Consider the following 121,896-nt stretch of genomic DNA (forward strand, 5'->3'; position numbering starts at 1 on the left):
GCTGGGGCTGGGGCTGCCCACCTGGACCCTCCTGGGGCATCCGTCACCTCCTGCCCTCCCTCGACCACAAGGGCCTTGCCTCTCAGCCCAGAAACTTCCAGAGCAGAATCTCAGGCCACTTGAGCTGGGGGCAGTCTGGGGCTGGGACCCCTGCGCTGCCCCGTGAGAGGTGAGGTTGCTGAGGCCCAGAATGGAGCTGGCCCAGAGTGAGGGTCTGTCTGGTGAGAGCCAGTTCCACCACTGGCCCCCAGTGTGGGTGTGGTGGCTGGCACAGGTGAGGAGCCGGCCCCCAGGTGCCCATCTTTTTCCTGCTCTTAACGTGGACCAGGAGTGTGTCTCGGGCTTTTTTGAAGCCTTGGAGAGCTGTTGGTCAGCTTGGGTCTGTCCACTGCCCGTAGAGCCCAGGACAGGGGCCGAGGGTGCCCACACCTGGCACTCACATCGCAGCATGTGATGGGCCCACGAATGGACACCACCATTGTCCGGAGTGCTCAGAGCAGAGACAGCCTCGGGGGTGTGTGTGTGCATACGCGCATGTGTGGGTGCAGGGGCCTGCAGGCATGGGTGTGGGGAGAGGTACCGGATGGACGGGCCCTGGGCAGGAGGGCTGTCCCTGGGGTGTGGACAAGCTGGAGCCTCCCCCCAGCCCCCGCCTGGTAGGTTGTTGTTGGCCCTTCTCCTCCCCTCCCCTTTTCTCCCCACCCTCCTCTCCCCTCCCCAGGCTCCCCCAAGGCTGCTGGGCACCTGTGGGCAGGGCCTGAGGGGAGGAGGGCCCATGACCCTCAGGAATCTGGGTCAGGCCTCTGGGCAGAATGACCGGAGTAAGGACTGAGACTGAAGCTGTCACCCCACTCCCACCCTGGTCCCCTGAGACCCCCAGCAGTGCTGTGAGCTGCATCCTGGGGAACCACCGCTCCCAGCTTGGGCCCGGTTCTGCTCAGTGGCCTTCGTTTTATAGCTGAGTTCACAAGGCTTGAGGGATCTGCCACAAAATGGGCCAGCTGGGGCCCAGCCAGGCTGCAGGGGCTCTCTGCTGACCATGACCTCAGGGCCGGCTGGGTGCCCCACTGTGCTCGGTCCCACCCTGCTTGGGCCTGGGGACTGGGATGGGCGAGTGTCTTCCTCACTGTGGAGGGCCATGCCCACATCTTCAATGACTCTGAGACTTCTTGCAAGGCCCTGGGGGCTGGAGGACACCTGCCCTGAGGGCCTCTGGAAGGCCTCTGAGGGGTGGCCCTAGCCCCTGCTCCCTCCCCTCCTTTCTTGGACAGCTCTGAGGGGCAGTGGGGACAGAGGACAAGTTCCTCCCCTTCTCTATGGGAGGAGCGCCCAGTGGCCCTGCTCTGCCGGGCTGTGCGTCCCCGCAGCCCAGCGGGCGTGCGCATCCAGAGACCTGCAGAGCCGCCCTTGCCTGTGCCTGCTTTGAGGGGCATCTCTCTCAGCGGCCAGGCAGGACGCAGAGTGTTCTCTGTGAATCCTCACTGTGCCCTGGGGCAGTGACATCGTTGCCCCACCTAGCAGAGAGGGGCCCTGCAAAACGGCGCAGAGGTCAGGGGTACAGCCCCCACTGTCCCCCACACCATGTCATGGGGCTCCACCCACACTGTTGAAGCCCCTATGGACAGGCCCGGCCCAGGCGCTGACCCCAGGGTGGCTCCTCCCCAGAAATCTCCTCTCCAGGCAGCTCCCCTGCTCCCTGCTGTTGGCCCAGAAGCGGCCGGCCCTGTCCTGGTCGTTAGGGGTCAGTCCCCGGGCTTGGCAGGCTGCAAGAGGCTGGCCCTGCCGGCTCCAGGCAAGTATCAGGAGGAGCGGGGGTGGGGGGGAGCAATGCAGGACAGACCAGGGGGTGTCGCATTCCCACTCCCCTCCCCCCAGCCTAGAAGTTCACTGCGAGGGGCTGGGGTGAGCTGCAGGAAACTCCCTGAGCCTGGGAGACAGGACTTCCCCAGTCGCCCCTTCCCCCCAGCTTCTCTCCCGCCCCCACCCCTCACCTTCCCCTGCCTTCCCCTGTACTAGCCCTGCCCATCTCAGCAGGGGCACAGGAAGACCACACCGGGGTGGTGGCCTGACCCCTGGGCGGTCCTCCAGCTGCTGGTCCCAGAACGGTCTCCCATAGGACGGCTGGCTCCCCAGCATCCCTGGTCTAGTCTTGGGCCCCAGAGACCTGACCTCCTGGGACCCTTGGGCTCTGGCATTGGCTCTGCTGGTGGTGGGGCATGGCGCTGGAAGGGGAGCCTTGGCTGCGAGGCCTGGGGGTGGGGGAGGGGTGGGGAGGTGCGGCAGGGCAGAGGCTCTGGGCCCAGCGCCCATCCCCCTCATGGCCAGCCTCCCATCAGGCTCAGGAAGGCTGGGGGTGGGGGCATAGTAATGATCGCTGAACCCTCTCCCTGTGTCTTGACCTGCAGAGAGTTGGGGGGCCGCCTCCAAGAGGCTCGCTCAGCCGTTTTAACCCAGGCAGTAGGGCAGGCAATGGAGACACAAAGGGCCCTTTGTCTGGCCACCCAGCCCTGCAGCCTCTGTCCGCGTCCAGGGCCGTCGAGGCAGGGCAGAGCCTGCTGGCAGCATGAAACCTGGCTTTCCCTCCATATCCCGTGTCCCAGCCAGCTCAGGGGCCCTATGGAGGCCACGCCCCATGGGGTCTCAGTTTCCTCCTCAGGGAGGAACAAGCCCCTCTCAGAGCAGCCCCCAGACTCTGGGATCAGAGTGGCAGAACCAAGGCCTCTGGCCAAGGGGCTGAAAGATAGGACGGAGCCAGGGTGGGCAGGGACTCTGCGTGTGTGTGCGTGTGCCCGCTGGGAGTGCATGTGCACGTGCACACACACTGGGGACAATGTGGCTGGTGCTCAGTGCAGAGAAACAGACACCTGCCCAGGCACACCTCTCCCCATGCCCCTCCCCCCATTTCCAGCCACCGGGCTCCTCTGGTCCTGGCATCCACGTGTTCGTAAGAGTGCTGCCCGGGCAGATTACCTCCTCTCCCAGCCTGGGCCTCGAACCCCTGGGGCTGCCCTGGTCGGTGCAGAATTTCAGCTGCAGCCTGGCCCAGATGGGGGAGGTGTCGGTGCTACCCCCTCCCAGGGACTCCTGAGAACTGCGGGGGCAGATCCCCAGCTGAGGACCAGGGGAGGTGGCAGGGAGAGACCTGTTCTCCCCAGGTCTGCGGGACTCACTGCCAGGCTAGGGGCTTCGGGGCACCTTGCCCTGCCTTGGGGTCGACCCTGGGATGGACACTGAAGGGGTGGTGACCACGTCTCCCAGAAGCCCGCGTGATGACATATAGGAAGGCTGTCAAGGAGGAGTCAGGACCCAGAACTCACTTTGGAGGGGGAGTCCCTAGGAACCCCTCCCCACCAGGCAGTCCTCCCAGGCCCCCCTGGACTCAGGTGGACTCAGTGGCAGGGTGACCTGGGCCAGGCGTGCTGGAGGGGCCTTTCGTCCTCCATCCACTCACTCCGAGCACTGGCAGTGGGCGGCAAGGGTGGTGGAGGACGGGCACCAGGCCTGCAGCGTCTTGTATGTCTCCAGGCAGTGATTTTTGGAGCCTGGGCGGGACCGGGGAGGGGTGGTGTCCCCAGGGCCCTGGCATGCTGGGGGAGGCGGGCAGGGAGGGGCCGTGCAGGTGGAAAGGAACACCTGCCACTGAAGCCTGGGAACGTGGGAACCAAGCGCGCCTGGGCGTCTTTGAGCAGCTCTGATCCCGAGGGGGAGGCGGGGGTGGGGCGCCCTGGGTTGCCAAGGGATGGAGCACTTGGGGGCCAGGGGTCCCTCAGGCCTCCAGGTGGGCTTGCTGTGTCCTCCCCCAGAGCACAGCTGGCATGGAGACCCCAGCCGGCGGCTTTCTCAGCTGAATCCTTCGGGCCCCACCCCTGAAGCTGTCCTGGAGAAAGGAGGGTGGCCAAGGACTCAGCCTCTTCACAGATCCTGGAGGACCCGCCCCGGTCTCCCCCTCACCAAGGTTGTGCTGCGCGGGTGCCCGCTCGCCAACTGCACACGGCTGACAGTCACTCACACTTCAGCAAAAAGGTTCCATTAAATTCCACACCCTGCAGGGCCCTGATACTGCCCCCCACCTAACAAATTCCTGGCACACTCAAAGTGCGCAGAACCACTCATCTGTGGGCCCCCCCCATCAGTGACCCCCTCAGCCAACAAAGCCTCTGGGCCCTCTGGCTGAGGGCTGCTGGCCCGGGAGGGTGTGGGAAAGGGACTCGAGGACGACCAGCTGCCCCATTTACAGAGCGCTGCCCCTTTGTATATGGCTGCCCCTCCAAACCCCTCGAAAACACTTTATTTCCACTCTGCAGCCAGGGATGCTGAGGCCTGGGAGGTTCAGCCAGCTCCTGCAGGCATCCGCCTGATGAGACACAGAGGTGGGGTTTTCTCTGCATGTGTTGGGGCCGTAACTCTTCATCCCCAATAAAAGCACCTGGACCTAGGGCTCCATCAGGTACTCGAGGTTCGGCTATTGTGACTTGGAGAACCTGAGGCCAAGGGACATTACATGTGACCCCAGTCTCCACTGGCAACTGGGATCCAAAGCTGGGCTTAGTCCCAGTGCTGGGTTCCTACCCACACTGGGCACCCCGGTGGGGGCTGATCCAGGGCTGGGCTGGGGAGGCCCGAGCTCTGGCTGCTTGTGCATGGACAGGATAACCAGCTGGAGGCTGCCCTCTGGCCAGGCATCTCCAGCCCCAGGGGTGTGGTCATGCGAGTCCGGCCTCCCAGCAGCCTGGGAAGCCCTGGGGGCAGTGGGGGGCAGCCATGGGGAACACCTGTGCTTCCAGCCCCTCCTGAAGGCTCGCCTGCTCTACTGCCAGCAGGCCGAGGCCCCACCAGCCCAGCTCTGCACACCCCTGGGGCACCCTCCGTGTCTCCACGCCCCTGCCCTGCCTCAGTTCCCCCCCTTGTCAGATGGGAGGGACACTTCCTCCCTGGATGAGGGCTTAGCCTGAGGCGCATGGACCCCTCCCAAGATGCCCTGCTTGAGCTTCCTGGGGTCTGTCATCCCAGCTCTGCAAACTGGGTGTGAAATTCTGCCCAGCTGTGCATTTTCCCAGGGCAAGAGTCCGTGATGTGGATCAGATTCTGAGGTGTCTCAGCCACTGGGGAGTTGGGGCTGGAGTTGTACCAGACGCAGCTCAGAGGTGTGGGCTGGGGTAGGGCTGGGGGCACCCAGCAGAAGGGTACTCAGGGCAGGCGCCACCGTGCACATGAAGGGGGCCTGCAGCGTGACTGGAGGATCAGGAGGGCGAGGGCAGATGGGGGTCATGCAGTTGTGGGGGCAGGGGTGGTGGGGAGCGCTGGACAGAGGACCGCTGGACAGAGGACCACTGGACGCTTCCCCACAGGGTCATCCTTCGGGACTCCGGCCTTGCTGAGCTGGGGGCCGCCCAGGGGCCAGGATTTCCTGAGGGAGTGTGTGTCAGAGCCAGTGGCTGGCTGGGGTCCTCGACAGGGTGGCTCCTGGACAGGAAATCTGTGTCCCTGCAGCCCCAGTCCCACCACTTAGGACGCTCCTGAGCCCCCAGATCAGCTGCTGGGCGGGTCCTGGGAAGGGAGAGAGCATGCCATGCCCAAGGGCCTTATCAGCCTCACCCCAGGCACCCCTGCTCAGGAACCATCCATGGCTCGCCTTGGCTCACAAGATCCAGGCACTCCTGCCTGAGAGTCAGCCCTGAGTCTGGTCTCCCCCAACTCCAGCCTCATCACTAGCCCTCCCCAGCTGGGCAGGGGTTCCTTCCATTGCACAGAACACTCCTGCTCCTCCTCCTTCCACACCTGGAGGCACCTTCTCCATCATCTTAAAAGGCCAGGGAAATGCCTCCTCCTGCAGGAAGGCAGCAGGAATACACCATTTACCAGTGGGCGTGGCCAGGCCCTTCATGCTACGTTAGGGGGCTTCTAAGGGTCCCCCAGCAAGTCACCCCAGGCAAAGCTTCTAGGCAACCTGGCATGCTCTGCTGTCCCAGTCGGGCTCGGAGAGGCCCCGGAGCTGCAGGGACCTGAGCATCCAACACTGTCAGGAAGCTGAGGCCTGGCACGCCCTGCCCTCCCAGGCTGGGCTCTGGCTCCAGGCTCCATTTCTGAACTTCTGGCTGCCCTGACCCTGAGCCATGCTTACCAGTTCCTTCCCCTGCCTAGAGGCCTTCCCAGGTCCAGGAACTTCTCCTTCAGGCACAGCCCCATCCCCATGGATCGCAGGTCAGGCTGGAGGGCTGGGCAGGGCCAGGCAGGCGTGAGTCCTGGGGCAGACAATGCACACTGCTCCTGTGACTGAGGGCGTAAGGCTGGGGACTGGGGTCTGTGGCATCCAGGGGCAAAGCGCTAGGTCCCACTGTGGAGTGGGCTCAGGACCCTCCCGCCTCCAGGCTGCTCTGAGACCCCCTGAACCACCGCAGTGAACAGTGAGTATGGGCCTGGCCTGCTGCTCTGAGGGGGTCACCAGGGGCAGGGGAGGCCGCCAGTCAGGCAAGCTTTAGCAGGGCCACACCCAGTGGTTCCTAAGGGCCTCGAGGTGCCCGTGCCTTACAGGTGTGACCCAGGGCACCCAGCAACCTCTGGGCTCAGAGTGGTCACACCACCTGCCCGGGGCACCAGGCGGCTGAGCGGTTGGAAGAGACGGACCCCAGGCCGTCTAAGCCCGTCACACGTGACCGCTTCTTGTCAATCTTCTTGTTTTAGTTCTGTACTCATTCATTTAACAAATATTTATTAAGCTCCACTGTATGAAGGTGCTTATCCCTGCCAGCATCGGTCCCCTGCCGGGAGCCCCAGACAGAGGGGACCTGGAGGATGTGAGGCCTGGGGCTGGGAGTATCTGCCCAGAGACCAGTGTGGCTGGGCTCATGGGGTCAGGGCATGTGGGGGAGCCGAGGGCGCACTGCTCCAAACTCGGGGGACACGGCTCTTCCAGCCGCCGCAGCGCGGTCCTGGGCCTCTCCCCTGCTGTCCACACCCCCTGCCAGTCCCTGCCCGGCTCACCCGACACATTTCTGTCCCTCTTTAGACCTCAGCTGGGACTTACCCGCCAAAGCTTTCCAGACACCTCCTCCACCCTCTTCCCGGGGGGCTTCCCAGGGGGGCTGCGTGCCGCACGACCCTCAGTCTATGCTCTTCTGGTCCCTGAGCCTGGAGGCCAATCACTGCTGTCCGGAGAGCCCCCCAGGCCTCTGTCCTGCAAGAATGAGCAGACCAATGCCAGGTTGTCCTCAGAAGTGAGGAAGGGGCTGGGTGCAGGTGGGCCCCAGAGTGATGCCCTAGGACAGTGCTGTGGAAGCTGCCGGCGGCACCAGAATGGCTCTGTCCTGGCTGGTCCCCCTTCCCCTCCCTTGCCCCGAGGTGCCTGAAGCTGGAAGTGTGCTGGAGGGGCTGTGGGTGGGGGGTTTCTGGACCCCCAACGTGCCCTTGCTCTGGTCAGGAGGAGTGCCCACTCTTCCTGGCAGCACTACTGGGACAGGCCCTGAGGGCCAGCAAAGAAGGTGCTGTCAGAGGAAGGGGTGACTTGCCCTTCAAGAGACGGGGGGAGCTAGGGCTGCCTCAAGGGGACCGGAGCCCCAGCCCTGGCCCTCACCCTGACCCTGCACTGGTTGGAGGGGCCCTGTCACCAAGTACATGGTTAGACTCCTTCCCACAGTTCTAGACACTCAGTCCTGGGTGCTGGGCTTGGGTCTGAGAGGAAGGAGGAGGTGCAAGAGATTAGGGGTGTGTGCGCGCGCGCACGCACCGCTTCCCCTCCCACGCCCATAACTAGGTCATTCCCTGAAATGATGTACTGCGGGTGACCTCACACTGTGCTGGCAGGCACCGTAGTCCCTGGAACAATGACCCAGGCCTGGCATTCCAGAGCGTGGCAGCTGGGACAGGCGGGAACCTCACTCCAGTCCCTTGTCCAGCCCTCCGGGAAGGGCTGCCAGAGGCCCTTGAGAGCATCTCTCCCCCAGTGCTGTCCCTGCTCTCCCCTCTGCATCCCTGCCGCCCCGCAGTGGAGCCCGGCCAAGAGCAGGTGCCCCGTGAACCTGTGCCGAATGAATGAAAGAGTGGATGAGTGGATGCATGATGCGGGGATGGGTAGGTGGTGGATGGTGGGGGGGTGGAAAAATGGTGGATGGATGCACGGATAGGTAGTAGTGGGTAGTGGATGGGTGGGTGGGTGGTTGGTGGGTGGAAAGATGGTGGCTGGGGGAATGGGTGGTGGATGGATGGAAGGAAGAATGAATGAACACAGGCCTGCTGTGTCCTCTAGAGTGCGCGGCCCAGTGGGAGAGGGGGCTAGTCACTGGGCTTTATGCTCAGCACTGAGACCTGGATGCACAGGGCAGGTGCATTCACGCCAGCGGGGGTCCAGGGAGGCCTTGTGGAAGCCCCCATCCAGGCTAAGACCCGAAAGACAGACAAGAGGCAGAGAAGGAAAGGAGTGTTCCAGGCAAGGGCACAGTACGGGCAGAAGCCCAGAGTTTAGATGGAGAGGGTGAGACAGAGCGGCCAGAGCCGTGGGCTGGCAGCCCAGCCTTCGGCCTCATTCTTCTTGTTGACCCAGGACGCCACTAGCCCTCCCAGGACACTGTCCGGGTCTCCTTCCAGACACAGGCCTGGCCATAGCAGGCTCTGAGATTAGGGAGGGGTGGGGATGGGAGCTGTGAAACAGTCCTGGCTCCACACCAGTCTGCGGATGGGAGTCTGGTGTCCAGGCCGCATCCCAGGCTCCCACCCTCATATGAGCTCAGATCCATCCAGGTGCAGCCCAGGGTCGGGGGACAGCTGTGCCCCAGCCGGGATGGAGGTGGCTGGCACAGCCCTGGTGCCCTGGTCTCCTCCGGTGCGCTGCCCCCTGGGGATGACATGCACCAGGGTTTGGCCATAATTCCTGCCTAAAGCCCCAAGGTTTCCTCCATCACCCTTTGTTCTAGAAACAGGAGCTGGAAGCCCAGGGGGGAGGACGCTGAGAGATGAAGGGGGCACTCCCGAGGCTCAATGTTACCGCAAGGGCCCTTGAGCTGCCCCGGGTGGAGGGAAGGGCTGCTGGGAGCCACTCCAGCCCCGTCGGCGGGGTCATGGGACAGGCAGGCGGCCCCCAGTGGAGCAGGCCGTCCACCTGCGCTCTTGGAAATGGAAGCCAGGCTGGCTGTGGAGCCTGGAGACCCCGCCCAGGGTCCTGTCTGGGGAGCAAGTCTCCGTCTTGGGAAGCTCAGTGTGTGAATGAGTGAAACCTCCGCCTCTAATTATACCCCTGCCCTTCTCAGCCTCCCTGTCCAACTTCCCCACTTCAAAGGCCGCTGGCCCCGAGGCAGGGAGGGAAAGTTTCTGGGTGTCCTCACGGCCTCCCCTCCTCCTGGGGGTGAGGTCCTGTGGGAGCGTCAGTCCTGGGCTGGGGGTGGGGTGCAGCCTGGGGAACCTCATTCTTCTGTAAGCCCCAGGGGCTCTGACCCAGGGCCTAGCTCACAGGGCTGCCAGGCCATGCTGGCCAGGTGGGCACCCTCCTGGGAAACCCATCCCAGCTTTTCTGGCTGGGCAGGGAAGTTCCAGCCAGAGAGGCGGGGTGGGAACCTGGCCTGCCCCCCACACTCACTCCTGCTGTTCCCCAGCTGTGTCCTCTCTGTCCCTCGGCGCCCACCTGCAAGCAGCCCCGCCCGACGTACAGCCCCAGGAAGATCTGCCCTCCGGAGTCTGTGCCGCCCTCCCCTGCCCCGCATGGCAGGCCCCTCGCCTGCTTGTGGCTCTTCCGAGCTTAGGTCTATCCTGAGTTTACTTATGGGGCTGCCCTGGGCTGCCCCTTACCCAGGCCCTACCCGTGGGACCTTCTTGCCACAGATGCACAGAGCTGGCACCTCCAAGCCACTTGGCCACCTTGAGCTGGTGGAGTAGGGGTGTGCGGCCCCAGGCCAGAGCCTCACCAGAGAGGGGAGGCAGGGGGCCAGGGAGCAGGGGCAGGCCGGGCACAGGCTCGGGGCAGGGAGCCCAGAAAATACCCAGGTACCTGGGGGAGGCAGAGCCTGGGTTCCCAGGCCAGCGATCAAAGCGGGTGGAACGGGTGGCTAATTAGGGAGGGAGCCAACGTGTGCCCAGGGATGTCTGTGGGTGGGGCCAGGACATTGACGTCCCCCCCCCCGGGGGTGGCTGGCCAGTCCCCTACGGATCATGCAGCCGGATGGTTCCCACGGGGCTAAAAGGGAGCAGGTGCCAGTGCTGGGCCTGGGACAGAGCACACGGGGCCGGGACGCCAAGCGGAGGCAGCTGGGTAGGACGAATGCCGGGTCTGCCACTTGGCTCTAACCGAGTGTGGGAGGTGACTTCCTCTCTGCTCTGCACTGACTGGGTCAAGCCTACCTGTGCTCCCAGCAGCATCCAACGGCCACTGGCCCAGGGGGCCTCCCCCGAACCCTGGGCTATCACCCCACCCTCAGTTCCAAGCTGCTGCTCCCAACACCTTTCTGCCCATATTTGAGCTGCCTCCTGGCCTGGCCTCTGTGTGTGGAGGCTCCAGCTGCCTCCAGTCCTGTGGCCCCTGGGGTCAGGGCCAGGGCCAAGGGGCATGGGCAGTGTTGGCTCAGTTAAGACAAGAAACGCCTCCCTAAGAAGGGAGGAAAGGAGGACCGAAGGACAGACTCCCAGGCTCCCTGAGGCCTTTGAAGTGGGCCTCCTGAGGCAGCTCCAGCCTCACCTGTCTCCCCCCTGTTATACAGTGAGGCCCGACATCGGCTGCCTCTCCCGGGCTCAAATAAAACTCTGAGCATTTGATCTCAGTTTCAAAGGGGTCTTTGTCCCACGCCCGGTGGCATGTGGGCCTGGCCTGCTCGGCTCCTGATTCACCGGTCCCTCCCCCGGGCTGGGCAGGGCAGGGGAGGCAGAGGAACAGGTGTGGCCTGGGGGGCTGGCCCCGCCCCCGGCCCCGCCCCGGCCCTGCCCCCCAGCCTGGCAGCTGGGTCCTGGGGAGGGTGGGGGGGTGGGATGCTGACTGGCCTCTCTCAGCCTGGGTGTCTGTCTCTGTCTCCACCTCAGTGTCTCTCTCTCAGTCTCTGTCCATCTCTGCCTCCCGGCACGGGCCCCACTCCCTGGTTAAACAGAGCGGCGGGGTCTCGTCAGTCAGGGGACAAATGCCAAATGGGCTGAGGCTGTCCTCTCAGGGGGTGAGGTCCGACAGCTGGGCAGCAGCCTGAACAAATGGTGTGTGTGGTCAGGCCTCCCCGCCCCGGCCCCCGGCCCCCAGCCCCCACGGGGCTCCTCCTCGGGAACGCACATTCCCTGGCTGCGGTCCCCTCGGGCACGGAGACTAAGAGTTGGGCCTGCCCGGTGGTGCCCACACCCAGAGGAGGGGTCCTGAGGATGGGTGGGTCTCTTCGCCTGGTACAGAGCCCATTCCCAGCCCCACTGTGGGACTCCCAAGGCAGAGGACACCCACGGGCCAGCCCCTCCCTGCAGCTGTCCCTCTGCCCCCGGCCACCAGGCCCCCTGCGGGCTCGCCTCGCCCCAACCACCTCTCGGGCCGTGGCCCCGAGTGCCCACAGCCACGCCTTCTTGGACCCGTCTCCCCTCTAAGGGGGTTTTCTCTGTGCAGGCTGTTCCCGCCAACCACGTTGAGGGCTGTGTGCCCACCCCCCAGGGCACCCCGAACTGTGTGCTGGCCCTGTGCTTGGGGGTGACGGCCCCCAGACCAGCTCCAGCCCAGGGAGCAGCTCTTGGGGAACACGTCGGGGCAGCGTGGCTCGGCCCTGGGCACAGGACGCCTGCTCTTCATTCAGCAAATCTCTTCTGAGCGTCCGCTCCGTCGGGCCGGGGGACTGGGCACACTGTCCCCACTCTGAGTGGGGGGTGGCGGCCCACAACAGGCTTCAAAGCACACGGGGTGCAGGGGGTGACAGAGCAGCGATCTGGACCTCCAGAAGGTCCACTGCCCCCAGGCACGGGCTCTGGAGCAGCTCCGGCCTCTGCCTTGGGAGGAATTGACAGCTTCTGGGGTCTCACGTCTCCCCTGCCCCGCGGCTGCCTCCGCGCAGGCCCTCACCCACGGAACTGTTGAAACCAGAGCCGCACAGGCAGCCGAGGGGCAGAGCGCCAACGCGAGCCTGAGTCCACCAGGAGGCTGAGCGGGCGTGGCGATGTCCCCAGCCCTTGGGGGCTTCTGGGGACTCAGAGGCCAGGGTACCTGGTATGTTTGTCTGGCCACCTCCGTGGGGACCACCCGGTGCAGGAACAGCGGTTTCTAGGAAGCAGGCGGGCGGCGAGAGCTGCCCAGATGGTCCACAGCAGTTCCTGAGGGGGCAGGGGCCGCAGCTCAGCCAAGCTGGGGAGGGTGTGACGGAGGCCCGGCCAGGACCCCTCCCTGTGAGCACGGCATCCAGGTCTGGGCGCCCCCACCCTGGAGCCCCCAGCCCCGGCCAGGTCCATCCGCGGGCTGCTGTGAGCCAAGTGTGGGCTACCAGGGGCCAGAGCCAGGGCGTGAAAGGGCGAGAAGGGGGCTCTCGTGGGACAGGAGAGTTCAGGTTGGAAGGAAGCATCGTGGGGAGCAGGGGCTGCACCCCACGGGAGCCTGCTGGGATGAGCCCAGGAGGCTGTGGACCTCAGCTGGGCAGCCACTCATGCTCTGGCCACGGGTGGCCCAGGGTGCTCTGGGGACAACCAGGACCTTCCAGGACCTCACGCCTGGGTGCAGTTTGGTCCTTTGCTCTCTGGCCTCAGGCCCGTGGCCAACGCAAGCCCTGGGCAGCGGAAGCGCGGAGCTCGGGTTTGGAGGGCGGGGACCAGTGCTCACTGAGCTCCTGCCTTATTCCGAAATCTGGGGTACTTTGTGCCCCAAGGCTGGGGCCCTCACTCGAGGTGGGCCGTCTCTCCCAGCCCAGCGTGTGGCTCTGAAATAGGGACTTGGCCTTCCTGCCTCCCAGGGGAACCCTCCCTGGACCAGCCTCACAGGTGTTGAGTAAACGCCAGTGTGCGTGTGTCCTGGGCCCTCCTCACTCACACCTGCCGCCAGCAAGGCCGCCCCACGTCTGGAGGGAGGAGCCCGGACCATTCAGGGAAGGCTGGAAAGCAGGTGGAGAAATCAGAACCCACAGACACTGCTGCTGGGAACGTGGAATGGGGCAGCTGCTTGGAAATCAGGTGGCGGTTTCCTCGAGGGATTAAACACAGAGCTGGCATATGGCCCGGCAGGTCCACTCCTAGGTGGACGTGCACCTGGGAGAAGCGACAATGTGTCCACGTGACCCTTGTGCACACGTTCACAGCAGCCCAAAGGTGGAGACAACCCAAATGTCCATCAACAGGTGATGGATAAGCAACTCGTGGTCCGTCCACACCACGGATATCACTCAGCTGTAAAAAGAAGTGAGTGCAGATGCAGGCTCCCACCTGGATGAGCCTGGAGGACATTCTGCTAAGTGAGAGGAGCTGGTCTCAAAGACCACGGCACGTACGATCCCACTTGCGTGAAATTCCCAGAACTGATGCATCCAGAGGCAGAAACTGGCTTAGGAGTTCCTTGGGGTGGAGGTGATGTTGGGGCAGACACCTAAAGGACGAGGGGTTTCTCCTCTAGGAGGAGAAAATGTTCTAAAATTGATGGTGGTGATGGTTGCCAGGTTTGTGAATACCCTAAAATCATCGAATTGTACACTTTGAGTAGAGTGTATGGCATGTGAATTATACCCCAACAAGGCTGTTAAAACAAAACAAAGGCGTGCCCGGGGTCCCCAGCCAGGCAGGGTGCGAGCCCGAGGGAGCAGTGGCTGTGACTTCCATCACCGCTATGTCCCCTGCCGCGGACGAGGGCGGATGGCTACGGGAGGCCAAATGGGCTCGGGAGGGGGCAGCCCTGGCTGCGGCTGCGGTGGGCTGCGAGTTGTTTGTTCAGGAGGCCTGGGCCCTGCTCCCGACCTGCCCAGAGGGCTCCTCACCTCCCACCCCTCTCTGAGCCTTCCCAGAAGGATGTTTTTTTAGGGACCTGCTGAGCAAATGGCATTTGGACTCTGGCCTGGAAGCCTTGTGGGGACAGGTCTCACATCCCACCCCTGTTTAGCAGCCGCCTGTTTCCTGCGGACACCCAGACCTGGCCAGCGCCTGGCTCTTCTGCTCTTTGGGCTCTCTGAGCCACAGGATCCCAGGGGTGCTGGCCTCATGGGCTGTCCTGGGATTCAGCGGGGCTGTGGGCAGAGCCTGATGCCCTCCGCCCTGAGTGTGAGTGTTTTTTTAATCATTAGGACAAAAATGGCTGGGGAGGTCCTAGGGAGCCCAGCCCAGTGGCCTAAGACGGTGGGAGGCGTCCCAGCAACCATCTCATCCTTCCCCTCGGCCCGTCGGCCCATCACCCAGACCCCAGCCCCTAATCACAGCCACGTTTCCCACAGCTGGCCCTCACAGCTGAGCCCTGCGCCATCCGACCCGGGGGGGGGGGAGTTTTCCCAGAAACGGGGCTGTGAGTCACCAGCCAGCCCAGGAAGTGGCTGCCTCCTGTCCAGCCCCGCCAGCTGACCACTGGGCCTCCGTTTGGACCACAGAGTGAGCCAACACATGACCCCTCGGTGAACTGGAGGAGTGATAGGCCCTCTGGGGAGGGCGGCGTCGGTGGGCCTGGGGTGAGAGGAGGAAGGCCCCTCGGGAACATGTGTGGGAGGAAGCGCCTTCCCAGAAGAGAACAGCTCGTAGGGAGCCCCGAGGCCAGAGCAGACAGAGGAGCCTGGAAAGGAGGCCGAGCGACTGAGCTAGCGGGAGGGCCCCGGCTGGGCCTCAAAGGCCTTGGAGGTCGAGGTGGCCACGGGACCGAGAGCAGGGGCTCCCCAGGTGCTCTCAGGCCAAGGGTGTATCCCAGGGAGCCAAGAGGAGGCTGGGGAAGAGCAGCCTGTGTCCTCCAACCGACCCAGCCGGCCCCCAACTACAACCTTAGACGTGAGTGCCGAAGGGACCAGAGAGGGGAAGCAGGTGACTTAAAGCCACACAGCAATCTAGGGACAAGCCCCATAAATCTAAATCCCATTCCGTCAGCTTCCAGGCCTCTCTTCTGCTAGTGTGCTGGAGACTTTCCAGGGAGCAGAAGCTGGTAATAGAACGGTCCTTGCAGGAGACACAAGTAGAAAACCAGGGTCCTCGAAAAATGAGGTTCCTCGGCCTTCTGAGAGCTGGCCCAAGCTGTGAGCAGGCCCGGACACTGCACTAAGCAGGCTGGGTGACACTGGCCCTGCCGATCCCTGGAGTGGGTGGGGGCCTAGGGAAGAGGCCTTGGAGACGAGGCTGGGCCTGGCAGGCGTGGGGGTGAGGGATACTCTGGGACCAGCACCCTCACCCTCTGCCACCAGTTTCCCAGCCTGAAATGCAGGGGCCACCAGTGCCTCCCCTCCCCTGCCAGCAGCTACTCTTGGCAGGCACAAGGTGGTTAGGGGGTGCAGGAGACCCGAGTAGCCCACAGGCCTTGCCTTCCAGGCATTCCCTCCTCTCCTGCCCTGCGGCTGAGTTTTCCCTGAACACCCTCACCCAGTACCACCTCCAACACTTTGTCCAGCCACTCCCTCCACGGGAACACATCCGTCCTGCAGGCCATTGCCCTCCGGCCCCGCCTCCGCCTGGCTTTGTTCTGCCTCTCTGTGTCCGCCTCCGCTCAGGTACCTAGAATGGTCTGGGAGGTAGGACTCGGAGGTCTGCCCCTGTGGGCTGTGGGGCCTTGGAGAAGTTACCTAAACTCTCTGAGCTGACACGTCCTGGTGTAGGATGGAGCTGTTTACCTCCAAGCACTGCTTAGTGGGTAGACAAGGCATTGGCTGAGCCCACCGCAGTGGGAGCAGAACTGTCACCCACCAGTGCCTCACAGTAGGCGCACACAGTGGGTGCTCAGGAAACACAGGGCTGGGCTGTCAGAGCTGGAGGGACCGCAGGGGCTGGGGCAGCAGAGGCGGGGCCGGCAGGGCCGGGGCTGCCCAGGACCACACGGCTCCGGGCCTGCCTCCTCCACCTGTCCAGAGGCCTCCCTCTCAGGCAGGGACCCTGCCTCCTCTGTCTTCTCAGACCTCACTGCCCCCGACCTCCTCCGAGGGCCTGTCCTGCCCTGTTCAGTCCCAGGGACCCCAGCCACCATCGTGGCCCCGCCTCATCTGGAGGGGGGCATCAAGTCCCCGTTCAGCTCTAGCTCCCAAGAGGGAGGGGGTCATCCCACCTGATTGCTCAAACCGCGGCTGGGGACTTCCCCAGCTCCTGCCATGAGCCCGCGTGGGCACTGGCCCTGCCCTGAGGAGAGACGGGCTGCTCAGACTACGTCCCCTGGGCGGCCCCTGGTCTAGGACCACAAGGGAGCCACCCAGAGCGCTGTTTGGGGTGCTGGCTTCAGGGTCCCGCCCCCACCCACGGCAGACGACAGAAGTCACCCCTGGCTCTGCGTCGCCCAGAGGGCAGGCTGCGCGGGTGGTGAGCTCTGGCACCAGGCTGGGGGACGGAGGCCACTGTGTTCACTGTGTCCCCCCAGGAACCTGCCTGTTCGTGTGTGAGAGGAGCCCCTGAGCCCCACAGATGTCTCGAGCCAGCAGAGGACTCTCGGTGTGCTCAGGGGAAACTGAAGCCCCGCAGGTCTGAGTGGCTGCCACACTGTGAACAGCCTCCAGCCCCATCAGACTGACCCCCGAGGGCCTCACCGGCCCAGGCACGGGCATGTGCTGGGTCCTGGCTGGGGGGGTGGAGGGTCGTGCTGGTCTTCCCCTGAGCACCCTCACCCCTACTGCTTTCCGGAGCCCCAGCCTCAGGGAGTGTGGGGCCCGGAGCCCCTCTCGCTGCTCTGCCCTACCCACCCCTGGGCCAAGAGCAAGAGCTCCTCCATCACACGTCTGTTCACACGTGTCTGTCCCAGCTCTCCTGCCAGAGGGGAGGACGGTGATGTGAAGGGTTGGTGGGGGCGGCGTTCTCTCCCGGGTCACAGAAACACTGCCTCCCCTCAGCATCTTCCTGGATCCCAGCCGCCGACAGCCAGTCCCAGAGCCCCTGCTCCCCGCCACCGTGGCCCCGGGGGTGCGCCCCCACCTCCAGCCGAGCTATCTCCCGATGGAGGTGATTTCCTCTGCTCAGCCTCCTCCCATGTTCGCCTCCAGAAAGGCTAATTAAAAATGAAACAGGGCCAGGTCACGGGCCAGCTCCGGCTCATCCAGCTGTCTAAACACGCTGCGCCTGCAGGGCGCCCTGGGCGGGGGACGCTGCTTGACCTGACTCCCAGGCTGTGGGGTTAGGGGTTGGGGGCTCAGCGACCCCTCTCCACCGCAGTAGCCTAGACTCCATCCTGCCCTGGACCCCCGGGCAGCGCCGTTGTGTCAGGGGTTTGTCACCGTTACTGGACTTTAAAAGTGGCCAGAGAGAGTGGTCTGGGGAGACTCTGAGAGACATCAGGGAGCTGGGCCACCACGGGGGTGCGGGGGAGGGGGGTGTGAGGGTTTAGGAGGTGGGGCTTGGCTTTGGGGTGCAGCGGCTCTGAGGGTGGGGACCTCGTCAAGCCACAGGTCTGGGCCCAGGCAGACCCGAGTGGGGAGGTCAGAAGTGGTGGGATATGTGGCTCTGAGCTCAGAACGGTACCCACAGCGGAAAATGGGCATGTCGGCCTGTGGCTGTGGGTCTGGGGTGGGGGCGGTCTTCCGGAATGGAGTCCTCAGCAAGGAGGGAGCTGGAAGAGCGTGGGCAGGCACCAGGGCCAGGGAGGGCTCGTCTCGTCGGGGGTGGGTAGTTTGGGGCAGGGAGTGTTGGAGCTGGAGGCGCGCCAGGACAGGGGGTTCAGGGGCCAAAGGCTGAGGAGGGGACAGGGTAGCTAGTGTGTTCCGAGGCAGGGTCTCTGGGAGAGGCGGCCGCAGGGCGGCTGGGCTGGCCGGGTTCCCAGCTCGAGGGATCGGGCCCTGCTGCGGGCCTGCTGTGTGATGGCCCTGTGCTGGACGGTCCCACTGCAGGGGCGAGCTCCTGGGCCCAGTACTGGCTGTCCGGGAGCTTTTCAGCTTTTCGGGGAGGTGGGGGCCTGGCTGGAGCCGTAGGGCTTTGGTGTGAGTCTCACTGCAGAGGGGGCACGAGAGGAGGCGGCCCGGCCCAGCTAGGTGATCTCGGGCGAGTCCCTCTGCCTCTCTGGTCCTGAGAGCCTCGCCTGTGAGCCGGGGTCAGTACCCTGAGCTGCTGCAAAGTGGAGTAGATTGTGGATGAGAAGAGATGCCCTTGTCAGGAGCAGCTGCATGGGAGTTGCTGGATTTGGGGTGACTGGGAGCCTGCACCCTGGTAGTCAGCTGCTCTAGGGTCCCTTGGAAGGGAGGTGAGCAGGAGGCTTCCTGGACAGGTGCAGAGAGAGGCAGGCCAGGGTGAGGTTTAGAACCTGTATTTCAGGGCAATAAACTCCCCACCAGCTGAAACCAGGAGAAAGGAGATGAGAGAAAGGGGAGGTGAGGCCCAGGCCTGCTCAGGCCCGAAACGCTGGATTGCTGGGGCGCCCCAAGGCCCCTTTAGCCCACAGGCAGCGTGGGGAGAAGCTGCACGGGGGGGGCCTGTGGGTGTGGGCGGGGCGGGGCGGGCAGGACGGCAGAGAGCGAGGGGGCACTGGCGCTGCCTGGCGGATTACCACGGGGACGAGCGTGGGGTAGGGTCTGGGCCGACCGAGGACTCAGTCAAAGGACAGGACGGAGGATGTGAACCCAGTTTTGTTGTCAGGCAAGATGTGTAAGACCTGCTGTAAAATGGAAAAAAGGCAGCAGATGTGACCCGTCCCTTCCAGGGCGGCTCTGGTTCTGTGAGAACCATCTAGGGGGAGGCCTGGGCGGCCGCCAGTCCCCACAGAGGAGAGCTCCAGGCCCGGCCCGCCCGTGTTTTTTCCTTCCTTCCCTCCTGCACATCTGCCAGTTTGTCTGCGTTCAGCAGGTACAGCCTGGCTGTTTTGTAAACGAGGTGCCCTTTGGTTGACGGCAGGCGGGGCCCCATGCTGTGCTATCTGGCCTGCCATAGGGCAGGCCAGTACCAGGGGCCCCTCCCCACGAGGTTTGGGGACCACGACGCCTGGCTTCTGGCCAGAGCCATCCCATCCGCACCCCAGCCTGGCCGGGGCCTGGCCTCAGTGGGTGCCCATGGCTCCCTGAGAATCCTGGGCACAGACGGCTCTTGTCATCTCCTGTGTCCTCATCACCCCTTCTACTGGTGGAGAAACCGAGGCAGTCAGCAAGCATGCAGGGAGCACCTAATGTGTACAAAGTCTAATGGAGGAAGAAGAGGAAGAGCTGGACCGACACACTGTCCCCAAGCAGACCTATAAGGGGCCACTGCTGGGCCCGGGAGGATGCAGGGGGGCTGTTGGGGCCTGGGTAGCAGCAGGTGGGCAGGACTCCCCATTGCCTAGGGAGGCTGAGATGCCTTCCAGGTGGAGTAGTCCGGAGGACTTCCTGGAGGTGGAAGAGGAATTTCAGGGGCCCTGGGAGGCTAGGCACTTCTCTAGACTTCAGTTTGAGATGGGGAAAAGATGCTCACCCCATTGGCTGAACAGGGTTTGTTTTTTTCCCCAGAAGAGAACAGATGAGCTCATGGACGAGAAGACGCTAGGGCTTCTCCCCCTGTATGCCTCTGCTTCCCGTTTGTAAGGTGGGCCCACGAGTCACCATGTCCCGGGGTTCACTGGCGGGCCCTGGCAACCTGGAGGCTGAGCCCTGGATAGACTGAGGTAGGTTCGTGCTGCAGGTGGCTCCCTGCCGTCTCAGAAGCCTGGTATGCAGCTTCCAGGACTTGCCAAGGGCTTCTGAGACAGAGCAACTGAAGGTCCCCACCCTGACCCGGGGCCCTGGTTGGGAGATGCTCACCCACTGCGTGGCCATCAACAGAGCAAAGAGGAAGCCAGGCTGGGAACTCGGTGATGCAACTCGGTCCTCTGTGTCGACGACCTCATGAGCTTGTGCAATGAACCTGGGGTCCGGAAAACGGGCTGCCTGTGGCTGCACGCAACGGGCCGGCCAAGGGGTCACCCAGGAGGCGGCCCACTAGCCGAGGCAGCCTGGGTGAGCCATGGCCACAGGCCACCCCCGACCTGAGCCAGCCAACAAGATCCCAGCTCGCTCAACCGTCCGGCCACAGAGGCCCACACCTACCCCCCCAGCCCTGGTGCTCCCTGCCCTGGCGGCTTGCAGAGGCTGAGCCACCCTCCCCGCCCATGCATGTGTGCCCACTGCCCGCCTTTTGAGGGGTCCTGTCTGAGCCCAGCCCCTGTCATGTCCTGGTATGTCACCTTTGTGCCCTCGATCCCCCCGGGACAGAGCAGGAGGCCTGGCCCTTGCTTGGAGCCTGGCTCTGGTCTTAGAGCAGCCCTGGGTTCGAGTCTTGGCCTGAATCTCCTCCAAGTACACCCTGGAGCAAGACCCTTTCCCTCTCTGTACCTCTCTGCACATGGGGGTCACAAAGGCGTCCACTCACAGGGCCCGGGAGCACCCTGAGAGGCCAGCTCTACCCTCAGGGCTCCGGTCGGGGAGCGGAGCCGGGGCGGATAGAGAAGGGCTGGGAGGGCGTCAGGCAAGGCTCTGGGACCCTGCATTGCAAGAGCCAAGAGAAGTCACTGAAGGCCCAGGGGGCCATGTACAAAAGCCAGGGCAACAGAAGATGGGCCCAGGGGAGCATCTTCCTGGCTCTGCCCAGCATGCGCCCAGAAGAGGCCCTGCTGCCTGGGCACTGGGTGAGGATTCAGCAGCAACGTGATGCTCCCTCCGCCCACAGTTCCTGGCCGGCGGGCCCCGCCCCAACCTTTCCCTCTGCACAGTGTTGAGAGAAGGAGGCAGGAGTCAAGATGCTCCCTGCATCCCCAGGGTGACAGCCTCCCAGAGGATAGCCCTGGAGGGCGGGGGGAGGGGGGCTGAAGACCCACCGCTCCCAGGACGCCCAGGCCCAGGCCATGTCGGATCTGGGATTGGGAGGGGCTGCTCCCACCCGGGTTATCTCGGCTCCCCTGACAGGGCGCTGGATACAGAGCCCAGAGCCCCCGGCCAGGCCTGTTATCAGGGGCCGCTACAAGTGTGACCTCACCAGGCCCAGGCTGGGCACGGGTTGGGGGTGCCCGAGGCATTCCCAGCCCGCCCAGTACCCCCTATCTAGGGCAGCCTCGCCCGGCCCAAGATAATTGCCCAGAGCCAAGATAGACCTGGGAACAAGGCCACAGGGCCGGCTCCCAGACAGGGACGGAGGCTTGGCCAGGCCAGGCTGTGGTGCAGGGATGTGGGTACCTGGGAGGGAGGCCAGGGCGATGGTGGAAAGGCTCAGCAGAGTGAACACTGTGGAGATGAGTTTGAGACCCCACTGGGAAGAAAACTGGGAGGGAGGGGCATTGCCTGGGGCCACAGTTTATCTGAGCTGGGCCCAAACTGGAACTTGGCCTCTTGGCCTCCTGCCCGGAGTACCCTCCTTCTGGGGCTGTTGAATGGCCTCTGCCATGCCAGTCGGTCACATGTCTGCAGGCCTGACTGGGTGCTCTCCACCTGGGAGGGAGCTGCGGAGTGCAGGGGGATGTGCCCACTCCCATGGGTGCAGCCCCACACAGGGCTCCCAGGGCTGTGCAGCTCTGCCTGGGACCTGCCTCCTCTATGCCAGGCCCAGTGTGTGGCTTGTGGCCTGGGGAGCTGGGAGGAGACACCTGTTCCACGGCCCCTGGCCCCTGGCCCCCCACCCTTCGCCGGGGCCCTGGGGCCTGGCCTGGGTTTCATGAGAGCAGAGGGGTGGCCTGCTTCACCAGGTCAGGCATCCTGGGAGAATGGGATCCCAGAAAGCCCCTCTTCCCACACAACAAGTCTTCCGGGGCCCCCACCCCTACCCACCCGGTGCCTGCGGCCAGCCTTCCTACTGGCTCTTGCGACATCGTGTGAGTGCCGTGGCAGAAACCCAAGTCCTGGGCTCAGGCCCCGATGTGCCCTGTGCCGCCGCTGGCTCACAGGCTCTTGTCTGTGGTGGGGCAGCCGATACAAGACCCGTAGAGACCCCTGGCTCGGTGCCCACAGGTTCTCATGAGGGCAGCGGGAGGCACTGTCCTGACCCTGCCTCGCAGGAAAAGGTGCTCGTTGACAGGACCCTCTGCCCTGAGCCATCCCGCCAAGGCCACCGTCTGATGGCTGAAGGAAGACAGCCCCTGACCCTCTGGGCAGCCTGGGCAAGTCCACGTTGTCCCCGCATCTCAGTGTCCCACCTATGAGTAGGAGGTCTACCGTCCTCAGATGCCTCGGCCTGGCACCCCCAGCCCGGGCCCTGCCCCAGGAGAATCTGTGCCACACTGTCCTCCCACCCCGGGTGAGAGGGGTGAGCTGGGACTGGCTGCTTCTGCCAGGGGTCCCGGGCTGCCCAGGGGTGGCATGTGTCTGGGTCCTTCTTTCATCAGTGCTGGCCCCTCTCAGTTCAGGGCCCACATGCTGTCTGTCTCCAGGCAGATGGCCTATGGCAGAAGGACCCTGGGTGCCACGGGGAGACGGTGAATTCTGCCCGGGCATGTCCAAGCCTTGGGAAGGTGTTCCAGGACCCGTGTGATCAGATCTGGGGAGAAGCGGCAGGTCTGGGTGGGTGAGTGGGCATTAGGAGCCCCGAGACTCTAGCTGGACACCCCAGGATCTGTCCAGCCTCAGGCCCAGCCTCCTTTCGCCCTTATGCTCCTCTTGGGCGGGGGTGCACGCCAAGGGCAGGTGGGCAGGTGGCCTGATACCCGGCTTCCTGTTCCCAGCACTGGCCACTGCAGGTGGGGCCGGTGACAGGGGCCTTCCTTCCTCTGTTGCAGATGGCGAAGGAGCAGTGGTGACCGGGAGATAGATGGACGCTGGGCCTCCTCCCTGGGGGAAGCTGCCAGCGCGGGGTCCTCACAGCCGGGCTCAGTGGCGGAGGGGCTGGCTCTGCGGCTGGGAGCCGCTGGGAAGCAGGCGGCCTTTCTACACAGGGACCAGGCCCCCTGGGCTGCTCTCTGCACTGAAATTAGCAGGTACTCCCTGCATAGTTGTGCGAGTTGGGCACTGCTCAAGGGACTGCACATGTCAGGGCAACAGCCCTGCCCACATGAAGCATCTTTTTGAAGCTCAAATCAGAGCCTCTCCTCAAATGCCAGCTTCAACCTGGAGTGCCGCTCCTCCCTCTCCCATCCTTTCCACCTCACTCCAGCCTCCTCACAGGATGAAGCCTGACTCCTCTGCCCCCATCCCCCACAACCATGGCTCTCAGCTGGGTCTCCCTTTCCCTGTGAGCTCTGTGCTCCTGCTGCCTCTGCTGTCCCCCTCGGCACCCTGGCCACACCGTGCTGCCACTGCTTGGTCCCTGGGACACCTCTCCCCCATCCCCTTGTCCCATGGTCTGTGGGTACTGCCAGAGCCTTTGAATTCCCACAGAGATCTGAGGGAGGGAGGGGCATGGGGCCACTGTGGGCCAGGTTTTGCCAGAGAGAAGACCCAGGACTGGGGTGGGGAGTGAGCTGGGGGTAGGGAGCAGGTGGGCCCCGGAGAGCCTCTGGTCAGGGCACAGCCCCAGGGGTCGAGGACAGCACACTGATGGAACAGTGCCCATCCATCAGCCCCCAGGACCCCTGCAGCCCCCTAGCCACGCCGCACCCCCTTGGCGCTGCCTTCTTGCCTCATGGTGCAGACATGTGGGTAAAAATGCCCAGACTTCTGGGGCCTCACCCCTCCCTCTGTACAGGAGCCCAGGCCCCACCAGGGTAGCACCCACCCAGCCACAGGTGACAGCCCTGCCCTTCCCTCAGGTACATTTCTGCTCCTGCAGCTGCTCAGCCCCCAGGCCAAGTTGTGCTGGCATTCAAGAGGCAAAGCACGGCCACCTCCTCCAGGGAGCCACCCCTCAGAGTTCCTGGGTAGAGCTTGCATCTCCCCCAGCCTTGAGGGGCTCCTGAAGGGCCTTCGTGGAGGCCCTCCACCATGGTCCCGCTATGGGGGGCCACACTCGCTGATCCTGCTGGGCAATCCGGTCTACCCTAGCCCACTCCACCCGGCAGCTCAGGGTGCTGAGAGCCGGCATGTGCCCGGGCAGGGCCCACTGCAGCTGAAGTCTCAGAGGAAGGCACTCCTGTCCCCTCACTTGCTCATGCCCCCTTGGGAGTCAGGGCTCAGGGAGATGCGCACTCACAGGTGACACCCTCCTGGCGCTGGGCCCCTGCTGCCTTTCTCCTTCCTTTTCTCCAGCAACCCGAGGACCAGAAACCAGACCTCCATGCGCCCAGGCCCCAAGCGACCAGTGGGAGCCTGGTGGCTCTCTGTCCTGGGCCTCTTGAGGGACCACTGGGCATCTCTCAGTCCTCTCACCCATCCCCAAGGGCCAGCCCAGCTCAAGCTCAGCGACCCTGATGGACAAGGAAATGTTCTGGCAGCTGGACTCTGTGCAGACCCCCACTGGCCACGAGGCCAAACTGCCTAGCCCCGCCTCCTGGTGAAGACCACTGTGGAGCACCAGCCGTGTGCAGCCGCGCTCTGCTTAAGGGGCAGAGTTGGTGGGGTGGATGGAGCCGCAGCCAGGGGCCAGGACCAGAGGGGCCGAAAGGGCATGGTCTCCGGGCCAGCTCCGGAAAGAGCCACGGAAGTGGCTGGGGCTGGGCTGGCCTCTCAGGCATAAGGAGGGTGAGCACTTAATGGTACTCACATCCCACTGCCTGCCACACCTTCCGCCTCGGCTCAGCATTTTCTCACGCTCGGAGCTGGCACGGTGGACCAGGCCATGCTGGGACTTGTCACCCCGATCCCGGGAAGGTGGGTGAGGCTTTCCTCTGGGCCCGGGGGCAGGGGCCACTGCAAGTCAGGACACAGCCTGGAGTGGGGGAAACCAGGTTGCAACACCAGCTGAGCCGCAGCAGGAGGCCCGGCCCATGCCTGACACCTGTCCCAGCTCGCCCGCCCACCCTGGCACCCACCCCCTGCCGGGGAGGGCAGAGAGCACGGTGGGGGTTGAGGGGCAGGTTCCCATCCTTCCTAGACCTGACCCAGGGACCCATGCCAAGGCCCTGCCCCTCTTTGGCCTGCAGTTTCGCCCCTTTGAAATTGGATCTCTGCCAAGTTGGTCAGGACACCAATGTGCACACGATGTGCACACGTAGAGCTCAGCACCTGAGCTTGCCAGAGCCCGGGGTTGTGCTCAGCAGTGCCGACCTCAGTCCTCCCCTCTGGAGCGGGGAATGGTGGGACAGCTACCTCAGGGCTGCTGGAGGTTCCAACACGTTTGGGTTCTTGGGCCTTGCAGCACCGTGACTGCCTTTGGGACAAAAAGGCAAGAATTCCTAAGGGCCCCTGAATCTGAAGGGCTGGAAGGACAGAGGCCTGGGGCCTCTGATTCCCAGGCCTGGCTCTGTCCCAGGACAAGACTTCGGATGTGCCTGGCTTGAACTGACGGGGCTCACCACCGGGTGGAGGGCACTCCTCCAGTGGGGCCCTGGCTGCCAGCCTTTCCCTTCAGAGGCCAACCTTTCTGGTGACAGGCTCTGATCCCTGAGCAAATCCATTTCACTTGAGGTCAAGCTGGCCCATGGGTCTCTCCAGCCCACCAGGTCCAGGAGTGGATCTGTGGTTTTCAAGACAAAACAGGTTCCTCTCTGGGCACCACCCCTGTAGGGGTAGAGGGCGCACAGGCTGATGGTGGCCCCAGGAGTTGCCAGGACTACAGGAGCCCCTGGCCTGTCAGATTTGCCACCGTGGAATGGGAGGGGGCACAGTGGGACAGGGGACAGGGGAAACTGAGGCCCAAGAAGGCAAAGGCCCATGACTAGATTCATGAGCCAGGCTGGGCCCCCCGGGAAGCACTGGGCCTTTCTGGCCTTGGTGTGCAGGCCTTTTGCTGGGCAGGAAGAGGGCCCGGGGCGCAGGGCTGAGGGGAAGGGGCCCCACGGTCTGGAAGCTCCTTCTGCGAGAGTCCCGGGCTGCTGTCGGAGGCTGGGGAAGATGAGAGGCAGGTCCCCTGGGAGGCAGCCCCTCGACACCCGCCGCTCTCTGGCCACCCCCCAGGCAGGCGTGGGAATGTAACTGGCGGGAACAAGGCCTCTCCCCCGGGAGTCAGCGGTTGGGTGCCGGCCAAGACTAGTCTGATCCAAAGAGGAAGCGAAGTTCAGCCGCTGTGACTTGAGATGGAAACGCTAGGCAGCAAATGAGCCGCTGGGGGCAGACGCAGGCTGTGCAGACTGAGCTCCAGCCCAGCTCAGCCTGAGCCCCAGCCCAGCTCAGCCTGAGCCCTGGTCCCCATTACAGCTAACCCCAGCTACAGCCGCGGGCCGACGGCTCGTCCCAGTTACAGGCTGAGCCCTGACCCTCGCCCAAGCAGAGCCCTGATCCAAGTCATAGACTGAGCCCCAGTCCCACCTATATATTGAGCATTGACACAGGCCTGGACTGAACACCCACCCCAGCCATGGACTAACCTTGACCCCACCCAGAGACCGGCTCCTGATCCAGGTGCTGACCGCCCAGCTCCAAATAGAGCATCAGCCTCGTTTCTGCTGATCTCAAACTCCACCTTGTCCACCTCTGGCTCTTGGCACCCTCAGCCCCCAGACTGAGAACATCCTGGTTGCATTAGCAGAGGCTGACCACCAGGATCTGGAAGATGCGGTCCACTCTGCTGGATCTTGTGGCCCCTCCTGGTCCTGCACCTTCAAAGGGACTCAGACCAGCTAGAGTGGGTACAGGAGGGAGACTGGAGTGCAGGCCTCGGGCACCGAGGGGGGCAAGGCCAGCTGGTGTGGAGGTGGGAGGCCCGCTGGGCCTGGTGGGACCCATCACCTGCTGAGCACGCGCTGTGTGCCAGTACGTCACCTCTACCACCTTGTCCTCCAGCCAGTCCTGAAAGGTGGAGAGTGCCTGCCCCGCTTTAGGGGAACGGGGGAACCACGCTAGACAAGGTCAGTGATGTTTGAATGTGCACAGTGCGTGATCCGTGTCAATCTGATCCGAAGGCCGCTTTCTGGAGGCAGAGCTGATTCCCACGATGTCTGCCTGTGGGGGAGGTGGGGGCTGCCAGGAGTGAGTGGAGCAACTTCACTGCAGGCGGGGTGTGCGGGAGATGCAGGGGACGACCCGGCGGGGGAGTCAGAGCCGGATCCCCCTCGGGGGCCCAGCCTGGGCTCTTGGGCCCCTGCGGCCACCAGCTCGGGCTCCCTGAGCCTCCCCGGGTCCGAGGCTGGGAATCCCAATCTTCGGGGGAAAGAAGCCGTGTTTATTCGGAGCTCTAATCTCCGGGCCTTATCACCGCCTGTTTGCCCACTGAGAGTTCAAACATGGGCTGGAGGTCACGGCGGGGTGGGGAGGGGCTGACAGTATTTGCCCCACTTCTCCCAGCGGTGTTATAAATAGCACAGAGCTTCTCAGCTTGGAGGAGCTCTCTCTAGGGCCCCAGATGCCAGGTGGTGCGCCTGCAGTGTTGACATTCCCTGGCTCCGAGTTTGGCTTCCGATAGCGGTGCACGCGGGCGTGGCCAGAGGGGCCCTTTCTCATAGGAAAGCCCCGAGAAACAGCTGCGCACCCCCACGCCCGGGGCTCGGCTGCCCCAGCCCAAGCCTGGGTGCTGGGAAAGGCCACCTGCAGCGTCCGGGGCCGTGCTGCTGCCAGCGCTGGCGGGGCTGGGGTCCGCAAAGCCCCGGGAGGAGGCCGGGCCCAGCCCCAGGTCAGAGCCCAGCCAGGGTGCCCAGGGTCGGCCCCAAGGAGGCGGTGCATCCTGGTGGGTAAGGCATACAGAGGTTCCCGGAGCTTGGGCAGTATGTGACTTGTAGGGCCTCAGTTTCTCAGCTATTAAATGGGGTACTTGTGGGTCCCACGACGTGGACTGTGGGGAAAGGGCTGAGAGGCTCAGCCCCACACCCTCTGGCCTCCGCACTGGGCCCAGCAGGGCGGTCACCTCCCCTCCCCCCACAGGCGCGAACGGGCATACCCCCCACCCGGGCACTAGGCATGAGTCTGGGGGGCTGCTGGCCGGGGTCCCTCCCCCAGCACACTCAGCAGTTGGGCGCCCCCACTCCCCGGCTGCTTCCACTGAGAGCCCTTATCCTTTCTGGGTTTATTGGGGGTTAATCTTCCTCATCACCCAGTTTACGAGGCCTCTGGGTGGCTTCAAAGCCTGCCTGGTAGCAGCAGCTCAAAGAATATTCCAGGTTGCCTGCTGGGGACAGGCAGCCACCTGAGCCCCGGGGCCTCTCATGGCCTTAGGGCGACGGACCAGGGGAGAGGCAGGGAGGGGTCTGGTAGGCTTGGCGTCCTGAGGGCCTGCGCAGGGCGGCTGGACCTGCACGGCGCTGTCACTGCATCCAGGGGGCACAGACCCACAGGGCAGGGCAGGCAGGTTGGTCCCAGGCGAGGCACCAGCACAACCAGTCTGGCGTCCGGTGGCTCAGGGACCAGGCTGTGCTGTGACCTTGGTGGGCTCGGGCCCTTTGCCTTCCTGAACCCCTTTCACTATACAAAACAGGAGTAGTGAAAATTAGATTTTATGGCTACATTGGTTTAAAGATATATATTAATATTATATATGAAACCATTTTCTTGTTCTTAAAAATTTGGATTTTTCTGCTGATTTTAAAAGACATTAAAATACTTCCCTGAGCCCCTGAAAGTCCCCTGTGTCCTGGTCCCTGGGCCTGAAGCGGGGGTCGGGCTCTGAGGATTCCAGAGCCCAAAGGAGGGCCCTCATCTGGGCTGGGGGCAGGGAAGTGGCTCAGATGTGACACCAGAGCCCGGAACAAGACACAGAAGGAGCCATCCAGGAGAGGAGGAGAGAAGGGGACCCCAGTGCTCCTGGAGGTGGATCGAGCCAGGGGCCCCAGCCTCCAACGCGGGGCCCGTGGGAGGCGGGGCCTGTGGGACCGTGCCCACCTCGGAGGGGCTGAGGCTTGTCCCAGGCGGAACTGCAGGAGGTTTAAGCAGGAGTGGACAAGATCCAGTCTGCATTTCAGAGGCTGCTGGACTGGTGGGGGTTGGAATGGGGGTTAGGAGAGGGTGGGGTATAAGGTGGGGGGAGCTGAAGCTGCAGCCTGGAATGGGGGAGATGCCGCTGCAGGTGCTGGGAGTGGGGCAGGGGCCCCAGCAGGTGAAGGGCTGGTGGATGGTGAAGGTCGCGATCAGGGGGCCAGCTGGCCCCAGGCCTCAGTAGCCCCAACTATACAGTGAAGTTTTCCCCGGGCTGGATTGTCCCCAGGGAGGTTCCTGAAGGCCAGGAACTGTGGACCTGGGGGAAAGGGAGTGTGTCATCCAGGTTGAGGGGTCCTCACCCCGCATTCCAGGAAGGGAACAGGGTGGGGTGGGGCAGGGCAGCTCCCTGGGACCCCTGCACAGCGGCTACTCAGCTACGGAGCTCTGCCCGCTCTCTGCCTGGCTTCCCTCCTGGGACCAGCAGCCCTTGTCCCCCACCTGTGTGTAAGTGCCTCCCCTGCCCTCTCTCCACCCCTTGGCCAAACTACCATCAATCAGGCTGCCAACACCTGCTGCTCTCGAGTTCCCAGTTCCTCTGCCCTCCTCCCTCTGCTGGCCCTGACAGGGCCCACTGCCAGTCTCTGGGTGCAGGGGCGCCCAGGCACCTAGCAGCCAAGGTGCCAAGGCAGGATTGCCCAGACCTGGGGCTGCAGCCCTCTGTCCTGGGAACCCCAGGAGAGCCCCCAACCAGAATACGTGCCAGCAGGAGCCAGGTCCTGCACAGCCTGATGTGGGGACTGCCACCCCATTCCACAGATGAGAAAACCGGGGCACCCCCAGGTTCCCCTCATCTTTGCACCTGAGACGGGAGAGAGGAACCGGGGTGGGGGGGACTCAGGAACAGAGCCCCTCGGCTGCCTCTCCCATCACTGGGAGGGGAGGGGTGTGTCTGGGACCCTCTCCCTGTCCTCTGGGTCGGGGCTAGAGACTGGCTGCCAGACAGCGGATGGAGACAGCTATATGCTCACTGGGATGCGAGTATGAGCTGCGCAGGCGTGGGGCAGCTGTGTCTGGTTCAAGGCTGCCTGTTCTCAGGTTCCCAGTGTCCTGGTAGGGGGACCCTGGAGACTGGGGTCTTCCCCCCCCACTGCCCTGACCAGCTTCTTGCTCTGCACCTCAGTCTCCTTGGCAGGACCAGGACCTGCGGCTCTGCACCAGGGACGGCTGCAACTGGGCCAGGACAAGCATCGGGTGGGACAGGCCATGGGGCGGGGCCTCCACAGCTTCCCAGCCCTTCTTGGCAAACAAAGGCCCTGCTGACCATATGCTGCTGCTCTGATTTGTTTGGGCTTGGGGGGGAGCGTGTGCTTGGGGGCCTGGTAAGCCCCACCCCACCCACCTTGGCACAATAGAAATGCCCCTTAGCTTGATGCTCTGGGCTCCCCTAACCCCCAAATGCCCCCCTCCCTGAGTTGCCTTGGAACCAGTGCTTCGATACTACTGGTGCTTCCGCGGCCCTAGACAGGCCGCCCATGGGCGGGGGCCCACAGCATGGAGGCGGGGCTGGGGGGAAGGGGTCGCAGCTCAGTCCCCAGAGGGAGGGAGAGGGCTGGGGGCTGCTGAGGCAGACAGAGGCCTGAGGGGCTGCATGAACCTGCTCCAGCCCAGGAGACAGGAGGGGAGGGGTCAGCTCCCCTCAGGCATAGCCCCAACCCCATCTCCTTCTCCCAGTGCCAAACTCCAGGCCCACCCTGCCACCTAGCAGGGGCCTGTAGAGTGGGAATCCCACCTGCTCTGCCCTGCTTCTGAGCTGGAAGCTCCCAGATTCCTCCCAGTTCCCCTCCCCCGCTGCCCCCTGGCTGGGCAGGATCCCACCACTTCCCTCCACCTGGACCTCTGGGAAGGTCCCGTGCTCTGCCCCTACCTGCGGGACCACTCGGTGTGTCAGCCTCTCACCTGGCTCACCCAGCATCCCTGCGCCCAGGCCCCTGGGACGACCCTGGGACAGGAGGACTTCGCGAGATCTGGCAGTGCCCGCACACTCCAGACCAGCACTTGAGGCTCAGCCCCAGCCCCGGAAACTAGTCTCCAGCCTCATCCAGAAGAGTCCCCCCCACTCCCATCCCCCCAACCCCCTCATACCCCACACCTGCCCGCCCAGGTCTGTTCCCCAAGCTGCTGGCGCCACCTGCTCGCCATTGCCCTAGTGGGGACCCAGGTGGAGAGGGGTTCAGATGGGGAGGAGCTCATGAGGGGAGGGGCTCAGGAGGGGAGAGGGCTCAGACGGTGAGGGTAAGAGAAGTCCTGTGAGGCTGGGGGGAAGGGTTGGCGTGCTCTCTTTTTCCCTCTCTCTCTCTCTCTCTCTCTCTCTCTTTCACACACACACACACACACACACACACGACACAAGGTGGTTCCTGGGGCCACACTGCCCCCCTGTGGCAGCAGGTGGCTCTGCATGGACCTCATTCACCTGCTTCGCCTCTGAGGCCAGGGCAGGGATGCTGGAACCAGGCAGGTCACTCGGCCGCGAGGGGTACAGGGACCCCAAGGCCTGGGTGAGGGCAGAACCTGGTGAGCCACGGACCCTTTGCTCTGTCCTCAAGCCCCAGAGGGCTGGTAGTGGGAGCCCTGGTTCCAGAACTGACAGTTCCCCATCCCCTGCCTAGTGTGGGAGGAAGGGGCTCCAAGACCCCCTCTCCAGAGAGAGCCTGGTCTGCAGTCAGGACACTTGACTGAACACAGACCTGACCTTCCTGGGGGCCCAGGCTGCCTGGGCCTTCGGGCAGAGCTGTCCAGCTTCCCGAGGACAGCGGAAGAGGAAATTAAACCCCAAAGAGGTAGAAGGAATAGCAGAAGGAAGAGCAGATATAGAGAAAATAGAAAATGGACAAGCAACTGAAAAGCAGTGAAACCCAAAGCTGGTTATTTGAAGAGATTTTTAAAAATGGATGAATTTCCAGTTGTTTCAATCAAGAAAAATAGAAGGAAGAGACAAACGGTCAACACCAGGAGTGACAGAGGAGGCACCACCTCGTCCTTTATGGACATTAGACAATAATGCTGCAAATGTTATTGACGACTGATGCCCAAAACTGGACAACTTAGATGAAACGGGAAAACTCCTTGAAAGATGCAAATGATCAAAATAGGCACAAGAAGGAATGCGTGATCCACATAAGCTCTATGACCATTAACGAAATCCCATTGATAATTTCAATTTTGCCACAAAGAAAGCTCCTGGCCCAAGTGGCTCCGCTGGTGAATGCAACCACACATTCAGCAGAAAAGCAGAAATGGGCTCAGATGGGGAGGGTCAGAGAAGTCCTGTGAGTCTAGGTAGAAATATCAATTCTACACAGGCTCTTCCAGAAAATAAAATTCTATGAGACCACCATTATCCTGAGACCAAAATCAGACAAGATATCACAAAAACAGAAAATTATATACCAGTATCTCTCATAAACAAGGACACAGTCTTTTAACAAAATATTAGTAAATCAAAGTGAGCAATATATAAGGAGATCACACTGTGACCAAGGGGAATGCATCCCAGGAATGCAAGGCTGGTTCAACCTTCTAAAATCAGTCGGCATAATATCTGCACCCTATTAGCAGAGTCAACAAAACATGTATGATCCCGTGAATAGATGCAGAGGAAACATCTGACAAAGCTCAACACCGAGAACACTCAGCAAACCAGGAATGGAATGGAACTCACAGATTAGAGCATCTACACAAACCCTACGGCCAAAGTCCCTCGTAATGTTGAGAAGCGGGCTGCTGACCCCAGGACCAGGAACAAGGCCAGGATGTCCACCCTTCCTGCTTCCGCTTAACCATGTCCTGGAAGTCCTAGCCAGGGCCAGGAGGTGAGGAAAAGACATAGGAGACATAAGATTTAAAAGGAAGACATGATTGTATAGGTAGACATCCTTTTAAAGTTACAAAAGTAGCTACTAGAACTAATAAGTAAATTTAGCAAGATCGAGGGGTGAAGGGTCAATTTAGAAAAAAATCAATTACATTTCTGCGTGTTAGTACCGAAGCATTGGAAAATAAAATTTTTTAAAATTTACAATAGTACCAAAAAAATCAAATGATCAAAATAATGAAACAAATAGCAAGAAATCAAAATAATGAAGAAATACAGAAATCTTTCAAATAGGAAACTGGAAAACTGCTGAGAGAAACTAGAGAAGGTCTAAATAGCTGGGGAGATACGCTGTATGGCTGGAAAAGTCAATATTTCTAAGGTATTCATCCTCCCCAAAAGAACACAGAGATTCATTGCAAATTCTACCAAAATTGCATGAGGCTTTAAAAAAGTTTTTGACAAGATGATTCTAATTTGTCACGGAGTTGCAAAGGACCTAGAACAGCCAAGAGAATTTTGGAAAAGTAGATGAAGTTGAAGGCCCTACACTGTAAAGACTTACTATGAAGCCACAGTAATTAAGACAGCATGGGACTGGCAGGAGGAAAGACAAATGGGTTAATGGGAAACAGAGCAGGGAATCCAGGAAACAACTCCCATACATATATATGGTCCATTGATTTCCAGCTAAGATGCCGAGTCAATTCAGTAGGGAGAGAAAATATTGTCAACAAGTGGTACTGGAACAACTGGGTATCTGTATAGAAAAAAAATGGAGCCTTGACTTTTATTTCACTCTTTGCATAAAAATGAAATCAGAGAACATGAAAATGAATACGTGTCTGTACATGCGTGACTGGGACGTGGTGCTGTGCACCAGAAATGGACACATTGTAACCGACTATACTTCAATTAAAAAAAAAGTGAAATCAGGATGGATCTAAACTAAAACCAGAACCTTCTGGAAGGAAACATAAGAGAAACTCTTCATGACCTTGGGGTAGGCGAAGATTTCTTTCAGGTCACAAAAGCACCCGCCATACAGGAAGAACAGTTGATAAGTTGGTTTTCATCAAAACCAAGTTTCTCCTCTTCAAAAGACACCGCGAACCTCGCTGAGGCACTGCGCGGCCCGCCTGACGCTGACGCAGCATTGCAAGTGGCCTGTACTTCAACTTAGGGAAACACCGTTATGCAGCTGAATAGGCAGTCCACAAGCCGGGGAGAAAAAGCACGGCACAGTCTCGGGGGAAGGATCTCTGTTCAGAATATGCAAAGGACACCAACCAACAAACAATAAAAATACGGACGACCCAACTTTAAAAACGGGCAAAATATCTGAACAGGCATTTGACGAAAGGAGACGGATAAATGACCAGGAACCCTGGAGAGGCATCCACCATCTGCAGGCACCAGGGAAATGCAGACTAAAATCACCGTGAGGTGGTACCTCACCCATTAGAATGGTTACAGTCCAAAGGCTGATGACATCAACTATTATTAAGGACGTTTAGCACCCGAAACTCTCCTGTTTTGCCAAGGGGAATGTAAAATGACATGACCATTCGGACAACTCTTTGGGAATTTCTTATTAAGTTAAATATGCGTGTATTGTCCTAAACCCCAGCAATTCGACTCAAGTATGTATCTGGGAGAAATGAAAACACACCGCTGTATCACTTATCTGTGGCTGCAAGACAAACCCCACTAGTTGGTGTCTTAAGAGGACACTCACTGGTTAGCCCACGGATCTGTAGGTCAGAAGTCTCTTGTGGCATGGGTCTCACGACGCTGAGATCAAAGGTCAGTCGGGGGCTCGGGGCCAGACCGTTCTTCACGTTGTAGGATCCAGGCCCCGGTTTCCTGCTGGCTGTCCCTCTGCTCCTAAAGGCCACCCTCATTCCTTGGCACATTCTCCCTCTGTCTTTAAAACGACGGTGCAGTGTTCCTCTCTGACTGTTCCCCTGCCCCGCTGCAGCTGCACGGGGGAAAACCCTCTGCTTTTAAACAGATGGCGTGATTAGGGCATTCTTACCGCAAGGTCTCTCCATGCATGTAACTTGATCTCAGGAGGAATAGCTGGTCATGTCCAAGTGTCCCACCCACGCTCAAGGTGTAGGGGTGAGGTCACTAGGGGCCAGTCAGAACCTGCCTACCGCACTCACCAAATATTCCAGGAAGGCTCCCTCATAAGAACCAAGGCACAGAAGCCGATCAAAAGTCCACCAGCAGGGGAGCGGCTCGGCATCCTGTGCTGCAGCCACACCACGGACGTGCTCAGCGCCGGAAAAGAACTGCAGGCGCACCTAACGTGGGCGGCATCAACGCGCTATGCCGGGGGGGGGGGGGGGCAGAGCTCAGCGGCAGAGTGCGTGCTTAGCACGCGCGAGGTCCTGGGTTCCATTCCCAGCGCCTCCATTAGAAAACAAGGCATTATGCCAATAAGATTGCTTCCCCCAGGAGTACAGGATAGCAGTTCTGAACCCACCACATGTGCGTCCTGGGATGGAGCAATTAAGTAGGTGGATGGTGGGAGCCAGCTTGTCACTGTTGGAGTGAGAGAGACAGATAAGGAGGGGGCTGCTAGAATGATCCTTGCAGTGATGGATCAGAGTTGGAGGCACCGGTATGAACTCGTGATTAGCTTCGTATAAATAGAGGTGGTGACACAGAGCAGTATTTGTGGACAGGTGTATATACACAGGTCCCACTAGGCACCTGTATTTCCCTGCTCTGGCTGTGAGAGGGCCTAGGAGTTTCGAAGCCCCAGGAGCAATGATCACACCAGCACCCAAATCTCGATCTCTAACACCGTCCTCCAATGAAAGGAGGAACGGCTGATTCTAGGGCTGGGGCAGGAGACACACACGATGAACCTGGAGCACCTTGTGGTGCCAGAAAGGAAGGATGCGCTCAACCCCCCCCCAAAAAAAACCCCACAATGATGGGGTGTTAACCAAAGTGATACAGATGCCAACTCAAAAGCACCCCCAATGGGCCAAAGCTGCAGCCACATGAGCAACAGAGTAACTTGTTATTGGGTTCTAACCCAAAGTGTAAAACAAGTATCCAGGAGTCTGCAGTGATACAGATAAATGATTGAAGAAGTAAGTAAGTGGAGATCACAGACAATCCTCTCCTGAAGAATTCCAAATAGTTTATGCAGATCCCCCCTCTGCCAGGAGGTGGAGCACTGCCCCGTCCCCGCGGCTGTGCGGGGACGTCCTTGCAGAGGACAGCACGGAAGCGTTACAACCTGGCGGACACCGTGGAAGCGCACCTCAGCCAGGTGGTCCCGGTCGGCATCCTCGGTGATGCCGTGTTGACCATAAACACCCTGACTCGATGTGAGGAGAGGGCACCTCGCCTCCGTAGTCTCCCCCAGAACCCACCCCTGGGGCGGGTGCTGAGGAAAACATCAAACAAATCCCAAAGGAAGGACATTCCTGGCCAGGCCTCCTCAAAACTGTCAACGTTATCAAAAACAAGGAAAGTCTGAGAAACTGTCGCAGCCCAGAGGAGCCCGAGATGTGACGACCAATCGTCATGGGGGTCGTGGGTGGGGTCCTGGGGCAGGAAAGGGGCTTGGAGGAGAACCGAGGAAATCCGACTGAAGTTCGGACTTGGGTAATGACCAGCACTGACACAGTGCCCCCTGTACTGCCCTGGTGTGAAATGTCCCTGCTGGGGAGCCTGGGGCAGGGTCTGTGGCCACACTCTGCACTGTCTTTGATGTGTTTGCATTAAGTCTGACTCCATCCGGAAACTAGAAGTTTACTTTAAAACCATTTAAAATGTGGGTTGCAGACACATGGCTGGCAGATTGGTAAAGTCCAAACGCCATTCCTGGTAACTCAAAGCATATGCTATGCACGGAAAACATCGAAATGAAACACTGCGGACGCCAAGGCCTGGTCTCACTTTCTAAAAAACTGCCGAGGACCAGATTCTGATCAGTCTTCAAAACTGTACTCGTCCCTCTGGTCCCTGCAGGGACCCGAGGAGCTGTTGGGTGGGTGGACGTGGTCCTATCCAGGAGGACCCCACCTCCTCCACGAGCCTCCCTGCCTTCAGCTCGCCATCACCATTCTTTCTTTCCCTCCACGAATTAACTGTCCTTTATCAAGTGTAACTACCTCTTTTTTTCTTAAAAAAATTTTTTTGGTTGGGGGGGACTAAGTAGGTTAAAAAAACTTTCTTAATGGAGGTACTGGGCATTGAAACTGGGACCTCGTGCATGCTAGGCACGCGCTCTACTACTGAGCTGTGCCCTCGCCTCCAAGCAGAACTGCCTCTTAATTGTACAAAACCCCCTTCTCAAAGGTTGAGACGGAACACCTCAGAGCAGTCCAGGCTTCCATGTGTTTTAAACAAGCTGTGATGGTGAAATTCAGTATGTGCTTTACAATTAAAAGAAAATTATTGGAGGAGGGTGCAGCTCAGTGGTAGGTCCTGGGTTCAATCCCCAATACCTCCATTAAACAAACAGACAGACAACCAACCAAACAAACAAACCTAATTACCTCTCCCTCCCCCACAAAAAAGCAAACTAACTAAATTTTCTAAAACTTATTCTGAGAAGAAGAAGCCAGACACAGACAAGACCGAGCTGTCTGATTCCATTTGCACGGCGTCCGAGGCCCGGGCGCAGGCGGGGCTGGTCTGTGGGGGCCGGAATCAGAAAGTGGCTGTGGGCCGGGGGGGTGGGGAGCGGCCCCGGGGGGGACTTTCTAAGGTAAGGTCTTCCTTGTCTCTACTTAACTTTCTAGGAAATTATTCTTTTTAATTGTGGTAAAATACACATCGTATAAAATCCACGATCTTAATCATTTTTAAGTGCACAGTTCAGGGGCACTAAGCACATTCACATTGTCGTGTAACCATCGCTACATCCGTCTCCAGGACTTCCTCATCTTCCCAAACTGAAGCTCTGTGCCCAGTAAACACTCACTCCCCGTCCTCTCCCCTGGCCCCTGGCCCCACCATCCTACTTTCTGTCTCTGTGGATTTGACTGCTCTCAGTCCCCATGTAAATGGAATCAGACAATATTTGTCCTCTTGTGACTGGCTTATTTCACTCAGCATAATGTCCTCAAGGTTCCTCCATGTTGTAGCCAGAGTCAGGACTTCCTCCCTTTTTGAGGCTGAATAATATTCCATTGTTTGGATGGACTGCATTTTCTTTATTTCCATCCACTGTCAGTGGACATCTGGGTCATTTCTGCCCCTTGGCTGCTGCGAATGATGTTGCAAAGAACACAGACGTGCAAATATCTCTCCTACACCCTGTCTTTGATTCTTTTGGGTATGTGCCTAGGCATATGATTGCTGGATCGTATGGTAATTCTATTTTTAATCTTGTATTTTTTTTTTTGGTTTGTGGTGGGCAGGTAATTAGGTTTATTTATTTATTTTTAATGGAGGTGCTGGGGAATGAACCAGGGACCTCGTGAATGCTAAGCACGCGCTCTACCGCTGAGCTCTACCCTCCCCTTCTGTTTTTAACTTTTTGAGGAAACTTCATACTATTTTCCCAGCAGCTGCACCATTTTACCTTCCCACCATCATTGCACAAGGGTTCCAGCTTCTCCACATCCTTGCCAGCACTTCTTTCCTGTTTTTCTAGCAATGGCATCTCACTGGGGTCTACTTAACTTTTGAACCCAGGGAATACAGCTACGCTGATGGGTCCAGCGTCTTCCTCTGCTGATTCACGATAGCATCTCTGTCCACTCTGGGAGGCCTGGAGGGCTGGTTACTCGCATCACGGGCCACGCCGTCCTGCTTTCTGCATGCCTGGTCCTCTCTGCTCAGGCGCCTGGCTCTGCGCCTGCTGCCTCACGGGGTGCTGGGCACTGTGCATCCCTGCAGGCCTCCTGGAGCTCTGATCCGGGATGCAGACACAGTGCTTGGGAACAGCGCGATCGCTCTGAATCTCGCTTTTGTGATTTGTCAAGTGGGTCCAGAGCAGGGCTCGGTCTTGGGCTAATTACTCTCCGGCACAGAGGCAAGTGTGTCCAGAGGTCTGGCTGATGCGAGTGGCCGTGGGAGGGGGCCCGTTCCCACTCATCTTCCCAGACGGCTCCCCACGTGCCCCCTCCAAGGCAGGCTCAGCCAGTTCTCCCCTGGGTACTCCAGGGGTCCCTCTCGGGTGGCCGGAGTTCTCCAGGCAGCTCCCTCTGCTCAGACGTCCTGTGTCACGATCTCTAGCTGCCTGGCCTCCCCGACTCTCACCCAGCGGATCCACCTCATCCCCCTTCTCGTCCCTGGAGACTCCCTCAAGGCAGGAAGCTGGGGCAGGCGTCGGGCTCGCCTCACATGCCGCCATCTCTCAGGGACCGTCGTCTCATGTTGCCTGGTGTCCAGCGCCTTCAAGGCCACTGCTAGGAGCATTTTTGTCTGATTTTGGGTTGTTTTTTGGTTATTTCAGGTGAGAGGATAGGTTCTCCACCTCAACAGGAAGCAGGGGTTTCCTAGAGTAGTGGAAATGCCCTAAGTCTGGTTTTGGACAGTGGCCACACAGGTGTACCCAAAGGACAGAACCCGCTGAACTCACACGGTCCGGCAAGCCCACCTCTGAACACATACCTGGGAGAACTGAGAGGAGGGACAGAGCAACAGGTTTGCTCCCCCGTGTTTGCAGCTGCATTATTCACAGTAGCCAGAGCAGGAAGCCACCCGTGTTCACAACAGAAGACGGATAAACAAGATGCAGTGCAGCCACAGAACAGAATATGGTTCAGCCTTAAAAAGGCAGGAAATCCTGACCCAGGCTACAGCACCGAAGAACCTTGAGGACATGCCGCCGAGTGAAATACGCCAGCTATAAAAAGACAAATCCTGTAGGGGTCCATTTATATGAGGGTGCTGGTTAATTTCACGTGTCAACTTGACTGGGGCACTGAGTGCCCAATATTTGGTCAAAATTCTTCTGGGTGTTTCTGTGAAAGTGTTTTGGTTTGGTTTGGTTTGGTTTGGGGGGGCTAAGATTAACATTTAAATCAGTAGACTGAGTAAAGCAGCTCATCCAATCAGCCGACGACCTGAATAGAACACAAGGCTGGCCCTCCCCCAAATAAGAGAGACTTCCTCCTGCCTGGTGGCCTTGAACCTAGGATCGCTTCCTACTTTCAGAGTCAAACTTGGCTCTTCCTGCATCTTGTGTCTGCGGACTCGCTGTGCAGATCTTGAGATCTGTTAGCCTTCAAACTCTCGTAAGTCATGAGTCAATATATATACTCACACTCACACCCTATTGGCTCTGTTTCTCTGGAGGACCCTGACTAATACAATGAAGGCCCCAAAGGAGTTAAATCCACAGGGACAGAAAGTGGATGGTGGGGGCCAGGGGCTGGGGAGTGAGTGTAGCGGGAACAGTTTCAGCCTGGGGCGATGGAGGAGTTCTGTGGATGGGTGGTGGTGATGGTAGCACAACACGAATGTTCTCAATGCCACTGAGCCGTCCATGTAAATGTGGCTAAGATGGTCAATTTTATGTCATGTATATTTTATGACAAATACTGAACTGGACACCTCAGCTCTATGGGGAGAGACAGATGCCCCACTGAGTCACAGCTGCAGGCCAGGGACCCGGAAGTCACTGCCACTGCAGCCACAACCGCCATGGACCTGTCTGAAGCTCGCGGTGGCTGGGAGCATACGCTGCTGAGATAAGAGAACCTCAGTGGCCTCTCCTGCCAGCAGCAGCTGCGAGATCGGCCTCCTGAATCCTAACAACATTTGCTGCCTGCACCCGACATAGCTGTGAGAGCCTTTCACTACAGTTATGAACTTCAGGTTTGCTTGCTTCCACTTCTTCCTCGAACGTCTGCCTCTCGGAGCCCTTGTTGCCCCGTCCCCCCCGCACAGGCCGCTCCATAAGCCTGTGGCTCAGCTGCGGCCCTGTACTGCTGTTCCCTGTCATCACGAAAGGCCCCGCGGGTTTTCTGCTGTGGGCCCCAGAGGTCGGGGGCCCACCCCCTACAAGGGTGTGGAGGTCTACAGCCCACGAGGAATCTCCTCTCCAGCGACAAAGGCAGGAAGCCTGGACGCCAACAGCCTCACCAAGCGCTGGGCACACACCGGCCTGAATACTCGTCCGCACCGGTCACTTCAGGGGAGCCCAGGAAAACAGAAGCATGAGGTGCCCGGTCCAGCTCCCTGCCCCTCCCGTTCCTACCGTGCCCCCCAGGCCAGGCCCAGCATGATTCCCTGTCCTGAGTGCTGTCACAAAGTGAGCGGATGGATGCAAAGAGCCAGGAGGGGCCTGCGCCAAGGGGCCTGGACCCCCTTTCCTGCTCAGGCCGGTGCCCACGCGCTCCCAGCATTACTGGCCACTCGCAGGCGGTGGGACCCTGGGTACAGACCCCGAGACCGGGCAGGGGTCTGGCACCGGCTGTGGGGGTGCCTGGGGGTCCGCGTGCGAAGCGCAGGTTCTCGCGGACAGAAGGAACCGCTTCACGGCAGCTTGGTCTTGACCCCTGAGCACCTGAAGCATCTTTGGAAGGAAACAACGGGCGAGGCCGCCCTGGACAGCGGGAGGGAGCCGCGTCACGTGGGCCCCACTCAGGGCCCCGCCCACCCAAAACCCCGCCCAGGGCTGTGTCCGAGGAGGACGGGCCTGCCCACGCGGTGAAACACCGCCGCCCGGTGGGCAGTGGGTGAACTGCACAGGGGCCGGCCCGCGGCCCATCTCCAAGCCAGACTGCTGCGGGGAAGGGTGGGGAGGCTGGGGGCGCTGAGGACCCTCGGTCTCTGGGCCCAAGAAGGGCCCTCACACCCCAGCTTGGCTGTCCTGAGAGGCTCCCCCAGGCCCCTCTGACCCCCCTTCCTCTAGACCTGGGGGGGACAGGCATGGGCAATGGACGTGCGGACTGCTGGGCAAGTAGGCCCTGGTGCCCCCCTAGTGCCAGGCCCTGCGTTTGGGGTGTGGGGCACAGAGGTCGCTGTGTGCTGAGACTCTGCCCCCAGTGAGCCTCTCAGCATGGAGGTGGGAGCCCAGCGTTGCAGAGAGTGAGGCATTGAGGCCAGACCTCAGAGGTCACTGGTGGCAGGGGGCCGGCTGCAGGGCCCCCAGTACACCTGGGTGCTCCTGGAGCAGCCCAGGTGGGTGGGGTCAGCAGAGGCAGGGCCTCTGGCCAGGCTGGGCCAGCGCCGAGTGTGGACGTGCTCTGGACACGAGTGCCAGCCCTTCCGTGGCCAGAGCACTTCCTGTCCTCAGCTCAGCAGGGCTGCGCACGGGCTCGGGCCAGTACCGCTCAAGCTGCAGGCCTGGCTCCATCTGATGGGTAAACTGAGGCCCAGCCAGGCCCAGGGATGGCGATGGACCTTGTGGTGGAACCCTGGCTGGGGCCTTACCCTCTAGGACCTATGGGTCACAAGCTCCAGCCAGAACCAACGGAAGGGGCTCTTATGGCCAGTGGCTGTGCCAAGCACTGCCTGCCATGGGGGACGGCTGTCACCCCATCACAGGCGAGGACCTGAGGGTCACATCCCACAGCAGACCCAGGACCTGAGCCCCAGACTGGGCTCCCCATGATTCCCCATGATGCAAGGAGGAACACTTGACCAGCCCCTCCCCACCCACCCGCCCAACCACCCAGGATGGGGAGCCTTGGGTTATGAGGGCTGCCAGCTGAGATCCCACGGTCCCGAAGCTGTGTCCTGGGCCCCGTTCCACCAGAGACAGAGGCCTCTACCCTGGCTTCACACTGGCACCCCTGGGGAGCTCTCAAAGTCCCCAGTGCTCGAGCCCTGACTCCAAGGTTGGGAGGGGTCCTCGCAGGGAATTTGTGAGAGTTCCCCAGGTACCAGGACTGAGAACCGCTCCCCTCCTCTGTCAGTAATCAAGCCAGCCGCACTTCAGAGTCAGGCTGTGAGCCCTTGACAGCCCTTTCGGACTATGCCTCAGGGTGGGCAGCAGGGGGCGCGCAGGAGATACCCCTGCCCATTTTACAGAGGGGAAGCCTGAGGCTCCAGAGAGACTTGTCCAAAGTCTAGAGGGCAGAGCCTCAGACCTGGGGCCACTGTGGCACTGGCTGGTGTGTGTGTGGGGAGGGGCAGAGCAGCCATCACCCAAACTCAGGGCTTGGCGCTGCCGTGAAGTCACCCCAACTTTGGGTTTAATATGCTGGGGGACAGTTGCACCCTCTGTGCTGACAAACCCCAGAGGACAGGCTGTGTTCCCCCAAACCCTGACCTGCTCCTGCGTCTCCCGAGGGCTGGGAGGGGGCGTCTTGTTATTTTTGCCTCCGTGGGACAGATGTTGGAGCTCTGTTGGGAAACCTGCCCGCCCAGGTCACCAGCCCAGGGCCCAATCCACTCGTGAGACCTGGGGCTGAACGTGCCTGGACACCCTCCTCACAGCGGGGCAGCCCTTAGGCAGACTGCATGCCACAACAGAGGGGCAGAGGGGCGTGAGGGGCCCCTGGCCTGGTCTGGGTCCACCACCCCACCCGCCCCATGTCCTGTGCGTCTGCGCTGGGAGGGAGGGAGTGTGGATGGCTCCCTGCAGCCCAGCCCTGCTGTTGCTGCCTCACCCTGACGCAGCAGCCTCATGTCCACCAGGGGGCAGCTGGGGCCCAGGGTCTGGGGTCCGGGAAGGCAGGGGGAGGATGGGGGGTGGCGGGGCCCCTGGGACAGTGGGACCTCACGGTTTTTTCTTCTGTAAAATAGAGCCCCTAGCACCTGCCCCCAGGGTGGTGGGAAGGGACAGGACAGGCCCCTGGTCCCCCCACCCTCACAACTGACCGTGGGTCCTTGTGGGGAAACTCACAGAGCCCCCACACCCACTGCCTGCGGCCACCTCCTCATGTTTATCAAACTTTTCTACGTGAAATAAAACAAGCAGCTACCAAGTGCTGTGTGGTGGGGTTGTGAGCGCTGTGCGCCCCCAGGGTGCCCCCACCCTGTCCCAGGACAGCAGAGCTCCGGGGTGCCTCCCGCCCCTCCCCTGCCAGCATCACTGCTGCTCTCAGCCTCAGTTTCCTCCTCTAACAGAGGGGGGTGCTGTCAGCTCCTCCTTCCCAGCAGCAAGGGAGGCAGCGTGAGTAATGCTACCAGGTTTCTCAAATTACCATCCAGAACCCCAGGCCAGGTGGCCCCCACCCCGCTGGCCCTGCCGCATTCCTCTGGGGGTGGGTGTCGCCCCACCGGGTCCCCTCACTCCCCCCACCCCCCCCCGCACAGTGCCCGGCGTGGCCTGGCCGTCGGCAGGAAGGCGGGCGGAGAGGAGCGTTTCCGCAGAGGCCCCGCGGCCCGGGGAGTGCAGGCCCTGATAAGGGCGCACATGGCCGGCCGCACGTCCGCCTTTTGTCCCCGGCTCCGGTCAGTCTTTCCTGCCAGGGCCAAAGGACTGAGCGCCTGCTGGTGGCCTTCCTCCCCCTCCTCTCTGCCCCTGGCTTCGTGGTCCAGGGGTCTGGGGGAGTTTGAGGCTCCAGGTGGCAGGAACCCCAGGACCAAACGGGAATCTGGACCAAGCAGACCAGGCTTCCTTCGTGGTGGGTCCCCTCCAGGACCAGCTCTCTGCTCTGGCAGCTCAGGGAGGTGGGGAGCAGTCCAGGGGCTCAGGCCCAGCTCAGGCTCCCTGTGTCTGCCCCTTCTTTGTGCAAGGCCCCAGGGAAGCACCGGCCTGGATCAGAACCTGCCTCCCAGGTGCTTGTGTGTCCTGTAATGACCGGGTCAGTGTTGAGCCCCATGTCAGGCAGAGAGAGGGCCGTCACCCCCTCTCCCACTGCCCACAGTGACCACAGGCCCACAGTGACTGCAAGTCTCAGCCACACAGCAGGTCTGCTAAGCTGGGCTGAGGAGGGTTCCACTGGCCTGAAAAGGGATCTCTTCCATCTCCCCGAACTCCAGGAGCTGCCCAAGGCTAAGGAAAGCGGGCCCCAGTCTGAAGGCGGGTGATGGGCTGCAGAGGTAGCCCAGGAAGGCTGGGCTCACGTCTGTTTCTGGAGCACCTGTGAGTGTGGAAGAGAGGGCCTGGGCCCAGAAGACTCCCTCCTGGGCTGGGACCTGCCTCGGTGCTGACCCCTCACTGGCTCCTGGGGTCTCCCTAAAACATGCCCCCACATCTTGTGGGGTTGGTAGCAGGGCCTGGTGGGCAGACACTCTGGGCTACGTGCTGGGGAAGCACTCAGATCTGGGGCATTTCTTCCTCTTTTAAAACAGCTTCATGGAGATGTAATTTACACACCATGCTGTTCACCCGTTCAACGTACAATTCAATGAGTTTTGACATATACATTATCAATTCTTGTAAAATGTGGCAACATATAGGAGATAAAATTTGCCATTTGTGCTGTTTTCAAGGATACAATTCGGTGGAATTAATCACATTCACCATCCCTGTCAATTTCCAGAACCTTTTCATCTTCCCAAATGAAAATTCTGCATCTGTTACATAGTAACTCCCATCCCCTGCCCCAGGGATCTATTTTCTGTCCGTATGGATTTGTCCAGGCGGGACATTTCGTATAAATGGAATCAGACAACAGTTGTCCCTTTCACTAAGTACCACGTTTCCGAGTTTCATCCATGCAGTAACATGTGGCAGAACTTCATTCCTTTTTACAGCTGAATAGTGTTCCGCGGTGTGGACAGACCGCATTGAGTCCTTCACTCCCCAGTCATCAGGGAATGGACATTCCGGGTGTTCCCCCCTTTTGCTGATTGTCACTAACAGTAACCACAGGCTGTGGGTGTCCTGGACATTTGTTTGGGTTCCTGCCTTCAGTCCTTTGTGTGTACACTTAGGAGTGGAGTGGCTCATGGTAATTCTTTTTTTTTTTTTTAATTTTTTTAAATTGAAGTATATTTGATTGGCAGTGTTGTGTTAGTTTCTGGTGTACAGCATAGTGATTCAGTTATACATATATATGTTCTTTTTCAGTATAGGTTACTACAGATGTTGAATATTGTTCCCTGTGCCACGCAGTAGGGCCTTGTTGTTTATCTATTTTGTATATAGTAGTTTGTATCAGCTAATCCCAAACTCCTAACTTATCCCTCTCCTCCTTTCCGCTTTGGTAACCGTTAAGTTTGTTTTCTATGCCTGTGAGTCTGTTTCTGTTTTGTAAATAAGTTCATTTGTGTCATTTTTAAAGATTCCACATATAAGTGATATCATATGATATTTGTCTTTCTCTGTCTGACTTACTTCACTTAGAATAACGATCTCCAGGTCCATCCATGTTGCTGCAAATGGCATTATTTTATTCTTTTTTATGGATAAGTAATATTCCATTGTGTATATATTACAACTTTTTTATCCAGTCATCTGTCAATGGACATTTATGTTGCTTCCATGTCTTGACTACTGTAAATAGTGCTGCTGTGAACATTGGGGTGCACGTATCTTTTCAAATTAGAGTTTTCTCCAGCTATATGCCTAAGAGTGGGAATGCTGGATCCTATGATAAGTCTATTTTCAGTTTTTTAAGGAACCTCCATACTGTTCTCCATAGTGGTTGCACCAATTTACATTCCTGGCTGGTGGTGATTGTGTTTACTTTTTGGGAAACGGTGGGCCCCTTCTTTTAAAATGCACTTGTTATGAACAGTGATCCACCCCGACATGGGGTCCCAGTCAGGAGTGTCATAGGTCCATTCACAGGGAGGACCATCTCAGAGGCCCTGAGCGGAGCACAGGGCACTGCTATGTGTGTGTGTGTGTGGCGGGGATGAGCCAGGGGGCATAGTGACCACAGACCACGGGGGTGTGGGTACACTGGGGGATGGGCAGCTGTTGGGTCGATGGTGGTGAGGATTACATGGGGCACGTCCACCAAAATCACGAAACCACCCATGCAAAACATGTAAAACATGTGCATCTCACAGGGTGTTTAGGATGGTGAGGCTGCCTGCCTAGGCTGTACGGTAGACACATGTCTTTACACGCCTGTCCAAACCCGGCGAACACGTCACAAGCGACCCTGGGTAGCGGGGTGGACTCTGCGTGGTGGTCAGTGAGGTCCACCCCTGTAACAAGCTCACTGCTGGGGAGGGGTGGCGACAGTGGGGTCAGCTGCCTATGGGGGGAGGGCTCTGCAGAAACTCTCTACACCTTCTCTTTGCTATGAACCCAAAGCTGTGCTAAAAATAGTCTATTTTTTCAAGTGTGCATCTTACTGTGAGTAATGAAGTCACCGAGACTGAGTGGACGGAGGACTTGCCGGTCCCGGGCCCTCAGCCTGTGAGTGGTGGGTGGGGTGCTGTGGGCACCGGGAGCCCCTGCTGCCCCAGGCAGTGTCACGAGGTGCTTTCTCCTTTATGCTTCCGTGCGTGCAGTCCAACTGGCTCTTTCAAAATGAGCGTGCATTACTTCATGAGCCAGACGACACACAAAAAACTGGGTTTTCATCCTGGAATCGTAAAATACAATGTAAGCAAGTAATCATGGGCCCAGAGGGCTGGCCCTTCTCGACCTGCCCCGGCCACAGGCCCCTGGCTTCTCTGCCCCTGGAGGGGTCACGTCCTCTCTGGCTCCAGGGGGTGGGGGGACCACTCGCCCTCCCTGGCCTGCGTCCCTCCGCAGCACGGCCCAGTCTCCAGGGAGTCAGTGCAGGGAGGGGAGGCGGCTCTTTTCTTTCTGGATGGTGTTCCTTTAAAATGATGGGGGAGCTGAATGGGGCGGGGGTTGGGGCGCCTCTGATCCCATCCTATGCCTCCAGAGTCAGACCCCATAGGACAGCCATCATCCTCCCAGAGTGCATTCCTGAGCCCTCTGTGCATTGCCCCGTAACCCAGTGGGGCCTGGAGCGGGGACTGGGTGGAGGCAGGGCATCCGAGCAGGGCGGAGCCCTGGGCACACTGGCTATCTGTGAGATGTCTGCAGGCCGGCAGGGCTCCCAGTCTGCCCAGGGCAGGGATGGGGGGCTGGTGCTTGCGCAGAGCAGCCTTCCCGCCTCTCCCAGGGCCACTGGTGGCCTGCCTGGACCGCAGCCTGAGCACGGCATTTCCGGCCATTGTCCAGAGCGGGGGTTGGCTCAGGAAGCTGCGATCCCCAGGCGGGCCTGGCGGTGCTGGGGTGGGCTTGGGGACATCCTGGCTGAGAGTCCAGCTGGCGTCATCTGGGCCTGGACAGCAGCCTGCAGCAGCAGCACCAACTCCCCAGGCGTGAGGGTGGTGCCCACACCTGGGTGCCTGGTGGGGCAGGGAGGGTGGCCTGCCCTGCATCCCTGCCATCCCTAGGAAGGGAAGCAGGGCCACCTTCACAGGTCACCCTTGGGTGAAGTGGGGAAGGCAGAGCAGCCCCCAGGGCTCTCTGAAGCCCACAGGGAGTGAGGAGCCCAGGACCCAGGCACAAAGCGCTGACTCATGCGGGGTCCCCTGAATCCTAGAGCCGGCCGGGGAGGGGAGGGGCAGGAGAGGGCAGTGAGAGGTGCTGCGCGGCCTGGTGTCTGGCCCCGTCTCTGCCGTGTGCGGGGGGCCTGGGGGGCGCTTGGCCTCTCTGGGCCGCAGTTGGCTCCTGCTGCGGCGGGGCTGAGGAGGAAGCCCAGGACTTAGCCCGTGGGTCCTGAGTGATCATTGAGACGGAGGACACTGGGACCCAGAGAGGATGGGGCTTGCCCAGGGTGGACCTGGGCCCTGGGGAGCCTGAGCACAGAGCCCAGATCAAGCCCCAAACCTTAGCTCTCTCCAGGCTGCCAGGGGCCCTGCCTTCCTGATCCAGGTCCCACTTCCCGGGATGGCGGGAACAGGACTGGGCTGGGTCTGCCTCTGCTTCCAGGCACCGTGGTGGGACAGGGAGACTTCCTGCAGGGCAGCCCTGAGAACACGCTTGGTGGTGTTCTGGGGACCCCCTGCAATGCCCAGGGGCTCCAGCAGCTGAGTCCAGCTCGTCCACGGGAGGGGCTGGCTCCTGTGGGTCCGATGTGACCCCTAGTTCACAGCCTGCAAAGTGAGGATGGCCCACAGGCTGCGTGACATCCCGAGAGCCTCAAGTGGCATTGGTCCGGCTCCCACCTCAGCCCAGAGGAGGCTGCAGACTCTGGGTCCCACGTGTGTGTTTCTGACTCCATCCCAGGGTCCCAGCAGGACTGAGGGGCAGCCCCCAACTTTCCTGGTTTTAGCAGGGGGTGTAGGACCAGCTTGGGTGGTGAGATGAGAGAACTCCTCAAATGATTTAAGCGCGAGTGACCCCACGCCCCATCATCCCACTCGCAGGGTCGTCCCTGAGAGGAGGAAACACATATGTCACACAGAAACGTGCACACGCGTGTTCACAGCAGCACGAGTCACTACAGCCAACGTGCCCATCAGCCAAGGGACAGACAGAACATGTCCCTGCACACAAGGGAACGCTGTTCAGCCGCAAAGAGGAACGAAGCCGCTTACACCACAGTATGCGTGCCCCTCCAGACACGGTGCGGGGTGGACACTTTCCCACCCCCATAGCCTAGGATTCTGCCAGCCCACGGGCACGGGAAGCAGGTGGGCGGTTCCCTGGGGCTTTGGCGAGGGGCAGGGATGAGGGGCACCGGGAGAGACCCCCAAAGGGGGCAGTTTTGTCTGGGGGGATGAAAATGTTCTAAAACTGACCGTGATGGTGACTGCTCAGCTCTGCACTGAAAGCCATCAGACTGCGCGCTCTGAGCAGGTGGGCGGTCTGGTGTGTGAATTAATCTCAAGAAAGTGGTTATACTGAACGAAAGAAGGAAAGAAAGAAAGAAATCCAGCCAGCCAGCCAGCCAGCCAGCCACCGGCTGACCCTTGGTTCTCACTGAGCCGGCCCGGCCGGGAGGTCTGGCTGAGGTCTCTGGGGCAAGGCCTGCTTGTCTGGAGCAGAAATGTCTGCCACGGGCAGGGGGCTGAGCAGGTGGGGGCAGGGGGCTGCGGAGTCTCTCTCTTCATCCCCTGGGCCTGGTGGGAGTCTCTGTACCCCCGTACACGTGGGCCTCTCCAGGGAAGGCCTGCAGCCCTAACCAGACGGCCAGAGTGCTCCATCCCCACACCCCATGTTCCCCAGCCCAGGCTCTGCTCCTCTCTGGGCCTCAGTTTACCCACAGGTGAAGGGAAGGCACAGCTAGATGGTCCCTGAGACGCGAGGAGCCCTGACACCCAGGGGCTCAGCAGGGCCTTGCACCCCCTCCTCCACAATGGGGCATTTGAGCGTTTCATCAGGAAAAGAACCAAGACTAAATTTGTGCTCCAGCTCTGTGCGTAGACTGGGGGGAGGCCAGGCTGGGCCCCCACCCTGGCCCCTTGACGCAGTCTCCCTTCCCCTCCGGAGGGGGTTTCTATTGTTCCCCAAGCCTGGTTCCCAATCTCCCCACACACTCACTTCCTGTTTCCTGGCTGAGAGGAAACAGAGATTTCTGGCCGGGCAGCAGACGCTGGCCTTTTTTCTCCCCTTCTCTTTACATTTTTAGGGATATTAAGATAATAACAGGCAGCTTGGGAGCTGAGGAGTGTGGACTGGAGGGTCCTCAGGCCACCCATGTGGGGCTCTGCACTTGGGGGACACAGGCCCCTTTGAGAATCTGGTGGAAGCTGTGGACCCCTCCCCATTTGCCCTGGAAAAGGCTGGGGCATAAACTGTCCACCACGACAGAGTTGAGAGACCCCCAGCTCCTCCCCAGGGCTCCCCAGGCCCTCCACGCCCTGATCCACACATGGGGAAACTGAGGCAGGGCAGGGACTAACGCCCCTGAACTCCCCAGAGCCCAGGGCCACCCAGCAGGCGGCAGGCGAGGCAGACTCTCCTGTGACCCGGGCTCCCTGGGGAGGGGACTCCCACGCCGCTCCCAGCAGCCCTCCCGCCTCCACTGGCTGCAGTCGCTGACGGGGTGCCTGCGGCTGGCCTGGGGAGTGGGGGACCAGCCACTGTGACCCTGCCCCCCACCCCCCGCGGAGACTGAGGGGGCTGCAGCTCTCAGCTCGAGGTCAGACTGCCAGGGACAGTCTCTGTGACCCTGAGAAGTCATTCGGCCTTCATAAAAGGGGTCAGGTGGTGGCGTCAACCCCACAGGGCGGGCGTGAGAGCCATGGGAGCCACAGGCTCGCAGCACTGACCGGCCTCGCTGTCTCTCTGGTTATTTTCCTTCCCCCAAAGGCCTGGGAGAGCCTGGCTCCCAGCTCTCCTTACGTGGGGGGGGGGGGGAGGACAGCATGGCTCACACGGGGGTGCAGCGGGGTGGGCTTAGAGCCCTCGCCCACCTCTATTAGCCTGCCCCTCACCCGACACACTGGTTCTCTGGAACTTCCCTTTCCGTCCCACGAGATAAAGTGTTTTTTCTCCTCCACGTTAACGGCCGCCCTGTCTGTTGGGCTCAGCAAATTGCAGTCTGTGAGTGGGGCTTCCGTCCAGGGTGCCAGGCAGGGAGCGCAGGCCCCCCTTCCTCAACCCCCATGATGGCGGGGGGGGAGCTCTGTGGCTGGGGAGGGGCAGCCTCCACGGCCAGAGGAGCCCGGGTTCCAAAGCCCGGCACGGGGACGAGCCTGAGCTGTGGGGCTGACAGAAGGCGGTGTGCTCCGGGGCCGCAGCGCCGGGAGGGTGGGCAGGGTTCAGGCTCTGCCATGGGGCTCTTCCTGCCCAGCGAGGCTCCCGCCCCGGCCGCCGCTGCCCACCTGTGAGCCTCCAGGAGGGACCCCACGTGCATCTCCTGGTCATAGTCAGCACCTTGACCTCAACCAGGCCGACAGCTCTGGAGGCAAACATTCTACGGAGGCTACTGGAAACTGGGGGCGCACTGCACACCCAGAGCAGAAATTACGCCAGGGGCGGGGAGGGTGTGGCTCTGGTAGAACGCATGCTCGGCACGCATGAGGTCCTGGGTCCAATCCCCAGCACCTCCATTAAAAAAAAAAAAGTGTTCTGTTTAAATTGTTTATACTTCAATTAAAAAAAAAAAGAAAAGGAAAGGAAAAGGAAATTATGCCAGGAGACCCCAAATCTCTCCCCAGCAGTGGTGTCTCCTCTCTCCACTGCCCAGAATCACCGGGTACCCTGGGACATTCACCGTGCCTGCACCTCAGACTGCTCAGAGAAGCAGAGGAGCTCGACCCCCAGAGCTACCCTGCTCCCCAAGTGCCCTCTGCCCACTCTCACCCCCATTCTGCTGTCTCTCGTATAAAATGAGTCTCTAGGAAAGAAAGAAATTAACTTTTTCTTCATCTCCCTATGTTAAAGAAATAACAGTACAGCAATACTACTGCAAAATCATCAGAATGGCTAAAAATGAAAGAATGGACAGTAGCAAGTGCTGACGAGGCTGGGGGGCGTCCCACGTGCTCAAGCGCTGCTGGCGGGGGTGCCCTGGAGAAATGCTGGGCAGCGGCTGGCTTTGCGCCGCTCCTGGGACCGGCGATTCCCCCGGGACAGTCCCAGGTATAGGCGCCCAAGAGAAATGCTTTCATATGTGCGTCTGCCAAAAGGCCAGCACAAAGATGTTTCAAGGCAGCATTAGCATGGTTTGTGAGACCCAAAGCCAGCAACAGTGTGTGCATAAATCGTGGTCCGTTCTCCCCGTGGAAAGGATGGACGAGCAAATCACAGCAGTACAGGTGAGTCTCGGTGGAGCAGGAGAAGCCAGACAAGTGTGGGCACCACTGGGCGCGTCTCACTGCAATGTGTGTTTGCTGGCCACCTCTGAGTGCGGTGCCCACACGGCCCCTCACCGCCCTTTGTGCACCTGCTACGGGCTGGCACTGTCCCAGGATCTTGCAGGCCGCAGCAGGGGAGGCAGAATGAGGCTCCACGGGGCTCCATGGTGCTCAGGCTCAGGGAGAGGGTGGGCCATGTGTGTGAGGGATTGGACCTTGTCCTGAGCGCCACGGGAAGCCTTCAGTAGAGTATACACAGGGGCGTTGAGTGGTCTGATGTCCCCCCTCACAAAGTCCCTGAGAACTGGGGTAGGGACAGCGGTGCCCAGAAGACAGAGGAGGAGGTCGTCCAGGCAGGAAGCGTGGTGGTCTGGACCAAGACGGCATTGGCAGAGTCCATGCTGGGAACCGAGAATGGGGGAAAGGACGCATCCTGGCCCCCACGCCTGAGCAGCAGTGGAAGGGAGCAGGGAGTTTGTCTTGGTGCACAGGTGGTCCCCAGGGAGCGAGGTCGGGAGCAGCAAGGAGAAGGGGCCAAGGGTCCCCCGAGGGTCTCCCGCTGCTCAGGCACCACTGGGTTCCACATGCAGGGCTTCCATTCCCCATTGGCTGAACTTAGATGATCAGCGTTCCCCGTGAGCCTTAGGTGCATGACCTGAAAATGGAAAATTCTCAGCTCCAGGGTGTTTATTATGTGAGCACGACGCTTGGTGCCAGGCAGTGGGCACTTCTTATGGGCGGGGAGCCAGGAGTCAGTGGAGAGTGGGCGCAGGGGCAGAGCTGAAGACCCCAGGCTGCTGGACACACCCCATTCTCCCTGCGGAACCTCTCATTTTCTTTGGGACCTGGCCCTACTCTGTAGACAGACAGCTCACTGGACCCAGGGTCCCCGAGCTCCCTCCCCGCCCCACTGGGGACAGGACCCTGGGCCAGGCACACGCAGCCCTTGGTGAAGGTCCAGTCACGTCTGGTGTGAATCTGGCTGACAGAGCCATCCTGTCCCCGAGGCCAGCAGGCCACTCGGGGGGATAAACAGGAAGCCCCATCTCTCCCCTGCTCTGTGCTCTGGCCTCTCCCTCCTGCAGCCTGGCTCACACGGCACACCCGGTGCCCTCCGCCTCTAGCCGCCTCCGATGCCCATGCTGGCCCCTGCGGGGGGCTGGGTCTACTCGCTCCCAGGGCTGCAGAGGCCAAAAGCCCGGTGGTGAGGGCTCCCAGGAGGGTCCCAGGAGGACCAGGAGGCCCTGGCCAAGCCCCGCCACACCCCACCGTCTGACCCACACGCTCCGAGGAGGTAAGTCCGCATTACTCACTTCCAATCAGGTCAGGACGCTCACAGGCAGGTTGGGAGACCTCTCGCCCTACCGGCCGCTGGGCAGATGGGGAAACTGAGGCCCACTGTGAGTACAGCCTCCAGCAACAGGAAGCAAAGCTGAGGCCCGAACACCAGCTCTCCAACCCCAGCTGTGGCCTCTGCCTCAGACCCCACACCTGAATCTGGCGAAGTCTCAGGCCCGGGCTCAGAGCCTCCCAGGTGTGGACAGTCCGGACTGCCTGGAGTTAGCTGACCAGTCTCACCAGGTGGTCACCTCTGTGCTAGGCCGGGGACGGGGATGGGAGGCAGGGGTCCAGAGTGGGCAGGCCTTCCTCGGGGGATGCAAGCCTGGGTCCGAGGCACCACAGCTCCTTCCCAAACTGACCCCTGCTGAGGCGGTCTGCTTGATGATCCCAGACAGACGCTGTGGGGGCAGGCGGCCTCTTTGGAGGGTGGAGGTGGTCCTGGCCCCCTAGGTAGAGCCCCCTCCAGCCTGGAACACAGAGTGGGCCCCATCCACCCCAGCACCTGGGGAGGGGGGCCCATAGGGCAGAAATCACCCCTCACCCCTCTGCAGGCTCCCAGAACCCTCTCGGAGTCAGAGAGGGTGTCAGATGGTACCCATCTCTGCCCTCTGCCCACACCTGGCCCACCCTCCTGTACAGCCCCTCCTGTCCCTGAACTGCCCTCAGTCAGGGCAGGACCCTGGCCCACCTCCCATGTCTGCCTCTGAGGCTCTGGGACCCGAGAGTGGAGGACACAGTGGGGTTTTAGGTGACAGGCCAGGGCCAGGCTGGTACAGGGGGGCCCTGAGCCAAAGCCTCCTTTCTGGCGCTGGTTCTGGTCTCGGCCCAGGAGGGGCTGCAGTGGGACAGAGTTTTCTTGGAGGGCGTCACGGAGCAGTGGGGGACCACAGAACCAGTGGGCAGCAGAGTGGGGAGCAAACTGAGGTGTAGAGGACCCAGGACTCTGCTCTCCCCACACCTGTAACTCCACCATTCAACCCACCTCTATGTTCTGGGCATCTTTCCAGAAATTTCCCTAACATGCCCATGCTTTAGAGGGAGGGGTGACCCATTAAACCTTTCACAAATTTGGCAAATTAGCTACTCCCAACCTCAGCCCTTCCCTGGCAGGGACAGTTCCGCCCCCTGGGGTGGGGGGACAGGAATAATTGGGGGGTTCACTGAGAAAAGAAAGAGAAGGGGGGCTGCTTCCACCTGATCCATCTCAGCTCTACGCTGCTCCCCACTCACTGGGGGTGAGTTTCTTTCCTTTCTGGGCTTCAGTCTCCCCATCCTTACACATAAGGGGTGGGACCCAGCCAGCCCTGATGTCTGCAGTTTCTTCCACCCAGGGGCACAGAGCAGATCCCTGGGCCTACGGTCTGGGTGATGTGGGCACAGGGGGCACCCTGGGTTGGGGGCAGAGCCCCACTCAGGCCCTACACTCTTGGTGAGTACCCTCAGCAGGACATGCAGCCCTCTGGGCAGAGGGCTCCTCAGATGGGAGAGCGAGTGGGGAGAGTGGGCCACGGCAGGCTGGCGGTGAAGAGATGGGCCAATGGGGGACTCCGCCTGCAAGCTCCAGCCTCAGCGCAGGGGACATTGAGTCCTGGAGAGAGAAGACCCTGGGCCTGACCATAGCCCTGTGCCTGCAGCAGACCTTCCTGTGGGGGTGGGGAGGGCAGCAGCCCTCCTGACCGCTGAGACCTGCCAGCAAGGGCGGGCGAGACGTCCCTCCAGCTCACAGCATCCCAGTGGGGAATTTCCCAAGCTGCTCCAACCTCCTGCTTGGCCGAGGCATCCAGCTGGGTGGGGCCAGAAGGAGGGAGGGCTGAGCGGAGGTGCTCAAGGCCAGAGAAGTGAGGGTGTCCTGGCTGTGGGTAGGTGGGGGCTGACCCCGGAGCAGGGCTCCTACCCGAGGATAGCGGGGTTCGGCCTGGCCTTGCTCACTCAGAGCCCTCAGCTGACAGTGTGATCCACGTGTGTCCTCAGGAGCTGCCCAGCTCCCCTCAGGCTCCCACCTGACCCAACACAGCAACTGGTGCTCGGCCTGGGGCTATCACCTAAATGAGGAGACTGAGGGTCATACCTGGGGACTGGACCACCCTGAGCATCTGAGGAAGCACCCCCTTTGGCCACCCAGAGGCTCCTGTGTTCCTCTCCTCCGCCTCCACCCCTCCACCAGCCCGCTAGAGGCCAAGGGAGGAAAGTGGGCCAGGGAACACACTGCCATCCCCTGGCGTGGACCCCTGGAAGAGGAGCTGGGGGCTTCTGCCTCGGCTTGGACCCCACGCCCAGAAGCAGGGGGCTCACTCCCCATTCCTAGAGAAGGCCTGAGTCTCTGAGCTGATGTCTGCCCCTAGCTGTCACCCCCCACCACAGCCACTCTGGGCCCCAGGGACCCATAGAGCAGGTTGTTCTTGGAACACCCAGCCTCTTTCCCCATCCCCAGGTCTCTTCTGGCTGCTCCCATCCCCGGACTGGGAGTCCCTCCAGACTTCCATGCCAGGACACATGTCTGAGGGTGCAGGTGTGGGCGCTGGGGTTCACAGAACAAACAGGCCCTTCTGTGGGGTCACACTAATGTGGTCCCACCAGCCTGGTGGACCCACGGCACCGGGAAGGCCCTGGGTCCCAGCCACGTCCTCCATCACACAGAGACCAGCGGGGTCCCAGGTTCACTAGCTGGGCTGCGGCCAGGCCCGAGCATGGTTTTTGGCTGCTTCAGGATTAAACTCTGAGGTCCCTGGGGACAGCTCCCCCACCCCTCTGCCAGGCCCCTCCCTCGGCGGCCCCCCACTCGCCCCCAGCCTCCTGTTTGTTCACTGACAGATCCCCGTTATCAGCGGAGAACACACACAGGAAGTCCGGCCGGGAAGGGCCCATCCCAATCCCGATTTACACGGGATGGAGCATAAAAAGCCGCCCTTCCTCGCTCCGGGAGGAGCCTCCCTGCCCCGAGTCAGCTGTCCCCATGGCCAAGGCAGAGGCTCCAGTGGACAGGCCGGGCCAGCGGCGGCGGGAGGTGCCTCGAGGGGTAGGGTCCACTCCCCGCCCGAGGAGGCGGCAGTGGTGGCCATGGCCAAGCCCGGGCCAGGGCAGCGTCAGGTATGGCGGGGGCGGTCTCGGAGCGGCGGGGAGCGGGCTGGCTGCGGGGCCTGCGGGCCGAGCAATGTGGGCCCTCACTCCGCTCGTGGGCGCCATCCCGCCGTCCTCCCTATTGGCGCCATCCCCACCGCACAGGGGACATTCAGACCCCTTGGCCGAGGGCTTCCCCTGGACTCCAGCCTGGCCTGCCGGATCCCAGTACTTAGGCTGGGCGGCCCGGCGGTGGCTGTGAGCTCTGGAAGGAGGAGCCGGTGCCGCTGCCGCGCTGCCCCTCGACCCCATTCCGTGCCTGCTCCACTTTCCCGGGGAAGCCCCTGGGGTTGGCAGCAAGGCCCATCTCAGCTCGCTCTTCTTTTCTGGGACCTCGGTGTCCCAAGGGCATCCCCCAAGGGTGGGCAAACACCCCTGAGGGGGTCAGGGAGGGGCACCCACGGGATGAGTTGCGCAAGTCGGGGGCGCTGAGCAGGGTACCAGGAGGAGCCCCACCTTCTGCAAGGTTGGCTGGGGGGGGGGCCAGGCAGAGGGACAGCTTGGTGGGGTGCACTCTGTTGGTCTACCTTGCACCCTAGGGGTGCTCCTGTTCTCCCTCAGTCCCTGCCTCCCCCCAGAGGAGCCCAAGTCCCAGAGCTGGAGCAAAGCCTTCCGGGCCCTTGCCCCTCTGGTCCTCTCATGTCCACCCCAGCAGTCTGTGTGAGGAACACACCTTTCCCAGATGAGAAAGCAGAAGAGGCCTCTGCCCCCGGTTAGCAGAGTGAGGACCAGCCGACCCAGCGCCCCGGGCTGCCCCTGTCTGCAAGGGCTGGAGGTCAAAGGGTCAAATGACCAGCTTCAGGGCCTGAACGGGGGCAGGAGACAGGACAGAGAAGCTCTCCTTCTAGTACCCCTGGGCCCAGCTCTTAACTCTTTACTGCCTGGGGCTGGGTGGGGGCTGCCTGCTTGGGCTGGGGGGTCAAGAGACCCCACAGTGGCAGGGATCCCTTCCATTCACGATTTATAGGCATCCCAGCCACAGCTGCCCCAGCCGCCCTCAGAACTTCCAGGGGTTTCCAGAGCCCCCTGGTCCAGGAAGGGGCCCCTGTCCAGCCACCTGGTCCCCTCCCTTCCTTCAGCTCCTTTGCCCCAAAGTAGGCCTGAGCCAGATGCCCCACAGCAGCTGGCTCTGCCCAGAGGCCCCGCCTTCCCATGAACCTTCAGGACGCTCACTTCGCAGCCCAGGCTTTGTAGAGGGGCTGTCCACTTCATTCACAGCAGCCTTTCCACCCCCGGTCTCAGGACCCCCGGGGCAGGAGACAACCGACTCACCCAGGCTGAGGGTGTGGGCAGCCCTGAGAGGCCCATTCAGCTTTGGCCATCACAGGGGCGAAAGTCTGTAGGCCAAGTGCAGGCCTGAGGTCCCACAGCCGCATCAGGCTGGCCCTGTCCCCTTTCTCAGCCCCTGGACGGCAAAGTGTCAAAGATGTGCACTAATCCACACTACGTCTCTGACTTGCAGACCTTGGCACAGGGGAGGCACAGGCAGCCCCCACCGCTCAGAAGAGCAGCTGCCACCAGCGTCCGGGGCATGAGGGAGCCTCGTCCTCCAGGTGAGTGCCATAGAAAGCCCCCCATGCTCCGGGCAGCAGCAGGGGGCCTGGCCCAGCGTGGGCACATTTTACGTGCACTTAGGTGATGAGGGCCCGGCTCCTTCGCGGCAAAAGCTACCTAAGGGGGCAGGCCCAGGGCTTCACGCACAGTGACAGCTGTAATAATCATGGTGCAGAAACGACAGAGTTCTCGGGGAGGGCATGTCTGCACCTGGCTCCAGCTGTGCTGGCCACTGGCTCTGGCCACTCTGCCACCTGAAGCTGCTTTAGACCACGTTGCAAATATGGAAAAGGAACCCCCTGGAGGAAAGGAGTAGAGACTGGCCCGGGAGCCCCCAGTGGTGACCATGCAGTTGGGAAACTCCCTGGGGGCCTCAGGCACACTGGGGGTGGTCCCAACTGTCCTGAACAAAGAGGGTGCCAGGTGGGAGCCCCACAGGCCTCCTAAACTGGCATGTTGGTTGGGAGGGAGGCTCAGTGTCACAACTCAGACCCAGCCCGGCTCTGCCCAGGCTCCCCGTGTGATCTTCGGAAGTGGGAAGTGCCGTGTCTCTGTGCCTGGGGTCATGATGTCCACCCAGCTTGCGGCTGCAAGGCAGTGAGTGGGTGGCTCTAGCCAGCCCCCGGTGCCTAGCGAGCTGGCCACCCACTTGCGGGCTCAGCCTGGGGTGGGGGTAGGGGGTTGAGAGCTAGCTACTCCCGGCCAGGACAGTGCGGGCTCCCCACGCAGCCCCAGGGCACCTGGCTGCGGTCTCAGTCCTGTGTCCCCGGGAGCGGGCTGGGAGGGGCGGCAGTGCTCGGGGGCGGGCTGTGCGTCAGGAGCCCCAGGTTCTAGCTGACTCACTGCCCGGCCCGGGGGCCGCCGTCCGCCGCGTGGCCTCAGTTTCCCAACCTGCGCAATGGGGGCGGGCAGCCGGCGGATCGGAGCCCACCGGGCGGGGGCGGGCCGGAGGCGGGCCGGCCGGGGCGGGGCCGGGGCGGCCGGCCGGGCGGGGCTGGGGCCCCTCAGCGCGGTGGCGGCGGCGGCGCGTGCGCGCCCCGGATCGGGCGGTGAGTGCGGAGGGAGCCGGGCGCCTGGCCGGGGGCACGGGGATCGCTGAGAGCGGGGGTCCGCTCGCCGTTCGGGCTAGGGGTGGGAAGGGGGTCGGGGACCTTGCCGCACGCGGATTTGGGGGGCGACGCACAGCGACCGCGGGGAGCCCAGAGGTGAGCGGTCCGGGAGCGCCGGGTTCTGCCGCGCGGGCACCCGACCCCCAGCCCAGCCCCGGACCCCGCTGCTGGTTCCGGAGAATGGGCCCAGCGGCCTTGGAGAAGGGCGCCCCCTGCTGGTGACGGGTGACCCGGGCCGGGCCGCGTGGGGGGTGTGGGGGGGGGGCGCTGCAGTCCCTCATCCCTCTATCTGGGCCGCGCGGCTCCCTCAGAGCCAGACTCAGAGCCTCACAGGCCCTAGATCTCGCAGCCCAGGCCAGCAGTGCCCTGCGGTGGCTGGGGGAGGTGTCACTTCACCCTCACTCCCACTCCCCACGGAGCCAGCCGTGCAGAGGGAAGGGCAGGCGTGGGGCGGGCGGTGGAGAGGGCTCATCCCCAAGGAGTCAGTCCTGTAGTCTCATCCTGCATCTCTGCCCTCGCCCCCCCCCCCCACCCCCGGCCCATGGGTCCTGACGTCCAGAGCACCTCTCCTGGTGGAAGAGGGGAACCTAGGGCTGTCGCCTGCGGTGGAGTCAGGCCTCTCCCTCTGCGGACTCAGTCTCCCCAGGCAGGGATGCAGCCCAGGCCAGGTGGGAGGGAAGGTGGTGGGCAGGGCTCATGCAGACATTCAGAAGGGTCAGGACATTATTGCTGATCACTACGGAGGCACCTTGGCCAACAGCCCCAGCAGGGCTGTAGCACCAGAGGGAAATGAGATTATGCCAGCCCAGCACAGGCTGGGCAGCGCCATCAGCTTCCTCTGGCCTAGGGGAAAAGCATGACTTTCAAAAATCCTCTCCTTTTTAAAAACACGATTCCCTTTCTAAACAGCTTTCAGTAAGTAGGGGAGGTGCTGGGGTGGATATTTGTGGGGGGCCAGTACATTCGCACGAGCCTCCCCCAAGGTGCCCAGTGTGGGTGAGCACAGGGTCTGTGGAACCCTAGGGGTCCCCGCCCCGCCCCGCAAGCCCGCCAGCCGACCTCTGCCGTCCCAGGGCCCACTCTCCGGCCACCTGTCTCCACCATTTCAGTTCTTGCCTGGACCGCCTAACAGTGTGCTCCCCACAGACTTCACCTTCCAAGCCAGCTGGCTCTGACTGGAAGGTCATTCCCCTGCCCCACTGAGAAGCACCCCTGCCACTCTCAAACCAAGCCCAACACCTCAGCTGCCCACTGCAGCCTCTGCCTGCTTGGCCATCCAGCCCCCCCCCCCTCGGGATGCAGGAAGGACCCTTGTACCCCTGCCTTCCCGCCCCGCCCAGGGCTATGGGATGCAGTGGTCAAGGGGCATGGACGGAACTCCCCGCTGAATCCCTGAGTGGACTGGGCGGACCATACCCTGACTCTGCTCCGCCTACCCACAACACACACACAGTTCACCTCCTTCCTGTGCCCCTTCCTGCTGGGGGCCCATGTGGGTCGAACCTGGCCCCTTGGAGACCTTGGGTGGGGCACCCAGAGCATAGGGTCACCAGCGCCCCAGACCCTTGGCGGCCTATGGGGACAGAGGCCTTGCCGCCCCGGACTGTGCAGACGGCCCCGCTCCGGTCCCCTTGGCTCATTGCAGACCATTAACTCCAGGCTGGGGTTTCTCACATTCCCAGGAATCCTTCTCTCGGCCTCCCTGGCTCCCATCCACAGCCAGGGTGCGGACAGCAGTCAGCTCCACTGGCCTGTGGGGGCGCTGCTCCAGTCTGCCCACCAGACGGGCAGCTGGGGGGGCCGCTGTCTTGGGAGCCCTGGAGGTGGTCTGCACTACAGCTTCAGTCCGCAGCATAGGAGGAACCCCCTCCTGAGTGCAGGCGCCTGCCCCACTCTGAGGAGGACCATAATGGAGTCTGCACCCCCAGCGCCTGCACCCCCGACGGGCTCTCATGGCACCGCAGCTGGCTACCCGCCTGGCAGATGAGGTCACTGAAGGCCATGAGGGCCAAGCCAGCTGGGATGGTTCCAGCTCTGCCACTAACACCCACTTGCAGGCTGAGATTGGGAAAAGCCCTGCCCTCCTGTGAAACGGAGGGCACTAAACTGAGTCGGGGAGGGAGAACTGGTCCAGATGCTCCCCCTGGGCCCCCACCTTCCCGAGTGAACTTTCCTGAGTTTCTGATGCCTTCTAGGTTGGCATCCGCCAATCCCAACAGGGTCCAAGTGCCTCTCTCCCCCAGCAAGGGTGCCAGATGCTGTGGCCCTTCTGTGGTCCTCGGGTAGGCTATATGTGGCTAGCGAGGGGCTGTCCTTGCTTGTCCAGATGGACTGGGGGTGGGACGAGCTGGCCTCCACCCCCTGCAGACTCTCCCGCTGCAATGGGAGGTCCCAACAAAGCAGCTGAGCTGGGGAGGTGTCATGGAGCCAAGGGGACAGCCTGCAGCGGGGACACGGGCTGGAGGGCGGCCTGCAGAGGGATGACAAGGTCGTGCTTTGTGCTCCAGGCCACCCTGAGGAGCAGCCAGAAACACGGAAACACAGGCCATGTGGGGCTCCCGGGAGCTGCTTCTGCTGTGGCTCCTGGTGCTGGCAGCTGGTGGCACCGAGCACCTCTACCGGCCTGGGTGAGCCTGGGCTCGGGCCTCTGAGTGCCAGGGTAGGGGTGGGGGGTGCACAGCCAGGAGCCCTCAGCCCCTCCCCAGGGCAGCCCCTAGTGTTTGGGGCGGGGAGCCATGGTTCTTCCTTGTGGCTCCTGCTGAGAGTCCTTCCCAGGGTGACATCAGGAAACCCCTTCCACACATTCCTGGCTCCCTTGGGTTCTGGGACTGGGAGGGTCCCTGTCCTGGGAGCCCCCACTGACTTTCTGGCCCCTGTCACCCCTGTAGCCGCAGGGTGTGTGTTGTCAGGGTTCCCAGGGGCCCCGTGTCCGAGTCCTTCGTGCAACGCGTGTACCAGCCCTTCCTCACCACCTGCGATGGGTACCGAGCTTGCAGCACCTACCGGTGAGTGCCGCCCGCCGCGGGGCCCTGTCCACGGCCACACGTGAGCCCTGGGAGGGCGGTGCACCCCGAAGGGAAAGGGTGCCCAGGGCGGTGGAAGGACTTGCCGAGGCCACTGCGAGGGGATGGCAGAGACTGACGGGGGTTTACCCGGGCAGTGCTGGACTTGGGGTGCTGCCGTCGTAGCCTCAGACAGCACCCCTCTTTCTGCTACTCCGAGGGCGCCCAGCGCGTCTGCTCCCCCACCCTCATGTTAGAGGGGCCGGCCACCCTGTCTGCTCCCCTCCGCTGCCCAGGCGCTCACCCCCGCCCCGCAGCGTTGCTGGCTGCCAGATCTCACCCACTTGGTTCCCTGAAACCTGCCTCGCCCTGGCCCTGCCCCCGGGGCTCCAGTGGCCCCCCTCTGCCCAGGATAGCCCCTGACAGTGGCAGACAGAGATCCCACCCCCTCCAAAACCCAGGACATCCCAGTCTGCGCCAGTGTGAGGGGCGTGTGTCTCTGCTCCGCTCTGTGTGTCTTAAAAAGCTTTTATTTTCTGTAAGGTTCTTACAGACCTCCCTGGTGGGAGGTGGCGGGGGAGACAGTGTGGCCAGCTTCTTCCTGTTGGGGTCTAGGTCCCCGCCCCTAGAATTGGAAGCTGTCCTCGAGATGCCACCTCTGCTCCATGCTGGGCACAGCTGGGCCTCCTGCCGAGCCTTGGGTCCCTGTCAACACCGCAGCGTGGGACAGGGAGATGGCTTGTGCAGTGACCCTGAGGTGCCCCCCATGAGGGAGAGGACTTCTGGGGGCACGTCTGAGTGACCTTGTCCCTGCTGAGGGAGGTGGTTCACGTGGCTTCTGGACGGTACGGGGACTGAGCCAGCTGGGAAGGCCGGCGGACAGGGAGGGCAGGGGGTACCTCACTCAGCATGTTTGGGGAAACCCTGGCCTGGGCTCAGGAGACCTGGTGGCACCCACAGAGGCCACCCCACGAGGATCAGGTCCCTCTGAGCTGCCCCCATCCCACAGGACCGTCTACAGGACCGCCTACCGCCGCAGCCCTGGGCCGGCCCCCGCCCGCCCTCGCTATGCCTGCTGCCCCGGCTGGAAGAGGGCCAGCGGACTGCCTGGACCCTGTGGCGCAGGTGAGGGCCCCGGAGCACCGAGCGTTAGTTAAAATAGAGCCCAGCTAGGCAGCGGTCTGTCCCACCCACCGGACCCTGGGCAAAACGCCTGCCGCTTTTCTCTCAAAACCTGAGGGGAGCATCTCCTGCACAACACCGCTCCCCGGGCTGCCACCCCTGCAGGGCCCTGCGGACCCTTCTGAGTTCTTGGTGGGTTTCCCCCACCCACAGCAATATGCCAGCCGCCATGCCAGAACGGAGGGCGCTGTATCCAGCCTGGCCGCTGCCACTGCCCTTCAGGTTGGCAGGGAGACACCTGCCAGACAGGTGAGGCTGGGTCCCGCATCCCCCAAGGGGGAGGGTCCTTGGGGCGACTCCCTGCGTGTCCTGGTAGCCCACTAACAGCTGGGCGCCACCCCTGCCTGACATCCCTTTCCCGCAGACGTGGATGAATGCAGCACCAGAGGGGGTGGCTGTCCCCAGCGCTGTGTCAACACCGCAGGCAGTTACTGGTGCCAGTGTCGGGAGGGGCACAGCCCTTCTATGGACGGGGCACTCCGCCTGCCGGACAGAGGGACGCCTAGGCCGGCCCCAAACCCCACGACAGGTAAACTCCCCACTCCCCCCACCCTACCTGCTGCTGCACCCGAGGGGTGGGCAGGGAGGGCCGGGGGCTGCTGGGTGTGGTGGGGGCGTCGGAGGGCGACCGGCCCTGGGCCGTGGGCCAGCCCCCACCCTGGGCTCCTCCCCAGAGGAAGGATGGCTGGTGGGTTCTCATGGGCACAGCGGGGAGGGCCTCGACTCAGCCAAGACTGGAAGAAGGTCCCTACCAGGGTCCCATCCGTGGCCCGGGCAGCCTGGAGAGACAGCACCTCTGCTGGCGACGGGACATTATTACTTTTGGTACGCGCTGTGACACTTCAAACTCGTACCGTGAGTAATAATGCGCCGTCGGCAGCCCAGCGCCAAGAGCGCGGCGCGGGCCTCAGCTCGGACCACCTTCAGCTCGGCGGGGGCCCCAGCGCTGAGCGGCGGGCAGGTGTGGCTACGTCATCCCAGGGTGCCCTGAAGGGGCCACCAGGGCCCGGAGTGCGGGGAGGGGCGCCCACGACAGCGACAGCGGGGCTGGAATCCGTCTCCAGGGCTGTGCCCCACCCCTGGAGCAGAGGACGGGAGGCCCCCCACTGGGACACGAGGCCAGCCTGCGGTGGGGTGCAGGGCGGGGGGGGCCAGGCCTCCCTGACTCACTCCCGGATCTCCGCAGGAGTGGACAGTGAGGTGAAGGAGGAAGTGCAGAGGCTCCGGTCAAGGGTGGACGTGCTAGAGCAGGTGAGGCCTGGGCTGGGTACCCAGGGGAACCTCAGCTGGGAACCTCCTGTTTTGCCTTGCGATGTGAATCCGACCCTCGGGGTGATGGTGGGGTTCAGCAGGGGTGCCCTGTGGGGAGGCTTCCTGGATACTGACAGCCCAGGATGCCCTTGGCTGGGGAGGGGCAGCGGATGATGACTGGGACCCCCAGAACAGGAGGGGCCAAGCACGGCCCCACCCCCTCAGGCCACACAGAGAGCCTGAACCTAGGCCCAGCCCACTCTGTCCCTGCAGGGGCAGAGTGACCCTGTGGCCTTTCCACAGGGCCTTTGGCCTGAGACCCCTCAGAAGCTCCCTCGCCTCTCTTAGCTCCTCTGACCGGGATCCCAGGCCTCAGGGACCACTGGCCTGGCTGGCCTGTGCGATGTCCATCTGTGCCCACCCACCTCCGGGCTCTCCCGGTGCAGAAGCTCCCTCTAGTGGACTTCCAGGGCCCTGCAGCTAGAACTGGGTTGGGGATTGGCTGAGCCCTTGCTGGCCACAGCAGTTTTCCTTAAATCCTTGTGGAACAGAGAGGGTGAGAAGCTGGCCCAGGGTCACACAGGCCCTTCCCCAGCTGAGCCCTCTGTCTGACCCACAGAAGCTGCAGCTTGTGCTGGCCCCACTGCACAGCCTGGCCTCTCGGGCCCTGGAGCACGGGCTCCCTGACCCCGGCAGCCTCCTGGCCCACTCCCTCCAGCAGCTGGACCGCATCGACTCTCTAAGTGAGCAGATCTCCTTCCTGGAGGAGCAGCTGGGTTCCTGTGAGTGCCGTGGTCCCCGTCGCCTCCCCATCCTGGGAGTTCCCTGGTTGCCTAGGACCCCCGAGGCTGGAGTGGGTCCCTGCCCAGAGAGGCCAGAGGGTAGGGTAGGGTGGGAGTGGGGAGATCTGGCTGGGCTGGAAAGTGGTGGGAGCAGTGACCTCTGACCTCACGCTCCCCATGCACCCTTAGGTTCCTGCAAGAAGGAGCTATGACGGGCCTGGCCCAGGCCGCCAGCTCTGGCCACCAAGAGCCCCAGGCTTTGTCCTGGCCCTGCCCTGCCCTAGGCCCTGTCCCCTACCCCTCACCTCTTCTTGCCGAGGAGGCCCCCGCGGCTCCCACGTGGGGCAGGGTGGAGTGAGGGGTCTTCCTGTGTGAATCCAGCCCCAGCCCGGACAGCCCTCCAGCCTTGAGAGCACAGCCCAGCCAGACCCCTGCAGCCCTGGCCGGCTCTTGGGGCCTGGTGGGCCCCTGGCTGAGGGGAGGTACGAGGGCTCCCTGCCCAGAGCCTCGGGCCCAGTGCTGCTCACTGGGTAGCCCTGATCTTTGTTAGAATAAAATGAGACTTGAACTGCTGTGTCCATGGATTGTGGGGGCCTTCTGAGGCTGACGGGCCTCCCCCAGGCCCACCACCACCTGGTGGGAGAGAGGAGGGTGGCCTCGGGGCAGGGAGGAAGCCTCCAGCCCCCTGGGCCCTCTTAGGTGGGGTCTTGGTGCTCTCTCTCCAAAAGGGGCTAAAGCAGGTGGTTTCAGTGACCGTGACACTGGCCACAGAGACACCTTTCTTCCGGTGCCGCCTACCGCCGCCCCAAGCCAGTAGCCACAAAGCAAATCTCCAGCCTCCTATCCGAGTGTCTCCCAGCTCGCCGGGCATGCTTGTGACTCCCATGGAAGAAAGTATCATAGGGTGACCGCGGGCGCAGCCCCTGGAAGGGGAGCCCGCCAAGGGGGGGCGGGTCGGGGGCTCCCACACTGTGCCCTGGGGAGGGGAGGGGAGGGCAGCTTGCAGACTCCCACGCGCTGCCCAGGTTGTGCCTTGCGCCTCCGGACAGAAGCCCTGCCTGCCCTCGAAGGGACCACAACTCACCAAACACTTCCAAGAGTACGTTTATAAAAAACAACGATGGAGCGCAGTCCAGATTCAGCAGACTTGCTCCCCGGGGACGGTGGGAGCCGCAGACCCTGCTTTCAGGCTCCCTGAGGCCCAGGTGGCAGGAGCCCAGGTGTCCTGCTCTCTCCTCAGCCCCCGTCTCTCCCTGAGAGCCTGACGCAGGCCGCGGCTGGGACCCCAGAGCATCCCTCCGCACCCCCCGGGGCCCAGACCCGCTCCTACGTGGACCCTGGGGGCACAAGGGTGGGCGAGGCCCTGTCCTCAGAGCCGCGGGAGGTTCTGGCTGACTCCTTTACAGGGACATCGGGGCCTGGATCTGAGGCCAGTGACAGGAAGGGGCCCCCTGCTTCCAGGGCCTGAGTGGAAGTGGGGGAGCCGAGGGAGGGGACACAGTGCTATTCAGTGGGCGGGGTCCCTCTGTGCATTCTCCGGACAGGTCCTGCCCTGCCCCAGGCCCTGGCTACTGGGCTGGCCGGACATCAGGCCCTGCAGGGGCCCCGTTCTCCTGGGCTGTCTTGGATATGTGGAAGAAGCAGGCCCTCATGGCCTGGTGGCAGGTGTCCATCAGTTTGGGGACATCATCAACAGTGAGGCCGCTGGTGGGAATGGCGTCCAGCACCTCTACCTTGATGGTCCCTGTTGGGGGACAAGGGGTGTCAGCAGTCTAGGGGCTCTCCTGGGGAGCTTTTCCTCCTCTGCCGCCCACCTGCCTTCCCTGTGGAGCCTCCCGAGGGCCTGGGCAGGGCTGGGCTCTTCCCTGGATACCCTGGTCCCAGGGGGCTGGCTTTCAGTTGAAAACGCCTGACAATCACACACCAGCCCCTCCAGCACGTACTCAGTGGTCTGGGCCAGTGTGTGCCCCCAGGGCACAGGACATTTCCTCCCGGAAAAAGGACCCTTTTGCCTGCTCCCAGGCAGCACCCGCTCTCCCTTCCACTCCCACCCTCCACAGTGAGGTTAGACAGCCTTGAGGTCTCAGGTGTGGGGGCAGGCAGCTTCCACCCCGGACCCCCACTTCCCACCTGGGCACCAGGTGCCCTTTCGTGGAGTCTGGAGGGAAGGCGAGGGAGGTCCCGAGCTCTGTGGCCGGTGGGTATGGGGGCACCTGGGAGGCTGCTGCCCCTGAGAGTCAGGCCCAGATGCGCTGGCTCAGAAAGACCCCACCTCAAGTCTGCTGAGTGGTGTGCACGGCCTGGGCTGAGTGTGTGAGCCAGGGCACCCAGTCCACCCGTGGGAGCCTCAGTGTCCTCACGGCCTGTTGCTGGGACCCTAGCTCTTCCCCCCGACTTCCTTCCTGAGATGGTCGTGGAGTGGCAGGGGTCTACAGACACCACCCAGAAGCGGGAACTATTCTCTTAGGGGCGCGGGTGTCTCAGCAACTGAGAACAGACAGCCCGTGTGTGTGCTCAGGCAGTGGGGGCATTACCTGCGGTGAAGAGCTTCGTCTTAGTGTTGTAGAAGGAGGAGAAACTGGAGTACACCACGGGGATGATGGGCACCTGTGGGCAGCAGACATGGCAGCCTGAGGACAGACTGGGGCACACCCCCAAGCCACCCTGACCCGCAAGGACGAGCTTGCGGGGAGAGCCCTGCCTTGCCACCTGCCTGCTCCCGCCTTGTGGCTGCCCACAGCACCCGGGGAGGTCCCAGGAGTCCCTGTGACTGCAAGCCAGCCATACCAACCTGGGCCTGGGACACCCTTCATGCCCTGAGTGGCCCAGAGTTCCGTGAACTCATCCTACACATTTTCACTCAAGTACCCCCTCCTCCAGGGAGACCTCCTGGGTTCGCACATATCCATCTGATTCATGTCTTCCTCCCCTGCTGGGTCCTAAGATTACCCAGGCCCTTGTCCAGTTTGGCTGGAGGTTGCTGAGGTCTTTCTGCCCACCTCTCCTTTCCCAACCTCTCCTCTGTTCCAGGGAGGCTGGAGGCAGCTCTTGCCAGGGGAGGGGGCAAGGCCTGCTGCTGTTCTTGGCAGACACTAGGGTCAAGTCCAGTGGTGACTCTAGTGGTGATTCCGATGTCAAAAATGGCACCGAGGGGTAATCATTAACTCCGGGGTGGGGGGGATGACAGGAAACGTCCAGTCTCCTGGCTGAGACTGCGTTGCCTGCTCCCCCCCATCCACAGCTCCCTCAGTATCTCCTCTCCTCTCCCAAGACCCCTCCTCCACCAGCAAAGGGAAATGACATCAGCCCCCAGCAAGTGGCAGGGGTGTCTTCCACCTCTCAGCAAGAGGGAGCATGGACCCAGAGGGCGGGAGAATCCTGCTTGGGCAGAACTGGGATCAGAGCCCAGACACCTGCCCCCAGTCTGGGGCGCCTCCACCCCACGCCCCAGGTCCCTCACCTCCCTGGGTTTGCTCGAGTTTCTGGAAGGACGGCTCGCCTGGCCTTGCTCAGGACCACCAGGGGGCGCTAGAGGCCACCTGTCACAGGTGATAGGCAACCAGCAGAGCTCTGCCCAGCTGCCAGCCTGGCTAATCAGGCAGGATGAGGCCCCCTTCCCTGGCCCCAGACTACGGCTCTCCTCTGCGTGCATCCCCCAGCACACGACGGGGCGAGACAGGGCACCCTCACCCACCAGGAGACCCCACCTCACGGATGGATGTGCCCCCAGCCCCTCCTGCCATCACCCTCAGACCCCAGGACACCTCTAGGACAAACTGCACCCCTAGAAGTAAAGGACAGGGAAAATACAAAACCCCGCAGAGGGCTCACAGCTCACTACGCTGCCCCACCTCCAGCTCTGGCCCCACACGTCCCCTACACAGGCCCCTCTTGGACCCACTGCCCACTCCCCAGCCCCGCCCCAGCTAGGGGTGCGGGGGGACTGAACTGAACTTGGCACAGCCTTCCTGAGAGAGCCCAGCCAACAGGCCTCTGCCTCCCTTCCAGCCTCCCTCTGCAGGGCCCTTGCCAGGCCAGCTAGAAAGTGGGGTGCTGGAGTGCCAGGTGCGGGTACAGTGGTGATGTTATTCCAGCTGGTTGCTGGGCCTGAGCAGGGGCCAGCTTGAGGCTCAGAGTGGGCAAAGGGGCCCAAGGGACTGCCCTGCCCTCCTTAGCAGGTTAGGGACCAGGTGCTAGAGGGGTAGGGAGGCCCTGCTGCCTGCCCAGTGGGAGGTGGTCCCTGAGCGCCCGTGGCCCCAGCCTGGCCAGGAGGTCACCTTCAGCCTTAAGCCAACTTGGACATGCTCCCAGCTCCTGCGGCCACAGGAGGCCGCGGCCTTGACGCACCTGGGCCTGGACTGCCAGGTAGAAGGCACCTTTCTTGAAAGGCAGCAGATCTCCGTTGTCGTTCCGTGTGCCCTCGGGGTAGATCCACACTTTAAGCTGTGGAGGGGACAGAAAGCAGCTGGGGCGGGCTGCACCCCACAGCCCGGGGGCTGCCCCAGGGAGGCCACACACCCCCAGGAGCCCCACTTCTCAGCCGACACCACCACCCGACTTTTCTGGATGTAGTTTACAGAGATGCTCCCAGGATGCGCTTTTTTTGTTGTTGTTTGTTTTTTTTTAAGTTTTGTAATTTTTAAAATTCTTTTGTGGGGGAGGTAATTAGGTTTATTTATTTATTCCTTTGATGGAGGTACTGGGAGTCAAACCCAGGACCTCGTGCATGCTAGCAGGTGCTCCACCACCAAGCTATACCCTCCCCCAATAATGCCCTTTTTTCTGCCAAAAGGGAGTCACACTTTGGGGCTGTTCTGACACCTGCTGCTTCATAGCTCCCCGGCACTCACCTTCTCCCTGACCATGTGCTCGCCCACGGTGGTGATCACGGTCATGGCCGTCCTGGAGTGCTGCCGGTTGATGAAGAGGACGCCCCCCAGGTACATGATCAGGCCCACGGGCCCCAGGAACAGCAGTTCCCGCTTGGCGATCTGCACGCAGCGATCCGGGAGGACCTCCATGAGGCCTGTGGGAGGCGCCCGGACAGCAGGCAGAGCAGGGGAGGAAGGGAGACATGGAGACATAGAGACATGGAGAGACAGAGAGACAGAGAGATAGCCTCTGAGCAGGGTAGCCACCTCCCGAGGGAGGAGGAAGCTAGCCCTGGGCCTTGACCCCCAACAGGCCTGGGCTGAGTCATGCCTTCCTGATGGCTGGCTAGCTGGCACGTCATCTGAGCCTCAGTTTCCCTGCAGAGGGAGGGTGCTCACAGGGCTCCTGGCTGCCATGAGTGGCAGAGCCAGGTGCCCGGCACCAGACACAGGCAGCCTTGTCGCCTGTCACCCAGCTTGAGGCCCATGCCTGAGGAGGCACAGGTCCTAGTGTCAGCCTCCTTGTCCCCCATCCCCTCATCTGGACCCAGCTCCCCCTCCCTGAAGCAGCAACCCCCCACTGCCCATGCCTCCCGCTGGCCGGGGGCCTGGGCTGAGCCCTCTGCAGCCCCTCCTACCCATCATGTCCAGGATGCTCTGGTGGTTGGAAATGATGACACAGGAGCGGTCCTCCTCCAGCTTCTGGCGGCCCTTTATCTCAAAGCGAAGGCCGTATATGTACTTGAAGGACCGGACGAACCAACTGATGATGCTAAGAGTGGAGATGCGGCCAGTGAGCAGAGGTCCGCTACCGGCCGTGTGTCCCAGGTTTGGCCCGCAGGCCGGGGCAGGGGCATCTCAGTGCAGGACCGGAGACAGGGACACAGCAGAGGCCTCTGGCCCACCCTCGCAGCTGGCTACCTGACCCTGAGCTCGCCTTCTCTGAGTGCCTTCAGGTGCCGTCCCTCAACCTCTCAATGGTACAGCCGGTGTGGCCCTGCCTCCCACCACCCCACCATCGACAGGAAGGTCCAGGACACGCACAGGAAACAAGCACCTACTACTGTACAGCACAAGGAACTATAGTCATTATCTCGTGATGGCCTATAATGAAAAAGAGTCTGAAAAGGAATACACATATACGTATAAGTGAATCACTGTGCTGCACCAGAAGTTAGCGTAGCGCTGCAAACTGAAATATACAGTTTAAACAAGGACACTCAGGAGCAAGGCCTCGGGGGCCTGGCCCCAGGCAAGGGGTGGGGGTGCCTCCTTCCACATCCTCATTCCAGGGCCTGCACCTGTCCAGCCCTCAGCCGGCACCCCTGCTTGGCAGCGAAGCAGGAGGCCGAGAGCCCCCAGAGTCAGGCTGGGTCTGGTTCTCTGACTGAAGGACCCAACACGGAGAAGCCCCTGCAGCGGAGGCCAGGCCCCCGCGTCCCCCGCGTCTCCCGCGGGAAGTGACTGCCCCTCGAGGTAGAGCCACCCCAGGAAGGAAGCACCAGTCCCAGGCGGAGACCTTCACAAAGAGCTGAAGGAGCTGAGAGGTGCCACCCCTGGTGAGACCGGCCTGGCCAGCTCGCACTCCTCCCCCACCGCTGCCCCTTCAGAGACACGCGGAGGTCACAAGAGAAGGGAGTGGCGCCAGGATGTGTGGGGGCCCGTTCCGGCAGGAGGCTGCCCTGGGGCATTCGTGACCTTGAGGAGCCCAGCAGCGCAGGATGGGCGTGACTGGGTGTGTCCATGGGACACAGTGTCCGTAGGCAGCTGGTTGGCAGGAAGGGTGGCTCCGGCCCCCTGTTCTGCGGGGTCGCCGCCTACACCTGGGACAGGACAGGTGCCATTAGGGGTCAGCCTGAGGGGTAGCAGAGCCTGCGGCTTGAGGTCACTGCTGTGTCTCCAGCGGGGCACCCGGGGTCCTTCCCGTCCCATAGGCGGCAGGAGGCTGACGGTGTGCGGCCAGTGACCCAAGGGTACCCGACCCAAAACTGTCTCACTTCTGAAGATTCCTGCACCAACCCCCCCTGCCCCCGGTCATTTGATCTTGGAAGGGAGGGATTTCCCACTGCATCCCAGGAGTTAAGTCAACGGCCTGGGCCCAGAGCTGACCCTCAGCAGAGCAGACTCGGAGCCAGGCCCTTGACCCAAAGCCGGACTCAGTGTTTCAGACTGTGATAAAACACACACAACGTAAAACTGACCATCTCGAGGGTTTTTAAGGATGCAGTTCAGTGGCATTAAGTGCACCCCCGCTGTTGTAACCACCCCCACCATCCGTCTCCAGGACTCTCACCTTCCCAAACTGACACTCTGTCCCCATTAAACACTCGCTCTCCCCACCCTCCCCCAGCCTGGCCCCACCATCCACTTCCTGCCTCCGTGGAGCTGAGCCCCCCAGGGCCCTCCCGGGAGTGCAGTCCTATAGGATCTGCCCCTTCTGTGTCTGCAAGGCAGACTCTCATCCAACTGCCAGGCTCACGAAGCCTGACACCTCCCCACATCTCACGACGCAGGTGAGGAAACTGAGGCTCCAGGAGGCAGCAAACCCTGGGCTGCCCTCACCATCAGACCAGACACCCTTCCCCGGGTCTGAGAGCCAGGGCTTCCTCCTTCCTCAGCCCTGCCGGCCTCCGCCAGCTCGGGCCAGACCTGCCTATCTGTCCCCACCTGCTCTGTGGCCCCCAGGCTGGACGCTCTGTCTCACCCAGGGAGCCTCGGAGGACTTCTCTGCAAAAGACAGCTCCTCAGGTCACCATGAGGATGGGAGGGGGCGAGGAGGGGGCATGGGCAGGTCATTCACAAACGGGAAAAATGTCCAAGAGGCGTGGGGAAGGCGCCACCTCCCTGGCAATCCAAGACACGCACGTGAAACAAACCTCTCCTTCGGACGGCACGGGGCAGAGTCCGACAGTGGCAGGCGTGGGCCTGGAGTCGGGAGACGGCCCTCGGGCTGCTAGCGGAGGTGAGAAACCGCAGAGGCTTCTGGAGGGCGGGTTGGCGGCACCTGGCGAAGGCGCTGAGAAACCCGGTCCCTCTGACCTGCAACCATCTTCCAGAAATTCACCCTAAAGCAGTGCTGAGGCGGGCGTGCGTGTGGTCTGAATTAGGGAAAGCTGAAAACACCCAAGTGCCCCCGTGGGGAGAGGAGAGAGAAACAGGGCTGCAGAAAATAGCAAAGATCTGTGCTGATTTACTGCTGGGGCCATCGCTACCACTTCTAATAAGGACACATCGTTCAGCTTCCCTGCCAAGCTCACGGGTAAGGGTCGGGCCACATCTGCAAAGGACAGCGGCTCTCCCTGGCAGTGGCATCTGCAGGCCCAGTTTCCTTTTCTTTCTCCTTTTTTCTGAACTGTGGTGAAATATACATAACATACAACGTATCCTTTTAACCATTTATGCGACAGCTCAGCCGCGTTACGTACATTCAGTGCTAGGCAGCCATTCCCAAGTGGGACTTTTCCATATTTTCTTTTTGCGTCTAATTTAAGGGGTCAATTGGATACTGGGTTTTGGGGGTTGTTTTTGGGTTATTTTGAACCATGAAAGACACCACGTAAAAGACCCAGCAGGGCCCTCTCCCACCGCAGCCGGAGCCCAGGCCCCCAGGGCCAAAGGCTCCGGCAGGGACAGGCAGACCCGGGCCGCCCCACCTGCTGCAGGAGACGGAGGTTCCCATGGTGACACTCTCTGCACTTTTATAGAGACTTGCACTCAGACAAACCGGAACATCCAGCCACCAGTGTGACCACCGTGAGCTGTGAAAGCAAGGCGCGTCCCGGAGCAGAGCCAGGCGAGGGCTGCCCCTCCAGGCGACCAGACAACTCCCCGCAGGCGGCGGGCACGGGGCACCCGCCCTTCCTTCCCCGAGGCCCCCAGGTTTTCGTGGCTTTCTGTAGAAGTGGTGGAAAGTACGTATTATCATTTTAACACTGTTTCCTCAAAGAGGAAGGAAGCAAACCTAGTCTGCAGGGGCTCCTGCAGGGGCAGCTGCATTGGGCGCCCAGGCAGGGAGAGTCAGGAGAGCCGGTTAGTCCTAGTCTGTCCCGGCCCGGAGCACAGCTGCTGACTGCCGGGGGACAGACCAGGCCGGCACCAGCCCCGCATCGGCTGGACGCCCACTACAGGCCCCCCAGGGCTCAACAGGAACTGTCATATTTTGTTCAGGCAGTAACCCCACTCCTCACCCTACAGATGAGGAAATCAAGGCTCAGCGGAGTTAAGTGACTTGCCAAGAGTCACACAGCAGGAAAACCAGGATGAGCCTACCACCTCTTAACCTGGCTTTTGAAAACTGTGTGAAACACGCCAGGCTGAGGGCCTGCTGGAGGTGCGGTGACAGCTCCAGGGTGCAGGATGGAGTCACAGTTCATTTTGAGGCCCCCCTCACCCCTGGCTCCCGCCCAACCCCGGGCCAGGTTGGAGGTGGCTCCGTTCTCCTCTCTTGGCAGGAGGCGCAAAGCAGCCGTCATCTCCAGGCAGCCCCACCTGCCCAGCCCAGGCCCCATCCTGACGCCAGCCCCGCTGTGCCCCAACACCCAACCAGGCACCGGTGCCCCTCCCTCCAGCTGCAGGGGCCGGGGGCTGCCCCCTCTTTCCCCCAAGGAGCCAGGGCCCCAAAGCTTGGGGAAGGAGCCACAGGTGCTAGCCAGGGACATGCGCACGCAGATCTGGCCCCTGTCCCATTTCCTACAGCCCCCAGCTTCATGCCCCCGGCCTCCCCAGGGGAGGCCAGCAGGAGGTGGAGCCAAGGCGGCCTGAAGGGCAGGTAGCGCAGGGCTGGGCCGAGCTCCCGAGGCGCCTAGAAGCACTGCTGATAGCTGGCAGCTGCCTGACCGGCGCCAGCTCTCTGTGGTAAGGCAGGCGGCCCCCCAGAACAGGCCCTTCCCAAGTGTCCATGGGGGCAGCCATCTCCTTAACTAAGGGGACATCCTGGCCCTTCTTAAATCTTTCTCAGGAGCCTTCCAGCCTAGAAGGGAGAGCCACAAATGTCACAGATTCTTGGGAGCCCGAGGGAGCCCCGGCTGGCTCCTGGCAGCCAGCCTCTTCGGCCCATCTGCATTTGGCCCGAGGACACCTGGGTCCCTCCCAAGCCCGGGGTCAGACAGACCCAGATTTCGGTCCTGACTCCCTTCTCCCCAGCTGTGACCTTGGCAATGCACTTGACCCCCCCAAACTTCCGTTTCCACTTGTGAAACAGAGAGAGCGTGGAGGAACTGATTGAGATGAAGCCAGACCGCCTGTGACACCTACGGAACAGCCGCTGTGAGGACGATGACATCCGCAGAAAAGAAGCCGAAGTCAATGAAAGCAAGAGGCCCCTTCCCCACCAGCACCTGCTCCAGGTCCCTGGGCGGTGGTTCAAGTTCAGGTCTGGGCCACCCGCTGCCCTTTGCCCTCAGCCCCTGGACTCCGGCTGGTGGCTCTTGGGGAGACCCAGCTGTTCTGGCCAAGGGGTGCCAGTCCTCAGCCAGACCCCATGGGCTTTGGCCCAGAGGGAGGAGCTCACTGGCCCTTCCAGGAGAGCAGCAGAGAGCCATCTATCTGCCCAGGGAACAGGAGGCCCCAGCAAGGCCACCTGGCAGGCAGGCCAGGGATGTTTTCCAAGTGTTGTGTGAGCTGGAGCACAGGAGGGGACAGGAGCTGGGGGCTTCCAGCCTGTGCAGACACGCAGAGGTCTCAAGGGGGGTGTGGGAGTGGGGTGAATGCCAGGGGGCTGGATCCTGGGGGCAGTAATCACACCCCTAGCCCTCATGAACGAGCAGTCTGCATCTCAGGAGCTCTGCTTGCCAGGCCTGCAGAAGTACCCCCAGGGGGGAGGGTCTGCCCCTCACCCCCTACCCCGACCAAACCAGGCCAGATTCTCCTGTGAAACCAGGAACTCAGGCCAGCCCCCAGATGCTGCAGCTCCCCAACTGCCTGGTGTCCCCATCCAAGCACCCCTCCCAGGACCACACAGTGGCTGGCAGCACCAGCATCCACCAGCCCCTCGGTCTCTGGCTGAAAGAGTGCGGGTCCTGGATGCTTTGAGTGGGTGTGGGCTTCGCAGACCAACTGCCTCACGGCCTTGCCTCCCTGCAGCCTCGCTCTGTCACCCAGGTCTCGGCCACTAGGGTGGATGCAGAACATGCAGTTCAGTCCCCAGAGGCCCTGCCACAGTGGCAGCATGCTGGACCCTGAGAACGGCGGGGCCGCGGTACCAAGGAGCAGGACACTTTCCGTGGCCCCAGGTTCCCCTGCTCTGGTCGCCTGTGATGCATGAAAAAGTAAATTCCCCTGGTTGAGCCACTATTATTGGGTTTCCCGATCCTGCAGCCGAACCCAATTCTGACACACGGTTTCCCTGGGCTTCACTTTCTTCTCTGTCAAATGGGTGTAAGGGCATCTACTTCCCAGGGCGAGGAAACGTGACCTGCTACTGCCCCGCAGCCCAGCACGCAGGGCACCGCCAGCCTGGGACGTCCCTGGCCTCTGCCCTCAGCCTGGGCACAACAGCACCTGCCACTGCTCCTCCATTCCCATCAATTCCTGGCGCACAGAACTCGAGTTGAAATGGCCAAGGCCTCCTTGGGTGCCCACCCAGAGCCCCATCATGGGGAGGGGCTGCTGCTCAGGGGGAAGACCGGAAAGTGAAGGGGCAGGCAAAGCGGCCCCTCCCAGAACTCAGGACTTCCCCAGAGCCTGGTCTCTAGCCCTGCAGTGGCCATGGCACTGCCCCCGGCCCCCAGAGCTGGGTGAGACAGAGGAAAAATGAAGTGAGGGCACATTAGCATCCTTCTCAGTGGGGCTGCATCCTGGGTCCACCGTTTTCTAGCTCTGGGATCCTGCCATTCACCCTCTCCCCGCCCCTCCTTGGAGGCCAGAGTTTCAAGCGGCTTCTCTGAATTTCGGATTCATCTATCAAATGGACACATAATAATCATCCTTATTCCCAAGGGTGAGGCATCTGCGGTGCACGGTGGGTGCTCAGGAGACAGAAATGGAGACTGGAATTGAGGATGGTAGGCACGGTCCCCAGCAGGTGCTGCAGAGACTCTGGCAGTGAGCCTGCTGCTGGCAGGTGATTCCAGGACCTTAATCTCAGGCTGGGCCCTCAGAGGTATGTGCAGCCCCGGACACCCCTGCAGGTGGGGGCTCAACCCTGAGGAGCCCTTTCCTCCTCTCCTTTCCTCCTTGGAGGGCAGGCCGCTTGGGGAAGCAGCTAGGAGGGAAACAAGCGGGCTGCCCGTGGGGTCTGTGTTTCCTGGGGTGCTGGCTGGGGCCATGATGGGTGCCCCCCACTCTCAGTCCTTCAGCCCACTCTTGGTGCCACGGGAGCCATAGTTGCCTGAAAGGCGATTGTGAGGCTGCCTGGAGGGCCCATGAAGTGCGGGCCAGTCCCGGCAGCCTCAGCCTGCTCAGAGGGACATGGGCAGAGATGGCGGAAAGCCAGGAACCCTCACCCACTGCCCTCTAAGCACACGGGTGGTGAGGGCCTCAGGGACCACTGTATCCCCACACCAAGCCACAGCTGAGAGGCATCATTGCAAAAGCTACAGGATGAAATGTTTGCAACAGCCCCTCCCAAATGGAAACTGGGAGAAAGGGCAAGGAGTCCCCCTCTCAGTGGCCATGCCCCCCCTTAACCTCTGAACTAGAGAGGCCCCCAAGTCTTCTGGTCAGCCCATCCGGGCCCACCCCACCCCTCCGCAGCAACTCCAAGCTCCCCAGCTCTGGAGGGTGTCTAGAGGAAATCCCAGCCACCACCCTGCTCTTGCCCCGTCCCCCACCGTTGGAAGCTGGACCCCAAGGGCCCACAGTCCCCGCCCACCCTCCCCAGCGCGGAACCAGCCCACATTCCAAAGAGGAAGGAACGAGAAGAGGAACCTGCCTTGAAGGAAAGCCCAGGTGCGCTCATCACCTGGCAGATGGGCAGGAGGGCCGTTGGAGAGATGATAAGGGCCGCCCCACGCTCTGAGCGGCGGGTCCAGGCGGGGCAGTGCTCCGGAGGCCCACCCCGGGTCGAGCCCGGCCGTCCTGACCTCGGTTTCCCCGCGGTGGAGCAGGACCGGGCCTCCGCCAGCCTGGCGGGGCCGCGCTCCTCTCGGAGAGCCGCCGGATACCCCGCAAGCCAGGGGCAGCGCCGAGGCCGAGAACTGCTCAAATCCGTCCGTGCCCGCCCCGGGCCGGGGCTTCCGGGCAAGGGCGTGGGGACACTGTGACGCCGGCTCTGGGGACCCCTGCCCCTCCCCGGCCGCCTCCCCAGCCGCGCTCTCCGATCCGCTCTCCCCTCGGCGCGTCCGAGATCCCGGGAGAGGCGCGGGCGGGGCAGGAAGGAGGGAAAGGAGAAGGGAAAGTTAGGGAAGCGGAAGCCGGCGGCGGCGCGGCGCTCCCCGCAGCTCTCCTCCCGCCGCCACCGCCACCACCCCCGGGCGGCGCCCCCTACCCCGCGACCCCTTGCCTCATGTTCTCCACCGTCCGGCCGCCGTGGCGCAGCAGGCAGACGACCGCGGCCACCGCGGAGGCTGCGAAGCAGAGCACGCAGTACAGGCCGATCTTGGCGTAGAACTTGACCGAGCGGCTCAGCTGCACCAGCAGCAGCAGCAGCAGCAGCGCCGCGGTCAGCCACGGCCAGAGCTCCATGGCCGCCCGCACGCGCGCGGCGGCGCCCTCGGAGCCCCGACGGCGCGGGCCGCGGGATCCCTGCCTAGGCTCCGGCCGCGGGCTGGCGGCGGCTGACCCTCCTCCCCGCCGGGCCCCGCCCGGGCCCCTTATTGCGAGGGCGGAGGGGCGGGGCGGGGCGGCCCTGGTGGGCAGAGGAGCGCGCCGGGGAAGCGGCTAGGTGCGCCCGCCCCGCCCCGCCCCGCGACGTCCCCACCCGCCGAGCGGTCACCGGCCCCGCCCCCAACCCGGCCCCGCCCCACCCCGCGACACTGCCCCACCCCGCGACACTGCCCCGCGACACTGTCCCGCGACACTGTCCCTGCCCCACCGCCAGGCCGCCCGGCTCCTGGCGTCGCGCCCCTTCCCAGCCCCCGCATCCGTGCAGGGGTCGCCTGGGCTGTGGCACTCCGCATGTCCCCCACCTCCGGGCTACCCCGCCCCGGCGCCGTCCTCGAGCCCAGACCGCGGCCCCAAAGGCGACCCAAGGACGCGGCCGCCCGTGCCAGCCGGATCGTCACATAAAGGGGCCCTTGAACCGCACCCTAGTGACCAACGGCCACCTGGACGGGCCGCCTGCCCCTTCGAGTCCCCTCTGGCGACTGCGGGGAGCTCTTGCCGTGTGGAGTTTGATGGGCGCACCGGTAGGGGAGCGGGGCGTGTTGAGTAGGCTCGAGGAGTGTTTCTGGGCGAGGCTGGGGTTGCCGGCATTGGGTGCCAGGGGCTCAGGCGCTCCTGTTGCGCCCGGACAGAGCAGATATCAGATGGCTGTGTACGCTGCCTCAGTGATGGGCAAGCCTGGCCGGGCAGGTGCAGCTACACCGGCCTGGAAGAGGAGCACCCTTCCTGGTGCTCCAGGTCACCCCCTGTAGGGAGAGCCAACAGGTCTCAGAGCCCACTGAAGTTATAAAACCAAGTTTCCTTTCAGCACAAGCCCCCTCCAGCTGGTGGGCTGGGGTCCTGTGTTTACTGCAACTTAGGAAGTGGCCACCTGCATGGAGCAACTGGGGCCTTAAGAATTCTATTACTGGCCTCCTTCCATTTTCAGATGCCTAGGTGATCTGTGACAAAAATACTTCACTGACACTCCTAGAACTGCTACTTTGGCTGACAAGTACAAAAGCTTCAATCATGGGGTGAATGGGGGCCTCAGAGGGCCCAAAGGGAGGTGGGATTTCCCTGCTGCTGGTGGAGTAGTCCACTCACAAACGTTCTCCGCGTTTCCCAGAAATGGAGGTCGTTTCATCTGTGTTACTCCTGCGAGCGTCTCACAGCAAAACCTATCAGAGCATTCTTTCATTCAGTCTGTTTCCAAATCCGTCTGGTCATCGTTTTGTATCAAACAGACCAGCTTGCCTCTTTTGCAGCTCTTGGAACAGGACCTTGCTGCCCCCTGCAGAGGTGGCCCGAGAGACCCGGGTGGTGGGGCAGGGCTAGAGGGCGCTGGCACCACTCTTCCCTGGGCTGGCTGCAAGATTTACGGCTCCCAGGATGGGTGACAGCGAGGCCTCGGGAGAGGAGGCTGGGGGGTCATGTGGACGTTCTACAGCAGCGGTGCTGCAGGGGTGTCCTGGCAGGGAGACTGCATTGTAGGTGGGCTTCTTGGAGCAGCTTTCACAGGACCTTCAGCTGAAGGTCCCCAGACGGTCCTCATGGAGCCATGGAATCCAGTCCTCACAACCTGGCGTGCAGAAAGAGCTGCTTTACCCAAGGGTTCCCTTCTGGTCCCCTAGCTCCAGCCCACCACCGTTGCCCAGGCGGCGCCACCCCTCACTCCCATCCCTTCTCCTGCCTCACTCTTCCTGCACTTGCTGTGACTCAGTTACTCGTCTGTAGGTCGGTGTCTCTGGTGTCCTTCCCCACCTCCCACGGCTGCTCTTCTGGGACCGTCTGCTCTGATTGTTGGTGTATGACAGCCCTGAGACCAATGCTTGGCACGCAGTCGGGGCTCAGCTCTCCAGAGTAAATGCATCTCCATTTTACAGATGGGAAATCAGGGCTCCTGGAGGGGACAGGGGAGCGGCTGACCCCAGTTCCTGTACCCCACACCCACTGCCCGGGGAAGGCTGCCTTGCCCTCTGCCCTGTCCTCCTGCCCCCGCTGCTGCGTCCTCAGACAGACGGACAGGCTGTTGCTCAATTTCACTTTCTTCCCCGGTTCCTTCCTCTCCTCGGGGAATTGTGGAAAGAAAACGTCCACTTTCCCTCTGGTGAGGAGGGGAAGGAGAGGCCCAGACCCCACAGGTGTGGGTCTGAAACAACTATTCAATACTCTGCGGTAATGCCCTATTTGGAAAGCTAACAATAACTCTTTTTGTTTCTAGAAAGTGAATCACCAGAGAATCTTCTAGGTTGGTGGAGATATGAGAAAAGAGATTTTCTCTAAAATCAGTGACTCACAACTCAACAGGGACAGACTAGGGCTCCCTCTGAGCTCCTCCCATGCCAGAAGCACTAGTCTGATGGGCCAGGATGCGGCCCTGTTCCCACAAGCAGCCAGGAAAGATGTTGGGCGGGTCCGTTGCTAGGCTACCCTGCAGTTGACAGCTGAGAGCCTTCCTGGACATTTGCTGGGTTTCCGCCAGGCAGCACATGACACCAGGTGACACAATCAAGGCTGAATCGGCACCACCTCCTGAGGCCACCGGAGGCCGCAGCCGAGGGGCGAGGGGCGAGGCACTGCTCCCTTGGGCTGGGCCTGACCGACCACCTAGCCATCTACCTCCTGGCCTCCTTGAGGTCCTGAGATCCTCGTGTTTGTCTTGGGTTGGGTGGGGCATCTGGAGGGAAGGGCCAAGTCTCTCCCTTTTTTGGAAGCCAAGATAAGCAAGCACCGTTTGCCCCTTCTCGCTGGAAGTGAGGCCACTCCCGACTTTGCACCCCAGATCAGAGAAGGTGGATTCCTCTCCCATCAGACCTGCCCAGGATGGAGACCTGGAGGAAAGCCAGGGAGGGGAGAAAGACTCTGCTGTCACGGAGATGAGGGAGGGTGCGGATCAGGGAGGGGTCCTCTGATCCTCTGAGCAGCGTCCCAGCAGGCCCCCCGGGAGCCTGCGCTGGGGCGCTCTGGCAGAGCTTGTCTGGGCCTGTGTGTTTTCAGACCTCTTAGGGGGTGTGCCACAGGCACCAACGCCATCCCGCCACCAGTAAATAAAGCAGCCTGTGAATCTTTCATGGGCTGGTGTTTAAAAATAGATGAGGTACGGCCTCTGGGCCCGATGCCTGGGTCTCCGCCTGGTGGTGCTGGGGCCACAAAGTCCCCAGGGAGGTGGGGGGTGAGGGCCGTGCCAGCAGGCCAGGGCACAGGGAGCCAGGGACATGGAGCCCGTGCTAGGGGCCAACAGGAAAGTGCCATCTGGCTGGACTGTCTGGAGCTCCTGGGTCACAGGGCAGGGGGGGGGGTCTGGGAGGGGCAAGCAGCACCCCATGTGATACTTCCCCAAAAGGATTTCTGGGCTCGGACAGAGGGACAGAGGAGCATGGAGAGAACGACAGAGAAGTCGGGGAGATGCCATTGGATGGAGGAGGGGCCACCAAGCCCCCAAGAGGAGCCAGAGCTGAAGGTCCGGGGTGAAGCCCTTTGCACAGCAGCACCCCCCGCCTCGCTGGGGAGCTGGGTTCCCTGCGCACAGCCTCTGGTGCCCTCGACGCGTCTGTCTAAATTCCAGGCTTCACTCGTGGTGGGAGCAGGGAACTGGGGACAAGAGGGGCTGAAAGACATAAAAGCATCAAGGTTCATGTCATGTGGAGGCCCCCAAGCCAGGTGCCCTGACGGCCCCACCAGCCTCTGACATCAGCCAGTACCCTGGGGCTCCGGTGGGTCCTTGGAGATGTTTCTTGCCAGCCCCTCATTGGATCAACAGGGGCCCAGAAGGGGAAGAGGGAGTGAGAGATGGGGTCTGGTGTGGGCGTTTCATCTCAGGGTCAGACCCAGGTGGCCCTGCCAGCTCCCTCCCCCATGGGGTGCCCTCCACTGGCCCTTCCGTTCTGGGCCTCAGTTTCCCCAGCTGTGCAGGGGGGACAGGGAGGGTGCCTGGGGCCCAGTGAGATTAAAAAAATGAGACAGGCTATGTGGCGTGCCAGGCCTGTCAGCCGCTCTTCCTTGGGCAGTCTGACCTCAGGCCACCTCACCCCTGACCCAGGTGGCGTCCAGACTCGATCAGCTGCCCCAGTGGTCCCCAGGCCAGCCCATGGGGCCACTCGGCTGGAGACCAAGCAGGCTGCTCTCTGCCTCATGCCATCCACTCCTCCACTCCTGGCCGAAGGGCTGCCTCTCCTCTCTGTTCTGTCTCACCGCCGGGGAAGGAGGCTGCAACAAGCACTAGAGAAGGGCACCCCCAGGGTTGGGTGTGTGTGGGAGGGGTGCCCTCCCCACTGTGAGGGGGTGGGGCAGGGAGGGAGGAGGGAGGGAGGAGGGCCCAGGGCTTGGCCCTGCTATCCAGGCCTCCCTTCCCCTTCCCCTGGGTGTGCTGAATTGAATTCCCGAATCCTCCCTCACCCCCACCCCCGCCCACCCAGGCCTGACTGTGACCAGGCCGGAGCCCTGCCCCGATGTGCTCAGCAAGGGCCTTTGGCAGCGCCTCGGCAAACCCAATCTGGAGACCCAGACTCACCAGTTTAGGGTGAGATTTTTCACTTTCCCTCAGGGTGGTCCGTGGGGAGGATGAGGTGGGAGGTGGGAGGTCGGGCGCTCCGCTCTGCAGAAACCTAGGCCTGAGTTCTGCCAGCCATTGCTGGCCAGTGACCTCTCCCCTCTGGCAACCATTGTCCCTCCTGGTCAAGTGGGAATAAGGGACTGGGGTAGGCCAGGCCCTCACAGTGGGATGTGGGGTCCTCAGCTGACGTGGGTCCCTCCGGCCGCATTTCCTCTCAGTCCCAGAGCCACACTGCTGGGGTGAGCCGAGGCTGCCCACACAGGCTTCTGGAAGGGGGACAGGGAGACAGGAAGAGGGCAGGGCACAACCATTCAAGGAATGATACAGCAGTTAACATCAAAATGGTGGAAGATTCAACCCCCAGGAGGCCTCGAGGCTCAGGATGGTGGAAGACGCCACTTCTAGCAGACCTCCAGCTTCATTCTCCGCCCACTGTGATATATTACCATGGTGAAAAACACCCACAGGCACCATGGCAGTCCCAAGGCTGGCCACAAAAGTTCAAAGGGTGGGAAATGGCCAACTTCCTGGGACTCCCAGCCCCTTCCCCCGGCTAGTTAGACTGGTCCTTCCGCTTAATAGCATGTGAAGCCACTGAGCTCATAAAAACTGGCAACTGCATGCCGCACAGCCGCATTCTCTCTCTCCCTCTCCCTTTGGAGACGGCTCACACTCTGTCTATGGAGTGTGTACCTACTTTTACTCTGATCTGAGCACCCAACCCCCACACCTCATGGCCTTTCTCTTGCCTTTCAATGGATCTCTCTGAATAAATCCACCTTTACTCAACTGTGGCTCACTCTTGAATTCTTTCCTGTGCAAAGCCAAGGATCCACACTTGGCAGGGCACGTCCCAGGGGCTCAACCGAGACCTGGGACATGGCCCTCCTCACGCCCCACATCCGTTTTTCCTGCATCACAGGGAGTCCTCGTCCTCCCCCAGACCAGGCCGGGCCTGGGCGGCCTGTGTGTGGGGGTAGGAGCCGCTGTCCCAGGGTCCTGGCAGCCCTTGGCCTCCGTGGGCAGAAGCAGGCGGCTTCCTCACATTGGTTCACTCCCGTGGTCTAGCCCCTGAGTCCTCTCTGTGTGGCTCCCGGCTCCAGCTCTGGGCCTGAACAGGTGTCTGGCCCACAGCAGGCACCCGAATGAATGAACGGAGGACTCCTAGTCCAGATGAGGAGACTCTGTGCTGCCTGGGGGCTGCCAGTTCCCAGGCTGTGGGGGGCTAGGGGACACTCAGAGGGCCTGACCTGCTGAGCTGGGCCCGCCTCCCACAGAAAGGGCCCCAGGGACTCCGGAGGCCATCGGGAAAAAACCAATGGTGTGAACAGTTGGTTTGCTCCTATGCGGTGACCAGGGTTGGCCCTCCAGTTACCTAGACCCAAGGACTCAGTGGTCATTGCAGTGAGCTGGACACAGCTAACATGCCCACAGGCCTCACAGACCTCTGCTGTTTCTGTCTGTCCTGCCCTCTCCGCTTCTCCTGGTGGAGAACACATTCCAGGGAGTCGTGTGTCTGAGTTCCTGCCTCTGCCCCTCTGTATGCACACACACCACACACACACACCCCCAACTCAAACCAGAGTGTGGAGTGTTGGCCTCATGGCACCGGGACAACAGCACTCCCCAAGGGGAGCAAGAGTGAGTCAGAGCCTTTATCTCCACCCACAACCCAGTTAAACTCTTAAATATAACCAAAAACACTCCTGTAGGAGCACAGGGGCAGTGGTGGGAGCAGAAGTCTGGCAGGTGGAAAAAAGGGAAGCAGAGACACTGCCCACGACTACCAGGCACAGATACACAGGTTGTGCACTGCACAAGTCTAGAGAGTTCCAACAACGTTAACTACCACTGAAGCTGCCCCTTCCAGACTGAGCAGACCCAGATGTCTGGCCTTTGATTCTCACCACACCCTTCACCACCCACCGACCTGGATAAATGAGTCCTAAGTCAAGATCAGTGAGTCCTGCTACCTCTGGGTGAGAGATCAGAGGCAAGTTTCCGGAGCTCAGCCCAAGCCACCCCACCCATCCTGCCCCACCTCCGCCAGCACCACTGCCAGTATTCACCTGAGCCACTGTGTAGGGCAGGTGCGGCCTCCTGGTGACCCACCCGGATGTCAGTCACTGAGCTAATGAATGCGGAGCTGGGCTGCAGCCCCACCTGGATTCCTTCCCTGCAGGTGCCTGTGCTGTCCAGGTACAGGCACCCGGCCTAGCAAGTAAAATACAGGGCACCGGGTAAGATTTGAATCTCAGATAAGCAGGGAATACTTTTCTAGTAGAAGTATATCCCATATAATATTGGGGACATACTTGTACTAAAAAATGTCATCTGTTGTTTCTTTGAAGCTCAGATCTCACCAGAGATCCTGGATTTTATCCAGGGACCCCCTCCCCAGAGTTCAGCCAATTCCTCTACTCTCACCCTGTATTCCTGCATCCTCTGCTCCACCCGCCAAGCCGGCCTGGGGCCTCTGCCGACGGGCAGCACTGCCCTCTAGTGGAAGCAGCCCTGGCCACCGTGAGGACGGACAGAGGGGAGCCCCAGATTCTCTCCGCTCCCCAGCGGGGAAGAGCCCCTGAGAGTTGACCCGAGCCTCCCTCCCACCCAGGGCTGGCCGCCGGGCGAGGCACACAGTGGTCATCCCTGGACTGCCAGCAGCGCGCGGGCCCTTAGTGGGCCCTACGGTATAGGTGTCCTGGAGATGGTGCCAAGTGTTGGGGATGGTACGGTGTCTGAGGGGCTTCTCTCCTCCTGCCTCTGTTCCCTTCCTCAGAACTCCCCACCCCACGTATCCGTCCAGTTGCACGGGGTCAGAGCTGGGACACAGGCTGTGGTTCAGTGTCTCCCAAGCACACGGGCCGGGAGCAGAGGGAGCAGCAGCCCGGGGGCTGGGCCCCAGCGGCTGCCAGCGTCAGGTGGCCCCCTGGAGGCTGGGGGACAGCAGAGGCCACCACCCACCACCGAGGCTGTGGGCTCTTGCACTGGCTCTGTGGCTCTGGTGCCCAGCACACGGGCGGTCGCTGCCCTTCCTCCTCCCCCTCCTCCTTCCTTCCTCCTGGGCTCCACACTGACATGTCTCTGTCCGTGTCCAGGCTGCCGTGGAGCCCTCAGCACTTGGCCTCCGTGGACGCCTCCCTCTGCAAAAACACTGAAAATTATATTCTATGACTGTGTTGGCATAAGGTGGATCGAATGTCCCACCCTGAAAGTTTATTTTTTTTCTTTCGATGTTTTCCTGATTTGAAAAGAAATGAAAACACTTCCCCGGGTCCCTAAAAGTCTGTGGTGGCGGGGAGGGCATAGCTCCAGTGGCAGAGTGCTGCTTAGCGCACCTGCGGTCCCAGTGCCTCCATTACAAATGAGTAAATAACCCTGATTGCCACCCGTCCTCCACCTCCCCCAGCAAAAAGCCAGACTGTGCCGGCCATCCGTGGGGTCTGTCGGGCGTGCAGCCTCTCTGTGCCCTGGGGTGTCCTGGACAGCAGGGGGCTTTTCCCAGTTACCCTTGGGGGTTCTGACCTGTGGGCGGGGAGCCCCCCTCACCGAGCCTGGTCACTGGATTTTGTCAAACCAGCCACACAGCAGACACGACCCCTACCCAGATGGGTGTTGAGCCATCAGCACTTGAAGACACGGGGTAGTGGGGGGAGGGCGGTGCCGCAGGCCAGGAGGTGCGAACGCCCTGGTAGATCTGCTCACATCTGCCTGGCCCTGAGCCCTGGGGAGGGAATCCCCCCACCCAACTGCCTGTCTCAGCCCGGAAATCCCTCCAAGGGCCAGTGTCCGGGGGAGGGCCATGTCTGCTCAGCAGGGGTTGGTGACCCTGCCACCTGAATAGAGTCCCCACCGAGGGCACTGGCCAGTTGTGGAGCGCCGGGCCGGCAGGGCTCGGCCGCTGGGTAAGTGGGGAGGCCCACAGCCACAGCTGCGAGGGGGATGTGTGCGGAGGTCCTGGTCAGGGCCTCCGAGGGCACATGCTGCCCTGCCCAGACACAGCCAACCCAGCCTGTGCAGGGCTGGGCCCTGGACCCTGCCTCACCCAAGTGTCCACAAGAGCTCTGTCCTTGCCTGTGTCACCCTGGCACTGAGGGCGCATCCGTTTCTACACCGCCTTCTTAAAGCCTGGGCAGAAGGCCAGGCTGGCCCAGGGAAACACAGCCTGGCCGGTGAGACAAAGTGCAAAGAGGCCGTGGCAGGCGCCCAGCATCCAGTCCAGCGAGGCCGCAGCATCACAGGGACCCGTCCTGCGGGCCACAGGGTCCCCAGGGTGCCGCCCCCACACCGTGCCCTCTGGGGAGACCCTGCCTTCGGAAGGCGGAGCCCTGCAGAGCAGCTTCCAGGGAGAGGTCTCGCCCGCCAGGGCAGGATCTGCGGGTTCTGATTTGCCTGTGGTCGTGCTCGGAGGAACCTTGGGCCAGAGCCTTTAAGCAGAGTCTTCCCTTCGTGTGCCCACCCAGCCCCATCCCACGGAGACTGCAAACAGATAAACTTGGAGGGACACTCACAGCAAGGCCAAGATGCCCCAGGGAGTCACCTCACCCCTCTTTGCTCTGTGGAACCTGGCGCAGCCTGTTGACACGATCTCTCGGCTCTCCACATGCATTAACAGCCCCGGTACGTTTGCACACACCCACATACGTGCACAGCTTCCCTTCCTTAGAACAGGACTGTGGCATTTGTCCTTCCGCAACTCCTTCTGTATCCACCACAGCGTGCCCTGGGCATCCTGGAGCCAAGCCAGCGGGTACCAGTGGCAGAGTGTGCCACCGTGCTCCGATTGGCCAGCCCTCCCCAGGGACAACAAGCTCCCCACCCCAGTTTTCAGTGCGGCAAGCAATGGGTGTTGAACGTTCTGATGGGGCATCTTGTCCATGCTCTGAATGTCCCTCCACAATTAAGTCCCTGGAGTGGCACTGCTGGGTGTCTTCAAGTGCTGATGGCTCAAGCAAAATGGCCCAGCCGAAACTCCATCCCAGGCTGAAAACAGGGACTCGAATGGAAGCTTGTACAACCTTGATCATGCAGGGCCACTCACAGTGGCTGAGAGCTAGGATCACCCGAGTGGCCACGGACAGAGGAAGGATGACAGGGTCCAACCACACAGTGGAGGAGAACTCAGCCTTCAAAAGGAAGGGGGTCCCGACACAGACTGCAATATGGATGAAACTGGAGGGCACTGTGCTCAGAGAAACTCACCGACATAGGACAGATCCTGTGCGATCCCACTCATGGGAGGCCCTAGAGGACTCAGAGCCACGGAGCCGGGAAGCAGATGGCGTGGGGCTGGGGCTGGGGGAAGGGTGGGGGGAGAGTGTTTAACAGGGACAGTGTCAGTTTGGAAAGACGGCAGAGCCCTGGAGATCAATGCGGTGCTGGTTGCACACCCAAGTGAGTGCAGTTAGTGCTGCTGAACTGTGCACTTTGAAGTGGTTACGATGGTAAGTTTTACGTTCTGTGTATCTGGGCTGCAAGAAAATTAACAGCGGCAGGGCGGGTACAGCTCAGTGGTGGAGTGAGTGCTTAGCGTGCACAAGGTCCTGGGGTCAGCCTCCAGTACCTCCACTAAAGATAAACTAAAACCTAATTACCTCCCCCTCAAAAAAACCCCAAAACAAAATAAAAACCAAAAATCATAATGAAAAAGCACAGTCCCAGTTTTACCCTCACAACAGGGAGCCGCCTTCCCCACCCCGCCCCAGCCTAGCGAGCGCAAAGCGTTTGGGACATCTTGTCAACACCTGCACGTCTGGTTGGGTCAGACGCTCCTGAATCCTGTGTGTGTTGGTGAGTGAAGGAGGGCGAGGGTCCGAGGGAGATGGAAGCGGGGAAGTTGGGACTGTCGAAGGCCAAGGAGGTAGGTAGCCTCTCCTTTCCAAGAAGTGTCAGCATCGGGGTGTCTGCCATTTGGTGCCTGATCTCGCCTTTGTCCAGAGAAGCTGCAAGTCGGCGCCTCTGCTCTGAGTAAGCACGTGGGTCTCTGACTCTGTGACCAGGGAGTGGCACCTGCCGGGTTCCTCATCTGGCGCTGAGTGAGAGAACACTAGCCCTGTGTTCAGTTCATGTCTGCACAAGCCACCATCTCACCTTTCCTGAATATTGTCATTTAACAGAGGGCAGCTCCACACAGCCACCGAGGACTGCCATCCCCCGAGGGGCACCCAGGAGTGGTGGGGAAGGCAGAGGAAGGGGCCCGGGCATCGTCTGTGGTGGCTTCTCCTCCCTCTCCTCCAGCCAGGCCCAGGCAGCATCAGAACAGAGAGAGACCTACAGAGAGACAAAGAGAGAAGGAGAAGGAGAGGGAGAGAGAGTGGGTCCCGGCCTCTGGCTCGGGTGTCCTTGCTAAGCCCACTCCTGACTGATGCCTCCTTACCTTGGCTCCCTTCAGCTTCCTTTAGGATTCAGTTCTGGAGCCCCCTCCTCCAGGAAGCCCTCCTGGGCTTCCCAGCTCAGATGCTGCCTTTCTCTGTGCACAAGTGTTCCTGCCTCTGTACCCAAGTGTTCCTGCCTCTGTACCCAGTGTGTAATCCATGGCAGTGTGTGTCTTGGGATGTGCAGGGCCGTGAGGTAATCGCATTCCATCCCAGTAGCTTCGTAGTGACTGATTAAACTGAAACCCAAGAGCAATGAGACATTTCCATCTGCTGCTCCCCTCCTCCTCCTGTTCAAGCCGATTCCATCTCCCTGCTTGCCCCGGAATCGGAGGTCCTCAGCCCTCTAGGACCCCTGTCTTTGGGAAAGGTAAAGCCAAGGCTCTGAGCGTACTTGCAGGGGCCTCGGGGGCCACCAGAGCTTTGGAGCTGAGGCAGGAGACACTCATCTTAATTCATCACCTGCTGAGGGCATCCCAGGCCAGCGGGGTGATGGGTGCTGGGACTCAGGGGCCTGGAGCCATCAGCCTCGAGGAGTATGGACAGGCCAGCAGGCAGGAGTGCACATTTTCCACATCCCAGGAGCTCTGGCGGGGCCGGGACAGAACCAGGCTGGCCATCTCCCTGTCGGCACCCCCATCCTCCACCTCCTCCCCAACCAGCACCTCTATCTTCCCCGGGCAGCATCCTCCCCTCCATATCCTCCCGGGCACATCCTGGCTAAGGCCTTCAAGCCACAGTGAGCTCAGACACTGCCAGGGATCAGCCTGCATGCGGTAGAGCACGTGGGCAGGTGACAAACGGAGCTTCTGCAGAAGCAGCAGTGGTGATGCTCGTTCACCTCCATGAGGCTCTCTTTCCTCTCTCTGCACTTAGCTGCTCTGGCGAGTCCAGGGTCTAGGGTTCATGGGGACCTACATCCGACGTGGGTTCCTCTGTTTTCTCACTCACGTGCTTGTCAGTCTTTGATTTTATTCTTTTTTTTTTTTGATCAATAAACCTTAACTATTTTTATTTTTAGCTCAGTTTTACAGTAATTTGATTTCCTAGGAGGTCTGAGGATATTAGAGAATGACCTTGGGCTTTCTCTTTTTTTAATTGATGTACATAGTCAGTTACAATGTGTCAGTTCCTGGCATGCAGCCTAATGTCCCAGTCATGCATATATATACATATATTCATTTTCATGTTCTTTTTTATTAAAGGTTATTACAAGGTATTGAATACAGTTCCCTGTGCTATACAGAAAACATTTGTTTTTTTTTTTTTTATCAATTTTTATATATAGTGGTCAACATTTGCAACAGTCTTTGATTTTTGAATTCACGTTTGCTTGACCTTAATCTATGAGCAGCCTGTTGACCTAGGGTGCCGGGAGAGGCCGCAGCTGTGCCGGTGGGGGCCCCACAGAGCTGGAGGTGCGGTGACAGGCACAGAGCGCAGGGCACAGCTGCGGGCATCTGCCCTCGGGGCCGGTTTTGCCTCCTCACTGCTCACCTGCTCCCCTGCTCCGACAGAGGTCAGAGGAGGTCTTGGGAGACCCCTGCTTCTTGGATCCCAGAATCTAGGTTTGGTTTTTTTGCAGTGGGAGGGCCTCTTGGGAGTCTAGTGCACTGGCTGCCTAGAGTGGGCTGCATAGATGTATCCACATCCTTGGCCCTAGGACCTGTGAACGGGAAAAAGGACCTTTGTAGATGTGATTAAGCTAAGGATCCTGAGACGGGGAGATCGTCAATGACCAGCGTCCTCACAGGAGATGCGCAGAGGAGAGGCAGACCCGGGGAAGAAGACAGAGCAGACACAGGAGCCACGATGCCCCTGGTGAGGAGGACTGGAGACAGCAGGGGTGGGAATGAAGGGCCCTCCCGCAGAGCCTCCGAAGGGAGCATGGCCCGGCCACACCTGGATTTCGGACTTCTGGCCTCCAGAATTGGGAGACTAAACTTCTGTCATTTTTGGTCATCCTTTGTGCTCATTTGTTATGGTGGCCCCAGGGCACTTGCTCCTGCCACTGTCTGTGCTGGTTCCAGAACACAGAAGGTGAGACAGGACAGGTGCCAGTCCTGGGGAGCTCACAGCTCTGGGTGTGAGAGGGAAGCACGGGGGGCAGGAGTGCATGGGTGGGCCTGGGAGCAGGAGCAGCAAACAGGGCTGGCTTCCTGTAGGAGGGGAGGCCTCACGTAAGGCCTGAGGGGTGAGTACTGGGGCAAGAAGTGGGAAGAGTACTGCAGGCAGAAGGAACAGCACATGCACGGGTCAAAAGAGGCAGGGGGGTGCTTTCAAGAACCACGAAGTTCTGCGTGTCTAGAATGTGGCTTGCAGCAGGAACCCTGGAGAGCCCGGGCGCAGAAGGGCTGGTGGGGCTGATCGCATGAGATTTCTGGCTCCTGTCACAGCGTGTGAACTGATTTTCTTTTCTTTCTTTTTTTTTTAATCTTAATTTTTTTATTTTGGGGGCGGGGCTTGGGGAGGTAATTAGGTTTATTTGCTTACTTTTTAGAGGAGGTAGTGGGGGTTGTACCTAGGACCTCATGCACACTAAGCATGCGCTCTGCTGCTCGAGCTACACCCTCCCCCAGAAACTGATCTTATTTTCTAGAGGCTGAGCTGAGGGATTCTTTTTAAAATGCCTTTTGGACCCCTCCTTATCACTTGCTCTTCCTTCCAGAATATTCTCCCTATGGGCTCTTTTCTGTGCATTCAGTTCCGAAAGCATCCTGTATTAGTGATCTATGGCTGTGTAACAAAGCACCCCAAACTTAGCAACTTAAAACAACAAGCGTTCTATGGGGCAGGAGTCCGGGAGCGGCTCAGCTACGTGAGTCTGACACAGAATCTAACGACCTTGCTGTCAAAGCATCAGCCAGGCTTGCTCACCTGGGGCTGGAGGACTCCCTCGCCAGCATGTTGGTGCTGGCCGTCGGGGGAGGCCTCCGTTCCTGGCTATGCTGACCCCTCCACAGGGTGGCTAGCCTCCCCTAGAGCCAGCGAACTGAGAGCCAGGCCAGACCCTGTTCTTGGAAGTCACACACCAATACTCCCACTGTGCCAGGAGTGAGGGTCCCTGGGGCTGCCTGGGAGCCTGACAACCCGCATCCTCAAGGATGAGTCAGGTCCATACAGGGCGGTGACACCCGGATGAAATCACAGCAGGAGGCACTGAGGTTAGACCCAGTGCAGAACTTCCCTAGTGGAACACCAAACATGGGAGTGCATTTTCCAGAAGATTCTCACAGGAACCCTCAGACGTAGGACTATGCCTCCACGCTTTGCAGGTCATGAAGATGACTGGCCTTTCAAAGTCACACATCGCCATGGTGGGGCCAGGACTGGAACCCGCACGACTGATGCCAGCTCAGCCTTCAACGACCCCCAAGGCCACCACCCTCCCGGCCTCGCGCACCCAGCCAGTGCTACTCCGGTTGCGTGCTCGGCGCTCTCTCTCTTCCCCCTTGGTCTCTCCCTCCTTGCGACCTCCCTCCCCCCGCCTTTCTCCAGCCCTGCCCTGACCCACTTGCTGGCCTCCCAGGTGCTTCTCCAGGGAGGACGGGGCCACCGTCCTGCAAGGTCTTGGTCTGGGTCAAGGTCCAGCCAGGCTCGGGGAGGCAGAGGGCACTGTGGACTAGACAGGGGCAGACTTGGCCCTGGCTGCGGGGACCTCAGGGTCCAATGGACAGCCCAGCACTGACGGGGGTGGGGGTGGACTGGGGGATAGGGTCCGATGGGGCAGCCCAGCATGAGGGGGCCTGAGTGACCGTCAGATCAGGAAGTCTTCTGTGAGAGGGACCCACCCAAAAGGGGTTGCTCTGGAGGGGAGGTGGAGTGGGCAGAATTCCTGGCAGAGGGATCAGCATTGGAAAAGGCTCTGAGGCAGGAAGGATCAGGGGCAATCTGGGGGCTGGATGAAGAGTGAGAGTGGTGAGGGTGGGGTCAACGGGGAGGGCAGTCTGCTGCCCAGGAGGGAGGGAGGGAGGGCAGCAGGCAGGAGGCTGACTCCCCCCAGGACTGCAGCCCCCACGTCCTCACAGTTAGCACTGCCCCCACCCCCATCAGTGGCCCCATCAGATGGGGTGGGGGTGGGGGTGCCTGTGTCTCTATCTCCAGGGCGGGGGCTCAAGGAGCAGCTGGTTAAGGGCCTTTGACCCAGAAATGTCATCCGCAGAAACCTGTCCCAAGTTAATAATTAAGGAAGGAGCTGTAGAATTCTTTGGTCACTCCCCCAGCCTGTTAAGAAAGAGAACGTTTGGACCTTCCTAAATGCTCGTCTAGAGGCAACTGGTTACAGAAAGGAGGGTCCACTCAGACAACAGAACATTGTGCAACCCTTAAAAAGAGACACAGCCCTGGGCCCTCAAACTGCGGACGCTTCTCAAGAGAAACACATTCTGCAGGGCCCAGGGGTCTGCCCGAGAAGCTGTCTAGGAGTCCAAGATTTGGGGCAAAAACAAGTCTTTCTGATGCCAAAAGGAAACTTATTTTTATTTTGATGTCAGACAACTTTCACGTACCACCAGAATGAAAACACGACGTTGAAAGCTTCACTTAGAATCTGTGGGTCGCCAGGAATACAGCTGATGCTCTCAGTTCTACTGAGAAAAGCAAAGAAAAGCAGGGGGACCGTGACCTGCTTACGTGAGCCACACGCAGGTGCGCAAGTGCGTGTTGAGGGCTGTGTGTGACTGCGTGTGTCTGCACGTAGTACGCACTCTCAAATCCAGACAGCTGCACGCTTAGGCGCCACACTGACGGCGCTGGTGAGGTGCTGAGGTCACGGCTGACCTGACTTCCTCCTCCCCTGTGGCCTCTTTCATTGAGATGAAACCCCTGGAACATAACATTAACCATTTACGGTCGTGCAGCTCAGCGCTGTTCAGGACATTCACACTGCTGTCCAGTCAGCACCTCTATCTAGTTCCAGAACATCTTCATCACCCCAAAAGGAAAGCGCCGTACCCGGGAAGCCGTCACTCCACACTCCCGCTGCCCCCCGTCGGATTTCTGAGTCTAAAGGTTTTTCCATTCTGGATATTTCATATAAGTGGAATCATTTATTGTGGAATCCTTTTCCAAAAAGTGGACCTCTTTCTGTGTCTGGTTTCTTCCCCTTAATGAAATGTTTTGATGTCATCCGTGCGGTAGCAGGTGTCAGAAGTTCTGCTCGTGCAGTTGATGCCCCTCCGGGTTGCGGGGCTCTGATTCCAAGCCAAGCAGCTGCCTCCAGCCACATCACTGTGGTCCCGGTCACAAAGCAGCGTTCCGTGTTTGGCTTCATTTGCAACCTGACCCGATGCTTCTTTACCAGAAACTCCTCCCAACAGCAGGCTGGCAGTCAATGTGCCGGGGACCCTTCTGCACTCCCCACGCCCACCGTGCTGGTGGTGCAGAGTGTTGGCATGGCCTCTCCTGACCATTCTGATTTCTGTTCACTGACTGCCCCATCCCTTCCTCCCAGCCCACACACCTGAGGCAGGCAGTGCAGTCACTGAACGTGGCTGACCTCAGAGAGGAGCACCTCTGGTCACTGTGGTGATGACCAGGATGCAAGGGTGGGCTGGGGGCTATGCTGGCCTTTTCGGGACAGTCAGGCTTCTGCCCCGAACCTCATGAACAGCTGCCACTCCTTTCTCCTAAGGGAACCCTTCTGCCAGCTTGGATGGTCCATCAGGGGATCGAGGGCACACAAACTTAAATCTGGTCCTGCCACTTGAACTCTCCTAGGGGACTATCATGGTCATCCACCCAAGGATAAGGATCATTTGGTTGAGGACATTGGGTGCTGGAGGATGGGCCACGTGGCCCAAAGTATGGGATGTAGTGGGTCTCCGTAAGGTTTATAAAAATGCCCACGTCCCTTTTGCACCAGACCTGTCAGTTTGGACCTCATCAGGATGTCACCGAAACTCAGGTCCAGCTGCTTGCCATTCGAAAGCCAACATCAAGAGAAGCACACGCTGGGAGAAAGGAAAGTTTGTTTTATTCCAGAGGCTGGCAGTGGGCTGGGGGAGGGGAGGGGGAGGGAGGGGAGGGTGGACTCGTGTCCATAGGCCAAGTCCCCCGTGACAATCAGGGGGCAAGAGGTTTTAAAGGGGAGTTCCAGGGGTTCACAGGTGGAGGGGGGGACCTTTGCTTAATGACTAAACTACTATCATTTTATCCTGTTTGTTTCTCTGTTTCTGTATTTTCTTATTTCTCTTATAAAACTTATTCTTTGAAGTTTTTCTACAGACAAGAGGCAGGCAGAGGACATGGAGGAGTCTGACCTGGAGAGGCCCCACAGGGTTCTGCTCCGTTTCAAGGAGATAGTATCCATGTGGCAATTGGAATCGGGAAAGTTTACAAGAATTACTAGCCAACACAGGATCGAGAAGCAGACACAAGGAGGACCCTGCAGGGCAGAGCTAGAGACCCCCTCCCAGGCTGAGATCTTGACGGGAGGGCTCAGCTGTGGCTCATGGGATGGCAGAGAAGTCACTGTAGGGTCGGCAGAAATGCAGGAAATCTGCCCTCTGGAACTTGCTGGAAAACCAGCCTTCGGGTACTGGGGAAAGCTGCTCGCAGGGCAGTGGCTCACGGAGGCACTCTGCTACCAAAGCATCACAGCCACTCACCTTTGCAACGGATGTGCTGGAACAATGAGCTATCCATTGCTCAAACCCCACAAACAAACCCTCCCCAAACCCAAAACCAAACACAGGCTTGACTCATACCTCGCACCGTATACAAAATTTAGCTCAAATGGAATCACTGCTCTAAAAGTAAAACCTAATACTTAAAACTTGTAGAAGAAAACGCAAAGGAAAATCATGTGACCTTGGGTTGAGTGAGGCAGAGATTTCTTAGACTTGCCACACACAAACCATAGAAGGAAAAAACGGAGAAACTAGACCTCACCAAAATTAGGATGAGTTGTGCTCTTTGAAAGTCACTGTCAAGAAAATGAAAAGACAGCCACAGACTGGGAGAAAATCTTTGCAAATCACATATTTGATGACATAGTGGTACCCAGAAAATACAAAGAACTCTCAAAACTCAACAACAAGGAAAGAAACAACAACAAAATATATATACATACATACATACATACATACACACACACACATATAGAAAGATGGGCACAAATTTTGAATAGATACTTTGCCAAAGAGTATACAAGGTCTTGACTAAGCATGTAAAAAATGTTCACATCACTAGCTGTTAGGGAAATGCAAAAACAACCACAAAAAGACATCATCACACACATTAGAGGGGCTAGACTTTTTTTAAATTGAAGTTCAGTCAGTTTACAGTGCTGTGTCAATTTCTAGCATACAGCATCATGTTTCAGTCATATGTGTATATACGTGCATTCCTTTTCCTGTTCTTTTTCATTATAGGTTACCGCAAGATATTGTGTACAGTTCCCTGTGCTGTACAGGAGAAGCTTGTTCTGTATCTATTTTATATGTAGTAGTTAGTATCTGCAAATCCCAGTTTAGCCCTTCCTCCCCTCTTTTCCCCCCGGTAACCGTAAGTTTGTTCTCTATGTCTGTGAAGCTCTATGTTCTCTATGTCTGTAAGTTTGTTCTCTATGTCTGTGTCAGACACAGAGAATACGTTTATCTGTGCCTTTTTTTTCAGATTCCACATATAAGTGATACCATATGGCATTCTTCTTTCTCTGTCTGACTTACTTCTCTTAGTATGACAATCTCCAGGTCCATCCATGTTGCTGCTAATGTCATTATTTTATTCTTTTTTATGGTTGAGTAGCATTCCGTTTTATATATACCACATCTTCTTTATCCAGTCATCTGTCGATGGACATTTGTGTTGTTTCCATGTCTTGGCTATTGTATCTAGTGCTGCTATGAACATTGGGTGCATGTATCTTTTCCAATTAGAGTTTTCTCTGGATATATGCCCAGGAGTGGGATTGCTGGATCATATGGTAAGTCTATTTTTAGTTTTTTAAGGAATCTCCATACTGTTTTCCACAGTGGCTGCACCAATCTACATTCCCACCAGCAGTGTAGGAGGGTTCCCTTTTCTCCACACCCTCTCCAGCATTTATCATTTGGGGACTTTTTAATGATGGCCATTCTGCCTGGTGTGAGGCAATACCTCACTGCAGTTTTGATCTCTAGAATGGCTCGACTTTAAAACGGGACAATACCAAGTGCTGCTGAGGATGTGGAACCACTAGAGCTCCCCCACACGGGGGGGGGGGGGGGGCTGGGAAAGGTGCTGCCGGTGACTGTCCCCGCAGCTGCTGGAGGAAATTAAACCCACTCTGACCACACAGCTCCACAACCCCTGCTCCGTGTTACCGGAGTGACAATAAACTACCAGAATCAATTCCAAGGGCCTTCAAGGGGTGAAGGGCTGATCAAGCTGGTGCCTGGGCCCTGGAGGGGTGCTGAATTTCCAGGGCGCTCTGCCCAGTGACAGAGGCCAGACCTCAAGGCTGTGGCTGCTTTATTCCATTTATGTGACATGCAGGGGACGAGCCACAGCTTACCAGGACTGGGCCACGGGGAGGGCTTGAAGAAAGAGGGGCTCCAGCGCTTTCCCAGGGTGGAACAGCTCTGCAGCCTGAACGCGGTGGTGCCCACTGGACTGTATTTGTAAACACTGGTACAGCGAACAGGGTGCATTTTACTGTATTTCTTTAAAAAGTGGAGAAAGAGGCAAATGCTGTCAGTGTCCACCCCTATCAGGCCGGGTGGTTGGCGCGGACCCCTCTCGGGCCTCTCCCATCCCGGGGCTCACTGCCCCTCGGGCGCCCCACGAGTCCGACCCTTCTCCAGGGGACCTCCGCAAGCTGCACAGCTCCGTCACCGGCCTCCCCTCTGCAGGGGCGCGCGAGATAGCCCCACCCGCGACAGCCCTGCCCGTGACAGTTCGCTCCCGTGTCGGCCCGGCTGCGGGTGCGGGTGCGGGTGGGCGGGGCCTCAGCGCCTTCCCCTTTCGCATCCTTGAGGGTCGCTGGGGCGCTGAGGGGTGGAGGCGGGGCCGCGGGCGCCTCCGCCCCCTTCCCGGGCTCCGCGGCCCTCCGCGCCCCCGGCCCTCCCTCTCCCCCCACGCCGCCCCGCCGCGCGCCCCCGCCCCGCTCCTCGCGGCCACGCGCCCCCGCCCGCCAGCTCCTCCCCGCCCCGCCCCCGCCGCGCGTCCCCGCCGCGCCCCCTCCCCTCGCCTCCCCTTCCCCGCGCGCCCGCGCCGGCCGGCAGAGGCGAGCACTCCGGTGCGGACGCGGGGCGGGGAGGAGGCGCGGCGGCCGTTGCGGGCCGGCCGGCGGGGCTGAGGCCGAGACGAGCCCAGCCGAGCCGGGCCCGCGCACCAGTCGGCGCCCACCATGCGGCGGCTGCGGCGCCTGGCGCACCTGGTGCTCTTCTGCCCCTTCTCCAAGGGCCTGCAGGTAGGCGCGCCCCCGCCCTGGGTACCCGGGCCGCGTCGGGGGCGCGAGGCGTCCAGCCTGGGGCCCGGGGTCGGACTCGGGACTCAAGGTCGTTGACCGTTGGGATGCGTGGACCCCGGGGAGACTGGGGGGCCAAGAGGGCACTGGGGGCCGGGGTGGGATGGTCGATGGGGCGAGCGGAGGGTCTGGGCCCCGCGGATGCTGCAGGGTGGCAGCCCCTGCCTCTGGGACTGAAAAAGGCCCCCACCCCGCCCCGGGCTGGACCCTGCCCCCACAGGCCCAGGAGCCACACCAGGTACGCTCCGTTTCCCTCTACTCAGCAGATCAGGTTTGTTTTTCTGTGATGGAAAACTTGGGACGCATAGAACCACCCTAAGAAGGACATAAGCTCCCTCGGTCAGCCCTCAGCCAGTCCCAGATCAGGAGTGTGCCCTGACCCCACAGTGACCTTGGACAAATCACGGCCCCTCTCCGGGCCCTGCTGTCTCCGGGGAAGCCCAGGCTGCCTTGGGTGTCAGTTGTTGGGAACCCTGTCACTTCTGCTTCCGGCGGTCTGATCCAGGCTCACATCAGCGTCCCAAATCATCCAGGCCAAACTGTGACCTCAATGCCCTCCAGGGCCCCAGCCCCCAGGGGGAAGGAGACAGCCCTGGTTAGAGCCGCCCGCACATCCCTGGCCTCCCCAGGGCGGCCCTTGGCCAGGCCGGGAGGACCCCTCCTGGGGAGAAGGGTGGGAGCTGCAGTTCTTGTCTGTGCGAGAAGCCCTCCCTGCCCGCCTGGGGCCTTAGGGTGCGTGGTGGTCCCGGCCCTGCGCTAAGCAAGATGGGCGCTGCGGGTCTGAACGTCCACCCCATGCTGGGAGGTGGAGTGTGCATTGGCCCCAGCCCGAGGGAAGGGTCTTGACCAAGCTGCTGCAGGGGAGGCCAGAGTCGTGGATCCTGGACCTTGAGTGTCAGGCCTCTGAGCTCAGACTAGGAACAGCAGATTGGCGGGAGAGGGGTTCTGGTGGGTTCCCAGTGGTTTGAGCCTAGCCCCGCCTACCCACCTCCACCAATGTCAGGACACACACTGAGCCTCAGTTGCCCCACTTGTGAAACACCCTTCTGAGTTGATGGCAAGGTTTGGAAGTCATGGTGCATGTGGGCCACTGGCCGGGGGACTGCCAATCAGTGTGCTGTTACTGTCTCCAGAGTGACCTTCCTCCCTCTCGGGTTTCCACCAGGAACCAGGGCAGGCCACGGTCAGGGCGCAGCTACACAGGACCCACTGATGTGTAAGACCCTCCCTGTCCCAGGGGCTTACTCACTTGTGGGAGACAGGACCTGGGGGATCAGGGCAGGGTAGAAGGATGGGGGTCAGGGACTGCTCCTGGAGGAAGTGCCCACTGGAGATAAGGACCCAGGGGTCATTCAGAGCTAGGCAAGTGGGGATGGTGTATGGGGAGAGGGGCTGCCATGTGAAGGCCCAAAGCTGGAGGGGGTCTGGCCATAGGGTGGGCAGGTTTGGGGTGGGCCCTGCCCGCAAGCTCCGGGTCCTGCAGTCAGTCTGTGAAGCCTGGGTCTGCCCCAGCTCAGTCCCTGGGTCCAATGCTGGCCACAGCCTGTCATCCTCCTGGCTGTCCCCCGGGACCTCCAGAGTCAGCCTGGCCTTCCAGGCCTTCTTGGAGCTGAAAGTCCACCCAGAGGCCCTGCCCACCTCCGCCTCCGGGCATTATTCACCAGCAGCTGGAAGTCCTCTGACCTTGTGCTGCCAAAACAACACCCCCAGCTCCCCAGCCCCCCCACCTGCCCGTCCTCTGCTTTCCTGTTTTTTCCTTTTGAACAAAACTGGCGGAAACAGACGTGGTGGCAGAGACGAGTGGGCCTGGGGCCCAACCCCCTCACGCTGCCCCAGGGCCACCCCAGTTCCCCCATCACTCCTGAGGGGTCTCTGAAGCTCTGAGCCTGGCCCCGGAGCTCTTACGGGTCCTCCTGCTGCAGCGCCTCCTGGGGCGGCCAGCTGTGTGAGGCAGCGCCAGGCAAGCAGGAGGTGAGGACCCTGCCTCTCCTGGAAGCACCGTGAAAATGACCGCAGCTGCCTGGGCTGGGCCTCGAGGCCCCTGCCCCATCCTCAGCGGGGAGCCAATGGCCCCATTTCTCAGCACCAGCCCCCAGCCCCCAGGTGACTCAGACCCAGGACCAGCGGGGACTGGAGTTGCTCCCTGGCCATGGGAGGTGGGGTGTATGGCCAGCTCGGACAGTGGTGCCTTCTCCAAGGACAGCCTGGCCTGAAGCCCCCCGCCCTCCTGCTCTCCTGGCCCCTGGGCCCAGGCCTTGTTCTCTGGGGCTCAGCTGCCCGGTCAGAGTGTCTGAGCCCCTGCACCAGACGGCATCTGGTAATCCCATCCCATCAGTTGGCCACCCTGGATAGCAATCCCAGCCTGGGGGCTGGATGGGAGACAGTGCCCCCAGCCCAACTGCTGCAGGGCTCTGGGACCCTCACATCGTGTCATTCCATGCACTCCTCTGCTGCAGAAACCTGGCAGAGGGGCTGAGCCCCCCATGGATGCAGTTCCCACCCACCCCAGACATCTGTGTGACTTATTTCTCTCAGCTTTATTGTGGTAAATTATACATCATGTAAATTTAACCTCTTCACCACTTTTAAGTGCACAGCTCAGAGGCATTAAGCACCTTCACGTTGTGCAGCTGTCACTGTCCATCTCTAGAACTCATTTATCCTCCCAAACTCAAACTCTGTCCCTAGGAAACACTCACCACCCTCCCCTCCTCAGCCCCTGGCACCCATTGTCCACTTCTTGTCTCTATGGATTTGACTCTTCCAGGCCCTCCCATGGGTGGAATCCTACACAATTTGTCTTGCATTGGGCTCATTTCAGTGAACATTATGTCCTCTAGGTTCATCGTGTTGTAGCCTGTGTCAGAATTCCCTGCCTTTTCATGGCCGGATAATATTCCATTGTATGGATGGACCACATTTGGTTTCTCCACTCATCTGTCGATGGGCACATGAGTTGTGTCCACCCTTTAGCTGCGTCTCTTAAAGGCTCTCAGGGTGACTGCTGCTGGGGCCCTGCCCTCTGCTCAAGCCCTGCGCTCCCTACTGGCCCTGGTCCAGCCTGAAATTTCCACCAGGGAGAGGGTGGTGTGGTGGGGAGGTGGGGGGTGCTTATCCAGCCTGACCTTGCACAGAGGTTAAATGTCATTATGAAATGAGGGCAGGACAGGAGGAAATTTTGTTTAAAATTCGTGTACCCTGTATCCCCCACATTTGGGAATTTATTTTTGTCTGCCTGCAAGATTTAAAGGTCTGAGAGCTTGAGCGGCCTGGGTGGCGGCGAGCAGTCCTGGACGTTGGGTGGAGCAGGTGCCGGCTTCAGGGAAGGCTCTCAGCATGGCTGGGGTCCAGGAGGTGGGGCTCAGACCCCCGAATGTGGCACTTCCTCACTGCCCCCCTTCACCCCCGACAGGGCCGGCTCCCGGGCCTCAAGGTCAAGTATGTCTTCCTGGTCTGGCTGGGCGTCTTTGTGGGCAGCTGGATGGCATACGTGCACTACTCGTCCTATGCGGAGCTCTGCCGCGGGCACATCTGCCAGGTGGTCATCGTAAGTGTCACGTCAGGGCAGGCCCATGGGCGCCTTCCCGCTGTGGTGCCAGCTCAGCGGGTTCTAAGCTGGATCTGACTGTGCTGACTGCCCCATGTGGAGCTGCCTCTGGCGAGGGCTGGAGGAAGCGGGGGTCGGTGGGGAGGAAGGGAGATGGCCCCGCAGAGCACAGGCAGGCAGCTAGGGACGGAGAGACAGATGGGGCTGACCCAAGAGGTGTTTGGGAGAGAGAACGTGGTAGCTGAGACTGGGACAGGCAGGTGCGGGGACCTTGAAGTTCCCTCCTGGGGCCAGGGGTCCCCCGGAGGAGGCTGCAGGGCATGGCCTTCAGGGCCACCTGCCCAGAGATGGCACAGAAGTCGCCACCCAAGGCCTCTAGAGCGAGGATGCGTGTGTGTGAGCTCACGCGTGGGAGGGTGCAGGTGTGTGAGCCTGAGTGTGCTCATCCACGTGAGTGAGGCTGGGCTCATGAGCGTGCCCACCTGGTTGACTCACTGCTTCTGACGATGCCCTGTGACTGGCTGGAGGGGTCTCGGCAAATCTCAGACGACTCCTGATCCACTGGCCTTTCCAGGCAGGTTGGAGCCATGGGCGAGCTGACCGGGGTTCTGGGGCCCTCGGGCCTTGGGGACAGGCCTGGGAGGACCTGCCCTGCTGCAGCAGGGCTCCTGGGGTCTGGAAGGGGGAGCCGTGGGAGACCCCAGGCTTTGAACCTGTATCCACCTGCCTCACACCAGCTGGGGGCCTGGAGTCTCTCCTCCTCTGCAGAACGACGGGCCCTCCTCCTGGGGGGCTGGGAGGCACCCCCAAGGGCTCAGGCAGGCCCACTCTGGCCAAGGTCCCGTGAGGGCCAAACTTGGGAAAGTCTGGAGGTGGTGGTGGGAGGAGCATGGGGGTCCAGAGCGGGGACAGTCTGCATGGCGGGACTTGCAGGGGGCCGATGGTTGGCTGAGTGTCTCTAGGGGCCAGGCGAGCACCAGGCACCAAGGGGGCAGCGCCCAGCTCTGGGACAGTGCGGGGAGGTGGGGGAGGTCGGGACCTTCAGTCTGTTCTCAGGTACACTCGTTTTTTTCTAGAAATGCTTACTGGTGGCCTCCAGGGGCCAGGCCTGAGCTGGATGCCAACACCTGGCTCTGCCCTCAAGGTCTGGGGGTTGGGGATACCCAAGGGCAGACGTGCGTGGAGATGAAGCTGGCCTTGGGGAGGGGACGAGGAGAGGCCCTGCTGGGGAGGTCCAGGATGGGCCAGGGTAGAGGGGGCCTGTCGGGCCAAGAAACCTGGGAGGAGGCATGGGGTGGGGGTCTGGCCAGTGGGGTGCAGTGAGCAGGCCATCAGAGTTGGTGGGTGTTTTTTGAGCTCTTCCCGTGTGGCTGCAGGATGCCCCCAACATACAGAGGACTGAGGGGCCCTGGGGGGCCAAGGAGGACTGTGCCTCTCTGTTTCCCTCAAGTGGCCTGGCCTTCCCACCAGCAGGGGCTGCCCCAGGCTGCTGGGCCCAGCTCTCCTGAGGCCCGGCCCTGGGGCTGTGGGGACACCCCCTCCTTTCCAGAGAAGACCTGCTGTCCTCGTGCGGGTATCAGCGTCTCAGAGATTCCACAGCTTGTCGAAGGCTCCCCAGGGCAGCAGGAGGCAGGACCAGGGGTCACAGATCAGGTGCCTACAGGCCTCTGGGCGCTTGGCCAGGTCCCCACCATGGTCCAGTCTGCAGACGGGAAGCACACTGGGATGTGAGGCCCTAAGCCTGATGGGCCTCAGGAGTCTTGAGGCTGCAGGACACACTGCCTACCTCAGTTCCTGTGGGAGCCCCACCCTGACCCTGGTGGGCAGGCTGGCGGGCGGGCACTGGCCTCAGCCCTAGCCCAGCCCTGCTGCCCGCATTTCCCAGCAGACCGCCCCATGGGGGCGCTGCGGCTCTGGGTGGTGGGGGATCAGAGCAGGTCCATGATGGAAGGCCTCCCTGCAAGGTGGCAGAATGAAAGTGTGTGGGTTTTCATGACGCAGCAGCACAGAGGCCTCCTCCTCGGTTCACGCAGGAGAATCCAGGGCCTCTGGTGTCCCAGGGGCCTGATCTCCCTGCCCCCCATCGTCTGCAGATCGGGTGGCACCATGTTCTGCACCCTCCCTTCCCTGTCCCCCAAGCTCCCTGGGTTCCATGGCAACGTGATGCACATCCAGGACTTCACCCCGCACTCTCCAGACACAACTCCCCCAAGGGAAAGGCCTGACTCCACCTCCAGCTTCACCTTCCTGCTCGGTCACCCCAGACCCCCAGCACCCCGGGGGCTGCACAGCCCCGTCCAGAATGGGGAAGGCGCCAGCAGGGGCACAGCTACCTGGAGCCCGGCCTGAGTACTGCTGAAAGCATCTAGCTTATGTAGTGGCTAGTGAGGTGGCCGGCAGGTGGGCAGGGCGAGCCCACAGTGACAACTGCTGGAGGGCTGGGAGGAGCCCCCATTACAGGAGGAGTAGAGGCAGCCTGATCTCATCACCCAGCCGGCCAGCTCCCTCACAGCAGTGGACACAGGTCCCACTGCCCACCTTCAGCCCACGGGGAGGGGCCGAGCCCGACAAACACGGGAGGCCAGGCCAGGGAGAAGCGGACACCTGCTCAGCAGTTGTGCACACGAGAAGCCTGGTGTCTCACAGGACAGTAGGGACAGGTTGGCAGGCAGCTCCTGACTTGGGGAGGGGCTGGCGGGTGCTCAGTGTGGCTGGGATGTGGCCAGAGGCTGCCAGGTTGCAGGCCACAGCGGGTTGGGCCCCATTTGAGAAGTGCTATGGCCTAAGAACTGGGGGGGGGGGGGGGTGACTGGCAGATGTGATGGGGCCCCAGCCCGCCCACCCAGGGTGCAGCACGTAGGGGTGTGGGGAGGGAAGGGGGAGGGGCTGGGAGGGGGCCTGGAGAGGATCTTCTACCTCCCCCGGCCACCTCCCGGTGTCTTCCTTCTCCCCAGTGTGACCAGTACCGCAAAGGCATCATCTCAGGCTCCATCTGCCAGGACCTGTGCAACCTGCACAGGGTGGAGTGGAGGACCTGCCTCTCCTCCGACCCGGGCCAGCAGGTGAGCTCAGCAGGTCGGCCCAGTGTCGGCCCCAGGGCTCAGGTGCCCTTGGTGCAGCCAGAGGGGAGGCCTGCATGGATGCCTGTGGTCCCGTGCAGGTGTACAGCGGGCTCTGGCAGGGCAAGGAGGTGACCATCAAGTGTGGCATTGAGGAGAGCCTGCACTCGAAGGCTGGGTCGGATGTGGCGCCCCGGCGGGAGCTGGTGCTGTTCGACAAGCCCACTCGGGGCACCTCGATCAAGGAGTTCCGGGAGATGACCCTCAGCTTTCTCAAGGTCTGTTGGCTCTCCTGGGGGCTGTGTGGAGTTCACGCCCGGGGACGTGGCTAGCCAGGGGCCCAAGCCGACTCGCACTTAGGGAGCACCCACTAGGCTTGGAGGCCCCACATAGATGCAGGGGCATCTGTGGGGAGAGCAGGGAGGTGCGAGGGAGCAGATGAGAAGTGACCGGCCCCACTGAGTGTTCCTCACCTCTGTGCTGAGGTCCCCAGCTCCAGGCTCCCCAAGCACTGGTGGAGACAGGGTCACTAGGGGCCCAGCGCTGGCAGCAGCTCCGGGAGATACGCAGCCACGTGGGCTTCTAGGAGGTGGCGAGGGGGCCTCCGGGTCCCTAGTGGGCACCTCCATCCTCTTGGCTGGAGGCTGGGCTCCCCAAACCTGGCGGACGTGTGGGGTCCGGCGTGCAGCCTGCTTGGCCGGCCAGCTCCCCTATACCCCAGCCTCCTTTTCTTCTGGCCCCGAACATTAGGCAAACCTGGGAGACCTGCCCTCCTTGCCCGCGCTGGTTGGACAGGTCCTGCTCATGGCTGACTTCAACAAGGACAACAGGGTGTCCCTGGCCGAGGCCAAGTCGGTGTGGGCCCTGCTGCAGCGGAACGAGTTCCTGCTGCTGCTGTCCCTGCAGGAGAAGGAGCACGCCTCGCGGCTGCTGGGCTACTGCGGGGACCTCTACGTCACCGAGGGCGTCCCGCACAGCTCCTGGCCCGCGGCTGCGCTCCCACCCCTGCTGCGCCCGCTGCTGCCTCCCGCCCTGCACCCAGCCCTGCAGCGGTGGCTGGGGCCCGCGTGGCCCTGGCGCGCCAAGATCGCCATTGGCCTGCTGGAGTTCGTGGAGGAGCTCTTCCACGGCTCCTATGGGACCTTCTACATGTGTGAGACCACGCTGGCCAACGTGGGCTACACCGCCAAGTACGACTTCAAGATGGCGGACCTGCAGCAGGTGGCGCCCGAGGCCGCCGTGCGCCGCTTCCTGCGGGGCCGCCACTGTGAGCGCAGCGCCGACTGCACCTACGGCCGGGACTGCCGGGCGCCCTGCGACACGCTCATGAGGCAGTGCAAGGGCGACCTGGTGCAGCCCAACCTGGCCAAGGTATGCGAGCTGCTGCGGGACTACCTGCTGCCCGGCGCCCCCGCCGACCTGCGCGAGGAGCTGGGCGAGCAGCTGCGCACGTGCACCACGCTGAGCGGGCTGGCCAGCCAGGTGGAGGCGCACCACTCACTGGTGCTAAGCCACCTCAAGACCCTGCTCTGGAAGAAGATCTCCAACACCAAGTACACCTGACCTGCCGCCCCCCCCCAACCTCCCCGGGCAGAGGACAGGGCTGCCCCCTCCCCCCGGACTTTCTGGGGTCCCGGCATCCTGACCACCCGGACGGGAGCGGCTGGAACAGGAGGGAAGGATCCGCTGGTCGAGGGACCTGCCAAGGCCAAACCAGGTTTTGTTACTTTGAGGAATATGTGATGTAAATAGCTTTTCTGTGAGTACAGTCCCCTTGGCCCACTCTGGACCCCTGCCCCCAAGTGGCTGGAGGCCTGGGGTGGGGGTGACCCCTCTCCTCCCTGCAGCTCGTCGTGGGGTTACGACTGGACAAAGGGGGAGGCGGTGGGTGAGATGCTGAGCTTTTGGTCTCACTGCCCCGACCTGGATCATGGCGGGGTTCGGGGAGATGTGACTTACACAATTATTTCTAAGAACTTCAACATTAAAAACTTTTTCCTACAATGCTTGCTGCTCAAACAGTGCAGCCCAGTGTAGGAATTCCTTCTTCACCTCAGCGAGCTGCGTGGTTTAAACACCTGCTGAGGGCCACGCTCCCCCCACCACGACGGGAAGCTGAGTCCAGGAGCCCGACCCCCTCAGCTGAGCCACTAAGGAAAATCCGTCAGGACAGTTTATTCAAGACCAATTTATTCTCTAGATTTGCCAACAGACACACCCTCCTTGGAAAAAAAATGCATTATACAAACCCTTCCATTCACTTTAGTATCTTTTGCATAAGACATTGTCCCAAGATTTCAACTCAACACCCACATTCTCAGCACTGGGCTCCTTAAACCTCATCCCAAATGGGTCAACTTGCTTTTCACCTAGATTCCCCTCCTTGTGTGGGGGAGATGATCCACACGGTGAAGGCCAGTTCAGAACCATGGGCTCCACTCACTCCCTGAACACCCGAGGCCAGAGGATTTAAGAATTAGGATGAGAGATGAGGGGCCTGCTGGGCTGTCACCACTGCCCCCAGGGCCTTGAGGCCACCACTGGGCCCAGCTGCTGTTTCCACTGTGCCGTGCCCACTGGCCCCCCTGGAGCTCCTGGGTCCCAGGGGCTCTCTGCTCAGGCTCTCACGCACTTGCTGCCTCAGCCCTGCTGGCCCAGGACAGCGAAGCACACAGCTGCTGTTCAGCACACCAACACGCCACTGCTCTGTAAGCCTGCAGGTTCTTTTCATCGGAGGACACCTCCCAAGGCCATGACTTCCAGCTCTCCGCCGCCCTTGCATGCTGAGGCCCACACTGCCCCGGGCTCGTCTGGCCAGCAGGACCCTGTCTGCAGACAGAAAACCAGAACGACCCCCTAGCAGTGCCTCCTGGTGCTGGACAGATGGGACCACAACTCTCTCACCCGGTCTAGCCTCCTCACCTTGGGTTGGAGACCTCAGGACAGCAGAAACAGCTGCTCAGGCCCCCTCCGCCTTCCCCCACAAGACATGCCAAGCCCAGCTCCCCTCTTTCTCAATACCCCACTCACCACCCAGTTTCTGTGGGGGAATCAGCAAGGCTCTACCATCTAGGATGAGCCCGGCAGAGAGGTCAGCAGACACTCTACTGCCGCACCGCCCAGAGCACGCCACCAACAGTTCTGCCGAGGGCGGCTCTGCTGGATACCTGAAACCACCAAAACACCAGTTCTCACCTCTCTGCAAAGCGCACAAGGCCTGGACACAGATGCCACGTGCTTGTATGAAAGGGTGACCTGTATGCTGCCCCCCTCCAAGAGCTCAGCAACAAAGGAGCTTCATGAAGCCCTCAGTTTACTCCCACCCTCCACCCCTCGTTCTGCTGGGCCTGAGGACTGCTCCTGGAGGATGCTGAGGACAAGCATCTCCTGAGAGCACCTCTGGGGTGCAGGGCAGACCCTTGGCAGCCCACCAGCCTCTGCCCAGGCAATGCCTTTCCCAGTCAGGGCTCATCTTCATTTTCCTGGTGGCCACCCAAGTGCCTTATCACCCACGACCCCCTGCCCTCCTCTGAAATTAGGACAACCTCATATACTACCCCTGACCAGATTCTGGCAAGCCAGTGTCCACAATGAGGGTCCAGGTCTGTGAGAACCCCCCCCCCCAAACATACCTGTCCTGAAGCGAGTCCTGGAGTGACAAGAGCCCACATCTGCAGGTCTATTCCACTGACCAGCTGCACAGAACTGAGCTGGGCCCACGGATCTGAGACATGGAATCTCATCAGTGAATCCCCCCAAACCATGCTTTTCTACAGAAGGTTTCTCAACCTCAGCCCCACCAGCATGGGGACCCCTCCCCACTGCCACATGCCCTGGGAGGGACACGCTGGTTGAGAGCCAGTCACCTACAGCTTTTGTTCAACCCTCAACAGCAAACTGAGCCCTCCACCTGACAGGGGGTCACAGCCCCCTCTGCCCTCCAGGTCCCTGGTCCGGGTAATCATTTTTAGGGTCATGGTTGGCCCATGGACAGGCTCCACACAGGGCCCTAACCTCTGTCTCACCCACAGGGCCAATACCAGGAGCGACCCTTGGCGCTCTTTCCAGAATGACCAAACCGTCTCCTACTCCTTGTCAAGGGTCCTCACAGCACAAGCGCTCATGGACCAGGTGGCTCCAGACCCCGCACAGGGAGTAATGGGTCTGGACAGGACACAGGCCACTGATACCAGCTCAGCAGCTCTCAGGCAGGGAAGCAGGTCACACCTGCCCAACGCTTTCTTCTACAAAGTCTCCCCCAGACAGACCTACTGAATGACCAAAGGAGACCCTCAGTCAATCCCACTGTGCCCGAAGCTTGCCACGTGCTCATGCATCTCATTTAATCCTCACAACGAGCCTTACTCTATGGAAGAAAATCGTACTGTCCGGCTACAAACCATTCTTAGCGCCCACTGTTCTGAGCACTGAGCGTAGAAATAGCCGCTTCCTCTGTGCCCCGACGTCACGGGTGCAGCAGGGCAGCTGCATCCGTGGTGCCGGCAGGTCCGCCATCCATGGGGCAGCTGTCCCCTCCCTCCCACCCAGCAAGGCCCAAGGAGATGCTCAGAAAAGCACGGCCTCTTACCTGGCTCCGGATCGTGATGGCTGGTCATTCTGGCCAATGGTCACAAGCTGTCACTGTTCTCATATTAGTAAGAGAACCGCTTGGCTCTGTATCAGTGTAAGAAAAGCTCACTGCCATCACTGCTGGAATTCAAACCCAGTGCACAAAGCTCCAGGCAAGGGATCTTTCACCTCTTCAGCGGTCACCTTTCAGACCCCTGCTGGGCAGCACGAAGAGAAGATTAAAAAAGACTTCGGGGGCGGGGGGCGGGTGTAGCTGTGTAACAAGAGTTTGTGCTTAGCATGCACAAGTTCCTGGGTTCCATCCCCAGTACCACTGTTAAAAAAAAAAACCCATCTAATTATCCCCTGCCAAACATTAGAAAAAGACGACTTGGGCTGCCTACTCTGGCACCTGGCTGGTGTTTGCTAAACTTGGGGAATCACAGTGCAGCCGGGGGGCGGGGGGGGCGCCTCAGAAACCTGTGCCCCTCCCAGAAAGCTATTAACGAGGTACTGACCAATCTAATCAGAGAAGGCCACTCAACAAAAGAAGGTGACACAGAAACAACTCTTTGGAATTAAAAGAAAAACAAAAAAACCTCATGTGCCAGAGAACGCCAGCATCGCTAGCCTCTGGAACTGTCTCTTTAACATGTGGAACTGGCAACTTGAGAGCTTCTGGCTGCACAGCCCAGTTTAAATCAGTTTACACCGTTCAGCTCACCCCCGAAAGGGAAATCTTAGTGCCATCTTTCTTTTTAAATCCAACGTGACAGGTAAATAACACTCAAGCCCTTCAGCAAGTTAGCCTAACTGAAACCCACTCACGTTTCCCTCGCTCATCACTGTGGGGGCAGCCCACCTGCTGGGACAACCTCGTTATCTGAGGCTAGCCAAGAACTAGGAAAGAATTAGAGCTTTTACCTGACAGGCCTCAGGCTGCCTGTAAACACACACCAACAGTTCGCACGCAGTCAAGTGTCAGACTATCAATCATCCAGACGTTCACGGGCCAGAACACTGGGCGTAGACAAGCCTCTCTTCTCTCTGCCACCTGATGACACACACGTGACACCGCAGCCACATATGCAACGCCTCTAGGGGCAGCATGTATGTAAAGTTAGGTAATCCAGGCTTTGATTATCCCAACCAAGTTGCTGTGGACCACCTGGCCCTGGCGCTTAGGATGTAACACAGAAGGCACTGAATTTGCAAGAAAGTTATCTCCCAGCACCAATGTGTCAGCTCACCTGAGAGTTCAGAGGTGCTCAGTTCCCAGCAGGCAAACCCCCTAGAGGAAAAAGAAAGCCACTTTATGAGAACCTGACGAGTTCACAAAAAAGCATTTCATCCAGGATTTGTTTTGCTGCATTTGACCTCCAGGTCTACACGTTTCTATTCATCAAACCCAGTCACCCTCCATTTTATTCCCGGCTTAATTTGGGGGGTGTAGAAAATCCAGGTTACAATACAGCGGCACTGCATGAGAGGCACTTCAGTCCTGGCCACCATCACCGGCTGCGGACATCAGGGATCACGCGACCAGGGCGATGACGACAGGTATTCCTTTCCACCAGGAGGCCACGCACACACCCACTCTACTGCATACACACACCCACTGTATCATACTATATACGTGCCCACACCCACACACCACTACAGTAGGAGCAGTCACACTGCTACAATTCGGCAATCACCCCGCTTTTAGAAAGAACCTAGGAAGCAGTGACAATGCGTTTAAAAACAGATGCCCAGAAATGTGAAGTGACTTACGCAGGCGTTAAAGACTCCTTCCCTTAAATTCTCACAATAAGCCGTGTGGGTGAAGGGAGGCGGGAGCGGGGGGAGGAGGGCGGTGGGCACATTTCTGAAATGTCCCGATTCGCCCATTAAACTACTGCCACCTGGCCCTACTCCCCGAGGCTTCGGCTCTGGACAAGCCCAGAGAGCACAGCGGGGCGCGGGAAGCCCCCACCGCCCCGCACTCGCGAGGCCCCATCGAGGCGCGGGAGCCTCGCCGCATCCACCCCCACGCCGAGGACGCCCGTCCGTCCCGCAGGCCCAGGGCGCGCCAGCCAGCGCACCTCTGGTCACCGGCATCCAGGACGGAGCCGCGGGGCGCGAAGCTCGCCGGCCGCGGGCGGCGGGGCCCACGGAGAGGCCAAGGCTCAGACCCCAAGGCCTTGAGAAACCTCCATAGCGTCTCCATCTGCGCCGGGAGAAAGGACGTACGAGCGCGCGCCGCGCTTTTTATAGCGCGGACGGTAGCCCGCGAGGCCCAATCCCCGCTCCCCAGCGAGCCCGCGCTGCAGCGCCTTCTAGTGGATCCTCCCGGCCGCGCCACGCCGGTGATCTTTTATAAAGAAAGCTAGTTGCCTAGAACCTGAAATACACAGGACAGCCCATTCTCAAGGCTTTGACCTTTAAGGGTACAACACCATTCGTACAAAGATAAGTTGCAGAATAGAAAATAACATTTGTCTTGTTGGAGGTTTACAAGAACACCATGATCTGACCTAGGTGGCCGGCTGCAAGGACAAAGGATTCCAACACCAAGAAGTCTGCAACAACCAACCACACTCCCTCCCCTTTTCAGAATAAAAGGAGCCTGAATTCTGACTTGGGGAAGATGGTTCTCCAGGACGTTAGTCTGCCATCTTCTTGGTCTGCCAGATTTCCTAATAAAGTCGTTATTCCTTGCCCCAACGCCTCGTCTCCTGGTTTATTGGCCTGTCGTGTGGTGAGCAGCACGAGTTTGGACTCCGTAACCCTGGGTCCTCCAACTGCAGGGTGAGACCTACCTCCCGTGGGTGGCAGGACTGCCTTTGTCAACTTAGGTGAAGCACTTAGAACGGTGCCAGGCACTTAGGCACCTACAGCGTCCCTGTACTTACTGTCTCCAACCTGAGCGTCCCTGAAGCTGGGCCTGCTCTTTATTGCTTGCAGAAAAGCCTGCCACTCTCTGGGGATCCCTGGTCGAGCTGCTCCTGCCTGCCCCAGTCCCCCTGGAGCCTCTGCCCCCGGGACACCTTTCCTCTGAGCCCCTCGGGACGCTCTCCTGTAGGGAGCTCTGCCTTCACTGCTCAGGCGGGGTCCCCTAGATGCTACCTGATGAGGCAGGGGCTGCCAGGGCACACTGGGGAGCCACGCTTTGCTTCCTTTTTCACATGGAAGCTTCTGAAGTGCAGTCAGGAAGGACCCACCATGAATTCATTAGTCCCCTGGGACTTATGAGCTAACAAGTTGCTGCTGACTTGGGAGATGCAGACCACACCTCAGGGCAAGGTGTGGCTAACGAGCCTCCCACCCCACCTCCATGAGAACCCTACAGGATTCTCTGTGATGGGGGCAGAGTGGGGAGTCCCAGACCTGCCTCCTGGGGCCAGCCATTTGGGCCAAAGGCTGGACAGCCCCTGTGGCCACTTAGCCGAGAACGTCCCCAGCAGTGCCCCGTCCCTGGGCAGGTGTGGTGTCCCCCCCCTTGGAAGCACAACACAGACAAAACGACAGAAGAGCAATGGGGCCTGGTTTCGTGGGGACAGGCTGAACTGGTTTGCAGAAGGAAGGCTCCCTCCCCTCCCAACCTCCCACAGCCTGAAGGGAGCGAAGTCCTAGCCAGAAAGACCCAGCTCTCCAAGAAAGACGATGTTTCCAAAACGCTGCAGAGGGGTTCCCTGGGCCCCCTCCACTTCCAGGGATCTGTTCTCAACACAGATTCAGGGGCACAGAAATTCCCTTCAGCACGGTGATGGGAGTGAAAATCGGAAATGAATTCTATATTCACAGGAGGAGCTCTTGGGAAATTCTGAGTCGGTGCCACAGAAAATGCAAAGGAGGAAGAGGATGGACTGGCCACTGTCCACCTGGGGAAACCAGGTTCCAGAACAGCACACATCCAGGAATCCTCCCCGCCCGACACCCACAAGGGCTCACAGGCACCCACAGAGGAGGAGGAGGGGACCTGGACACCACCTGCTAGGGCCCTCCTTCCAGGCGGGAGACTTTGTTCTTTATTTAGTTCTTAATTCTTTCAGAATTCACTATTTTACATTTATTGTCCTTGTAGTAAAAAACATTTAAAAACAAAATAATGTACTTTAATTACTCCATAGATAAGAGATAAAAAGATAACATTTATGATTTTAATATTAGAATTATATAAGCAATATGCACACTTTATAAAAAAATTTATCACCTAAAGGAGAAGAGATCTCAGAGTCTCACCTGAGGCGGGAAGCCCCATAAAAAAAGACCAGCAGGACCCCCAGGCAGGGCCACTACCCTCCTGCCCGCACCATCCAGTTCCCTGGCCCAGCGGCTTTATCTCACTCTTTGCCTCTGAAACAGCTTACTTCTAGGAAAGTGGAACTTACCCCTAAAATCTATTGGTTCCCCGAGCTAACTCCTGATTGGTCTATTTGTAGTACTTCATTTGCATGGAGCTCACTCCTGATTGGTTATCTCTCCCTCCTGATTGGTCCATTTCTACAAAGCTTGTTCCTAATTAGTCAACTTTTGTTATACCTTATTTGCATATGATGTTGGAAAGTGTAAACTGGCAGCCTATAAAAGCCTGTATAAACCTGCAAACGGTGTCCAGCTCTTGGAGTGTTAACTCCTTTGGGCCCGCTGGTATAATAAACCTGAGTTCTCCAACTCTCAGAGCGCTGCTTGGTCTCTTGCCCGGATCCAGATTGCTGTCACAACTGAGCTGTAACACACTTTCTGCAACACATCCACAGGCCGACCATTGTGAGTGGTTCGGTGTGTCTCCCTCTGGCTCTGTTGGTTTCATTCTGTCTCTGTCTGTCTGTCTGAGATGCAGATTCATTTACATATACACGTGTCTGCATGTTGACATGAGATACATGTAGTCTTACAGATGAGCTCCTGGATGCAGATGGTTGTCCACACGTATCTCATGAAAAAGGACCCCTTGGATCTCCCCTGTCAGCACGGAGACCCGCACACCCACTGGGGCAGCTGCATAGCACTGCCCATCCGCGTGGACCAGGACTGATGGACCCCGTCCCCCTCCATGGACACTAGAGTTGTTTCCAGGTCCCTGCCATTTCGGCCAACGCTGTGATGGGTCACTTGAAAATACATCTCAAAACCCTGTGCAAGAACTCCTGTGGGTGAGCCTAGGCTTAGCGCCGCAGCATGCACACGGTTCTCCCAGAGAGGCGTGTCCTCCACACCTCCCTCTGGGGGGCCCGGGGGGCCTCTGCCCCTCACGTCGTCCCCAGGGCTGGTCACCTCCAGACGAGGAACCTGCCAGTGTGACGGTGGCCGGTGCTGTCTCCACAGTGGTTACGTCTGCGTGTCCCCATCAGTGAGGTCAAGCGTCTCTGACACGTACTGACCACGTGTGCGGCCTCTCGTTGGAATTGCATGTTTGTTCTTGGGCCCTTTTAAAAGCACTGACTTTGGAGAGTTCGGGGCCCGCAGGGGGGTCCGCCCTCTCTCTGCTCCTGGGCTGAGGAGCGCAGCTCAGGTCTGGGTGCGGCCTCACCCGCTCTCTCCGCGTTTCTCGCGGTTTTGTTCGGCCCGGGAGGAGCTGGGCGTGTCCCTTCTGTCCTAGGGAGCTGCTGTCACACTTAGAATGGGGTCTCTGCCCTGAGACTGTGCACGTGTTTGCCGAAAGGGCTTCATTCTGTGCATTCCACCTTTACTCCATCGGGATTTCCCCTTCATGTAACAGAAGTGCTATTTCAGGTAGAAAAAGAAAACAAAAATGAACTATTCTTTCAAAATAGACACACAAAAAGCCGCATGTTGCACGATTCCATTTATGGAAACATCCAGAACAGGTAAAGACACAGAGACAGAGAGCAGATTAGGAGGTGCAGGGGGCGGGGGAGGGAGGGCTGGGGGCCGATGGCTTTCAGTCCCAGGCTTCCTTCTGAGGAGTGAGGCAGTCGGCTCCAAGACAGGCCTGAAGGTCACGCGGCATCGTGAGTGGACTTAATGCTTATCAACTGTTCAGCTGAAAACGATGTGAAATGAAGTTTTAATATTTTAAATTTAGAACCGAGAATATAAGACACCATGTAAAGTGTAAAGTGGAAAAAGAAAAACCCAGAACAAGAACAGGGGCGGGAAGGGACCTTCTGGGGGGGAGTGAGTTGAAGGTGTGGCTTGGGAGCCAGCACTGAGGAGGGTTCCAGGCTGGCTTCCCCGCAGGGCTGCTGGTCCTGAACCGGCTCCAGGGCTCCTGTGGGAGCAGGTGCAAGGCCTCCCCAGCCATTTAGGGCCCTCATTCTGGGGAGCCCTTTGGCAGGTACTCGCTCCAGCCTGTGTTGCCCTCGGTGGCCGTGGGGCTGCCACTCACCCAGGGGGATGGAGGGGGCGCCTCTGTTGACCAGCTCCTCACCATCTCCTGCACGGAGCTCTGAAAAGACACCGCCCGGCAGCAGTCCTGAGGATGGAGTTCTGCCTGCCCGAGGTGATGCTTTTCCACCTGCTGGACTTCTGCTCCCAGATCGGGCACAGACCTGTGTCTGCACAGCCTCTACCTGGGATGCGGTGAGGTCTGCCTCCAGGACTTAGGATGAACCTCGGGCCAAAGGTCACCACCCTAGCACCTCGTTCACCCAGCCACCTTGACCTGGTGCTTCACAGGACAGGCCCATCAGGCTTCTTCCCCCTCATCGGCCTGCTCCTGCTCGGGGCAGCCCACCCGACATGGACCATGCCTCCCCTTCCACACACACAGGGAGGGGACATAGGGCTGCCCAGGTGGGATCCCGGAGGTGGCCTGGCCTGGACCCGGCTGCCTTGGTGGTCCCTGTGTTACCTTTGGGTGCCTCCGGGCAAATGGCCAGACGCGTCTGTGGCTACGGCCTCGGGACATCGGGACACAGCAGGAGAACATAGTGCTCATTTGAGGTCTCTGGCCAAGTGAGCTGGACCGGGGCTTCCCTAGAACACACACCTGGTATCCTGGGCTCCAAGTTCTGTTGGGCTCTGTCATCAAGAAGTGAGGTGACTTCCTGGGGTGCCCTTCTCCAGGCTTCCTGCTCAGACATGAGCTCCCCAAGGGCCCCTCCAGGCTGCTGACTGCTCACCCCTGACCCCATGTCATGTCCCTGCACAGTGACACCAACGAGGAGGCCTGGGTCAGCCTGGGCCCCGGCTCAGGGGACACAACTGGGCTCAGACCTCACTCCTCCTTCTCACCAGTGATATGACCCTGGAGAATTCACGTGCCTCTCAGGGCCTCCCCAGTCTCCCCGTCTGCACAGTGGGGGTCATTCTGGCATCTGCTTCATGGCTGTCATCAGGTGCAGAGACTTGTACACACCCACAGTGCCTGCACACCCGTGGGCTGGGACCACACGTCCCTCATGCAGGCTCAGCAGTGGAAGGGCCGCAGAAGGGGCTGGCGGGGCACAGAGCAGAGCTCAGACAGGCCGGGTCTGCCTGGGACCTAGGGACAGCCACGCCCCCTCCCAGTCCCCCCAGCAGAGGACCTTCCAGTTCCTCTGTCCTGTGTCATCTCGGCCCAGAGCCCCTCAACGGCTCCCAGCGTTCCTGCCTCCTGATCACACATCCCCGTGTGATCCCCTCCCCTCAGGGTGGATGGACTTTGTGATAAAAGGGATGGGCTGTGTTTTCCAAGACTCATTTATGAAAGGTTGTGACTTCTGCTGGGTCCCCTCCCTCCTGCGTTCATTCTCTGTCTCTCTGTCTTTGTCTGTCTCTGTCTCTTATTTTCTCTCTGTCTCTGTCTCTGACTCAATGTTCTGGAGAAGCAAGATCAGATGTTATGAGCTGCCCTAGGAGGCGCCAGAGCAAAGACCCAGCCTTGGGTCCTGGCCCAGAGACAGGAGAGACCTGAGCCCCCGTCCAAACTGAATGCCACCAATAACCTGTGAGTGACCTCAGAGACAGACCCACCTGACGGAGACTCGACTGAGACCACAGCCCAGCGTCTGGGGAGTCCTCCAGGCAGAGGCTCCCAGCTGAGCTGAGCTGAGCCTGCATCCTGCTCACAGACACGGAGATGGTCAATGTTGTCCTCGTAAGTGCTAAGTCAGGGGAACGCTGTCACCCAGCACAGACAGCGGGTCAGCCTTCCAGACCCGGGTCCAGCCCTGGCCTCCTCCCTCCCACCCTCCTCTCCTCCCCAGCTCTCTCCAGTCACGCTGGCTCCTGTCCCACCCTCCTCTCTGGCCAAAGTCTCTTCGGTCTCTGAGTCTCTGCACCTTCGACCTTCCCCCGCTCACTGCTCACAGTCTGCAGGGCTGGTGCCTCTGGTCTTTCTGGTCACAGCATCCTGATCACCCTGGAGACCTTTAGACACCCCCCCCCCCAGGAGCTCCCGGCCCTCCCTCCAGGACCCTGACTCGTTTCCCTAGAGCACGTGCTCTTCTCTCTCCCAGGGATTTGCTTTCCTGCTTTTGTCCGTCTGGCCCTCCAGGCTGTGTGCTCCTGGGTGAGTGCCCAGGGCACAGTAGCTGAATGAATCAATAGAGGATCTCAGACCCCTTCCCGCCTCTGCAGCTCACACTGTGGGCCTGGAGGCTAGTAATAAAAGGTGCCTGTTGGGTCGGAGGCAGGGGGATGCCCAGAATGACCCCGGGTGTCCCTTCTCTGCTCCAGTTGCTCCATTGAGTAGAGTGGGCATAGCTGCCCCCTGGTGGTCAGTCCCTGCACCGCAGCCCCAGGCAGGAAACTAATCACATACCTTTGCTTGGGGTCCTCAAGGCAGTGGTCTCACCAGGGCCGAGGGGGCAGAGCAGCAGGACCTGCCAGCTCCTGTGGGAAGAAAGGGGCCTCAGAAACTTCCCTCGCTCCTCTCTCTCCCTCCACTGTCCCGGTGTCCAGGTCACAAGTGAGGCCTCCTCACCCAACCAGGGCAATGACTCCACCCACTTACAAATGAGGACCCAGGGTGCCAACAAGGAGGGTCTTGTCCCTGGTCCCCAATGAGTGGTCCAGGGCTCTGTCATGTTCTGCACCCCCAGGTCCCTAGTCCCCCAAGTCCCCAGACTGCCCCTGCTCAGAGGACCTCAGAGGGTAGAAAGCATTTTCCAAGGACCTGGAGGACAGTGGGTCACAGATGGAGAACGAAGTCCAACAGACTCTTCTGCAAGCTTGTGGGACCTTAGGGGTCCCCCGTCTCAGCACCCCACTTTACAGAGAGGGAGCTGAGGCCTCATCTCCCGTAGCCCCTCCACAATAGGTGGTCTCATCCCTGTTCCAGGACCCCCTGACCCTGTCTTCTCCAGGGAGCTCTAGGGGTGACCCCAGCCCAGGCAGTGCCCAGGGGACCCCCCCCCATCAGCCTGCAATCTCTCCCTTCCCCATTCTGTGGGCCTGGGCATGCTGCTACGATGCTGGATACCCCTGCCCCTGGCAGAGCTGCCCCCAACCTCCTTCTCATCCCTCTCACTTCCCCCCTCAGGGCAGTCAGTCAGTGTGTGTGCGCGTGTGTGTGCGTGCGAGCGCGCGAGGCTACCCAGGGGAATGGGCCCCACATGCGAGGGGTGAGCAGGGGTCCCCCAAGATCTGAGGGGCTCTCATTCCCAGTGTAAACCCTAGGGGAGGGTTGAGTCTGGCCTCGGAGGCGGGGACCCTCCCTGCTCCCCCGGACTCTGCCCACCTCCTGGCCCCTGGCAGTCCCCACCTCTCCTGGCTTCAGGAGGGGCTGGACAGGGACCTGCATCAGCCCAGCTCTGCGAGCACGCGCCGCGCTCTCCGCCCCGGACGGGTGACGGGCGTGGCGAGGACCAGCCCGCTTGGCGGCGCACAGGCCTCCCGCCCATGCTCACAGCGCGCATGCGCAGCACGAACCGCTCCCCGCGCGGCTCCGCTGTGGTCCAACCGTCACCGGCTCGGCAACCCCCGCGTCCCCTGAGCCCCGTGAACCCACCCCATCCCCCAATCAGATGCGAGATGTAGCATGCTGGGCTGGGTGTGCTGGACATCTGGGGACACAGGGGTCTCTGAATATACCCTCACCTGCTCTCCTGGTCCCCAGACCCCACCCCAGGGTCCAGCTCAGGACACGGCTGGGCCTGTGTGACCTGGGGGCGGCAGTGGCCACTCAGTCCGGGCAGGGAGAAGGTCCAGCCGCCGCTTCTCCTCCTCCTCCACCCCCCCACCATTTGTCCCCCTCACAGGACCCTGGGACACAGGGTCCAGCCTGTCCCTGGCTGTCCAGGCTGCTGTGGGAGGGGCTGGGGGAAGCCCACCGCCCAGAGGAGCAGGCGTTGGGGGTAGTTACTGTTATTAGGGGGCCCCGTGGGCACTGAGTGTTTTCACCCCACTTTACAAAGGAACAGGGGCCCCAGCACCTTAGGTCACTCAGCTCTAAGTGACCAAGTCCAGCCATGAAGGGGGACTGAGGATCATTGCTCCTCACTGAGCCCCGTGCTGGCCATCAGAGCCTTGTCCTGTGTGGGGCTCCCCCGGCCAGGCAACTTCCTGAGTCCAAGCACTGTGGGTGCCTTTGAGACTGGAAGACAAGAGTTGTCGATGAAAAATAATAAACAACCAATAATAATAATAGAAACGAGTTTTATTTGAGCCAAACTCAGGACTAGCCTGGAAGCCCGCTTCCCAGATGCCTCTGAGAAACTGCTCCAGAGAGGCAGGGTTTCCAGCACAGGTTTGTATATTGTCAGGATAAAGAACGTTAGGAAGTCAGGGATGCAGTTCTTCAAGGTAGAAGAAGAAAAAGGAAACAGGCCAGCACATATATGGTGGGTCAGTGTGGCCTTGGCATCCGGGACGAGGCATATCATCAAAGGAGGACCAGCACTGGTGTCCCGGAAGAGGGGCATTTCATCTGTATTTTTTGATATGATTTTGAGATGATCCCTTTTTAAATTTAATTTTATTTTGGGGGGGTTATTAATAAATTAGGTTTATTTATTTAAAAAGAGGTGCTGGGGATTGAACCCAGGATCTCATGCATGCTAAGCACATGCCCTACCACCGAGCTACAGCCTCCCCCCCTAATCTTTATTCTTATCATGGATGTTCTTTACTTGTGGTCCATGTGCCCTTTTCTTTAATGGTTAAAGCAGATGTACAGTGTACATTGGATGGGCCACACACAGGCTGTTCTAGTCAGCATCAAATTCAAGTTAACTCTTGTATAAGCCAGAATGACTTCCCTGTGTCTCAATATGTGAAAAAATTTATTTTGTCAGA

At 60.5% G+C, this 121,896-nt stretch overlaps 3 protein-coding genes, 3 long non-coding RNA genes and 2 other non-coding genes across 24 annotated transcripts; 2 read left to right on the top strand and 6 right to left on the bottom strand.

The window, feature by feature from the left end:
• Positions 1-53,322: 53,322 nt before the first annotated feature.
• On the top strand, positions 53,323-66,133 carry EGFL7 (EGF like domain multiple 7). Of its 11 annotated transcripts, none has more exons than XR_012506612.1 (11): positions 53,323-53,521; positions 58,148-58,238; positions 61,544-61,630; positions 61,856-61,975; positions 62,237-62,353; positions 63,360-63,475; positions 63,638-63,781; positions 63,897-64,061; positions 64,288-64,493; positions 64,719-64,783; positions 65,403-65,474. XR_012506612.1 is itself a non-coding variant. In XM_045517372.2 (10 exons), the coding sequence occupies exons 1-9, from the start codon at positions 56,455-56,457 to the stop codon at positions 64,734-64,736; spliced, it is 1,059 nt and encodes a 352-aa protein (XP_045373328.2). In that variant the 5' UTR covers positions 56,440-56,454; the 3' UTR covers positions 64,737-64,783; positions 65,403-65,541. The 11 variants fall into 11 exon arrangements, 4 of the variants coding, with proteins under 4 accessions (XP_045373328.2, XP_074218659.1, XP_010954240.2 ...); XR_012506607.1 differs by lacking the exon at positions 53,323-53,521 and adding an exon at positions 56,440-56,655; XR_012506608.1 differs by lacking the exon at positions 53,323-53,521 and adding an exon at positions 56,440-56,655 and having other exon boundaries at positions 63,686-63,781.
• Positions 66,134-66,653: 520 nt separating this feature from the next.
• Positions 66,654-79,212, bottom strand: AGPAT2 (1-acylglycerol-3-phosphate O-acyltransferase 2). Its single transcript, XM_074362559.1, has 6 exons — positions 78,877-79,212; positions 71,075-71,208; positions 70,416-70,591; positions 69,913-70,008; positions 68,100-68,172; positions 66,654-67,309 (listed from the first exon to the last, which is right to left on the bottom strand). The coding sequence occupies exons 1-6, from the start codon at positions 79,056-79,058 to the stop codon at positions 67,134-67,136; spliced, it is 837 nt and encodes a 278-aa protein (XP_074218660.1). The 5' UTR covers positions 79,059-79,212; the 3' UTR covers positions 66,654-67,133.
• Positions 79,213-81,654: 2,442 nt separating this feature from the next.
• LOC123617121 (uncharacterized) lies at positions 81,655-83,958 on the bottom strand. The gene is made up of 3 exons (XR_012506614.1): positions 83,689-83,958; positions 83,207-83,396; positions 81,655-82,785 (listed from the first exon to the last, which is right to left on the bottom strand). It is a non-coding gene; the product is annotated as an uncharacterized LOC123617121 (long non-coding RNA).
• A 15,314-nt stretch (positions 83,959-99,272) lies between these two features.
• On the top strand, positions 99,273-108,165 carry DIPK1B (divergent protein kinase domain 1B). Its single transcript, XM_074362560.1, has 5 exons — positions 99,273-99,498; positions 102,968-103,102; positions 106,057-106,164; positions 106,263-106,439; positions 106,912-108,165. The coding sequence occupies exons 1-5, from the start codon at positions 99,436-99,438 to the stop codon at positions 107,722-107,724; spliced, it is 1,296 nt and encodes a 431-aa protein (XP_074218661.1). The 5' UTR covers positions 99,273-99,435; the 3' UTR covers positions 107,725-108,165.
• Positions 108,166-108,333: 168 nt separating this feature from the next.
• On the bottom strand, positions 108,334-112,966 carry LOC105069744 (uncharacterized). Of its 6 annotated transcripts, none has more exons than XR_012506616.1 (6): positions 112,815-112,966; positions 111,981-112,021; positions 111,655-111,784; positions 110,750-110,945; positions 109,794-109,885; positions 108,334-108,990 (listed from the first exon to the last, which is right to left on the bottom strand). It is a non-coding gene; the product is annotated as an uncharacterized LOC105069744 (long non-coding RNA). The 6 variants fall into 6 exon arrangements; XR_012506618.1 differs by having other exon boundaries at positions 110,750-110,948; XR_012506617.1 differs by having other exon boundaries at positions 111,655-111,827.
• LOC123617127 (small nucleolar RNA SNORA43) lies at positions 110,544-110,677 on the bottom strand. Its single transcript, XR_006725205.2, has one exon. It is a non-coding gene; the product is annotated as a small nucleolar RNA SNORA43 (small nucleolar RNA).
• On the bottom strand, positions 111,708-111,838 carry LOC123617123 (small nucleolar RNA SNORA17). The gene has a single exon (XR_006725201.1). It is a non-coding gene; the product is annotated as a small nucleolar RNA SNORA17 (small nucleolar RNA).
• Positions 112,967-116,501: 3,535 nt separating the features above from the next.
• Positions 116,502-120,498, bottom strand: LOC105069745 (uncharacterized). 2 transcript variants are annotated; one of them, XR_006725180.2, is made up of 5 exons: positions 120,365-120,498; positions 119,423-119,493; positions 117,530-117,699; positions 117,065-117,124; positions 116,502-116,719 (listed from the first exon to the last, which is right to left on the bottom strand). It is a non-coding gene; the product is annotated as an uncharacterized LOC105069745 (long non-coding RNA). The 2 variants fall into 2 exon arrangements; XR_006725179.2 differs by having other exon boundaries at positions 120,341-120,476.
• Between the last annotated feature and the right edge of the window lie 1,398 nt (positions 120,499-121,896).

The sequence above is a fragment of the Camelus bactrianus genome, chromosome 4 (genome assembly GCF_048773025.1).
Source record: "Camelus bactrianus isolate YW-2024 breed Bactrian camel chromosome 4, ASM4877302v1, whole genome shotgun sequence".
Lineage (NCBI taxonomy): Eukaryota > Metazoa > Chordata > Mammalia > Artiodactyla > Camelidae > Camelus > Camelus bactrianus.

What these genes read in the sequence shown, in the direction of transcription:
- EGFL7 (XM_074362558.1), top strand. Translation starts at nt 56,455, where the DNA reads ATGGAGCATAAAAAGCCGCCCTTCCTCGCTCCGGGAGGAGCCTCCCTG. An exon ending in CGAGCTTGCAGCACCTACCG is followed by an intron (nt 62,354 to 63,359) that starts GTGAGTGCCGCC and finishes CCCATCCCACAG; the next exon opens with GACCGTCTACAGGACCGCCT. An exon ending in GGGAGACACCTGCCAGACAG is followed by an intron (nt 63,782 to 63,896) that starts GTGAGGCTGGGT and finishes CCTTTCCCGCAG; the next exon opens with ACGTGGATGAATGCAGCACC.
- AGPAT2 (XM_074362559.1), bottom strand. Translation starts at nt 79,058, where the DNA reads ATGGAGCTCTGGCCGTGGCTGACCGCGGCGCTGCTGCTGCTGCTGCTG. An exon ending in GAGCATCCTGGACATGATGG is followed by an intron (nt 70,592 to 71,074) that starts GTAGGAGGGGCT and finishes CGCCTCCCACAG; the next exon opens with GCCTCATGGAGGTCCTCCCG. An exon ending in AGCACATGGTCAGGGAGAAG is followed by an intron (nt 70,009 to 70,415) that starts GTGAGTGCCGGG and finishes TCCCCTCCACAG; the next exon opens with CTTAAAGTGTGGATCTACCC.
- DIPK1B (XM_074362560.1), top strand. Translation starts at nt 99,436, where the DNA reads ATGCGGCGGCTGCGGCGCCTGGCGCACCTGGTGCTCTTCTGCCCCTTC. An exon ending in CCTCCGACCCGGGCCAGCAG is followed by an intron (nt 106,165 to 106,262) that starts GTGAGCTCAGCA and finishes GGTCCCGTGCAG; the next exon opens with GTGTACAGCGGGCTCTGGCA. An exon ending in TGACCCTCAGCTTTCTCAAG is followed by an intron (nt 106,440 to 106,911) that starts GTCTGTTGGCTC and finishes CCCGAACATTAG; the next exon opens with GCAAACCTGGGAGACCTGCC.